The 144179-nt window shown below is 46.6% G+C and overlaps 1 protein-coding gene across 2 annotated transcripts; it reads right to left on the bottom strand.

Moving 5' to 3' along the window:
* Window positions 1–11856: 11856 nt before the first annotated feature.
* SYT6 (synaptotagmin 6) lies at window positions 11857–72674 on the bottom strand. Of its 2 annotated transcripts, XM_025401595.1 has the most exons (8): window positions 72512–72674; window positions 58532–58880; window positions 56419–56977; window positions 23393–23513; window positions 18876–19047; window positions 17503–17653; window positions 13825–13893; window positions 11857–12180 (listed from the first exon to the last, which is right to left on the bottom strand). In XM_025401595.1, the coding sequence occupies exons 1-7, from the start codon at window positions 72672–72674 to the stop codon at window positions 13876–13878; spliced, it is 1533 nt and encodes a 510-aa protein (XP_025257380.1). In that variant the 3' UTR covers window positions 11857–12180; window positions 13825–13875. The 2 variants fall into 2 exon arrangements, with proteins under 2 accessions (XP_025257380.1, XP_025257390.1); XM_025401605.1 differs by lacking the exons at window positions 13825–13893; window positions 72512–72674 and having other exon boundaries at window positions 12109–12180; window positions 17524–17653; window positions 58532–58869.
* Window positions 72675–144179: the final 71505 nt, after the last annotated feature.

The following is a 144179-nucleotide window of genomic DNA, read 5'->3' on the forward strand; positions in this document are numbered from 1 at the left end:
GGAGGGCGTTGCATTTGGCCATAGAAACAGGTGCTGAAGACCCATGAAGTATTTTGAACACCAGATGAATGCATTGTCAGTTTCATGTAAAGCAAAGTGCTTGGTAATTTTAAAAGCTCTATGCAAACATTAATCATTCGTTTCTCCTTCTGTGGGCAAAAGGGAGTCAGTAAAAATTATGAATAATGGCGGGATGCCTGGCAAAGGTTTTAGGATGAAAAAACTACTAGGGAAGTGGAGAACAACTTTTTAGGGGTTCAGAAGTAGTTGTCCAGGGGCTGAATCTGATTAGTTTGCCCAACAGTGTTAGCTTTTAAAAAAAATTTTTTTTCAGATGGAGTTTTGCTCTTGTTGTCCAGGCTGGAGGGTAATGGCGAAATCTCGGCTCATTGTAACCTCTGCCTCCCAGGTTCAAGCGATTCTCCTGCTTCAGCCTCCCAAGTAGCTGGGATTACAGGCGCCCGCCACCACACCCGGCTTTTTTTTTTTTTTTTTTTGTATTTTTAGCAGAGACGTGGTTTCACCATGTTGGTCAGCCTGATCTCGAACTCCTGACCTCAAGTGATCCACCGGCCTTGGCCTCCCAAAGTACTGGGATTATAGGCATGAGCCACCGTGCCCGGCCTTTTTTTTTTTTTTTAATTTGAATTTGAACATCTTTAGATAGAGCTTTCACCTTCCAGTTCCCACAACCTACAACTCTACATTTGTTTTACAGCCTCATACATTTACACCTGCTTAGCCTCAGAAGATATTAGAGTTTTTAATCTCTCAATTGGCACTGAGGAAGGTGAAAAGTTGAAATTCCAGTAGGAGAGATGACAGTAGTGGGAAGTAGTGAGGGCCCAGAGAGAGTGGGGCAGTGAGATAAGGAAGAAGGAAACAACACAAAAGTAAATAGGACATGCTGGCGGATTGAGGGAGTGAGGGGAGTCAAGGGTTAAACTGATGGGACAATGTTGCTGAAGTCTGCAGAGGCTGAGGAGCGGCTCTGAAGGATATGTTGGGTTTAGGTTGTGGCAGGATATCTCAGGGCCTTGTCTAACAGCAGGTGACAATTTGGGCCTGGTGCTCAGAAGAATAATGGTAGCTGGGGACGCAGATCAGCCTGGCATGGAGGCGGTAGGTGAAGTGGAGGTGGAGGTGAGGTGGGTAAGAGTGTGCAGGGAGAGGGTGGAGGACTGGGGGAGCCTTCTCACTGCCAGGAGGTGTGCAGAAGAGTCGGGATGGCAGCAAAGCTGGATCTCATGCAGGAGCCCAAAGTCAGATAAGGAGAGAACCTCCAGGAGGGAGCGGCCGATTGGTTGCAGGAGGTACTTCGGCAGCCAAGGAGAACATGGGTTGGAAACACGTCCTTTAATAAGCCATTGGCTTTGAGCATTGGTGAGCAGGTCAGCAGGGGTGAGCGTCCCTGTGGTTGGGCTCTGCTCCTTCAGTAAGGGAGCACTGAGGCAGTGGAGGTCCCGCTTCACCTGAGGGGCTGACATGGACTCCCTGCACAACGTGGCTCTAAACTGGACAGTGGAAGGGTAGCCTCTGCTCTGACCTGTCACTGTGTCTTCCCTGAACGTCTGTGCCTGGCCAAAGCTGAGCTGTTCATAGTTGTCCCACACTGGCTCACTCTGCACTTCTCCCCAGATGGCCTAGAAGACCACGGCCCTCTCTGCTCCTCAAGCCAGAAGCTGCGCTCCGGTCAATAAGCTGAGGTTGCTGGAAATTTGCGGACTGCAGAGGCCACATCCGCTTCCGGGTTGTCTGACCACTCGCCAGTTTTCTGCTTGCTCTTTAGCGGCTCCTCCTCCTTGTAGCTCAGCACCCTGTGAGGTTGAAGAGGCGGCTGCTCAGCTGTGGCTGAAAGTGAAGAAGCTCTCTTTAGGGGGTAAGGGTTGGAGTTTGAGAGGAAAACTGTTTGATACCGCTTGGCTTCACATTTTCCCCCAAAGTGAAAATCCAGCTGGTTTGTTCCCCTGGTTTGTCTCTGAAGCAGTATCTGGTATTTATAGAAGACTGAGCCAAGGGCCAATCAGCTCAGAATGGAAATGCCTGAGCCTGGAGTTCTCTGGAGCAACCGTCTCCTGGCTTTCTCTCTCCCTGGAGTTCAGCTAAGGTTTTCTCTCGAAAACTTTCAAGCCCTGAGAATCAGTTTGAAGAACCACAAACTGGGGAAAGGACCATAAAGCACACTGACTGTCTTTCTCTTGGCATCGACGTCTTGTATGTTTTTTTATGGTTGATAGCAAGAAGGTAGCTGAAGAGCTAGGAGAATGGCCTGGTGCGGGGCACGAGGAGCAGCCGCAGCGTCCAGCTCTCTAGGGTGATGGGCATTGTCTCCTGTTCCTGCAGCCTCTAGCACCTCCTGCTTCTGAATTATGTGCCTGTGCTAACCTACTGGGACAGAATTGTTGTTTTTAGCATGTACCTTCCAGCTGCAAGGAAAAGGAATGGGATATTTGACATTTTAAAAGACAGCTGGAGTGAGTGAGATATCAACTGACACATTCATTAAATGTCATCACTTTTGTTTCTCTTCCACGTTCAGTGCTTAAGTTATTCTGAATTAATTACCCAACCACTTGATTTATTCCTTACACCCCCCTCTCTGCTCCCTGCCACCTTCTCCAGGCTTAAGAGCAGCACAAGTTACCCGGTTGTAAAGGCTGAGCAGGGGCCTTCAGAGAAAAGGGAGACTGTCCAGGCAGCCAGGCTGCAGGATGTTCTTACAATGGGGTCAGAAGCTGAGCCTGACCACTGCCATGAAAGTTGTCATCCCCCTGTTTTACAGGGAAGTGAGGCTCAGAGAGGGCGAGTGATCCATCCGGGGCAGACTGGGGAGGCTCGAGGAGCCAGAATGTAACCCAGGTCTTCTGGCTCTAGGCTCTTGAGCTTACCAAATGTATTGGCGTCAAAAAGACAAATCTATCTTCACATGCTAGGTAGCCATGGGGATTAAATAAACTGGAGAATACAATTTCACACCCCTCTCTTGCCCCTATTTCCTTGTCAGGGAGAGGGAGAGCCAGGAGCAGGAGGGCAGCTACAGGTTAACATCCAGGAGGCACATGAGGAATCTCTCTGCACAGTAAGTTAGGTATATTTGGATCATTCAGCAATGAAAGTTCTTAGTAATTTAAGGAAGACAACGTGTGAAGTTTGTCTGGCTCTTCGATTTCACAATCCAGCCTTACTGCTGTGTGTCATTGTTGGTAATTTTTCCAGAGAGATGAAAGACCATGGTATAAAGGGCCATAGCCCTTTCAACTGTGATTAGCGAGTCCTCTGTCATCTCAGGGACTAACATTTCCACAAACAGAATTTCTAGCCCCAGGTTTTCATTCCTTATTGCTGCAGCCTGAAATGTTCCCACAGACCTAGCCTAGGTACAGACCGCAAGCTGAAGCCACAGAGAAAAGCAGAAATGCTACATGGCTCAGGAAAGCCTGGGGCATCTGCCCACATTGGTGCTCTGTGTCTCTCTGGATAATCTCTGATGTGTCACCAAACTTCCCCAAACTGTGTGGAAAAAAGAGCCACCTCAGGGAAAAGAGTCACATCTCCTCCATTCCTTCCCCCAGTACTGATTCACTGTGAGTTGGTCGTCCTCAGCTGAGATTGCTGCAGGAGGTGATTCACAACTCTGGTACTGAAAGGAAAGAGATGCAAGGAGGCAGGAGAGCTGAGCTAGCCTGTGGGAGTGCCTGAGTTTGCAGGGTTCCTCTGAACCCTCCGTATTCTGTGTGCCCTCTTCTGTGGCAGCTCATCAGCTCATCACCAAATTTCCTTTTTTGTCAAGTCTCATGGCTCATGTTTTGTCTGGAGCTGCATATTGCAACAGCGTGATGAATTCTCCTGCCTTTTTGAAGCTCAACACTGCTTTTCAATAGAGCTGTGAAGTTATACCGACTAAATTCTTTCTTGCATTGTCCGTCATTTGCATCATTGTCATTGTGGGGTTACTGGCTGGGGTTGGGTTTGATATGCAGATCCCACAACTCTTTAGCTGCTCCTGGAGGAGTAACTGATGTGGGGGATCAAATTAGTATGCAAGACTGATGGTTCTCAAAGAGTCCATCACGGGGCCCTCTCCTGGAAGGGATGAGGCTGGAGTTTCAGAAGGTACGTTTAGGGGTACACCATGAAGGGATATGCATAGTTGTCTGGGTTAGGTAATCTTTCTCTAGGATGTCTTAAATCTCTGGCATTTCTCAAGCTTTGCTCTTACTGTATTACAGAGTAATTTTCTATCTCTTCGTTTGTCTCCTCCTCTGAATTGTGAGCTCCTTAAAGAGCTATGTTTTATTAGAAGGAAGCTTAGCATCATGCTTAAGCGTGTGAACTCTGGGATTTAATTACCTGGGTTCAGTTTCATGATCTTGGGCAAGCTCTTTACCCTCTTAGGGCTGGAGGGAGAATTAGGTGAGATTTTGCATGTAAAGCACTTAGAACAATGCCTGGCATATAGTCACTGCTTAGTGTATGTTAGTTGTTATTATTATTAAATTTGCATGTTCTCATCTCTAACATGATACCTGATATACATTAGATGCTCAACACATGTGTTTTGAGTGAATAGATGAGTAAATACCCATGTGTATGTAGCAAAAGAGGTGAGCCTGCCATAATGTGAGTAAGCCCATTTGAAGTTCTTGAGCATTCTGGGGCTGAGGTAGAGCAGGAGAGAGAAGCTGGGCTTCAGGATTCAGTTCTGTTGTTCGGTTGGGAATTGGGCCAGGACATTTGCAGTTGTGGGAGATGACTTTCACAGGGAATTGGTAAGAGTTGAGTTTGGTGTAAAAGGTCTGGTTAGCTAGTTTTGACCTCCATATGTACTTGGTTTTTTTACCAAGGATCACAACATGTGTATATCAGTAGGGTTCTCAGAGCAGAGGTGGATTTATGGACAGAATGTCAGCAAATGGCACCTTGTGGAGTGATTATAGTGTCTTCAAGAGTTGGGTTCCTGCCAATATTACCCAAAGTAACCCACATATTCAAGGCAATTTCTATTAAAATCCCAATGATGTTTTTTGAAGAAATTGAAAAATTCATCCTAAAATTCATACGGAATCTCAGGGAACCCTACATAGCCAAAACAATTTTGAAAAAGAACAAAGTTGAAGGACTCACCCTTCCTGTTTTCAAAGCTTACTTTGAAGCTACAGTAATCCAAACAGTATGGAACTGGCATAAAGACAAACATATAGACCAAATAATTAGAACAGAGATCTTAGTAATAAACCTTTGCGTATATGGTCAAATGATTTTTGACAAGAGTATCAGGACCATTCAGTGGGGGAAAGGACAGTCTTTTCAACAAATGATGATGGGAAAACTGTATACCCACAAGCAAAAGAATAAAGTTGGACCCTTACCTTACAGTATATGGAAAAATTAACTCAAAATGGATCAAAGTCCTAAATGTAAAGATCTAAACCTGTAAAACTCTTAGAAGAAAACAGAGGAAATCTTCCTGACATGGAATTTGGTGATTATTTACTGGATACAAAGGCACAAGTAATAGAAGAAAAAAGACGAACTGGACTTCATCAGAATTAAAAACTTTTGTGCATCAAAGGACATGGTCAACAGTATTAAAATGCAGCCCATGGAACAGGAGATAATGTTTTCAAATCACATATCTGATAAAAGATTAATGTCCAGAATGTATAGAGAACTCCTACAAGTCAACAATAACAACAAAAACAACCCAGTTCAAAATGGGCAAAGGACTTAAGTAGACTTTTTTCCAAAGAAAACACACGCAAATGGCCACTAAGCACATGAAAAGATGGTCAACATCACTAACCATTAGGAAAATGCAAATCAAAACCACAATGAGATACTACTTCACACCCATTAGGATGGCTACTATCATAAAAGCAAGGGTTAGTGAAGATGTGGAGAACTGGAATTCTTGTGCAGTGCTGATGGGAATGTAATAAAATAGTGCAGCTGCTATGGAAAACAGTATGGTGGTTCCTCAAAAAAATTACAAACAGAATTGCTGTATAGTCCAGCAATTGTTTCTGGGTATACATGTAAAAGAATTGAAAGCAGGGTCTCAAAGAGATGTTTGTACACCTATAGCATACAATAGTAGCATCATTCATAATAGCTAAAACACAGAACCCACCCAAGTAGCCACTGGTGAGTAAATGGATAAACAACATGTGGCATATCCATACAATGGAATATTATTTCGCCTTAGAACAGAAGGAAATTCTGACATATACTACAACATCTGTTGAGGACATGATGCTAAGTGAAATAAGCCAGCCACAAAAGAAAAAGCCTGTGTATTCTACTCATATGAAGTACTTAGAGTAGTCAAATTCATAAAGACAGAAAGTAGGATGGTGGTGGCCGGGGGCTGGGGGAAGGAAGGTATGGGGTGTTAGTGTGTAATTGGTAGAGTTTTAGTTTTTCAAGATGAAAAGACCTTTATGGATGGATGGTGTTGATGTTAGCACAACAATGTGAATGTACTTAATGGCTCTGAACCATACAATTAAAAATGGTAAATTTTATGTTGTGTATTTTACACAGTTCTTTTTGAAACATCAAGGGCCAAGCTGATGGGAGATGAAAAAAGAGTTGGAGCCCTGCAAACATAGGTGAAAATGGACTTTTGTGAATCGAGTTATATTGAAGCAACTTGGATTCGCTTGTTATGAGGAATCATTTTAGGAAGCCCTTGATTGATCTGTTTTTGTTCATCAGCATTTGCATCAGTCAGCCTTGCTTGGGCACCTCTCCGTGATGATTCACGTCACTTTCTTTTCCCTTGATGTCTAAATGCTGATGGTTCCCAAAGAACCTCTTTTTAGGCTCCCTCGTCTACTTGTACTTAACAGCGTCAACCTCCTGTCTTCACATCGCTTTGTAGTGTAAGGTTTCCAGAAACTAACATCTCACACCTGACCTCGCTGCCAGGATGCATCTTGAACTGCAGCTGTCTGCTAGACATCCCTCCAGCATCTCAAACTCAGTTTGGCCCAAACTGGACTCATCACTTTTTCTTGCTCTGCTGAATTTCTGGTTTCTGTGGAAGGCATAGAACACTTAGTTTCCAAGGTATAAAAACATACAACACTTGGGAAACCCCCTTTCCTCTCTCTGTCTTCCAGATGAGCTCAGCTGTCACTGGTGTTACATTTTCCCTCTGTGACTATCAAATTTTTAAAAAATAGAGATGGGGTCTTGCTCTGTTGCCCAGGCTGGTCTGAAACTCCTGGGCTGAAGCAATCCTCCCACCTCAGCTTCCCAAAGTGCTGGGATTACAGGTGTGAGCCGCCATGTCTGTCTGTGACCACCATATGTTGTACAGGTGTCCTGACTATGTCTGGGTCAGCCCTACACTCCCTCTTGAGTGGACAACCACAATTGCCTGCCCATCTCTTCACCTCCAGTCTCTCCACATGAGCTTGCTGCTATGAACAGCCGAGGGAAAGCTGGGGAGAGGCTGGTCCTGTTCCCCCTACTAAGGAATCAGACCTCTGGATAGGGCTCACCCTGCAGGACAGCAGGACATGACACAGATCATGAAGTCCCAAATGGCTTCTGGCTGAGAAATAATAGCCCAGGGAGGAAAGGCTGGTTAAGTGGATGGGATGAGGCTGCTAGACTGAGTCTTAAAGTCAGAGGAGCAGTTGCCAAGCCACCAATGGAGGGTGGGGCAGCAGGTCCAGGTCATAGTGGAGGCAGTTGGCAAAAGCTACACAGGGGCCAGGTCTAGAGTCTGGTGGGGTGGGGCTCAGGGCCAGGGACAGCAGGGCTCCATGGGCAGAAGTCCTGCACTCTGCCTGGGCTGACCAGTGCAAGCAGGGTAGCACTTGAACTCAGGGGGTTCACTGTCTCCCCTAGATTCAGGGTGGTGGCAGCCCTAGGAATTCCAGCTCTGGACCTTCACTTGTGTGGGCCCTCAGTTTGCAATATGCCTCCTCCCCACAACTTCCACACTTCCAAATCCCACTCAGCCTCAACGCCTAGCTCAGAGCCACTTTGCACCTGAAGCTGCCACTCATTCTGCTGAGCTGGGATGTTCTTTCTTGGACCTCTATAGCCTTTTACTTCACCTCCGTAACTGCACTTCCATTTTCTACCTTGAACTATCATTACTCAGTGCCATTGTACTAGACTAAAAGCTTTCTGTGGGCAAGTCGTTCGACAATGAATAGAACACATGGATGCCTGTGTTAGTGTTTCTGATTCCATTGTTCAGTAGCTGTCAGCCTCCACAGGCCTGTTTACATTCACTGTGGTCTTCCCAGGTGCTGCTAACTCAGTATTTCCAGTTCTTCTTTCCCTGGGGAACTCGAGCCTCTTATGTTTTGTGAGACACTATCAGCAGTTCTGGCAATGGACTGTGAAGAAAAGTGATGTGTTACTAGAGCATTTAGGCCAGTAGGAGACCCTTCCAAGGACTCTTTTCCCTCATGGGTGGCAACTAGCAGTGTTTGAGATTTCAGTTACTCTGTCCTCCTGAGTCCCCCTGAATAAATACGATGAGAAAAGCTCCTAGCTGACCTGTGGTAGATGAGCAAAGCTCCTAACTGACCTGTGATGGGCGCCTATCATGGATGAGAAATAGGCCTTTGCTGTTTTCAGCTACTGCAATCTGCAGGTTGTAATTGCAGCATAGCCCAGCCCATACTAACAGACACAATGACCCCTTTGGTTTATCAGCTCTAGATGTGACCAGCACATTGCCTCATCCTTCTGGCTGCTGGGTGACCTGATGGGAAGCCACTGGCAAGGGGAGACTGCATCTTCAGGCAGGAGAGTGCTGCTCTCAGCAGTTCAGCTCACTGGGCCTCTCATGGTGGAGCACCCCTCATTTAGATGCAGACGTGCAGGAATGGATGGTCCCTTCCACGCCCCAATCTATGGACTGCTCTCTAAATTAAATAAAAGCTGCAGCGAGCAGAGAGATATTCTATTATATTAGAAAGTTGTTTTTTTTTTTTTTTTTTTTTTTTTTTTGAGGTTGCAACAGTATTTTCCCATGGCTTTGCCAAATTGTGTTTTACAATGGTTAGCAGAATTCCTCTGCTGGTGGGTGACAGCATCGTACTTCCCAGATGTGAGTGTGTGGCCCACTTCCCTAGGGGAGCTTCAGCATCTGCAGGGGCTGCTTGTTGAGCTGAACAGCTGAGGGAACAGCAGAGCCCTGTGTGCCAAATGATCTGCGAGCCACAAGCCTGACAAGACACAGGTGGATTCCAGCCTGATGGGGTACACAGGTATTCCTCGGGCAGAACAAAGAACAAACAAGCCCTTCTGCTCTACCTCTGTTAGAAGGGAAGTGGTTATCTATGTGAAGCAAAGATGGAAAAGAAAAGCTTTGCGATGTCCTGTGCGTGTGCTGACTGCTAAACCCCAGGAACATAAAATGACAAGAGAAATGGGCAAGAGACAGAGATTTAATTGAATAAAAACTCCAGGCTGTGACAGGGGTGGGAAGACACGAAGCAGTAATTAACAACATAATATTTTAAATGACGATGCAATTAATTAACGTCCTGGGTAAGTGCAGAGAGGGAGGAGGGCATCTTTCAGCCCAGAAACACTGCTAAATAAAGGAGAAGGGAACTTTCCATATTTTTTTTTTAAAAAGCTATGTGCAAATGGCCCTTGTTATCACAACTTTTTCAAAGCTCACAGCAACAACTCGAGAGGTTTCTCAGGCCAGAGAAAGCCAACAAATGTATCAACTTTGTATTTCATTTTTTTCTCCTCTGTGAGGGAAGAGCTACTGGGCTAGATAATGAAGTTGGCAGATGTTCAGGTCTCATTCATGATTCAGGTTGAAGACTAGTCTACCTTGAGGGTGCTGGGGGTGAGGCTGCAGGAGCTAAAAGCCTCCCTGGGGTGGGCTCCCAGGCCCGTAGGAATTGACCTAGATTGCCAGAGCAGCAGCGGTTGCAGTTGGCCAGGGTGGTGTGGGGTCTGGCTAGAATCTATTCAGAAGATGATTTTCTGAAACCATTGGGATGTTCACTCATGGGAGATAGCTGCTTGGATATAAGAGGAATGTCTCAGATGAGCCATACTATTGTAATTCACATTGATCACACTCCCTTCTCCAAGAGGTTAGAATGGGTTATCCTCACCTGCCTAAGGGTTTAGTGATGACAGCTGGACATGCATTTTGAGTTCACTTCCAGAAGGGCCTTCTCACACTAATTTCTGGACTCCTTATGACCCAGGAAACTCAGCTGTCCCTTTGTAATTGCAAGGTCTACAGCATCTGTTCACTGATGGAAACGACTATCTTGATGGGGTCAGTCTAGAGTCAGAATCACAATGAAGTTTGTCGCCTGCTAGGAATCTTGTCATGACCTTGGGTTTTTTTTCTCACTCTCAAGAGAACACCCAAATGCAGGACTGCCGGACTAGGAAGGCCTGTCAATCACAAGATATCTGGGGAGAAAAGTCATCTTTACACATGAGTCCCTAGCCTAAGGCTCGGTACAGGGTGGAGTTTAGGTTTATCTACATTTACTTTTCTAAGCAGAAAACTCCTTTTGCCACAATATCCTGTTAACTCATGCCCAACCTGGTCATTTTTAGGGCTAGAAGACACTATGCAGAGTTCTATCAGCAGAGAAATCTGACAACTTCGTTTAAAGTGAGGGATGCTTTATTGGTCGCTGCTCCTCTACCATGTAACGTATATAAAGAATAAGACACGGATGTGTGAACAGATTTTCTGTTCTTGATTTTCCACTGTTAAAAGAAGGGGTTCTTCAGCAGACTTGCCTCTTGCAAGTAGTACACACAGCTCTGGAAACCGGCATTGTGCTGCCACAAGTCAACGTAGAAACTCACCTCCACGCGCTTACTGGGGTTGCACAAACTGAGATTGAGCAAATCAACCTGGTTTTAGGGGTTGGTGCGAAGAACACTATTAACTCAACAGAAATGTGCTATTACAACACAGAATAGTTCAAACCATTTTTTTTCCTAAATTGAGTTTGGCCTAAGGTAGAGATCTAAAGGAAACAAGAAACCCTCACAACCACTGAAACAAACAACACTGAAGTACTTAGTAATTTATAGAACTAAAGTTTAAGATGAATATTGTCCCAGAGCCAAAGGGGCTGAAATAGGCTTACGCTCACTCAGTTTCAATCAAAAAGATACTCTTCATGGAAAGATGGACTCAAACTGCTACTTGGATTTCAAAACTCCCCATCTGGAAAAGAACATTTAATCTAGTTGTTGTTTAATCTGTTTAGGCATTTTAAACAGCGACTTGATACCTCATGGAATTATAAAGCTATGTATAATGCAGAAATCATTCCAGAACGTATGTGTCTCTCTTACTTTACAATGAAGGTTATTTCTGAGAACAAAGATCCTGTTTTCAAACAAATATGATCATTAACTGTGGCTCATCAGAAAACGTATGGCGTGTTGAGTTTCGGCGGAATCATTCCTAAAGAAAGTGACTAAGTTCCCATGAAGAATCAAGACGTTTTCAATTCATGGGGAAAACCAGCAAGGAATCCTGCACTTCAGCTGAAGGCTCACAAGCACCTCAGAGGTCTTGTGATTTCAACATGGGACTGATGGTCCCAACGTGGTTTCTGTCCCTCCAGCGAAGAGCTTCAAAGACTAGTAATTCGCCTCACAAAGGCTCTTCCATGGATTCACCTCATTCCTGCAGGGCACTGAAAATGCAACCGCAGTCCCACTGAGCGTCCTCCTTTTCCAGGGTTGTGGAGCTTGCTGGAGACACAGCATTTCAGAAACTCAATCCACCTCTTTCCAAAAAAGTGTACATTGTATTTTCTAGAACCAACTTCTGGGCTTTCCACCCTTTGTCTTTTCCTAGTCTTTTTTTTTTTTTTTTTTCTTTTCTTAACAGTAGACCCATAAAAAGTGAAAAACCACAAAAACATCACCTTGGGAGACAGAAAAGACTAAGACAGATCTGACCACACGACAAGTGTCTCAGCCTTGTCCTATACAGGAGCAGGTAAGACTCTGGAGTGACGGACGGCTGCCACTGCTGCCGCCACTGCGACTGCACAACACTGTTTAGACGGTTGAACAAGTGCAAAGAGAACATTGCTGAGTCCCATTTGTGTTATTTGGCCGCACAACTCATGGTGTCGGAGGTGGCTTCGGAGATGGGCACGAGCTCTCACTGTCGAAGCTAGCAGCTCGGCCCTGCCACTGTAAAGAGGAGAAAAGTCTGGTTATTAATTGCTAAAGAAATTTACATTTCAGCTTGCAAAACTGAACTGGCCCAATGCACTGAATTCACCTTTCCCAGCTTCTTATAAGCTTTCTTGAATTTTGCTGTCAGCCATGCAAAAACATAAGGGAAACAGCTTAGAACTTCTGGTTTGGAATACCTGATTTTCAAAAAGACCTACTGCAGAGATAATTAAAGCTTTCTTAACTGTGTGTGTGTGTGTGTGTGTGTGTGTGTGTGTGTGTGTGTGTTTGTGAATGAGGTGCTCTGACTGGACCATTTCTGTGCGCTTCAGCCATTTTTCACACTGAAAATCATATTATGTTAGCAGCGAAAGAGGCAGTGTGCAGAATATGTCCTTACTGCCAAGAACCGATGGTCATGCATTATTAGCAATTTGTCTGGGAGCTGATAGTACAGCTAAAAATCTGATACTGCTTTAGCTTTGAGCTGTCTCCTTTGGTCTTTATTCTTCCTATGGGCATTTGCACCTGACTTGTGGAGAGGTAGAGGCATGAGCAGACCCTTCTGGGCTTCTGTAACCCCTTTCTCCTCCCCAGCTCTCCTAGCTCAAAGACTGTCTTCTATCAGCCAGACTCTAACCCTTCTGTGAAAGGGGTCATGTGATGAGGCGTAATGGAGTGAAGGAGAGGGCTGAGGCTGGCTGGACTTGAGCCATTCGATCCTTCTTTAACCAGTCATTGTTGCAGCAGTCATAACCGCAGCAATGTTTACTGAGCAAGGATCTGACCCCATGAATATTCTGGACCTGCCTGGGGGCTGTATATTAATAACTTCAAAGTGAGTCAGTGTCCACTGCTCACCCATCCTTGGAGTGGGTTGCAGAGACCCAGTACTCTCCTGGGTGTCTGCAGGACAGAGCTCCAGAGATAAGAGGTAGGTAGGTGGTCAAGATGGCCTTCCTGACCTGGAAGTGCAGCCCCCTCCTTCTGCTTCTCATGAGTGTTGAGGGTCTCCACTGTGGAGTAACGGGGCTGAGCAGAAGCTGCAACTATGCATCTGTGCACACATGGAGGTTTGGGGTCAGGGGAGGATGTGATTCTCCCTCAATACAGTCTTTTCTAGAAGGGCGGAGCCACCTGAGGAATAGATCACTTTCTATCCAGCACCACCTATGGAGTAGATGGGAAACCCACGAAGTTGAGGAAGGATTCAGACCTACTAAACTACCTTAATGCTTTCAGTTCTAAGGAAAGCTTCTGTTACCATTCTCTGGGCTCGGTTCTTTGTGGGCTTCTTAGGACTCACTGTGCAGGCCAACTGAAGATCTTTATGACTAACCAAGGGCCAGACAATCAGGTACCGATGACTACCATTATGTGACCTAGACCTAAGCAATCTTAGCATGTCAGCGCTGGAGGCAGGCTTGGAAGCTGATCCAGTCTAACCTTGTTCTTGCAAATAAGAAAACGAAGACAGAGAAGTCAAGACACAGCTGGCTAGGGGCAGAGCCAGGACCCGAAACCAGGTCTCCTAACACCCAACTAAGTGTTGTTTCCACTCCATCCTGCTGCTATCTCAGCATTTAGCCACACTAGGGGAAGAAGGAGACAAAAGGTAATAAGCAACCTAACGTCTTTGGGTCCACACCAGGTACTTACTCCTAACTCCAGGTGGCAGTCTCTCTGCTTGCAGCATCCACTTGAATGAAATCACAACCGAGGGTTTCCCTGGTGAAATATTTTAGATAAATAAATGCCTGGTTGTTGAGCCCACTGTGGCTTCTGACTCAAGTGTTTCTTAACCAGAAGGTGACAACAGATGATTACTAATGCTCTCATTTACCAGACCTTCATTTTAGGAGTTCTACTTTTCTGTTACAACCTTTACTGTTGGTGAAAGGTACATTATAATCACTGGCTTCTTCCCTGGGTAAGCGTGCCACTTACACAACCTGACTGATAGGCCAGGTCAGAGGAGAAAACATAAAAGGGCTTCATAGAGTGTCTTTCTTCCTTTATGTAGCAGCCCAAAGAGTAGTCGCAGGGAGCATAACTGTTTATCCAGAACAAATGAAGAAGGAACACTGGCTCCCCTGCTAGTCCGAGTTTTCCTACGAAGATAAACAAAGGGAGGAGATGGGGTTCATGGACAATGGGAAGGCGAATGATTCCAGGAGGCTTACAGTGGCTCTGAAATAGCAGCATACCTGGCCCCAGCACACAGGGAGATTGTTGTTTCAGAAGGCCTGTGTTCCAGTAAGGTCTTTTTTTGCTCTGAAATGGGTCACGTTCCAATGGAGATTTAACATCTCTGGCAGATGATCTGAACCTGGCCCTCCATAATAAAATGCCTTGGTGAAGAGTGCTGGTCAGCCCTGTGTGTGGTAACAATGATGACACGTGGCTCTGGGCTGAGAGGGAAGGGGGCGGGTGCCGCAGCTGGGAAGGGCCACTTGTGATGGCTCAATGAATTTTTATTCATGAAAGAATCCCAGCAGGGAAAGACACCTTTTCAGTTAACTTGTTCCCCTCAGCCTTATTTTGAGCCCCAAACAAGTGAGCAAGTATGATGCCCTCTGTTCTCATTAATAAAAAAGAAACGATCACAGCACTTGAAAATCCCTTAAGAAAGGTGCAAGATAAATACAGAGCGCTTTGCAGATATGATGCCATTTATCTTCCCGGGAGCTGGAGGAGATTTCTTTATGATTATACAAATGGGAGATACAAGTTTCAGGAGCAAAGCTCTTGCTCAACATCCAGAACAGGAATGAAAAGAAGGCAGGCTGTGAGCTCTGGGGATGAGCGGGAGGATTGCCTCCAAGCACAATGCATCGCACCAGCGGACACAAGGTGCTTACTTAATGTCAGCCCTGTGGGGGTTTGCATGCATTTTAATAAAGATATTTCAAATGTGGGCACTAAATGTGTCGGCAACAATTTCAAATAAATGCGAACTATTGAAATCTCAGGTTGCCGAGACGAGTGTCATTTTCAGCTTCTTGATACAGAGAATGATCAGCTGAGCAGAAAATGGTGGGATCATGCATGGGGGAGGGGGCATTCCTGGGAGCTTGGCCTGCGAGGTCAAGCAAAAAGTAAACCCAAAGCATATCAATTTATTCTCTTTTTGTTTTCCATATACTGTTACTTTCCCTTTACTGTCTCATCAAATATTCATTTTCAAGGGCTTGATTCTACTTTATCTTTCTTTTGTAGTCTGAACCAGTGAGTCGGAGTTCCCAAAGAAATAGGGACTTGGAATCAATTATTTGGCTTAATTAGGTTGTATTCATCATGAAGGAGAGTGATTCTGGAGCCAAGTCCTAGCTCCTCCGTGGTACTCAACACCCCACCCCCAGCTGTAGCCGCTGCTCTGTCACTTTCCATTTTCCACAGGCAGGCTCAGCCTGGTAACAGGGATGGGTTATTGCAGACTCAAGATTAGAAAGGCAGTCACAGTACAAGATGGGGGCTCATGGGCCCAGCCATAGTTTAGGGTCAGAGTTTCCTAGAAAAGCAAAGATGGGAAGGGCTTATCCCCTCATTTTACCAAGGAGCCCCAAGACAAGAGTGGAGCAGTGAGTTTTCTAAGGCCCTACAGCCAACCAGAGACCTCTTAGCTCTCATTCCATGCCCTCCCCCTAAGCCACCCTAAACAGTTTAGTAGACTTGTTCTATTCTTAAATATCTCCAAAGGATGATAAGCGGGGGAGGAGGAGTGGTGTGGTGGATGGGGCTGTCATGACCTCTGCCTGGGTTGAACCAGCACAGCCTTCAGTGAGATGCTGGATGCTGTCTGCAGGTTGTCTAGCGTTCTGCCCAGCAACGCCTCCTGTATTGTAGGTTTCTCACCCACACTCTGCAGAAAGGGCTTTCTGGAAAAGAGGGGCAGGGGCTCCTCTGGGGGAGCTGAGAGCCGAGGGACTGGCCTCACTCATTAAAGGTCCACAGCTATGGGAAAATCAAGTCACCCACAAGATAGAAATATGAGGTCTCAACTGCCAGAAACTTTGCTTCTTTATACCCCTTGATGCCGCCTCAAAGGTCACAGGGCAGGAGCTGCACAGAGCACATGCCACCTGTCTGGGGAGGTGAATCAATTAGCCTGCCCCCTCACCAACCGAGATCCCTATCACCCGTGTTTCCACAGGTCCAATCCCCTTGGCTCTCAGGCTCTCCTGAGACACCTCACCCTGCCAGAAACAGCTGGAAATGGGCTTGTCCTCCATGAAAGGGCAGGGAGCCGGTGGGTTCTCTAGGTTTGCCGACCTGACTTCTCTGCATCATAGAGTGTGGGGAGGGGATGACTCTGTTTTGAAGGTGACTCCGATTTTAAGCTGAGGGGCCATGCAGTGAAAAGGATAAAGCTTTATTTTGTATTAGTAGAATTTCCAATTTATACAGCTCTCTAGACTTGTTAGGTTTGAAGCCTGTTAAGATGACAGAATATTCACCCAGCTTTCTAGGATACAGACCAAGGCATGAGATACTGTGAGTGAGTTTTAAGCCTTGTTTGGTCACCCACACTTCCAATCCATTTGAGAAAAAGCAGGCCTGGGGACCACCAGGGTGATAGAATACAGGATCCTAAGTCAGTGGGATTCAGTGGAGGGTGGAGAAGTTTGCAGATATCACTCAAAGGGATATTTTCTTTGCAGTTGAGGGAGAAGTGACAGGGTCAAGATTATACAGTAAGTCAGGAGGGGCCAAGATTGGAGCCCAAGTCTCGGGGCTCCCAGCCCAGTGCTCTCTCCATTACGTCTCTGTTAGAACCCAACGCAACCCAGCTCCACAGCTTTAGCCAGAAAGCCTGACACCTTGAGGTCATGCTCCCTTCCCCAACAAGGGCAAGAACCAACATTCATAAGAGGAGGAACCTGCTCTTTGGCATCTCCATCCAAGCAGTGAAAACTGCCAAGTGACTGCCTCGCTTGAGCCTCAGGGGACTTACTGTTCTGACAGGGGTAGAATGTCTTGCCAAGCTGTGATCTCACCCACTTGGGGCTTTCTCCTAAAGGACCAACTTGGCCAAGGGCTTTGTGAAAGCATTTCAGGCCTGGCACAGTGGTCTGCTGGGAAGTCTTCTTCAAAGTTCTTGCTTTCCATTAAGAACTCAGTGTTGCTTTCAAAATGCCCAACACCAGAGGCTTTGTGTCGGTGGCCTCCACCTTTTTCCTCTGTTTCCTTTTGGCCTATTACACACTGGGTAAGCAGCATGTGGCCCCCATGCCCACCTTTCCACAAAAGGCTGAAGGTGTCACTGCAGCCGACTGCCATTCTCCAGCCCACACTGCCATGCAGCAAACATGCCAAGGGCCAGGCGACCTCACCCACCTCTTTGAAGGATTTCTTTACCTCCACCAAGGAGTGCCAGTGTGCGATGGGCTTCCGGGGGTATGCCAGCATCTCGTTCCAGTGGTCCCTACCCAGGCCTTCGGCATTGATCCCTACACGACAGACTCCTATGATCTCATTGTGGCCCACTCTGAGGGAGAAACAAAAGTCCCAGCATTGGCTACCAGACATGCCCTCAGACAAGGAGGTCCAGCGCGGGTGGGCGGGGGAGAGGGGCTGGTAGGACTCTGCCCAATGGGTCTAACTCAGAACTCTGAGCTCTGGAAACAGATGCTTGGCAGGGCTTCTGGGTGTCAGTGGCAGTGAAGCCTTTGCCTAGTCCCCTTCAGTGGACACTGGACACAGGCAGATAAGCAAAGGTTATAAACCTGTTTGGAATCTCAAGAAATGCTGGGCAGACAGCCTGAGTTTGGGAGGTGAGAGAGTCTAAGTCTCTTCACTTATTTGACCCCGCCAACACATTACAACCTCACTGAGACGTCAGTATTTGCAAATAAATCGACCATCTCTGAGCACCATTTCTCCAAAACCCCCATGGCTGGAATGTGATTTATTCACTAGGTAAGAACATCAATTATCCCTTAAGTATGTTTGTCAATACTATGCCTGAGAACTTGGGCTAAAAGTCCTGTATTGAGGCTTTATTGCATGGTTTCTTTCTTCTTTAGCTAAAGTGACAACTGGAGAGAAGGAGTTATAGGGGCTGGAGCAGTTGAGAAATGTTTCTGAGCCAGCCTAGATGGAAAAGCAGGAGGTGTGGAAGAGAAGAAAAATATCTGAGAGAGGGGAGATCCGACTGGATGGATATGCTGGTTCCAGATTAGGGAAGGACGTGAGAGTCCAAGGGAAAAGCCTGGATCACAGGAGCCACTGATGGTTCTTTAGAAGGGCGGGTCCAGGAAGAAAGCTGTCATTTAGGAAGATGTGTCCCTAGTATGTTGACCGAATTGGGGCAGGAATCGATGGAGGCAGGGGTCAGTTAGGAGGCTGCACAGCCATCCCAGGGTGACAGTAGTAGCAACAGCAGAAATAGAGAGGATAGAGGGGCATTTCGAAGGCCAGATAACAGGACTTGGTGCCAGATGGAAGAATGGGAATAGCAAGGGGTGAATTCAGGGAAACATGGATAGAGCCGCCCCTGATGGAAATAGGCCAGTTGGGAAAAGAACTTTGAACCTTTGCTAAGGGAGCATCCATGCTCTTCCTCAAACTCCTGTACCCTTCTTGGGTACAGATAGAGTTGAGGCCTGAACCCTGAAGCTGAGCCCTGAATCACAAGGTCAAGGAGCCCTGTGCTGGTGCTGGAGTGGGAGTGAGGGGTGGAATCACATCCTTCTGGGACGCCCACCTACCGATCATAGTCCATGACTGAGATGAGCAGGCTGACTTGATCCATGTTTTCCGGGGGAATGTCAAAGATGATGGCCTCATTGTAGACAGGATTGAGAGTGTTTTTCTTTATGGTTGTTTTCTTCTTCTTCAGCCTCCGCCCATCACAAAGCAGGGACACTTTGACATAGGGATCTGTGCCAATGGGGACAGAGGAAAGGGAATGGAGTGTGTTAACAGATGTCTGCAAACATCATTTGCAGCAAAGGGACTGAAGCCTTAGACCTACTGCTGCTCATCAGATGGTATCAGTGGGTTGTTAAAATAATTAAACCACCTTGTATTTATGTAGCACACCTGTCTCTGAGGACGCTCTGTGCTTCATAAATGCAGAGTCTTTAGCTACCTCAGTATTCTTGGGAGAGCGCCTAATGGACTTTTACTAATGGGGAAGCTGGCCCCAAATCTGACATGGCACCTGCCGACAGGTATGCGGTTCACAGCCCTAAATCTCAGCTCGTCAATCACTGGCTGACTCAAAAGGGTGATGAGGCTGAACAATGACACTATTTCTTTCACCTATGAGGAGTGCTTTTCCTTGAGTGACTTTTTTGTTTTTTCAGAATTATAAACCAAAGGATAAAGGTTTTGGGGCGGGGTAAAAATAGGACTCAACAACGGCCAAGGAGACACAATGTGTCAGAGTGAAATGAACAGCAACAATCACGATGCTGTTCATGTCCTCCCCACCTGAGAACATAATTTTGGGTCCCATTGTCTCAATAATCTCATTTCCATTTGGCATCTAGAAGGCGGGAAGTGGCCCTGCTCTCTGCTTCCCTGGAAGCCGTTTCCTGCCCACTTCTGGGCAGTGGAGGAGGAGGGAGCTGTGGCCCGGGGAGACTCAGGGCAGCTGGTTGACATTTCCTTTCTCAGTGGGATCTTGGATTCTCTCCATCCTGCAAAGAGATGCTTTTATTGAACTTCCATGTGCCTCCCATCCTTTTGTTTTCTTTAGTTTTCTGAATGGGTATTTCATGGCCATCTTTCTACCCTGAAATTTTCTACTCACCCAAGTGAAGTGATAACTATTGTATCTCATAGTGCAGGTGTCTCGGTCACCATCATAATTGTTATTTATGCTGCACAGCTCAAGAAATGGGAGGGTGGCTCACAGGTAATAATAGCTTTCGAGACACTGATGTGCTGAGACACCTTGTTGCCCAGAAGCCAGGGCTCCTGTGAATCTGTCAGGAGGTGCCAGCCAAGCAGCTGCTTCCCAGCTCTGTGATTCATAGGCTTGTGGTTCTATCTTCTGGACATTGAGCACCCACTAGGGCCCTGTATTCCCTGGCATCATTCAGATGGCAGATGAGGCACACATCCATGGTGGAAATGAGGAAGAACTATGACACCTGATCAGAAACCCCAAGCCTGAAAGGCATTTCTATAGACACCTAAATGAGCTGCCAACTAATCCATGTGGCAGCAGTAGCTATGCCTTAACTGTGGGGACATGAGGTTGGGTTGATGGGGAGACCATGAGGTGTTTAATCAACCTGCTTCTCTAACTATACATTTGAAAGGATCCTCTCTCGGGGATTTTCAGTATAAAGGAAGTGAGAGTTTTGAGAACTGGCATGAGGCTCTGCTTTCCACAGATTCCATTCTCTGTGGATATGCCCCAGGACATTATTCAGGTTCAGGTAGACAGATGGGCAGAGCTAGCCCCAAGACCTGTCTTTAACACAGCAGCTTGCAGGATCCATAAGGATGTATCTTGCCTTGCAAAGTGGCTCCAGACTTGAGGTTGCTCAGGTGCTGCCTCATTCCCCTGCTCTACCTATTTCCATACATTCCCACATCAGAGCAGATTTCCATATCGTGAGGCTTGGAAAAATAGAGGCAGAGCCACTTGTCCCATGGGCCACTGAGCAAATGCCTTAGCAAACTTCTCCAACTCTGTTCACCCCTACAAGGCATATGCATTTTTTTTAAGAGACAGGGTCTTGCTGTTTTGCCCAGTCTGGTCTTGAACTCCTGAGCTCAGGTGATTCTTCCACCTAAGCCTCCTGAGTAGCTGAGATTACAGGCATGAGCCACTGTGCCTGGCTGATAGGAAATTTATAAAATTCAGGTATATATTTCCCTTGCAGGAACCCACACTTTCACCAGCATCCATGAAGCCAAGCAGACAGATGACCGTTCCCTAGGCTTTTCTGGGGCAAAAATCTGTGGTTTTTAGTGGAATGCTGGCCCCAGATGATCTTGGAGGTCCTTTCCTCTCTAACAGCCTATGATGCTCTATGCAGCTGAGGGAGGGGACACAAAGACCAGCAGTGTATTTCAGCCTCATTGTCATGGGAGCCATCAAAATTCAGCATTTAGAATGCACTCACCACCCCTTTGTAGCATACTGGTCCTTATTATTATTTTGTGCTATTTTTAGTGTCATGGTTCTAGCAGATAGGCTTTGAGAATTGATTCAGGGCTAGTTTAGATCATGGAGAACAAGAAGATCCTGGGTTTTAGACGTCAATGCCACACAATTCAAGAATAGGCAATTAATAAGCTCCATTCACTCCCCAGCTTAGTTCAACATCAAATAAGTCTGGGCTGAGGGCAACCTCAAACTCATCCTCAAGAACAGGAGATCTAGTTCGAGAGGCTCCTAGCCAGTACACCCCCACTGCTTCACCCTTGGACCAGGTTCCTCATGCTGTAAATTCAACCATCCATTCTTTTGATATCTATTTATTGAATGCTTACTGTGTTTTATCCACTGTTCCAGATACTTGCTTACATCAATGAACAAAATAGACAGAAACCTGTAATGAAAAGAGGACCCCTGGATCTTCAGAATCAAGCCAAGGTTTAATAACAGGTTCCAAACCCAGGTCAAAAAGAGGGTCAATTGTGAAAGGTAGGTTAGAAATTAGCATGAAAAAAATCTCACACCCCAAACTCTCTGATTCAGAGCAGCTTTTGTGATGACCTCAGCAGCTTCACCATAGGCTTTCTCTCCAGTACATCAATTTAATTACGCCAGAGAAGAGAGTGTGGGGACTTAGGCAGCAAAATCCTATTTCCCTCAGCAGCCTTGAGAGTCTTCAGTGAATTTTCTTCCCTGTTATGCACTTATTTTGGTATTAAAATGAAATCTACATTGGCTGTACTTTAGGGGAAGCTGACTTGCTGCTGCCTAAGCTTTTCCCAGGCCAGAAGAGGTCTGTTAATCTCTTCCCTACGTCCTGATGTGTGTGGGAAGCTCTGAGGGACTCAGAGCTGCAACAAACACTTGTTACTCTAGGGTTTCCTGACCACCTTATCCTGAAACTTCAGTTTTCAAGGCCTGATACCTCCTCTTCTTCCAGCTGCACCAGGTTACACCTGAGCCCAGGTGTTTCTGGCTCAGCCATCACCTCTTTCCAGCAACTGATTATACCCAAGACTCAAGCTACTTCTCTGTTATTTCCAAACTCAAATACCTTCTTCCACAACTTAGGGGTTTTCCAGCAAATAAATAAAGAATACAAAGCAAATATGATGAAAACTCTTTAATATATTCCCAGCTAAGTTCAGAAGCACCTCCTGAGTGGTTTTATGTTGGTAATCTGAATCATCAAGAGTCTCTTGAGCAGGAGGGCAGGGGATCTAGGGAAACAAACTGAGCTTTTTTCCACATTTGCAATTCTGAGTGCAGCCCAGACTGAGAGGCTTCACCCCATTTCACTCCTCAGAGCAGTCTGAGCTGATGAGGGAAGGAGGCTCCCAAGACTCAAGTTACTCCTCTGTTGTTTCCAAACTCAAATACCTCCTTCCACAGCTTGCAGAATTGTAGGGGAAGACTCAAACCTCTGACACCACGTCCATCCTGCAGGTTGCTGTGCAGCCGCCCCCAAACAAGCATTTCCTTTGTCACTAGAATAGGACTATATTTCTATGTTCCTGCTGTACCTAGCAGCTTTCTTGGTGCTGAGGCTGAGGCCAGGAGGCCTGCAGTAAAGCCTCAAATACAAATGCATTTTGCTTTTCAGTGGATTTGTTTCCTTGGCTCAGTGCACAGAATTGCTGCCATAAGCCTGCACAGACTGGCAAACATTTACACGCTCAAACTTGACATAACCCTTCCGGAAGTCCTGGGGCCTCATATAAATAAGAAAACTTATCCTTAAGTTTTAAATCCTGTATATTTAATTCTTATTATCTCCCTCTTCTAAGAGAAAGAATGACAGCAATAGATGATATCTACTGAGTGCTTATATGTGTAAGACACCATTCTGAACATTTACATGAATTAACTCATTTCTTCTGAAAGCAACCCACATAAGATATTGTTATTCCCACTTTTCAGACTAGAAAACCAAAGCATTTACACAGCAAAGACGTGGCAGAACTGGAGTTCGAATCCAGGCAGTTTGCATCCAGAGCTGGTGCTTCTATTCTAAGAATGCTGATAATTCTTTCCCCTTCTCCCTGAACACCCTTCCAAATCCTAATGTCTGGGCTGCTGGCAGGCCACTCGGGTTAAGAGAAGTACCTGAATAGCCTGTGATGTCCATCGCCTTGAGGTTCCGACACTTAATCACCGTGAGGGTGAGCCTGCCTGCTGTGGGCAGGTAGCAAAGGGAGAACATGATCTCTCCCAAGTCCACGCTTTCCTGCAAAGAAGCAGACAAGAGGGCAGATGAGGGGCTTGCAGACCACGGGCCTCATGTCCTGTGCAGCATCTGTTGGGGCTCTCTGGGGTCAGGAGAAGGCTCTTGGAGACACAGTGCTCTGTTTTTAAGACTAAGGGACTGGCCTCCTTGCTGCGAGTAACCGGGTATAAAAGGCAATGGAAACAATATTGCCTCTTCAGTACAATTTGCCCCTTCCAACATTCCCTCTCAATGTCAACCACATTCTGACCCTGGTCCTTGCCGTTCTGCCTTTGGCCTGACTTGCTCTCTGTGTGCCCCTTGGCTTCAGCCTCCAACCACCAGCCCCTTTATGGCCTCTTCCTGTTCTCCTCCAGCTCACCCTTCTCAGTCACTGACCCCCTTGACTTCCTGCCCATCCAGGCATGTGGTCATGACAGTGTCCTGGACAAGACACATGCTCTAGTCTTCAGGTGTCCCCTCTCCCAGCAGGTCCATGATTCTTTTCTGCTTCTGCCCCTCAGTGCAGTAATTCTTTGTCAATCACAGCCAACCAAGGAGACAAACACCTGGCACCCCATCTGATGGCAAGTGTTTGATGCTAGGCCTCAGGTCCACTTTCTGTTTTCTCCTTAAATGTGGTCATCCTTTAAAAATAAACCCAGCTACAGAGCACACGCTCTGCTGCCTCTCCTGCCCCCAGAATCATCATGGCCAGGGATTCCTGGAAGTTTCTGAGAGAATAGGAAAACCTCAAAGACAGTAAGCACACCCATGTGTGGCATTAAACAGTGCCTTGCCAGGTTGCTTCCTCCATTTGATGAAGGAGGGCGCTGTCATGGTGAAGCCTCCTCCCGCAGGTTTGAGGAGGAGCTCCAAGATACGGAGATGTTTTCTCTCATAGGGCTCCCAGAGTCAGGTTTGAGGAGGAAGAGATCAGGGTTTGGGGTGATTTCAGATGAGGCCATCCATCCACCCATCCATCCATCCATCCATCCATCCACCCATCCACCCATCCATCCATCCATCCACCCACCCACCCATCTATCCATCCACCCATCCACCCACCCATCCATGCATCCATCCATCCATCCATCCATCCATCCATCCATCCATCCATCCACTCAGTAATTCAGTCAGTCAACAAATATTTATTGGTCACCTGCTATGTGCTAAGTGTTGATCTGAGTGCTAAGGATAGAGGAGAGAACAAAACAGACAAAACCCCCTGCCTTCCTGGAACTTAAAAAATACATTTCAACTTAAAAAAATAATTTCAACTTTTATTTTAGATTCAGATTCAGAGGGTACATGTACAGGTTTGTAACATGGGTATACTGCGTGATGCTGAGGTTTGGGGTACAGATGATCCTGCCACCCAGGTAGTGAGCATAGCACCCAACAGTTAGTTTTTCAAACCTTGCCCCCTCCCTCCCTCCCGACTCTAGTAGTCCCCAGTGTCTATTGTTGTCATCTTTACGAGTGGAGCTTACATTTTATTAGGGCAAAGGACAATAAAAGAGGTAAGTACATAAGTTAGTCAAAAGTATCAAGGAGAACAAAAGGCAGAGAAGGGGAATATAAAATGACCAGCAGGAGGCTATAGTTGTTGAATTTTTAGCCAGAGAAGGCCTCTCTAAGGAGGTAATGACTTCTGGGAAAGAGAAGAGTTGAGGGTGACACCAGGGTTTTGGTCCATTCTCCTTGCAAAGAGCTACCCTCTCCTGGAGACTCCGACAGCCTGGTCCCCTTGGAGAATAAGCCAAGGCCCTGTCTCCCCTACCTCCAGAGCCTGTGCTCACCACACTCTCCTCTAGGCAGCCCTGACACCCCACCGCTTTCCTAACCCCAGATTTGTCTTTTTGTCCACACCCCCGAAATAAAGTCACGCCCCAAACCAAATTCTAGGAACAGCAGGTGAATACCCCCAGCTTCCCAAGAAGGGCCTGGCTGGGGCCAGGGCTGGGCACACTGTGGAGACAGCCACCCCTCCTGCACACAGAACCCCGTGGCCTCCACAGAGCCAGCCATCCCACACCAGCCCCTGTGGAGCGCCTCCATGAAGATCACTTCCAGCTGTGAGGCTCTCAGCAACTCTGTGAGGCAGGCTTGTTGGCATTTTCCCCTCCATTTCACAGATGAAGAACTTGCTCAGGTTTATAAGCCTTGCCAGCTGCCTGGACTCGTGACTCTCGGGAGAATGGTCCTTGCACTCCACTTTTGAGCAATGCCCTTCCAGCTCACCTAGGAAGCTACTCAAGGGAACCCTCACCCTTCTGCACCTTGGCGTACACTCCATCCACTTGTTCATTTGTGTTTCCATTCGTATTTACAGAGTGCCTGCCAGAGGCACCATGTTTTGTGGAGGGTATGCAGTCCCCACTCTCGAAATGCAGATGGTCTAGTGGGGCGTAACCAGTTAAAAGAAAGTGCTGGAGTCCCCATCTCGCTCAGGTGCATCTCCTGGCTCCCTAGACCCCTAGTCAAAAGAGACACACACAGCAAGTGCCCTGTGCCTTGGCATGGGTCCTGCGGCAGTGGGCAGATCAGCATCACATCTGGCTAAATATTCCATGTCTCACAGAGGCACCGAGGTATAAAGAGAAGCCCCTTTATTTCCCTTAATAACCTCTCAAGCCCCAAGTTACTGAAACCCTTTAGATTCAGTGAGCACAGTACTAGGAACCAACCCATTGCACATGGACTGTGTGCCAGGCCTCTGCTAAGTACTTGGCTAGACTATCTTGGTGAGTCTTACCTCAGCCCTAGGAAGTAGGTGCTCTCTCTCTCATCATCCCTATTGCACACAGGAGAAAATTCATGTTTGGTGAAGTTAAATAACTGGCCCAAGGCTGAGTGACTAATGAGCGCTTTGGTGCGAGATTTTCATATATCAGTGCCACTGCTCAAACACCTTCAGTGGCTCCCCTTGTTTGGCTTCTGGGATCAAGGCTCATCTTCTTGCACTTGGGGCTTTCAGCAACTGGGCCCTGTCTTACCTCCTCACCTGCTGCTCTCTCCCTTCTCTATGCCAACCCTCCGCTCCACATGGCTGGTATATCTTTGGTCCTTTTTGCCAAAATGCCTCCCCTTCTCCTCTTGGCTTGGATACTCCTATACCTACATCACGTCCCCACACCACACCCCCATGGACCCTCGCCCAGGGTCCAGGCCACAGTGAGCATCTCTCCTCAACACCCCTGCAGGGCTTCCTGTCCTCGAACAGCTCACAGGAGTCACCAAGTCTCCTTTTCCCTGTAGCTGTGTCCCCCAGCATCGAGTGACAAGAGCTCCTTTTGTGACAGGGTCCTTGCCTTGCACCTGCTTGTGCTTCAGCGTGCCCAGAAGGACACAAAAGCAGCTACAGAAATGCTCGCAGAAAGGGGCGCTTACATGTTAGTAAAAGAACTCTGGAAGGAGTGGTTCTTCGCGCAGTGTTATGATCAAGTCAGGGCCCTGGGAAGAACTCTGGAAGCTCCTGTGGCCCCTCTGAGAGGGAGCGAACAAAAGGCTGCTGTCCCCATTTCCCCACCACCATGTCCTACAGATGCGGAGTTACCTGGACTTTCACAGGCTGTCTCTTTTGGGGGAGTCTGAGTTTATTCGTTATGGACCTGGGAGGCTTGCCTGGGGGCATGAGAGGTCCCTCAGGGTAAACAGCATCGCCCCAGGCTCTATGAACTGCTGTCAAGGATGGCTCCCTCCAGGGGCGCAGTGAACCGCAGACCTCCTGGTTTTTGCAGGACCCCTGCTCTTTCTCACAGGACTGTGGCAGCTGGCGACATGCAGGTGCTGAGTCTGCAGTGTGGTGTGGCCCCTGCACCCAAAAGTGAACTGCACTCTCCATCCATGGGCACAGCCAGGTAAAAGGACTGGCCCAAGATCCCACTATGACCTGGAGGCAGGGAGGAAACCAGGGCCAGAAGACAAAAGCCTGGCTCTGGAGGCTTCCTCGGGGAGTGGCTGGCCCTCACGGGGCCTGGTGGCAAGTTAGCAGCTCTTGGTTCACTGTTCTCCTGCACACACAAGCAGCAGAGGACAGGATTATTTAATAAGGGAAAATAAGCAGGTTAATTCTGAGTAAATAAGAGATGAGAGCTAAGCAAACAGAGAGGGTCAGCAACTCCTGGTAGTCACTGTCTCTCTCTGGAAAGCCAGGCCCCAGCTCAGCCCTCACCAGGTCCTCTCTCTGAACTACCCTCTCTCAGGAGGTTTCAGTCAGATCCCACATGGCTTACCAGCCTTTTATCCTCATTAGAGGTGTTTGAGACTTTGGACTTCAATAAAACCATGGGTGACCAGGGGCTTCAGAACAGCTAGCACATTATTGCTTTCATCTTCACCTGCCGTCAGGAGAGGCTGCCTTAGGGCCCCTGACTGGTAATGAGCTCTCTGGTGCAGGAGAGGTCACTGCTATCCAGAAAGCAGTAGAAACCAGCATAGCCCTCTAGACTGCTAACCTAGAAGCTGATAGGGTAGATCAGAGCTCAGCAGCACTGGCTGAAAGTCTTGGCTAGTGCTTGCAGGAGGTGGACCTGCTGAAGGGAGGGAGCCAGGATGTTGGCTTCTGGAGAAATCTGTCCTTCAGTGCAACCTGTACACTTGATGTCACTGCCCATAACAGTAGCATTCTCCTTGGCTGCAGTGCCCAGGGTGTCTGGACCGTAAGATTCTTAAAGGCTCACCTATCTATAGCCCAACACTGCACTCCCTGGTTTCCCAGAGGCCCCTTTGCAACAACTGATTAAAGCACTTCTCTCTCCTTGATGCAGTCACCTAGTCGGGGGCATAGAAAAAGATATCCTATTTGTGGGCTGCCCATGAAAGGGCAGTGAACCATGAATCAGGAGACCTGGACTTTAGACCCTCTGCCCCCAGTTAGCTGTGAGACCTTGAGCAAATCGTTTCCCATCTCTGGTCCTCGGGCTATAAAATGTAGGGGTTGTTCTAGATGAGATGCTCTATCCTCAAGGTCCCTGCCAGCCATGAGAACCCAAGATTCAACTGGAAAATCTATCAGCCATCACCAACTGAGATGACCCAAGGATGCTTAAGTGGTGTCTATTGCCTGTCTCAAGGAGTCTAGCAATTTCACTCTGAAATCCAAATGCTCCCATTTTTTGTAGTCCCCATTGCCCCTCAAACGTTTTGTTCTTCTCCAAGGCCAGCCATGTTTCCTCCTGAATAAGCAGTGAGTGGCGTCAGTGCCTCTGAGTCCATCCTGGGAATGCAGGCTAAGCAAAGCAAGAACAATGCTTCCCCATTTCTTACAGAACACTTCTAGTCTCTTAGTCATTAAGTGGCTTGTCTGAATCTCTCATCATCAGCAGAGAAGCATCCGCTACACTTTCAGGAAAGCCAAAGGAGACCTAAAAAGATCTCAGAAGCACTGGGCAGGAAGTGCTGTTAAGTTCCCCAGGGGTTGTGGGAGGGTAGGGGGGCTGGAAGAGAGACGGGGTGGAAGCCAACTGGACTCCAATGGCTAAAGAAACATTCACTGAGCAACCCCGCATTATGGGCCTGGGGCTGTGTACTGGGGGCACAGAGATGAGTCAGATGTGGAAGCCAGATACGTGGACCTGAGCCAGCCCCCGTGATATCTCCTCCCATAGCAACACAGACCTCCTCTCTGAAGCACACACTACAACTATAACTTTTATGTTGATCTGGGGATTACATGATGAATGCCTGTGTTTCTCACCAGATTGTATGCTCTCTGAAGGCACGAATGGGGTCTGGTTTTATTCATCCTTATACTTCTCATGTGTAGCCCAGTGCCTGATGTGTCGTAAGTGCTCAGCAAATACTGGTTAATGAACAAATGGTTGAGAATGTGGATTTGGGGTCAGTCAGATCCAGCTTCCAGCTCTCAAGACTATGAGAGGTTAAGTACTCCTAAGAGAGTAGCGTGGCTTACTTAACCTTTCATAATCTTGGCTTCCTAACCTGTACAGTGGGATGAATATAGGACTCACCTCTTAGGGTTGCCCTAGAGATTAAATGAGGTAATTTGTGCAAAGTGCTTACTTAGCACAGTGGCTGGCACAGAATAGGTGCTTAGTAAGTATTGGCTACTATTATAATTATTACTACTATTATAAAGCGCTCATGGTCTTGGAACAGGGGCAGGGGAGAGAAAGGCATATCAGTAGGTAGTACTGTTTGGTTTGATCGGTGCAGTAATAGAGGTGTGGACAAGATGGGGGCATGCAGAGCAAGGAACAAGGAACTCAGTCCCAGATTTCAAGCTAGGCTTCCCAAAGAGGGTGATATTTGGTGGGATCTAGAAAGGTGAGTAAAAGTAGATTTCTGTCAGAAAAAAACAAGCAAGGGCTTTTGCTTTTTTTCTTTGGAGAGGGATCAACAGTGCCTAAAGACATGGAAAGGGCAGGGAGTGTTCAGGGCGCATGAGAGGTTCCCTGTGGCTGAGAGCATGGTGATGACAGGGGCTGAGAGCATGGTGATGACAGGGGCGGAGAGCTCCCAGATGAGGCTAGAAACAGGGCCCCAGGCAAGGGCCAGCCTTGCTTGCCTAGTAGCCCATACTTGGGAGTTTGTCCATGATTCTGCAGATGATGGGAGACTGGGTCTACCCCTGTCCTTCCTTCTCTACTTCCTACTCAGTCCAGTGTGTCACTTGCAACCCAGACACCCACACCAGAGACCATTTTCATGTGTGTCATTCATTTGTCACACAACCACTAAATGTTGGAGGATCTCGAGAGACAGTAATGATAAGACAGACAAAGTCCAGGCCCTCCAGGAACTCGTATCTAAGGGAGGGAGACAAAAGTACACTCAGCAAGATGGTACCCAAGGGCAGCGAGGGAGCCAGGGAACTGACCAAGGGTAGTGAGTGGGTGTGGGGCCACTTTACTCAGAGTGGTCCCGAAAGATGGGGAGGAGCAGCCAAGAGTGGAAGGAGAGCTCTCAGCAGAGGGGCTAGCAAAGAGTGCTGCAGGTCTGGCTGGGGGAAGCAGATGGTGGCTGTGGTACCAGAGTAAGCAAAGGGTAAGAGGGAGGTCAAGGGAGGACTTGGAAGTGATTGGATTTTGCTTCCTGTGAAAAGCAGAGCCCTTGGAGGACTTGCAGTAGTTTGGGACTTCAGCAGCTTGTAAAGAATGAGTGGCAGGGGCAGGGTGAAAGTGAGCATGAGCTCAGATGCTCTACGCCCTCCACGGCTACTCAGTGCCCGAGCTGCACAGCTTCTCGCTTCTGAGTGTCCCCAAACTCTGAGGCCCTCTCCTCCCATCCCCCCTGCACTACCTCAGCTCTGGCCTGCACCACCTCTGCCAGATCCCTGCAGTTTTCTAACTCCCCCTGCCCACCCCCTTCAATCCATCGTCCTTGCTGTAACCAGGAGGTTGCTCTCCTGCTCAGAATTCTGCAGTGGCTTCTCATTTCACACTTGTTTTGTAGTTGGAAAGCCTCTTCTTCAAATGAAGTATCTTCCAAAAGCCCAATCACATGCAGCAGCTGAAGAGTGGCTCAGAGACAGGGCACCCAGAGTACCTTCAACCCCTCGGGCTACCTCCTCGGAACTTTCAGGAGTCGGCATGAAAAACCACTAATTCACAGAATCACATGGCATTCAAGCTTCTTCACGGGGTGGCCCTTGCCTTTCTAGCCAGCCTCACCTTCCACTGTTCTGCCCCAGGTGCCCTACACTCCAGCCATAATAACCATAACATTGAGTGTTTACTATGTGCCGTCCTGCCCTAAGTGCTCCTATGTATGATGTCATATAATCTTCACACAAGCCTTACGAGATGGCTACTATTGTTATCCCCATTTTTTACCTGGGGACACGGAAGGACGGAGAGGTTATGCAACTGGCCCAAGGGCACACAGCTACTAAATGGCACAGCCAAGATGTGGACAGAAGCTTGAGAGTCCCCACTTTCAGCCACAACACCATCCTGCCTCTTGATGACACCTCCCCACTAAACGCTCCAAGATCTTTCCCCCCTTCATGCCTTCGTCTTGTTCTTTCTACCGCCTGAAATAACCTCTCCATCCCCCTGACCATCCTGGACAACTCTTATCTTCCAGGCCAGCTGTCCTGTCACCTCCTCTTGGGTCACCTCCTCTGACTCCCTTGGTCTGGCCTGGGGTTGTGCTCCCATTGCTCTTGGGTGGTAAAGGCCAAGGGAGAAATCTCACAACTGCCCCAAGGCAAAGTCCGGACTTCCGAGAGGAACCCGGCAGGATGTGCTGAACTGCCGGGTGAGGGGCTGCAGGAGGAGAGTGGAGACTGATGCTCTGCCCGCCCCATGTCCCCATGGCTGGCTCAGCTCTCGCCTGGGAGAGAGGAGCTGTGGGAGTGGGCACTCCTTCCCAGGGTGCCGAGAGGGGGCCCCTGCTGTGAACACCAGCCTGGGTGACGTGAGCTGATTCCCTGCTCCTCCTCAGGCCTGGGCTCCTAGGGCTTCAGCAAGAATGCTGGGGGTGGCTGGGGTGGAAGGGCGGGATGTGTCTGTTGTGACGCTCAGGGCTTCCTGCTGGGTGCTGGGGCAGGTTCTGTTTGTTCTGAGTTCCATGACTGCTTTTACTCTCAAGTGCTTCTCTGCCCCAAGGGCCTTGCAGCATTATGAATAAATGATCAACCAGAATTGAGGCTCCTTAAACGAACTCAGTATACTCCAACTTCACTCTGCAGTGTGGACACAGGGCTAAGGACTGCCCCGTGGAGGTGAAGGCACCCCCAAGCTGGTGTGGAGCAGCAGTGCACGGAGGATGTGGGTGAGATCCTTGAGTCTGGGTTTGTCCTAGGGACCCACTGAGACTAAAGCACACCAGCAGGAAGCAAATGTTTCTGCATCTGAGCATCTTCGGAGAAACAGATGGTCTTATTTAGGAAACTTTTTCTCAGCCTCTCCTTCGTGAACCTGCCCTTGAAAAGAGGCTTAGTATTTCACATGCACCATTACTTTTGGGCAAATATCCGTGAGTCAGAATCACACTGGGAGGTGCAGATCTCTTCCTAATGACTTTTTAAAAGGTGGGTGGAGAAGAAGAGGGTCTATGAGAGGTTGGAAAGGAGCTTGAGGGGAGTGGAGTTTGGAGAAGTTTTAGAAGAGATGGCAGCAATGCCTGGTCAAGCCAGGAAGTCTGTGCCGTAGGGTGCTTGTGCATGAGAGTCCAGAGCCGAGGACCTCACTTCAGATCTGGTCCTTCCACTGTCATCTTCATTAACCTCAGGGGCGGTGGGGGTAGTAAATGGTACATTAATGAAGTTAATGATGAGAATCCATCTTAATTTCTTGCCACAAGTTGTCCTGCCACATGGCTGTCAAACAGCTGCCAGTTTCTCCTGGGGAGAGGGCAGGCATCTCAGTGGTGAGAGATCTGCTATCTGCCCCTCGCAGGGCTGTGGGGGCTGGGACTCTCGGCAGGAGGGGAGATGCCTTGGTCCTGGTTTCCAAAGGAGTCTCCTGGGGCAGCTGAGGAATGTTTCTTGCAAACAAGTGCCCTGAGGGGGGTGCCAAATAGGCAGGGCTTTGGTCTCAGCCAAAGGCACATGCCTGCACTGCGTGACAGTGGCTTTAGCTTCACCATCTCTTTGGGGACAGTCACCCTGAAGATTAAGGTCTTTCCCCACCTCCTGCTCCCCACACTTCAGAATCTCTGGGTGTTGCCATGGCAAGGTGTTCCGTAGAGAAGCTCTTTCCAACCTTTCACAGAGTTGACTGCCCTGCTCTTGAAAACTACACTTCCTTCGGATTCTTCTCCCACCTCTCTGGCTGCCTCTTTCAGGTCTCCTGTGCCAGCCTCTTCTCCCATCCCTGCCTCTAAACAGTGGGGTTTGTTAAGCCTCTCCTCTCCTCACTCAGCCGTAATGTCAATATCCGTCTCCACACTAATGGTTCCTGAGTTTATGGCCCTTCTGCAGACATCTCTTCTAGACTCCAGACTCATATATCCAAAATGACATGGCCATGTGGCTGGAAATCTAGAACTTCTCAGAGGTTCAAAGTTGCCCTTTTCATCTTCTGTTTACATTCTCCTCTAATTTCCCCCAACCTGTAAGTGGCCCTTCCATCCACCCAGTTGCTCAAGCCAGAAATGAGACATCTTTGTGGACATCTGCCTTCCTCTTTTGGATTTAGATCATCATCAAGCCCTGATAATTCTAACTGCAAATTCCATCTCAAGTCCACCCACCTCTCTCCATCTCCAGTGCCACACGGAGGCCAAAGCCTACCCCCGCCCGCATATAGCTGCCTCCTATCTGCCCTCCCTGCTTCCCTTGCTCTCCCGCCCCATTCTCCACGCAGCAGCCAGAGTGCTCTTCCCCAGATGGAAAATGGATTGTACCACTCCTTGTTTAAAACCTCCAATGGCATCCCCTTGCAATAGGAATAAAAACAAAAGCACTTACCAAGATCTACAGGGCCCTCCACAACAAGGCTGACTCTTCAGCCTCCCCTGTGCCAGGACTCTCCTCACAGGCTTCCTTAAATGCCCCAGGTTATTCCTGCCCCATGACTTTGCACTTTCTCTTCCTCTGATTGACCGTTCCTTCCCCAGCTCTTCATATGGCAGAGACCCACTCATCTCAGGCCACTTCCTTCAGCTCCTCCCTCTGCTGCCAACTGTGTTCCCAAAGGACAGGTCTGGGTCTATTTTGCCAGGGCCAGGATGAGGGTGAGGCAAAGCAGGTGCCCAGGTACAAAAGTGAAGGAGGTGCTCACTGTCAGGTTCATGCATGTATCCAAGAGTGAGTGCCCCCTTCCATTCTGCCTCCTGGGTACTTCACTTGCCTCACCCTAATCTCAACCCCATATTTTACTCACCACTGTATTCTCAGTACTGAGCACAGTGCCTGGTGTATAACAGATGCTGACAAGTATTTGTTGAATTAATGAGCAATTCAGCTTTGTGGGGTTCACCTGGTTAAAGTGGCAAAATGAATGGCTGACAAGAGTAGGCCTTTGCTTAACCTCAGCCTCTGGTCTCCCCAGGAGGGTTGCTGTGGTTATTGAGATGGTTTCAGGGTGGAGACTCATAGGTATTCCTCAGGGGGTGGGCTGAATATTCCCTGCATTAGAAGCTTGGGGGGTGGGGACTTGATTCCTGAGCTGCACCCAAGATCTACTGAGTCGTCATCTCTGGAGGGGGTGCCTGGATGTTTGCATTATTGACAGGCTTCCCAGGTGAATGTTACATAGCCTCAGTTCGTGACATAAGGCGAGAGATTCTGAGGTTGCCCCAGGTCAGACCCTACTAGAATCTCTGTGACATGGAACACGTCCTAATGCAACCGAAGTCATTAAATATCAGGGCTACCAAGCAAAAGTTAAGGAATGAAAGGGCCTCTTCTCTTTTATTAGGCACAAGCAAGGGTTCCGAAGGATTGAAGCCATGTGGGCTGCTGGACTGGTCCTGGCCTTCACCACTTCCCTTTGCCTTTTTCCTGTGCACCACAAGGCACACTGGGTAGCTATATTTTAGCAAGAAGCTGACTCATCCAAATTTACAGGGTTTAAGAAAATTAGGTATTAAGCAAAGACAGTGTTGCAAAGATATCTGACACCATTCTGTAAATATTCCTTATTGCAATAGATCTCCAAGGATGTGTTCCTGACCAATAAGGTCAGCATCACTTGGAAATAATCAGAAACACAAATTCTTGGATGCTACCCTCACCAGAAGGCAGGGACTTCTGTGTTTAACAAGCCCCAGGGAAGTCTCAGGAACTGACAACCATTGCTTTTATCTAGTTGGAAGAACCAATTGAACACACATACTCTGGCCAGGATTTTGAAGAGTCTTCCACTTCTTTGAATCTACTTATTTTAGTGATTAAAGCCAAAGTCAAGAGGGGAGGAGACTAACAGTCATGGATCATCTACTAGTTCGTAGGGACTATGTTGGGTACTTAACACTTTTTTTTTTTTTTTTTGAGAGTTTTGCTGTGTTGTCCAGGCTGGAGTGCAGTGGCACGCGATTTTGGCTCACTGCAACCTCGGCCTCCTGGGTTCAAGCAATTCTCCTGCCTCAGCCTCCTGAGCGGCTGGGATTACAGGTGCATGTCACCATGCCTGGCTAATTTTTGTATTTTTAGTAGAGATGGGGTTTCACCATGTTGTCCAGGCTGGTCTGAAACTTCTGACCTCGTGATCATCCCCCTTGGCCTCCCAAAGTGCTGGGATTACAGGCATGAGCCACCGCGCCCAGCCCTTAACACACACTAAATTCATTTTACTCATACTCTATGCCTGGCAGGAACACATAATTATCTCTACATTGTACTGAAAATCATAGAGGTTAAGTAACTTGCCTAGGGTCTTGTGTGCCAAGGTTGGCTTTGTTGACTCTGAAGGCGTTGCTCTTCTCTTCCATCCCACCCAGCCTCCTCTGGGACTGTCCATGCTCCACCCCACTCCACCCCATCTTCTGTCCCTGGTTATTGAGGGTTAGGGCTGCCGAGGACCATGTAGGTTTTGAAGGTGAAATTTCTTGGTGTTCTGGAAGCAAGAAGCACAAGAGAGGAAGCTCGGAGACTTAGAATATTTACCTCCCTTCTGCCTGCCCCCACCTGCCCCTCTTGAAAGAAGACAAATGGATGGTATCACCCTGCATTACAGACTATGATAGGATCCATCTCACTCACTTAAACCTGCTAGTGCAGCACCCTGGCCTCAGCCTGTCATTTCTCACAAAAGTCCTTGTTATGTCATTGTCTCACCAAGTGCCAAACTGCTGCAGCAGACACTGCCTCAGGGGAAGGAGGGAGGGGGAGAAGGTAGGCCAGCAGGGGCAGAACACCTGGGCCAAAGCTCTTGTCCCCAATGTGGCAGCTCAGTGGAAGAACCCTGGGCCCTCTCTGCACAGATCTTTGTACCTGAGTTCTCTGGGGAGCAGCCACCAGGACTAGGAGGAGGAAACCCATATATGAAAAAGTTTTGAGCTGGTGAAGTGTTTCCCCTGTCTCCTGTAAAGTTGTAGTTATATTCCTCACTGTTATTTCCTTGCTTCCTTAGGTCTTGAGGAGGGGTGAGATGGTCTGTAGTCCCTACAGGCTTCTTGGGAGAGTTGAAGGTGTCAGATCTCAAAACTCATTCCCTTGGTGTGGGATATTTAAGGATCAGAGCAAAGCAACTCCAATCATATGTCACTAGGAAGCAAGAGGCCCCAAGAGATCAGCCAGCTTATCCAGTCCCAGCTCCCCAGCAAGACCACATTCAGCTTAACAATTAATGCCTCTTTTCCAGTGTTCCACCCCCTCCTGGAACTCAGAAAGTCCTCCCAAATGGCTGACCCAGTGCCTCGGGCATCTATGTCTTCCCTCCTAGTTCCTACCTACTATTACATCATAATTTAGAGGTTATGCCTTCTAAGACTGTATGAGTTTTGACTCTACCTTCTCTTCACCAAGATCGAGAACCTTCCCTTGGTCTCATAATGTTTTAGGCATTTTGGTGGCCTTTCATCTAGACCCACAACTAACCATCGATGAAGAACTCCTGACTCATGATCCAGAAGGGAAGAACCATGAGTCAGCTACAGGAGTTTTAGTATAAACAGATCCAAGGAGCGATGCATGGAGTTGGGCGCAGAACCTGGGGTTCAAATCCCTGACCCGCTGCTTTCCAGCTGTGTGACTGTAAAACTCACTGAATGTCTCTGACTCTTTCTGACGATGGGCAGTATTGTCATGCTTGAGGTGGCTCCTGTGAGGCAGGTGTCTTTTGCCCTGATTCAGAGGCATAAGAGGAAACCATGGGGAGGATGTGGCCAGCTGCTAGTAGGAAAACCAAGACGTGCATGTAGCAAGAATGCAATCTGTTTGTAAGCCTGTCATTCTCCCGCCACATGGAGGCAGGTGGTGGCACTGAGCCCACTGGGTGTGCTGTCCCCCCTGCCTGCCTGGTGGGCTGAGGGGCCAGGTATGCCCCATGGATGTCTAAGTCAGCAAGAGTTGGAGGAAGAGGCAGCTGCCTTGGAGTTGTTCCTGGGTAGAGGGTGGGCATGAGACATCTTCTAGCCTGGATTTCAGAGGTCCCAGCTCCTGCCTGCAGGACCCCATGGAAGCTGAGTAGATTTGCTAACTCTTTCTTCCCTCCCAGCCCTTGGCTTCCCTACCCAGCAGCACCTTCAACCAGTAGGATTGGGGAGGGCATCCTGTGTCTTCTCAGGCTTCAGTTCAGATGTTCCCAGTAAGGGAACTTAAGGGAAAAATTAAGCTGGCTCTCGGAGGCCTGGGTTCAAATCCTGGTTCTGCTGCGAATCAGTAGAATGATATGGGGCAAGTCACTGTGCCTCCCTGAGCTGTGCATCCTCAGCTGTAAAATGAGAGCATTGTACCAGATGACCTCGCCTCCTCATTAGAGAAATAGGGTGAACTGTGAAGCCCAGTGAGTGTATGCACTGAAGACACCTGGCAGGGATCTAGTGCAGAGCAAACTCCTCAGACACTTTCAGGCCCCTTCCTGCTCCATCCCGCTGCGGAGCTGCCTCTGGCCGCTGGTGGGTTGGCTTCAGCCATCTCCAAACTGCATCCTGACAATGCCTCACTGGAAGGAGAAGCAAGCGGTGTGGGAGAGGGGGACAGGAGGGAGGGAACATGGGGCCAGGATCCCAGAGATTCCCCAGGAAGTACAGAGTTCTTTGCTGGGAGGTTCCTCTAAACCAGGCCCCAGGCCTCCCTTCCCCCTGCTCACCCAGGAGCACCACGATGAAGCACCAAATTAGCTCCATTATTGTAACTCCTCCAAAAATTATAGGCCACATGTTCTGCCAGAGCCAGCTAACGTCTCCCATTGGTAAGCAGGTGACACTAATAGTTATTGCCTCCCTTCCAGGCACCAAGTGCAGAGTGGCAGAAACAGAGTGAGGCTCAGGCTGGGAGGAGAGAGGCCCAAGGAGAAGCCGAGGCACTGGACGGTCCTGATGCCAGGGGTCGCCTGAGCACCACAACAGAAGTTTGCAGATCCTCCCTTTCGCTTAGAGAAACTGTCTCTTTGCACTGTGTGAACCTGGAGACCTCCCTGCTCAGGAATGGCGCTGCCTGGCCTCCAGGGGAGGCCACAGCCCACAGGCCATGCCGGGCCCTCAGGTGGGGTGTCCCTGGGCCTCCTGCTGCTGCTGCAGAGGGGCCTGCTGCTCCCCAGCTGTCCCCACGGCTCGGGTTCCTTCCCCCAGGCGATGCCCAGCTTTCTTTGGCTTCCCACACAGCAGTCAGCATTTCCTCTCTCACCTCTTCCATCCTCCCCCACCCCCATCTGCCTCTCCTCTCACACCAGACAGAGCCATCTCCTGTCGGTGTCAGCTGAGGCAACGCTTCCTCAAGGGGGCAGGGTCCCAAACGGGAGTGGAAATAGCCCATTCCCAGGCATATACCCAAGCCCCTTTCTGCCAGGCCCAGCAGCGGGAAATCACAGATTCCTGGACCTGGGGTGGCTCCTATGTCTCTGTGATCACTGCCCTCCGCACACGCCACAGTTCTGCAGAGCATCCAGCAACTCAGTCCCAGCCCAGTCCTTCCTAGGGATAAAGGTGGGAATCAAGTCGACCTGATGCCTCTCTTTCAAGAACTCCCAACCAAGCCCCCTCTGCAGTTAGTAGTTGAAGTGTAAAGACCTCTCTGGGGATCAGTGTGAGAGCTCAAGGGTCCCCAGAGAATGCAAAGGCTCCTTCTCGTTTCACATATCAGAAAACAGAGGCTTGGAAGGGCTGTGCGTCCCTGGTGATTCTACTTGGAGTTTTCCAGCTCCTAGACTAAGCTGGAATCCCTTTCTCTTACTTTCCAATTCCATCCCACAAGTATAAATTGAGTACTTACTGGATGCAAGGCCAGGGTTCAGGGCTCCAGTAATTTGGAAAGTCCCAAATTCCAGGGACTGCCTACCTCTAACACTGGATGATGATAAGGAAGAACTTTAAAGGTACTACACATAGCTGGCGTTCCTTGAGCTCCTGCTGTGTGCCGATGGGCACTTGGCTGAGATTTGTGTGAATTCTCTTCTTTAATCCTCACAACAACCTTATGGAAAAGGGTAAGTTTTACCCACATTTTACAGATGAGAGAACAAGCATGGAGATGTTATGTTAAAGAGTGTGGAGATACGGCTTGAACAAAGGCAGCCAGACCCCAGGGTCTTCCTCAGCCACCATGCCAAGCCAGTTTGATTTTCTGAAAGGTTGTCCCTGAGAATTATTCACCCAATGCTTCTGGAGCTCTGACTGAGTAAGGTTTGACGGAGCTTTACACGTTCTCTCAGTAACTTGTTTTTAAAAATCTCTTTTAGGCCAGGCTTATGCCTGTAATCCCAGCACTTTGGGAGGCCGAGGCGGGCGGATCACCAGGTCAGGAGATCAAGACCATCCTGGCTAACATGGTGAAACCCCGTCTCTACTAAGAATACAAACAATTAGCCGGGCGTGGTGGTGGGCACCTGTAGTCCCAGCTACTCGGGAGGCTGAGGCAGGAGAATGGCATGAACCCAGGAGGCGGAGCTTGTAGTGAGCTGAGATCGCACTACTGCACTCCAGCCTGGGCGACAGAGCCAAACTCCGTTTAAAAAACAAAACAAAACAACAAAAAGGCAAAACTCTTTTAAAGATTCTCATGTATTTGTTACAACAAATTTGTGAGCTAGGTTTTATAATTACCCCCACTTTGCAGTTGAAGAACCGAAGGCATAGAGGTGTTCAGGAGGTCTCAGAATTCAAAGACCACGCTATGATCCGCCCCCGTGATGCTGTTCACCATGTGATGCCCTCAGGAGAAAATTTTCTCCTGTCCTAGAACCAGGAATAGCTTTGTGTTTCCTAGGCCTCTGGTTTGTCTTTACTTAATGGACACTGAATTCTGTGACTATCTTTCCCTTTTTGTATTATCTGCCAGAATGCTTCAAGTCACTCATGTGGCCTGCCTCTGGGCAGGTTTGGACGGCAGGGCGTACACATTGTGTAGGGCACTCTCTGGGCTCCAGAATTTTACTTTCTTTCACTTATTTTTTGCTACTCTTTAATGATGTTTTAAACTTATTTTTAATCTTGTCATATGTCCTATAAGCTAGTTAAATCTTTTCTGGAGCAACACAAAGTGACAAGCAAAATAAATAAATGTTTTTATTACATGCTGTGCAACCTCAGATAATTCACTTAGCCTCTCTTAGCTTAATTTTCTCTATCTACAGAATTAGGATAATTCCTCCTACCTGCTGAGGATTAAATGAGACAATGTGTGCAAAAAGGCTCCGTAAATTCAATAGTGCTATATAAAGGCAAGGTAACTTGTTACTAATATTGTTGTTATTAGTTACGAGATGGGGTCCCTGCCCCTGGGGCACCTGCACTCAGGGATTGGTAAAGAGGGCATGGCTGTCTGGGACCTACTCCTACGTCACGGGGAAGATACCCAGGGTTGTGTGGCTTGAAGGAGCTACTGATGCTGCCCTGGCTGGAGAACAGAGCTGCATCAAACCGCACGCTGTCCATGCCTAGAGTCAGGGCCTTAGTTGAAGCTGTCCCTACTGCCCTGCCCACTGGGCAGCTAACTGGCCAGAGAGGGACAGGCGATGTCTGCATAACCCCCAAGCCCCCCCAGGGGGAGGTTGGCAGTCCCTGTGAGGTTGTAGGACTCTCCAGAGTGTCTTCTAGGATCTCAACATCATCTGAGAAGACCATGGCCCCTCCTACTCCTAACATCTCAGAATGCTCAAGGACTTGCTGATATGAGATGGGCAGTGGCCTTGGTCTTTGGTGAGAAGGCTGGCTTGGGGCCTGCCAGATCTTCAGGCCTGTCCTCACTATCCCTCCTCGGAGCCTTGGCCCTGCACACCTCGCACTCTCCTCCCTCTTGTTCTCCACTCCACATCTTCCCTTCTTTCCGGCATTCCTCCAAAATTCCTTAATCCTAGACATTTGTAGGCCCAACCCAGCCAGTGCATCAACCCCTCACAGTCTGCAGGGTAGTCCCCGCCCTTCACTGCATTCACGTCATTTTCTAAGCAACAGGGGGACTCGGGGGCTCATCAAAATGTGAGTTGCAGTATTCTTGGGAGAATGGGCTTCTAGTGAAATGTATTTTTGGTGGCTTTCTGCATTTTCTAAAATATCTAAAATAAGAATGTAATACTTTACCTTGAGGCAAAGAACGGTAAAATATATGAGTTATAGAGCATTTAAAGAAAATGATCTCAGTTTTGGTTCTCTGCTCTATCATTTTAAAACTGTGTGACTTCAGGGAATTTCCTTAGTTTTCCCCATCTGTAAAATAGAAATACTGATACCTTCCTGTATTGAGGTTAACTAAGAACATATCCTTGGAAATTCATTTATAAACACATTAGTTATTGTTGTTAGATTCAAGAGCCATAAACCATGGCAAGAACCCAGGAAGGCCCTTTTCTCATGGAAATCGTATTGCACCCTAGTCACAGCCCTGTGGTAGAGATTCTTGTCCACATTTGGCTAAGGAGGAAAGAGAGAGGTGAAGTGGTTTGACAGACCACACAGCAGAGGCCAGCTTCAAGCCCCAGCCTCCTGACTCCAACTCTTGCTTACCTGCAGGCTCTTGGGGCCTGGCACCGAGTCTGCCCTTGGATCCATGCCCCTTGCAGGGTCTCATGGATCCTGACTGAGAGCCCAGAGCTGACTCCATGGCCTTGAAGGCTCTACACCATTATCAGGGCCTCAGCTTCCCTGTGAGTGAAATGAAGAGAGAATCTTTGTCCTCCTTTCTCAACACGTGAGAGACACAAACTGACATGGAAGTGGTTGGGGTTTTATTATAATCACCCTTAAGGGTATTCATAAGGCACATCATCTTCAGGCTGTGAGCTCTCCTTGAAATTCTTTTCCAAACAGAATTTCTTAGGGGAACTAAAAAATGTCCCTGGGACTGGAGTCCTCTGTGGGGAGGAGGAGTGACAGAAAGCCAATTAAACAAGATGGAACAGGAACAGGCCCCTTGCTGCTTCCCTGGCGTGTGGTGGACACAGCGTGTGCATGTGTGTGTGTGTGTGTGTGTGTGTACATGAGCCTATGTACACACACACAGGGGGCTGCCTGGGGTCTGGCCAGACTCAGGGTGGGTGGCGGAAGACTCAGGGTGGGTGGCGGAGGGCTCTGCTCAGATTCTGCTTCCCTATCTCTTGCAGGACGCAGACAGGAGCGCAGCCAGAGTTTCTCTGCTAAAAATTCTCCAAATAGGGTTGGGGGAATACTTTCCTAGGGAACGCCCACTCCCTAAAAAGAGCTGGGTGGCTGCCTGCACTTGGATAGGATTCACTAAAAACACCCTGCCAGCAGGAGTCGGAGTTACAAAGGCCTTCACTGCCAGCCTTTCCCCCGGCCTCTTGTTCTCCACAAACCTACCAAAAAGGCCCAGCAGCACAAAGAAATATTGGTTCTCATAATTTCCCCCATAAGAGTCACCTTGAGCCCTAATCCCCCACTTTCAAAATGCCTGTCCAGGGCCTGCCCGCCCAGCACAGCTTGTCAGCATTAGAATCCTGACTCACACCTTCTTGTCTCCAGGGCCTGCGAGGCACTCTGAGCTTGGCTGTTCCGTGTGCCCTCCTTCCTGCCTTTTTGCTTCCAGCTGACTTTCAGCTAGTTCCTCTGATGTATCGATCCTGGGAGGGGCTGGGCAGGGCTCCCAGCAGTGTCGCTCTCACAGGGCCCTGCAGGAGTGACTCAGCTGGAGATGACTCTGACAATGTGGAGGAGGCATTTTCAAGCAGGTGCCTCAAGTCACAAAGCTAGCCCTGTCCCCAACTTCTCAAGAAGGGAAGTGCTTATCATGTTGTCAGGACACACCGCCAGAGCTGTTTTTTTCTCTCTGGAAGTTGGACTCTTCCTAGCACATGGTCCAATGTGTCACTACAGAGATGTGAGTCAACCAAAGGCTCGAGGAGAGACCGACTCACCCTGGGAAAGAGCCCCACGCCAGTGCCGTTCCCGTGGGTGCAGGGGTGGCATGAGAGGCTGTCCTCTCCCCTCTCCTTCTACAAAGCGGTGACCTCTTTTATTCAAACAAGGTGCAAAGCCTTTTGGGGGCAGCAGAGAGGAGCTCTGGAGAAGGCTGGCAGGGGGCCAGGGTGGCTGAAGAAAGACCCTCTGTCTCTTCCCCTGGACATTCCCCTTCTTTCCTTTTGGGTTTTCTTTCTGGTTCTAGGTGCTCCTTCATGTTCTGTCCCTGAATTCTCTTTAAAGCTCCAACCCAAGTGTAGACCCAAACCCTGCTCCTGGTTCCCATCACATCCTTGAAAGAGGCTGGTAGTATAAAAAAGAACTTCAGATACTAAAGGTGAACAAAAGGAAATAGCCACAGACAAAGCAAACGACACTGCCTCAGGGTCTCCAGCCCCAGGTGGCCAGGACACTTGCACAGGCCCCTCCTCACGTCTTTCCCTGGCAGCTCTCTGCCTGTCCCCGTGGAGTGGCATCCTCTCTTTTATGGACATTTATCTCTAACACTCTGTCTCTTTTCTGGCTGAGACCCCATCCAATTCTTCCACCTGGCTGGGGCCTTCTTCTCAGGCTTCATTTTGGACGGAAGGACTGGTTCATTCTCAGGAGACTTGCAGAACTGGGAGGGTTGAGATGGAAGTGGCTTCCGCCTTCCTATCTCAGGTGGCAACTCCAGCCAAGCCCTAAGGAGGGGCCTCTCTCGGCATATATAGGAAAATGGCTTTATAAGCCCCACAGAAATGCCAATGGCCATAGAAATTCTTAGGAAACAGAGAAAGCAAATGCCATTTGAAACCATAAAAGCCTTCTATGGAGGGTGGAGCCTGGTAAAGGCAATATAACAATCTTAGGGTCCCCACTGCTCCTGGAAATGATGGCCAGTTATTCAATTAGCAACCTTGTTGGGTTTTAAATGTGAGAAGATGGGGCTGCAACTGAGCCGCAGCTGGGGCTGGGGCTGGAGAGAAGTCAGGCAATTGAAAGAGGGATGTGTAGTTGTTTGGATGTGAGGCCTGGAACTTTCGGGGAATGAAGAGGGAAGACAATAGAATGATGGGAGCGGTGGGGAGCTGGGGGCAGGTGCCCATCAGCAGTCTGCTGTGCCGCTGGGAAGTGGTACTCTCCATCACAACAGAACTGCAGTTAAGTGCTGCTCCTCACTTTGTGTTGCTTGGGGTGTGCTGGCGCTAGGCCCGTGTTCCGTGACTGGGTCAATAAAGGAAGAGCCATCAGAGACCAAGAGGAGGATGACATTTAGGAAGAGCTGGAACGTTGGTGCCAGAAGAGACTATGCTCATATATGCTTTCCCCACCCCAGGAAGAGGCAGGACACATGGAGGGAGCCTGTGTTAGCCAGTTCCTGAGAAGGCAAGATGGGGAGGGCTTGGAGCACATGCAGCCGGCTGGCCAGGTAAACCCCTGCTGCTCACCGGCCTGGTGACCTTGAGCAGATTGCCTGAGTTGCTTCATCTGAAGACCGGGGATAACACCAGTACCGACCCTGCAAGGCAGGGGTGAGGAATGAATAAACCATGGCACTTAGAGCCTGGCACACAGGAGGCCAAGAAGCTCTGGTGGACACCCTGCTTAACCTGCAGTTGGAATTCTGCACATAAATTGTCATCTGAGGCTTGTTTTCGCACCCCTTCCTGATCCCACCTCCATTCCCTCCCACTTCAAGTATATCAGACACGGGTTTTGTGAAGAAAACATAAACTAGCTTCTAGGGAAACCCGACCCACGGTCAAGGATGTTGGTGAACTCCACATTGTGTCACATCCAGACAATCAGCCGGGTAGGGCTCTAAATGACAGTCTTTTGAGGCAATCATTGGTGCTTTTCAGTCCATCAAGACAGAGGGCAGTGCCAGCCTGTGCTGGCCAGACATGGGTGAACATTGTGCTGTGGCTCCTCCTGTCCGGGGGCTGTCTCTCTACCCTAATTCCCTCATCCCAAGGCCAAGTGGACTCCATGGAAAGCTTTCTACCCAGATTTCAGTGCAGCCCTAGAGAGGCCCTCAAGGTCTCACAGACTTTGTCCAGAAAGGAAGATATTAAATATTCATGGAGAATGAGTAGGTGTCAATTCAGACATGAGAGGAAAATGTGGCTACAGTGGATGGCTGATGAGGATGAATGAGGGCCAGATGGGCTCAGGGTTGGCAGGGGCGTGGGGGCTGGAGGGAGGGGGAGGATGGCTGCTGTAGAGACCACAGTTTTCTGTATTGCTGCTGACACTAAAACACTATAAAATATGCCAGCAACTGGACAAGGCTGACCTATACTCTATGGCTCACCTTGTCTCCTTCCTCCTCTAAGATAGAAATATTTATGTACCATGGGGAGATTTTGGGTGGGAGTTAATTGGCTCAGGGTCAAAACACTTTGATAAATGGCCTCTTTTTTCCTTGATTTTCCTGTTGATGTTGCTTGTTGGTTTGCCTATTTCTGGTCTTAGGTCTTCCTTGCATGGAAAAGACTAACTTTTGGGATAGGGGAGGGGGTTTTTGCTCTGTGCCCTTTGACATTTCATGCCTTTAACTCCAAATTCTCTCTTTCACCTCTTCCCTACAGGAGAGAGAGGCTCATGGGCACAGGATGAAGGCAGAGAGTGGGCAGGGGCCTGGGAAGGAAAGAGTAAAAACAAGGCAAGAGAATTTCCTATAAAAATCCAGAAACTAGGAAGGCAGTAGGAAGGGCATGGGCTGGGTCTCATAAGACCTGCTTTGGAGCCCAGATTTGCATTGACTCCCAACCACCCCAAGCAAGGTGTGAGAGTTCTCTGGTCTGAGATTACTCATCTATGGCAGGAGGAGGTTGAGCCAGGTCATCTCCGAGGCTCTTTCTAGCTCTGACCACCCCCAAGTCCATGAAAATATGGAGTCATAACACCGTGGTCCGCAGGAAAATGTGAAGCCCCTCAGGGACTGCTCCAATTCTCCCGAGTTGGTTGCTATTCTGGTCATAGTTACACCCCATGACCCTAGTCTCTCTGAATTGCTGCTGATCTAGAAAACTGCATTCCCTTCCTCCTGGATGAATCCTGGAGTTCGAAAGTCTGTGACAGTGCCCAGAGGGGATGTTTGGCTGCTGCTTTCCTTGCGACCAAATAGTCTCTCTCCAGGAGAAAATGTCATTGTGTGTTATTAGGCGGTGGAAGCACTAAGCAAGTGCATATGTTCTGGGAGCAAGGTCGGGGGAAGCATGAGAAGTACATCTGTGTTGGAGAAATCACTTTTTGTTGATGCATGAGCTCGTTGCCTAATGATTTCCCATTCATCCTCTTGTAAAGGAAAGATTAGATATTTATTCCATCCAGAGGCACAGCATACTAATGAGGGGCACACTGGGCTGGGGGCAGGGTCGGCTTGCCCACCAGCTCTGTGCTGAAGCAGGCTGTGAGCAGAGGGAGGGAGGGAAGACAGGGTTGTGGTCTGGTTGCCAGTGGGAGCTGTGCCCTACAGGAAGCTGGCCTGAGTGGGCAATGGGGCTGTCTGGAGGCTAGGGAACTCATCAAGAGTGAACGTGGAACTGTCTCCACTGTCTGGGCCTCTGGCAGCTTTGTAAGGCCATTTCTTCTGAAGCAGCGGAGAAGGACCTATTGTGAAAGGCCAAGTTTAGAAACAACTTAAATAAGAACACCCAAGGCCAGCAGAGCTCAGCAGCTCTGCTTACTGCAGGTCAGAGCCCTGTCTGGACCATTAGCTTTGTTTTCCAGCATCACATGGGAAACCTTTAGCCCCCTGGAACCAAGAACAGCTACAGGTCCTAATTTTGGCTCAAGTGAGAGAGTGTGGAAGGGTAGGGGCACATCCGTCACCTCTGCAGCAGGAACCGTTTGTGGACTTGGAGTCCTCACCTGTGGCGGAAGGAACCTGCTGCTGCTCAGCTGTGGGAGTGTGTGACCCGACTCCCGGATTGACCATGGAGGCCCTAGTGAAGGCTGCCCGTGGGATGGAGTGTGGAACCCACACCTCTCCTCTTTCCTTTCTGGGCTCTTGGTGGATTTTCAGCAATCCTTCTCTAGAGGAGCCTTGGCCCCCTGGGCAGTCCCAGAAAAGTCAAGGTCCTGTTGGCTTTAGAACCTGGGACCGGACACAGTGAGGCACATTCTCAGGATCTGAGCTTTGAGCATGGAGGGACCCCTCCCTGCACCCTCCAACCTCCAATTTCCTCCTAGTCACTACAGGACATGAGGTCTGAGGTTAGGGCTGCTGTTACTATTCTGGAGCAGGAAAAGCTGCTCCTTGCTTGATGTTCCCATCTGACCAAGAAATCCTTCCAGGGAGGCAGCCAGGCTCTTCACCGCCTCCCCTGCTTTGGTGAGAGGTACAAAGGAGAGGTCCCATCCATCTCTGCATTGGCAGGGGTGGAAGGAATAAACTGTGAGTAGGATGCACTGGACATTTCCATTGGTCTAAGGGAGGGGGTGTCAGAGAATAACAAGGATTATGAGACCAGGCCCAGGGGAGCATGGGGGCAAATGAACATCCAGCAAAGACAACAGGGGAGCTGCAAAGCTCCTGCTGAGCAGTGAACACACAAGGGAGCCCTGCAGCCCTACCAAGGACCTGGTGGCTTCTGATCCAGGTGGGTGGGGGCCAGGCAGCTGGGAGAGCCACTGCTGGGCTCACTTGGACTGCTCAAAGAGAGGCGCAAGCCTACCACCATCCTTGTTCAACCTACTGTCATCTCTTTTTCAGGACAATCACATCCCCACTAACTTTCCTGCCTTTGCTCTGACTGTGTACAGTAGTCTAGTCCCAGCCCATCAGCTGCAGTGATCCTTTTGAACTTTTGGTTGTGGAACCATATTAACCTCTCGGGCCTCTTACCTCTCCCACTTTATCTTTCACTCTTTCCCCTCCCCAGCCCTGTTTCTGCTTCTGCCACATTGGTCCTCTTGCTGTTCTTTGTTTTTCTCTTTTTTTCCCTTCCTTCCTTCTTTCCTTCCTTCCTTCCTTCCTTCCTTCCTTCCTTCCTTCCTTCCTTCCTTCCTTCCTTCCTTCCTTCCTTCCTTCCTTCTTCCTTCCTTCCTTCCTTCCTTCTTTCTTCCTCTCCCTCTCTTTTTTATAGACAGAGTCTTGCTCTGTTGCCCAGTCTGATGAATCACAGCACAGTGCTGTGATCATGGCTCACTGCAGCCTCGATCTCCCAGGCTCAAGCGATTGTCCCACCTCAGCCTCTGAGTTGCTGGGATTATAGGCATGCACCACCATGCCTATTTTTTTTTTTTTTTAATTTTTGTAGAGACGAGGTCTCCTTGTTTTGCCAGCGGCTGGTCTCAAAATCCTGGCCTCACACGATCCTCCTGCCTCAGCCTCCCAAAGTGCTAGGAATACAGGTGTGAGCCAATGTGCCTGGCCTCTTTCTTGTTCTTTGATCATGCCAGATGCCATCCCACTGCAGGGTCTTTTCTCTCTGCCTGGACCTCTCTTCCTGCAAATATCTGCAGGGTTCTCTCTCATATTTCAGGTCTATGCAAAGGGCACCCTCTCAGGGAGGTCTCCCCTGCCCACCCTCCGCAACCTACCCTTCCCAACCCAACTCTCCTATCACACTTCCTGCTTCATTTTCTCCATGTCATTTATGACTCTCAGACATACTATTTATCTTAGTCATTTGCCTTCCTCCACTAGAGCATAAGCTCCACGAGAGCAGGGACTTTGTTGACTGCTGCATCCTCAGCATCTAGGACCATGCTTGGCACTTAGCAGATGCTTAAACAGGTCATTGCTGAATGAATAATTCCCAAGTGATTCCTCCTTTGACTTCCTCTGTTCCCTTTCTCTTGATCTCCTCCTGCTCGGTGCTCTTTGCTGCCTGCCGCTCTTTCTCCTTCATCCTGGCTGTGGGCGTTCCCAAAGCTCAGTTCTTGTTCCTGAATTCTCCTTCAGCCATCTGTATCCCTCATCCCACTCACTCACTCTTCTCACTTCAATACTCACCTCAATCTCCCCCTTTTTCCTTTTAATGTAATTTAAATAATTGTGTTCCTTTCATTAGATTTTACTTGCTCTGAAACCTCTGTTGAACTGTGAGTTCCTTGAAAGCAAGGACTATGTTCGTCCCTTGAAAGCAAGGACTATGTTCGTCCCTTCAATACCCAGTTAGTTGTTCTAGGACCCAACTATGTTCTTTGAGGGCTCGTTGAAGACCTGTTTAGTGGATGAAGATTCAATACGCTTACCTCTTACTCCTGCCCATCTCCTGCCCAGGACAGACCTAGAAACCTGAGATCCAAGGTGGACACTTTGAAGGCGTTGTGTCGAACTGCCGGTCAATGAAGCTTTGGGAGGCTTCATCCCCGGGTGATTCAATGAGTCACAGTGGATCAATTAGCTGATTCTTTGGCTCTACTTGAAAAAGCCTTTTGTGGCCACTCTGGGATCTCATTTGACTTGAGTGTGTGGGCGTGAGAAGAGGATGCAACAGAAAATTTTTTCAGGCAAGCAAGGCAATTTCATTTCAGGAGGCCTGTCTTCCCCCAACATGCTGGGCCAGTGAGGGACCTGCATGTCCCCAAGACGACAGAACTGGTTTCCTGCCTCCCCCATCAGACTGCAAGGTCTTCAGGGCAGGACTGGAGTTGAAGTCATATTCCCAGCCTGGTGCCTGCTACATAGTAATTACTCTGCAAGTAGTTATTATACAAAGAAAAGAAACCCAATCTTATGAGAGAGAAGTTCTCTCTAGATCCTTCCCTAAGTCCAAAGAGAACAAAGAAACATACTTGCCTTCCTCTGACTTCCTCTTTTATCATGCTCTGTCCTTCACTGTCATCAACATAACCTGGCCTAAAACTTTTCTTTTCTAGAAGCAGCTTTTCTAGAGCAATCTCATCTGACTCCGATTTCTTTTCTTCACGTCTCCTAACACCTGTGCACATGGCTTGCAGTGCAGCAGCTTGCATAATTGTGTTGTAAGCATCCTGGACTGGTCTGTCCCCAGGTGTGTGCCTTGTGTATGAGGGGTTTGGGGTCTGGGGGGCACAGGCATCTCCTACAGTTCCCATCAGCCTGGGCACCCTGATGTGGAGGGCTCTTGCTCTGCCTTCCTTTCCATAGCCCAGCCCATGGCTCTGCATTCAACAAGTGACCAATGATGCACTGACCAGCACATAGTCGGCATTCAATGAATAGCTATTAAACTAAAGAGAAAGGACGTCAAACCTAGTGCTCACAGAAAGGAAATGGGGGAAAAGGTAAAGGAATCCAATGTCAGCACCAAACCTACTCTCCAAAATGACCAGATTTTGAGATGAGTGAGAGAACCTAAGCAGCCCACAAAGAAAAAACAGAACAAAACACTCTTCTGGATCCCCTGATGAGCTGCACAATTTCAGTGTTTATTTTCTGTCCCAAGAAACAATGTAACCATGCTTCCCTCTGGTGGTATAAGGATCATGAGTTCAAATCTTGGCTTTATTATTTCTGTTTGGGTGACAATGGGTAAGTCACTTAAACAAACTTCATTTGTCTATTTACATACAGGGGATCACCATAAGCATTGTGGTGAGGATGAAACAGGGCAAAGCAGGTTGTGCCCTTGGTAGCTAGCAGGAGCTCAATAAGTAATGACCGGCACATTCCAGTAAATGGGGATTGGGAAGGAAACGGGAGGGAGGGAGCTGAGTGCCGGCATAGGAAGGTGGCTCATGGGAAAAGGAGGAGGATGGGTTGCTGATGGGGCCTCCCCTGTGGCAGAAACCTCCTAGAGGACATTCCCCAAGGGCTTGAAGAGAGGCCTGACTCTTACTGACATTTAAGGGAAGAGTGAAGATGTCTGGAAATTCTGCCCGGTGGCTTATCACTGTGCGGTTTAGGCCTCTGCTATGGAGACCACACTCCAGAGAATGGGTAGCTCTGTTCTGTGAAAGCATGAGAGCCAAGAACTTCCTAGGGGGGAGGAGCTGAGAATCACAGGCCTCTAGAGATGGTTTAATACTGAGGAAAATGCAGCCCAGAGATGGAAAGTCACTTTTTCAAGGTCACACAGACAACACACGGCATAGCCAAGACAAGAAATAAAAAAGGAATCATAATATCCAACAACCAGTCAGAACAGGTGACCTGGACTGAAGGGGAAGGTCAGGCCTGGGAGTGTTATAGCAGGAAGGCACCAGAGGAATAGGGCTCAGCAATTGCTCTGTGACAGTGCTGTCCTGGGTGGCTGTGTACTCTGTTTCATTTACTACATATAATACCAATAGGACTAGAAGCCATTATTATCCCCGTCTTGCTGATGTCAAACCTGAGGCACAGTTTAGATAATGTCCCAAGGTTTTAAAGCTAGAAAGTGAGGAAGTTAGAATGCAACTCAGGGTGGGTTGACAATAAAGCCTGCACTCCTTCTGCACAGCTCTGCTCATTTCCGACCAGAGGCTATTCTACCATTTAAGGCCTCCCTTCCTCCCTGCATACCCTCAGTCCAGGTTCTCTGGAAGTATATGGAACACTTCATCACCCCTAAAACACACACACACACAAATGCACACTCACAAACATACACATACACATGCATGCACACACACACGCTAGCCTAGTCCAAAAACAACATACATGCACACACACACACACGCACACTCTAAACTAGTAGGGACCTGGTAAGGCAGGAAGATGGCTGAATCCATTAGCACCACCAAACACAGCACATATTTATGGCCCCAATTACAGCCTTCGTCTCCCACTACAGTGAAGGAGAGGGAATAGCCACAGGAATAGTTGTGTGCGGTGGGGTCTGAGTCCTCTGTAGCAATAACTACAAGATTAGAGATGTTAGCAAACCCGGGTGACAGCAGCTCTATTATAATGATAAATCTACAGCTTTATTTAGAAATAATGAGACTGGGGGCAGAAGACGCTAGGAGGGAAGAGCATGGTGATTTTAGCCAATTGAAGCTCTAGTTGGAGAGAGTGGCAAAGCTCTGGGTATGCCCAAGAGACCATCAGGGGCCCTTGGGCAAGCCAGGCAGGAGGAGAGATGGGGGAAGCAGGAGGGCAGCGCTTCCCAGGGCTGGAATGGGTGTGGTGAACTCCCAAAATTTCCATCCCAGGCCTGAGTTTCTTAATTCCACGCAATGCAAGAGGCCTCTGACTGTCCTGCAGGCCCGGTTTGCTCTGGCTCTCCAGCCAGTGGGGCATATGAGCTGCTGTGCTGCCCAGACTTCCCTCTGGAACAATCTAGGGTAGGGAGGTGAGTGTCCCTTGAGGCTTAAGATTTGCAATTAACAAAGAGCTAGACTCCCCAGATGTGTACCTCCCCTTCACTAGCCTTGAGCTCAGGGTTCTGTGTTTGTGAGAAAACAATGCAAATGTTTCAGGCTTTGGTACTTCAAGTCAAGCACAAAGGTGGGGGCGGGAACAAGGGACCTGCCTGGTGCCACCTGCCAGGGCTCAATCTGATTCCCCTGCACAAACTCAGGGAGCAACACAGGCAGCATTCACATCACTTTGGTGAGCACAGAGCAGCCTCCAAGTCCCCTTTCTCATGGCACCTTTCCTTCTGCTCAGCGTGTGGGTCACGGACCCTCTGCTTTGGTCCAGACTACCTGATCTGACTGGTTACCCCAGACACAAACCATCCCATTCACCTCTGAACAAGTGCACAGGCTGGGTCTCTCCCAACCAAGCCTGGCTCTAAGCCATTTTCTAAATACTACTTGAGCTGCTTCTCCTCCAAGAAGCCTTCCCAGGTTAACTCCATTCAATTCCAACTGCTTCTTTAATAGTCTTTTCCTTGGGCACCCATATATAGTTTTAATTGAATTAAGTAAGCCACTGGTCATTTAACAAGAAAGTACTGGGTTCTTACACTCAGCCCTGAGGGAAAATACAAGAGAAAGTCAAATGTGGGTCACAAGCCATTCCTGAGCCATTGGAAGGACTTTACAAGGTAGAATATGACTCAGGATATAACTTGGGGATACAGAGAACACACTGGAGAGGCAGCTGCTGTGAGACCGGGAGGCCACATGGAGGATGACGGCAGTTAGGCTCTGAAAGGTGGACTGGTTTGCACCAGGCAGAGAGGTGGGAACAGGCCTGCCTGACATGGAGAACTTGTTGGCAAAGGCAAGAGGCAGAAATGTCAGCTGTTTTTCTGAAGCTGCTGGATTCCTGAGCTCAGGTCCAAAGGGCAGCTCTGGGAATGGAATCAGACACATGGGAGAGATGGGAGCTGGCTGTTGGCTGTGCTCAGCTCATCAGTATTGCTCCCCATTGTGCTGGCTGTGGAAATTCATATACACCCAGTGCTCTGTCATTCCTGGTGACTATGATGACTTGGGCCTCCCTGGCCCCCAAATAATTAAAATATGACCGCACCACAAATAGGTACAAGCACCAGCCTTCTTGCACCTCTTCCCCCTCTTTTTGCTTGAGTCCTTGCCTGGCAGGGTGATGAACCTGCTCCTGAGAATTCTATCTGCTGGTGGGGCTGTGGGTTGGAGGGTGGCAGGGGACTCATTTGAGAAGAAACATCCAGCTCAGACAGTAAGACAGACTGGCTGAGCATGGGTGCGGCTCTGCAGCTTGGGAAACTCCTGCAGCTGGACTCCCTCTGCACCTGGACTTGCTCTGCGCCTGGACTCCCGCTGCGCCTGGACTCCCGCTGCGCCTGGACTCCCTGTGCACCTGGACTCGCTCTGCACCTGGACTCCCTCTGCACCTGGACTCCCGCTGTGCCTGGACTCCCTCTGCACCTGGCTGGAATGCTGTCCCTTCCTCTTGGGCTGTTGACTTATTTATGACTGTCCTTCTCCACCTGATTTAGTTCTCCTTATCCAGGAGACCTTCACCAGCTGTCCTAACTCTAAGGCTCCTACAACTGTACACAGCGGATCGTATTTGCTGCTTTGCACTGCCAGCTACTGCATGGACTTTTCCTGTCTCTGTAATTAGATGACAAGTTTCTGTGGGTCAAAGAGGCTGTTTCCTACCCCAGGCCCCCCTCACCCCCATGCCTGGCAGTGTTCTTAGGAGGAGGAGAGGGAGGGGGGCTATAACGATAATAGTTGAGGATGATGAGTATGGTGGTGATTTGTTCCATGCTCTTTGGTTGATCTGCCCTTTTCAGAAGCCAGGCTGGGGAAGTGGTGATGGGACAAGGGCAGGACAGCCACGGGGTTCTCGGATATGGAAAGGTGTATCCAGGTGAGAAGTGTGCTTGGGGACAGACTGCTTATCCCAGGCATGAGGCTTCCAGTCATGCCTAGAGCCAAAGACACCAGATGGTGGACTCTGGCAAGGAGCAAAGGAGGCTCCTAGAAGGGCTGAGCTGAGCTCTGCTCAGCTGGCCCTCACGCCCTTCCCTGGGTGGCAGCCTCACTCTGAGGAGGGCTGAGCTGCTTTTCTCTACCTGCCCAGTTACCATAATGAAACCACAGCCTAAGGAGACCACAGGGAAGAGCTGCACCAGATGTAAACTTCAGAGTGATTTATGGGGTGGAGCGCTTGGGCCCGGGGCTGCCGCACAGCTGCTGTTCTGATCCACCCCGTCTGCCTGCTAGCCAGCCGGCTACTTATGTTCTTCTTAGGGATGACATTTCAGGAAAGCAAAGGTGGGGGAGGCACTGGGCCATTGGGCTGGACTGGTCAAAGTCAGCACAAGTTATGAGAATGGGGTGTCCCCCAGACTCTTCCTGGGGTGTAAGCAGAGCCCACCAAGCTTTCTCACTTCGAACAAATCAAGATTTACACCCTTTGCACGCCAGAGCAGGGCTGATTTTCCCAGCCCCTCTCTTCACAGGCTCAACACAGAGATATTGAGTATTGACTATCTGAGCGGGAGTCTGCAGACAGAGTGGGGTCGCCCCTCCTCAGAGATACAGCGCAGGAAATATCCAGGTTGCTGCTCAACCTGTTAGCACTCAAGACAGCAGATGCAAGGCCACTGGAGCTTGGAGGGAACGCCCCCACTGAGCTCTTAGCTGCCTGGGGGTGGGGGGGTGGCTTAGAGAGAGGACACTAGCTATACCTGCAGGACGCAGCTATACAGTTTCCTCAACTCGGGACTGGAGCAAAGGGCTATGCCAGACCGAAGGGCTCCAGATGTGCCCTCTCCAGTTCTCTGTGCCAAACCTGTGCTCCTTTCTCTTAAAAGCCAACTTGAGCCCCAGCTCCTTGAAACCTTCCCTGGTTAATTTCAGCTGATTGCAAACAGCCCAGCACCCACCTCCTGTGTAGGGGTTAGTCAGGTCTCCTTTTGGGCTGGCCTCCCCCATCTCCCATACATGACTGGGAAAACAATGCCCAAGCGAAGGGACTCTGCTCTGTGTCGTCATTCGTGCTGTTCATTAGGTATGTCCAGCTCTCCTTCTGGGCACTCGGTAGGATTAATTTGCCCCTTCTCCCTCGATATTAGGAGTTACCATGTGTCTTGTTCTAATGGGAGTGGAAGTGACATGTGTCACTTCTGCGTGGAAGCTTTAATAAATAGTGCATGATTTGCCACGTCCTCTTCCTCCTGATGTTTAACTGTGGGGGCCCGTGTCTAAATGCAGCGTCTGTTGGCTTGGGTCCCCAGGTAACAAGGTGGAGTAGAGTCCCCAGCCCAGATGCAAAGCACACAAAACATGAACAAGGCATAAACTTTGGTTGTCTAAAGCCACAAAATCCTCAGATCGTTTGCTGCTGCAGCATAGCCTGGTTCAGCCTAATTGATATGGCCTGTTTCGATTGCCTATGCCAGGTTTCTGTATCTATATCAGTACTCTCTATATCAGTACTCTCAGTAGAAAGAACCATCCCAGAACATGCAACCAGAAGCCACAGATAAAAAATCCCTCCCCTTCCTAGCTACATGGGGACTCTGCTGTCTGCCATTCCAACCTGGGGCAGAGTGCAAGGGTAGGCTGGGCCACTGGGCAGTTTCCAGAGTCCCTCTTCATATCCCAAAGGGAAAAGGCCCATTTGTCTCTAGGAAATGAGGGGTTGGGGACATGTCCAACCCAACCCAGAACCACTAATCCTCAAAAAGCCAAGGAACAGGGCTGTACTCACACTTGTGGCATATTGGATGTCCTTCCAGATGGAGGTTTCCCGAGACAGATCAGAGGCCTCAAAGAGGTTGTCCATGATGACCTCACCAATCATGTCATGGCGGGAGAAGCGGTCGAAGTCGAAGACGCTGAGATGCAGCTTGCGGTCAGCCAGCTCCTCATAGGGCACAGGGAAGTGGAAGTTCTCATCAAAGGTGGGGTTCAGGGTCTTGCGGTGCACCCGGGTCTGCAGCTTGCATTTGCGGTCAGGCAGGAGGTAGATCTTGACATAAGGGTCAGAGCTTCCGCAAAAGTCCTTGGCAGGGAGGTCAAAAGCCTTCAGGATACGCACAATCAGGGTCTCCGTCTCGTAATCATAACGTAGGCTGAAGTTGATCTTCCCGCAGCTTTTGGTGGCCTCAGACTTGGCATCGTCCCCATCCACCGACTTCTGCTTGTAGAGCTCAGGCTTGATGCGGCCAATGCTGGTGGGCTGCTCTGCTGCTGGTGGAAGCTCGTTGCCATAGTCTACACTGGAGACGTGCATCTGCCTTGGCAGGTGGCGCTTGAAGGACGTGTGCCTGGTAGAGGGCAGGAGGGGGCAGAGGGAGTGTGGTCAGGGCTCAGGGGAAGGGGGATGAAGGCAGACACGAGCCTGGAAGCCCTGGCTCATTGTATCCCTTGTTGAGCCCCCTCTTCCTTCCTCTTCTTGACCCCACTTTTCCTCTGCACACATTTGGTGTACAAGGTTGTGGTGAGCATTACATGTCTTAATATATGTAAAGTAGTTGGAATGGCGCCTGATATATAGTTAGCTCAATAAATGTTAGCCATTGTTATCATAATCACTTTTTCCTGCTTTTCTGTTACCTGCTTTTTAGGTTTACTTCCTAGTAGACAAAACTCTGGTTTCCTTATTAAATCATGAGATCCCTTAAGAGAAGGACCATCCCTTCTTATCATCAATGTGGCACCCCCTTCATCACCATCATCAGCATCTCCATTTGTTGGGCATTTGCTATACAGCAGGCAGCGGAGTGGTAAAAGCATGGGCTTTGGAGTTAGACTGCATAGGTCAGTCTTGGCTCTGTCACTTTCCAGTTGAGATCTTGGGAAAGTTATTTAACCTCTCTGTGCCATAAAAACGAGGATAATAAAAGTAACGACCACATAGGATTGCTGTGAGAGTAAAATGAATTGATTACATATGAAGTGCTTAGAACAGAGCCAAGCATAATCATAAGCAATATATGTGTTAGCTCTCCTTATCGATTACATTCATTCTTCCATTGGCTCCTCACAACTGCCATATAAAAGTCATCAGCCTTATTTTACAGTTGGAAAAAGCGAGGCTAAGGGAAGGTGAGGAACTTGCCCAAGGCCATATGACAAACTGTCAGTGTGACCCCCAGCATGTTCATTCCTGGCCTCCAGTCTGAAGATCAGGACTCATTCTCTTTGGTTGGTCCCCTGAGGGCCTGGAGAGCCATTGCAGGGACCTAGGAATCCATCAGAGCCCTAAGTTTTGAGTAAATACAATGCCTTACGCATGCTTGCGCCACATCTTTTAAAAGTGTTTCTGAATTTGGGGTAGGTTTTTGTAGTTACGTTTTTCTTGTTGCTATTTTCAGTTAAAGGATGCTGTATGTATTTACAATTGTTGTCATACAGGGAACTCTGAAAGGCTTTAAAGGAATCCTCATTCTCAAACTATTAAGACTCTCTTGCCTTATCTGCCATGCACTGCAGACTGTAGCTATCGGGCTTTACTGACATATCCCTAAACACACCATGAACTCTTACCTCTCTAGGCCTTTGCCCTTCTCTTCCTTCTGCCTGAAGCCTTTCCTTCCAAACATCGGACACTCCCCAATTCCACTATTCCATTACCCTCATATCCACACATACCCCAAGTGCACACCACATGTACAGCAACCAGCCTCAAAGGTTTCCCTTTCGTGAAGTCTTTCCTCCTCATTGATCACCCATCATGGATCACATCTTCTGACATATTTCTCCATCAAAGGATATGTGTTATTATTTCTGATCTCTGATCCTCACAGGCTGGAATCCCATAGATATATTAAGGGAGTGTGGAGGTGTGGGATCAGGGAAGGGAGGGGTCCACTCCTCACCTGGTGGATGAGGCTGGCTCTGTAGTTTGCCGCTGCAGCCGCGTGTGACGCATGATGTGCTCCTTGACCGACATCTGCACCTCAGCTGGGATATCTGGGGATGTGTGGCTGATCTTCACGGCCGCCTCCAGGAAGCCCAGGGTGCTGGGGTCCTTCAGCTTGTCCGCCATGTTGCCTCTGAAGCTGGGGCTCTGGAGGGCTTCCAAGGGGGGATTAGCAGAAGAGGGACTGGAGGCCTCCTTGTTCCTCCAGGGCATCCAGCACAGCTTCCAAAAGAGAAAGAGAAAAACTGCCACCAGGGCCACGCCACACACAATAACTACAACTGCGAGGAGGCTGACAGAGGTGCCTGCCCTCGGCATGAGCCAGGCAGGGAGGGACAGACAGACAGAGGCGGGGAGAAGCGGGTGAGGGTGTTGGAGGAGGGGGCACACAGAAGGGACAAAGACGGAAGAAGAGAGAAGAATGGTCATGAGAAAGCTGCCAGGTCAGAGGGAGAGGTGGTTTCAGGGTTGACTCTTGATTGTCCACTTCGTGGAATATCTGCAGCCTTGTGTTCACCTCAATCTGATTCTTCCAGCATCATCCTCTTTCCCGCCCCCACCCCCACCCCCCAGCCAGCTTGGGGAGCACCTGGGCTGTCTTCTCTACTGCCTATTGGCATGTGCACAGGGAAAGGAAAGTAATTTAAATAGTAGCCTAAGCAAATGTGCAAATTCGTGAAGCATGCATGTTCAGACGCTGTTTGAATTTCTATTAAAGCTGCTACTATGGCCAGACCTAGTCATTTTTGTCTACAGCCTACTTCCTTAACAGGCTGTGATACCTTGGGGGGGCAGACACTGGCTAACTCATCCTCTTTTCTTCTTTGTCCCATCCCCACTGAGCCCAAGACAGGAACTCAATAAACATTGAGTTGACTTCAAGTGAATGAGAGTCAGCATAGTCTCTTTAAGGGCAAGGATTATGTTCTTCTGTACTCCCAGAAGTCTGTGCATAGTAGGCTCAATAAATACTTCTATTAAGTTGGAATCTGATCTACACAGAGTACGTCAAAGCTAAATACAGGCACAGTTCATTTTACTATGCTTCACTTTATTGTGCTTCACAGATACTGTGTTTTTTACGAACTGAAGCTTTGTGGCAACCCTGCCTTGAAAAAGTCTTTTGCTGTTTTCCAACAGCATGTGCACATTTTGTGTCTGTGTGTCACGTTTTGGTAATTCTCACATTATTTCAAACTTTTAAATTACTATTACAGTTGTTATGGTGATCTATGATCTGTGATCAGTGATCTTGGATATTCCTATTGTCATTGTTTTGAGACGTCCTGAGCTGCACCCACGTAAGATGGCCAACCTAATTGATAAATATTGTGTGTGTTCTGACCGCTCCCCTGGCTGGCCATTCCTCTCCTTGGGCCTATCTATTTGCTGAGACACAACAATATTTAAATTAGGCCAATTAATAACCTTACTTTGACTTGTAAGTGTTCAGGTCAAAGAAAGTGTCACATGACTCTCATTTTAAATCAAAAGCTAGAAATAATTAAACTTAGTAAGGATGGCATATCAAAAGCCAAGACAGACCAAAAGTGAGGCATTTTGTGCCCCATAGCCAAGTTGTGAATGCAAAGAAAAAGTTCTCAAAGGTAATCAGAAGTACTACTCCAGCAAACACACAAATGATAAGAAAGCAAAATACTCTTATTGCTGATGTGGAGAAAGCTTTAGTGGTCTGGACAGAAGTTCAAACCAGCCCCAACATTCCCTTAAGCCAAAGCCTAATCCAGAGCAAGACAGTACCTTTCTTTCATTCTATGAAGACTGAAAGAGGAGAGGAAGCTGCAGAAGAAAAGTTTGATTCTAGCAGAGGTTGGTTCTTGAGGTTTAAGGAAAGAAGTCCTCTCCACAATGTAAAAGTTCAAAGAAGCAGCAGCAAGTGCTGATGTAAAAACTTCAGTAAGTGATTCAAAAGATCTAGCTAAGATAATTGATGAAGGTGACTACACTGAAAAACAGATTTTCAGTGTATAAGAAATAGCCTTATATCGGAAGAAGATGCTATCTAGGACTTGCACAGCTAGAAGGGGGAAGTCAATGCCTGGCTTCAAAGTTTCAAAGGACAGACTAACTCTCTTTTTAGGGGCTAACATAGCTGATGACTTTAAGATGCTTAAACAATGCTTATTTATCATTCCAAAAATCCTACAGTCCTTAAGAATTATGCTCAGTCTACTCTGCCTATGCTCTAAAAATGGAACAACAAAACCTGGATAATAGCACATCTGTTTAAGAATGGTTTACTGGATATTTTAAGCCCACTGTTGAGACTTACTGCTCAGAAGAAATGATTCCTTTCAAAATATTACTGCTCATTGACTATGCACCTAGTCACCCAAGGGCTGTGATGGAGGTGTGCAAGGAGATTAATGTTGTTTTCATGCCGGCTAACACAACATCCTTTCTGCAGCCCATGGATCAAGGAGTAACTTCAACTTTCAAATCTTAGGCTTCAGCTGTCATAGAGAGTGATTCCTCTAATGGATCTGGGCAAAGTAAATTGAAAACCGTCTGAATAGGATTCACCATTCTTGATGCCATTAAGAACATTCATAATTCAGGGGAAAAGGTAAAAATATCAACATTAACAGAAATTTAAAAGAAGTTGATTCCAAACATCATCAATGGCTTTGAGGGGTTCAAGACGTCAGTGAAGGAAGTAACTGCAGATGTGGTGGAAATAGCAAGAGAACTAGAATTAGAAGTGGAGCCTGAAGAATGGATGAGGAGTTGCTTCTTGTGGATGAGTAAATAAAGTAGTTTCTTGAGATAAAATCTACTCCTGGTAAAGATGCTGTGAACATTGTTGAAATGACCACAAAGGATTTAGAATATTATATAACGTGAGTTGATAAAGCAGTGGCAGGGGTTGAGAGGATTGACTCCCATTTTAAAAGAAGTTCTACTGTGGATAAAATGCTCTCAGACAGCGGTACATGCTACAGAGAGATCTTTAGTGAAAGGAAAAGTTCATTGACGCAGCAAACTCACTGTTTTTTTATTTTAAGAAATTGCCACAGCCACTCCAGCCACCAGCAGCCACCAAACTGATCAGTCAGCAGTCATCAACATCGAAGAAAGACCCTCCACCATCAAGAAGAGATTAAGACTCACTGAAGGCTCAGATTGTTAGCATTTTTTAGCAATCAAGTTTTTAAAATGAAGATATATGTTGTTTTTGGGTGTAATTCTATTGCACACTTAAGGGGCTACAGTATATTTTACACTGTATACATGTATATATATGTATAGGTATATATATTACATTGTATACGTTTTGTAAGGCTTTAGCTGCCACTGATAGTGATTCCTCTGATGGATCTGGTCAAAGTAAATTGAAAACCATCTGAATAGGATTCACCATTCTTGATGCCATTATATTTACAGTATATTACAGTATATTTTATACTGTATATATTCACATATATGTATATACTGTATATACGTAATAGACTACAGTATATTTTATACTGTATATATGCATATTTTATACTGTATATATATTGTTTAATTCTATTATGCTATTCTAATAATTCTATTTATTTTTAGAAAATATTTTTATAAAATATACTGTAGCCTATTAAGTGCACAATAGAATTACACAAAGTTATATATATGTTTACATATGCATATATATAAATTACAAATACTTATATGTATAAAAGTTCTATATACATATATGTATATATAGTATAAAAGTAGCATAGTATAAAAGTTATGTGTGTATATATATACATATATAGTATAAAAGTAGTATAGTATAAAAGTTATATATATCTATATATACATACATATGTATATATGTATAAGTTATATATACTTATATGTATATATAACTTATATATACACACACACATATAAGTATATATAACTTACGTGTGTGTGTGTATGTGTGTGTGTGTAAATATATATAACTTTTATATGCACTGGGAAACCGAAAAATTTGTGTGACTTGCTTTATTTTGATATATGCTTTATTGCAGCGGTCTATAACTGAACCTACAATATCTCCAAGGTATTCATGTACAAATGATTCCTAGAGCTGTCCTCTTCCATTCCTGTGGCTATTCAAGAGCTTTGCTATAAAAATGGTGTTTTAAATGTTGTGATTGGTTTGGAGGTGGGCACTCACTGCCCCACCCCCAGCCCACCCCTAACCCCAGGGATGCCCATTATCCCAAGAAAAGGGTATGCCCCTATGAGGGATGCCCCTCTTTGTGAGAAATTATTAAGCAAACCTCCCATCCCACTTCCCTCTCCAAATTTGGGAATGAACCTTTGAGTCCAAGGCCTCTTCTTGCTCAGAGTAGAGAAGTCAGAAGGCTCCGAACCAAGGGCATACCTTGCAGGGTTTGCAAAAACGTTACTGTGGACAAGCTAGCAGAGGAGTTTTGTTTGGCTTGCTTGATGATTGAAATGTTAAGAAATTCCACCATCTTCATCACCCCAGACTTCTGACTTCACTGGAAAAGATGAATGACTTGTAATTGACACGGGCTCCCACATAGTGGGAACTGGTGACTCTCTTTGTAAGGATATGTCCTCACCAGTTCAACCCTCCACTCCCTGTTCCCTGTCTGGCCCGTGAAAGCCTGTAAGTTTGCAGCCTCTGTCTTAGCCTGTCCAAATGCCTTAAAAATATTACTATTTAAGGTGAGAATTGACCCCACAAGTACTGAGTCCAGGCTGTGCCTTTAAAGATGGGAGCAGTGGTCCACAGAAGGGACTTGCTTGGAGTCACAGGTTGGTCAGACACAGAACCTGGACTAGGGTCCAGATGTCCACCACTCAGCCTGGCACTCTTTCCTCTGCCCTGGCCTGTCTGTCTCTGGTTAAACTGCAGGCTACTTTGACACATGTTTTGCCTCTTTGTCTGACTCAGGGCCTCGCATAGAAACTGGTACATGGAATGAATGAGTGAATGAAAGAATGATATATGAGGAGGCTGTAATTAGCTCTCATTTCAATTAAGTTCAAGCAACATTTACTGAGTACTTGCCATGTGCCAAGTTCTGGGCTAGGCTTGGTATACAAAGATGCCGAGGCCCCTCCTAAGGGGATCCAGGTACTCCTACAGCACATAGGCTCCAGGGAAAGAGATCCCACATCAGAGGGGCCAAGAAGGAGGTGAGGATATCAGCCACTCTCTCTGGGAAGCCAGCACTGCCTTTTGACTCCTTTGCTGCAAGTTACTTGCCTAGATCAGCTGTCACCTCTGAGAATAGGGAATAATAGCAGAGAATCCTCAAGTCCTGAGCCACCTTCCACCACCCACTTCCCAAGCCTTCCCAACGCCTGGCTCCCTGCACAGAGACATTAGAGCCTTTTCCTGGCCAAAGGAGCTGGAGCTAGTTCTTCACCTGAGACTGCTAGACACCAGGAAAGCTCATTCTAAGTCAACTTCTATACTAAAGGTCTCCAATGTGGTGGTGTCTCCAATGGGGGTGAACCTCGGGGCAGGGGGGACACAAGAGACAAAAAACCAAGCTATTTTAATATTTATAATCTTTAAAAGAAATCAAAATTTTAATATACAGGTTGACAGGAATAATAACATGTTATTATTAGATTTAGGCAATGCAGTCAACATTCCTATGTCTAAGGTTCAAAGAGCTTTATATCTATTCACTTATTTAATCCTCTCCAATGAAAAAGATATGATTATTATCCTCATTTTACAGATGTGGAAACTGAGGCACAGAAGGTTAAATAGATTACCCAGGTCACACAACTAGTGAGTGGTGAAACAGGGCTACAACCCAGCCAGTCTGGTTCTGAAGTATCACCTCTGTGAAACATGTATGTAACTTGGGAACAAAAAAACATATATTGGAGGCACTAAGTTGTTTTTTTTTAACCTGTTATGAATTCATGATCTAAATAATTTGGAGACTGTTTCTTCAGGCTTTTATCCTAGTGGGTTCACTGGGAAAGTCACCACAGCTATATGTGTCCTTATTCTACATATCTGGCCATCTCTAGCCCTTCACATCTGTTCTTTGTTACAGCTGTTCTGGATGCATTCTCTGCAATATGACTCACCTCAAAACAAAAGGTGTTTCTAGGGCTTTGCTTTCCTTTGATCATACATCTTACTTGTTCTGGTGATAATTAGAATTTTAATGAGAAGGGGGTAGGGGGAATCTAGAGAGCATAGAGTGCATTTAAATGTTCAGCCTGACAAAAAATTGAATTCGTAAATGAAAAGAGAGGTAGGAGAAGGGGGTGGGGCAGGAGACTGAGGTTTTCCTCCGTGTGGTTGCTATTTAGATTGCTTCTCCACATGACCCCCAGCTGCTCTTCCCTCAGAGCTGTGATTAAGGAAGGCAGAGAGCATGGGTTATTGGAATCAGCACCCAATAGTGGTTATATGAGACCAGGAGGCCCGTCCTGTGCCTGAAGAATCTTCTTCCAGGACTAGAGGAGCCTGGGCTTTCGACATCTCACTGGCAGGCAGTGCAAGGAGAATTAGGTCTCAAACACTGAGTGGGTTCATCTTCACAGGAGATGCAAGGTTGGTGAGCAAGGCTGGTAAGACCAGAAGCAAGCAGCGGGGAGGAGGTGGTTGTAGAGGATTTACCCCCTTTAAAATCGCTATATGTGTCGTTGAACTCAGACAGCCCTCATCTCCTAGTTTAAGGTACATGGAGGTTAGAAAGGGCTGTAGGTTTCTGTACAGCCTAAGGGCTGCCCAGATAACCTAAGCTGTGTGCCTTCCCACTCTGGGTTTGCTGGGGCCAACCCACTGGGACATGTCCCCTAGGAAATCACAGGTGCACAAAGAGACTTCAAAATCCTTTCCCCATTCACATCTTGTTTGAACTTTGACCCCTCGAGGCAGCTAGAACTTTGATGGGCAACTCCACCAGTTTCTGTGTCCTGATCCAGTGCTCTTCCAATTTACACCACGCATTCACTTCAGGAAAAGTGAGAAGTAAGCCTCCAGTAAGGGAGAGAGGGCTCAGCCCAGCCCTGAAAAAGAGAAAGTACTTCCTAGGTATTTGGATTCTTCTTCCCTGTCTGCTTCTTTACTTCCTCTTCAGCTTAGAGAGAAGGAAGCATTGCCCTGAAGTCAGACTGGGCTCACTCACAGTCTACCTCCACTAGTTTTAAACTGTGTGCCTTTGGCAAACTAGGTAACATTTCTCAGCCTCAGTTTCCTCATCTATAAATTGGGGGTAATCATAGTATCTACCTTATAGGGTCATTGTAAGGTTTAAATGAGACCAAAAGTGTTGAGGATAGTGCCTAAGATGTAATAAGCAATAAAATAAATATTACCTATTTTTATTAGAATTAGTTATGCCCAGCCCAATTTGAAACAGTCCTTAGTTTTGAAATTTGTTTAGTGGGCAGAACACCTGCAAACCATGAACATTAATCAATAGAGATAGTTTTAACCTTGTCTTCACAAACCAAGAACAATCTGACTAGCAGAAATAATATAACAGTTTCGGATGTAGCCAGGTCTGTCTGTATCTTGAGACATAACAAAACCATGGTTCAGATCACACATCTCCAGGCTTTCCTGCTAATACTCATTTGCTTGCTGCCTCCTCAGTTGCTTTGTTGTTACCATCACCAGCCAGCTGGTGAACAGGAATGAATTCCAAAGGAGTAAGAAGATCATGGAAGAAAAACCTGTAATTGAGAACATCCTATGTTCTTGAAAAATTTCTTGAAATTTGGGGAAAAGAAGCCAATATTCATTGTGAAATGTTTTCATTCAGGCATCAGAAGAGCTCTAGTATTTCATGGGCACCTGATTTGGTAAACCATAGTAGCCAGCTATCCAGCAGCCCTATGGGAGAGAAAACAGCTATGGAACTAGGCTTTGGGATCACCTGAGTGACATAGCCTTGTACAGGGGCACATGGCTCCTAGCCCTGGCTGTGAAACTGGACTCACAGGTGCTCAGACACAGGATGGACATCTCAGGTGGGTGGCAGTGCCAGAATGAATGACAGCATAGCGTGTACCATCCTCATTGCTTTCTAATTGCGTGAACTTGAGCAAGTCATTTAACCTGTCCAAATCTTAGTTTTCTCTTTTATTTAGTCAGGATTCGAATTATTCCTACCTTTCAGAATCATTGTGAATATTAAATAAGCTAAGACTTTGAACACAGGCCCTGGTACATGGTGAATGTCCCCAAAATGTAAGCTGCTGTTATTCTTCATGTTTTGTTTTTTGGTGGAGGATAATAATTGACTGTGTATACAGAACAGACACAAAGCTAAGTCTTTGAGCCAGGGAAGGGAGACACCAGATCAGAGGACAAAGCATCCGAGGGGCGTCAGGCCCCTCTTCTCTCCTGGGAAGTTGAGATCCCCTTCAAGGCCATCAGGGTAGAATCTGCTTGTCACCTTAAATGAGACTGTCTTGTTGGGGTGATGGCCCATGGTCTCCCTCCTCTTCCAGAAAACGCTGGGTTATTAATTAGCAGCTCAGGGCTTTCTTATCTTCCCCCACTGACACTTCTTTCTCCAAAGACAGCCCTAGTGCCCCCTCTCCTCTTCTCCACCCAGAGTGTTAGAATTCATCAGCAACTCTTATCGCTTGCTATTGTTCCCATTTTTCTAATGGGCTCTCATGTCAGAAAAATCCATTTTGTAACAGTAACAGGCATTCTTCCTAACCAATTGTAATTGAAGAGATAAACTGGGAAGAGGAAGCAAAAAGAAAGAACCATTTTCCCTGCTCATCCCAAAGCCAGAGAAGGTTGGCTTCAGGGCCTGGAATTGGTGGTGGACCCTCAGAAATGGTCAGCGCTCAGGCTGGGGAGAGCAGGAGCTGCCTCTGCCAAGGAGCTCTCGTGCAGACACAGATAGAGACATGGACAAAGCACAGCCCAGAGGCCAGGGAGCAAGTGACGCAGAGGCCCACGAGCTTGGAAGAACAGTGTTTAGCCTGGGAAGAGAAGATATTCTGGCAGAACCACTCATAAAATACTAATAATATTATTTATTTATTTCTACATAGTAAGCATTATGCCCTTTACATTATCTGATTTAACATTTTTACCCTCCCTAAGAAATTGGTATTCACGCTTAAAGATAAATAAACTAAGTGTAGAGATGTTAACCAGGTAACTTGTTCAAGGGTACAGTGCATTAAGGAGAAGAGCTGGGATTTGAACCTAGGACTTTCTGATGCCCAAATCTGGGCTCTTGAACCAGATATCTAGGAGGACTACAGATTGAGCTGTAGAGTCCCAGGTTGGACAGAGAAGTTGGCAGGGGGTGGAGGGGGCAGGCATTTCTTAGTTGTACTCAGGAGAGGATGGCAGGGATACTCCCACTTTTTGGCCTGACCCTATGAACCTGGACAGAGCCCCAGAGACTCAGATTATGACCAGCCTGGTCACCACCTGCCCCATCTTACTTCTTCCCTGGAAAGCTGACACTTCAGGTTGCCCACCAGCCACCAGGCAAGTAACCAGTGGCCTCTGGAGAAGGTGTCCCTGAGGAATATCTGAGAGAGAGAGAGAGAGAGAGAGAGTGAGTGTGTGTGTGTGTGTGTGTGTGTGTGTGTGTTAGGAGAACAGAGCTATTCTGTACTGAGGCTCATATGTGGCCCATTAATAATAAGCTCTGCCAGGGCTTGTAAGTTTATTAGGAGAAGCCGGTGTAATTAAAATTCAGGGCTGGGGGGAGGGGAGCAGAGGGCTTTTGCTTCCTTTCCTTCTTTCAGAGATCCAGCCTGAGCTACCAATGGGGATAATTAGCAGAGTCCAAACAGAGAAGGAATTAATGCTCCTGAAAAAGCTGTGATGAGGAGAGACAATGCCAAGCTAATTACGGCCGCACCAAGCTTTATGACTGGGCGCTCGCTTCCACCATCATTAGGGGATTCAGAGCTAAATTGGAGACGAATGTGGAGTGTTATAGCTAAGAGAGCATTGGCACTAATTTAGCAATTACTAATATTATTATTTTGGCGGATGGTAACTGTACCTTTCTGCCTGAGGGGTCAGGGCATGTGGGCCTTCTGAATGTGGGATCAAGGCTGGAGTGATGGAGGTTGGGGGCAGACAGTCAGAAATTCTTTTCCCTCTATGCTCCTCTCCCTGTTTGTACCTGCAACTAGTGAGAGGAGGGGTCTGCCTGGGTCCTCGGGGAGCAAGAAAGAGTGCAGTGCTCCTAGAAGAAAGAAGGGAGGGATGAAGTTGTGTCATTATACTTGGAGTGCCCAGATCCGGATGCCCCTATTTATTTCTACTTTCAGAGACTCCTCTGATTTCGGTTCCTAAGTGTGACTCTGTCCTTACAGGCTTCCTTTCCTAAGCAAGACTAGAAAGGATGCCACCTAGTTTAGTCAGGACTTTGTCTTAGCATGCTTTCCCTACTCCAGACAACCCTATACAGACCGTAAAGAAACCTGGCTTGATCCAGATGCCTCAATGCCACTCCTCACTATTTGCAGCCACATGTTATACCCCTAACTCTGTGGACAGGGAAGATAAGCTTCAGACAGTTAGAAGAGAACATGTCTTTTGTACAGAGCTTAGAGGGATGACACCTACTGAAACCACCATCCCTACTTGACGTTCTCATCAAAGTCAGAGAGAGAAGAGAACTTCTAGAACTGTAAATCTAAGGGCTCTACAACTCCTAGATACTGGACCCTGCTTCCAGAACTCTAAAGCTCAAAACACACTAATAAGAATATCATCTCCTTGGGTTCTAAAGGGTTGTGCATTGTACCTTTCCTCAACAACGGCCAAATCTGCAGAATTCCATCCTTCCAGTGAGAAGGACAAACATCACATAAATCTCATGGCCACAAGAAAACTGGAGTTAACCACTCCCAGCTGCCAGCCTAAGAAAAGCAGGGAAGCTTGAGGTCTCCTGTCAGGTTTCTGCATTTTCTGAAGCACTTCTGGACCTCTGCTTGCTACCGTAGGTACAGAACCCATGCTGACCATACCTAAACCTCTGCAACTTGGCTTATGGAAAAAGTTCATTCATTTCCACAAGGCAAATGACACAATGAAAGGTGGAGAACTGCTTGTTAGTTCACTTGGGATGTATTAAGGAGAATAGCAGGGCTGTGGCTCCAGAGTTTTTAAAGAAAAAGGGGAAAATTGCTTTTAGTTGGAACAGTTTGTGTACAGGTGTTTCCAAGTCAGGGTCTGATTAACTGAGACTTCCTGTGCAATTCCTAGCACAGACTCTGGCCTATAGAGGAGTCTCAGCAAATGACAATGGAGTCTGAATCTCAATTGTCGAATCCCAGGGTGTTACTAGAAATCTGTAAGCTAGAGACTTATAACAGGAGAAAGTCAAGGGAAAACATAAAATGGTAAAGAGAGCTGGGCATGCTCTAGCCACTTGCATTTTTCATAAAACTACAACAAATGAAAAACTCTAGCATTCTGCTGGCTGGAGAATCTGGACCCAGGTAGTGGCTCTGGGATGCAGGGAGCAGGCTGGGAGGTGGAACAGTTGGGGCCTGGTCCTGAACTCCATGGCATCTCCCCAGACCCTCTGGTCACCTAAATTCTCAAGATCCCAAGGCCACTCTCAACCACTATCTTTCTCTTGCTATGATCAAAGGGTCTGCTCCTGCCTCCCCACATCCCTTTCAGCCTCCCAACTTGGACCCTGGGCTTCCCGGGACTTGTGACTCAGCAGCCAAAGTTAAAGTTTTCCAGAGCTAACTCGAACTCATCTTCTGATACAGCCTGCAGGGAAGGCATAGTACTTCATCTGGGCCTGCTGACTCTCACCCCTCAGGCTTTTCTCACCCTCAACCTGGCCATCCAGGCACCTGTCATTGCAGATGATGGGTATCCCTCTGGAGTCAGAACACCAGTGCCTCCCCCTACCAAGATGTCCTGCGTACATACAGCCCTGCCCCACTGCCAGCAACTTCCACCCTCACACCTGGCATTTCTGCCCTGAACAGACAGGAGAGGCAGCTTCCATCCCAGGTGGAACTCCACAGGTATGTTCTCACCCTGTAGGCTCTGAGGGTCAGGACCAGCATTAAGGCCCCGCTGGAGATGGATCCTTGGTGGAAAAGATGGAAGGGAGCTGGGGAGTAGGGAGAGGCAGGAAGAGACTCCCTGATAGGGAAAATTCTGTGTCTGGTGGGTATGGGGAAACGGGTGGTGTGGGAGGGGATGGCACCAGAGAACCAGAGTCTTATAATAATAACTTGTTAGGCCTAACGTGTTCTGTGAATCTCCAAGGCAGGGAATCAACTTCCCCAACCTCCATCTCCATACTACCCTCTAAAAGTTCTTCTTTATGTCTAACCTCAGTCCCTTCTGCTGCAGTGATCAAGCCATTGACTAAACATTGCCACAACTAGGGAGAGCAGCGCCTCCTACGACCCTCACGGGGCTCAGGTGGGCTCCAGTCACCCCAAGGCTGGATACAGCCCCCTCACACACCCAAGGCTCCCCTTGGCCTACTGCCCCCTCCCCTGAACTGTTCCTCACGGGTATCTACCTCTATATACGACCTTTAACCTCAAGTGAAAGGACCCTGGGACCTGCAGCCGCTGGGGAGTTTACCCCACCTGTACCTGCTCTTGGAACCGCCGGTCCCTGGCATCTCGTCCCTGGAGCAGGGCGTGGGGACCAAATTCCCGCCTCTGGCAGCCCCTTTCTCCCCTTCCCGCGCCAGCTATGCGGAGCCACTGGGCAACTCCCGAGTACTCCTAGGCCCAGCCCTACTGGAGTCGGGGTCGGGGAACAAGGAGGAATGGAGCCCGCAGAGCCTCCTGGAACCCCGGTGCCCTGGTCCCTGCAGGATCTCCCCACCCCCACTCGGCATTCTCTCCAGGCCTCTCACCCCCCCAGCCCCTCCCCCACGGAGGGGACACGACCCCGTACTCCCTCCCGCCCAGGACCCTCCAGACGTCTGGACAAAGAAGCCCCGCGGCAGCCGGCGAGCGTGACTGCAGGGCACTGGTGCAGCAGGTAAATACCCGGGGCCGGCCGCCACGTCGCCGACCCTCCCGCAGCTCCCGCCGCCAGGGCGCGACACGCCATTCCCGCTGTCGCGACTCCCCGGAGACACCGCAGCTGCGCGCCGGGGTCCAGCCCGGCGGGGATCGGGCTCGGGACTCACCCGCTCCGGTGAGCTCGACTCGGCTCGGGCTCCCGCCTCGGCTAGGCGGCCGCCTGGGGCTGCGTCCGGCGCAGGGTCCGCGCGGCTTGGGCAGGAGGCGCCCTCTTGGCAAAGTCGGCGAGAGGCGCCCGCTCAGTCGCGCACCCGCCCCGAGTCCGAGTCCGAGAGGGACGGAGGGAGCGAGTTATAGGGGCGAGGGGGGTGGGGGAAGGACGCCGCAACACCCTCATACCCTCCCCCACCCCGCCCCCCGTCCCCCGCCCCCCAGCGGAGACGCGGAAAACCACTCGCAGCTGGAGAGACACCCGGACACAAAGACCTCGTGCCAGCCGCAGACCCAAGTTTCTCCCGGAGAGACCGGGGGTCCGCCCGCGTTCACCGCGAGAACACGCACACGGACGGACAGACCGACGCACGGACCCCGGGACCTCGACACTTGCTAGAAGGCGAGCTCTCTTCCTTAGCCGGGCGCCCCTCGTCTCCCGCTCTCCATGGACCCCTCTCCTGGCAGATTGCCCGCAGCTTGGAGATGCGAGGGAAACTGAAGCCCCGAGGGTGCCCGGTCCTGGGAGCCTGGCTGTCTGCGGGGTCCCCCGCAGTCGGCAGTAGTAATACGGGAGGGCCAGGGGGGTTCTACCCCCACCCCCGGTCCCCTTCGGGTCTCTCCTGGCTGTACAAGCGATGGGTCGGGGGGCTGGACGAGGCTGGCCCCCAATCCAGAATCCCTAGCGGGAGAGTTCTCTCTAGGTTCTGGGGCTCCTGGGACCGGGACTTTGGGGAAGGGAGACCTCAGGACGGATATCCAGGAAGGGAAGGGGCCCTGGGTCTCCCGTTACCTGCGCCTGCCGCGCTGGGACTCCGTTCTGGGGGCTGCAGCTCGAAGCTCCGACAAGTCTCCACGTCCAGCCCGAGAGGGGGCGGCCGGGCCCGGCACAGCGAGGTGAGGACCGCGAGCGCCTCCTGGCACCGAGGCCCGCCGGCCCCCCACACCCCGCTCATGCCCCAGACACCCAGGCCTGCCGAGCAGCAGCTCGAACCCGCGCCGCGGCCGGACTGGGGCGGGGCACGACGGCCCCAAGAAGACCCTCCCTGCAGCGGCCCCCTGCGGCTCCGCTCTGCTTTTAATCACTTCCCCGCAGGGTCCCCGCCCCTCACGTGGCATCCCGCGGCAGCTGGCAAGTCTGGCGCCTCGCGGCCGCCCCCTCTACACTCAGGGACTGGTCTGAGTCCGGGGAGTAGGGGGTTCGAGGCGGGGAGCCGGGCTGTCCCGAATCTCAGAGGGTGCAAGGCCAGGAAGGAGTCCGGGTTCCCGCTCCGCATTCACTGCCTGGTGTGACCTTGGGCGTCTCTGAGCCTCAATTTTCCTCTCCGTAAAGGTGGTGTAATGATTTTAAGTACTTCACGGGCTCCCTGGGGACAGAAAGATCGTGTTTGTGATAACACTGGGGAAACTGCCACATGCCGCACGAATGACAGGGAAATAGATAACCCGGTAACAGAAAGAGCTAGGGTCAGGCTGGGTCTGGAGGGACCTTGGCAGAGGTTCCTGACGGGAGAAGTTAGACTGGTCCCCGAGTCCCAGCTTCGGAGGTAGAAGACCCCAAGACAGGCGGGCGATGCGAACTGCAAGACTTTCCGAGCTCCGCAATCCTGCGGTCAGCGGTACCCGCATGTTGCTATGGCGACGGGAGGCAGCGGCGGTCTCTCTCCATGGCAACGGGAGGGGAAAGTTTCTGGCGAATAGGAATGGGGGGCCATTTCAAGAGGGCGTAGGGCGCTCAGTTCCGCCGACCCACTTCCCTGCTTCTGTGAAACAGCACCAGAGATCATGTATCTTTCTGCCAAGCATAACAAGAAAGACAGAAAGCTAAACGGGAGGATTGAGGCTAGACTTAAAGCAGAGATCCCCTCAGAAACTGTGGAGTGAGGCCCAGGAACAGATTGGCTGAGGGGCTTCGAGGCTCCTCACTCAGCGCTGGAAGTCTATGAGCCATGGTCAGGGAGGCCGGGGGACCAGCGCCCTGCTGGGGGGCCTATCACGGGAGTCTCTTGATCTCCACCTGTCGGCGGTGGGACCCCTTCTGTGAGGGGCTCGCCTGAAGCCCCAGACTCCAGTCCATTTGCTCTCCCGGAGCTGGGAAGGAAACTTTAGCTGAAGCCCCTGGAAACCGCTGGGTTGGTGTATGTCCGAGTGGCTGGCGAGGGAAGAGGGTCTTGCCTCTTCATTAACACGCTTGTAGGAAGTGACTCGAGCAGTGACTCACGTTCCGGAGGGAGGAGATTCGGAGCCCTAGCTACTGGCGGTCTCCACTGCGCGCCATCTGTGCCAGCCGGCCCTTAGACTTGCTATCCTCTAGCAGCTAGTGCCTTGGGCACCAAGGGCTGAGGCGAGGCCTGTGAGGCTGGCCCAGCCAGGCGGCTTTTCCACCTTGAGGCGCTCCCTGGCTCTGTCCACGGTGCTGAAGACCCAGTTGGTGCTACCATAGCGTGGGCCTAAGTTTAGGGGACGAGGGAGAGGCAATTGTGGAAGGTTCGCAGCTTCCACCTTGACCCCTGTGCCTGTGATAGGAGAAGGTTAGGAACTCAGGCAGGGACCAGGCAGACACGACGCAGGTGATACTGTGCAATCCGGGCTGCCTTCCTGCTGGAGGTGTTTGGTTGCTGTTCCAAGAACAAGTGGGACTCTGGCATCCCCATTCGCCTTCCTGGTGCTTCTGAAAACCCACCTGAGGAGCCCAGAGGCCCCATTAACTTATTTTCCATCACCCGATGCAGATCTCAGCACCCAGGAGAGCCTCTGGCTACATGCTTATTAGCAGTTTCCCAAGTGGCAGGTTTGTGTTTATGTAAAATACAAATGGAGAACTGCTCTTTGCCCGTGTTTATGGCAACTCTGTCACTCCGCTGCTATTTCTCCCTCCCCCTCGCGAGTTCCTGGGGAAATTCACAGAACAAAGCGCCTTGTTTTGCCTTTGCAGGGAATGAAAAAATACAGGACCGTTCCAAGGGCCCAGACCTGTGATGCAGGCAAATCAATATTTTGCTTATATCGAGTGGGGGAATTTGCATCTAAACCGAAGGTAAAGGAGCTCGTTTGGAGCAGAGCAGGTGGCAGGAGCCGAGAATTAACAGATAATTTCTCATTGTTCCCGGATTCAGCCTTCACACTCGGCAGGCGGTTCTGCAGCGTCTCTGGCGCCCCGGCAGCAGCTCTGGACCTGGCATTTCTCAATCTAACACTGTGAGGGAGCTGCTGCCCTGACAGGGCTGCAGAAACAGGTTAGGGCCCCTGGGTCAGTCATTAGCTACTGAAGTTGAAGTGTAGGAGTTAGGGTGTGTGAGAGAGACAAAGAGAAAGAAACGGAGACAGAGATAGAGGCAAGAGACAGATAAAAATAAGAGAGACAGAGGATGAGATAGAGATACAGAGAGACAGTTATAAGAGATAGAGAACAGAGAAACAGACAGAGAGACAGCTGTACAGATAAAGAAACACACATTCAGAAGGAGACATTTAAAATGTATTTTTAACATTAAAATAAAGCCTCACCCTAGTTGTCCTCTTTAGCCTGCCACCTCCCCCTGCCCCCAGGTCAATTGCTGATACCATTGTGGTCACATAATCAGCCACAAAGCAGAAAAAATTCTTCATGTAATGATGGAAACTTTTTTGTCTCTCAAACCCCTTTGCCGTGCAAACCCAACCCCAAAACACACTTTCGCTTCTTCCTATATGAAGAGATCAAATTCAGAGTCCCAGGGTCCCACCAAGACCTGGGAGGGAGAATCCGGGGTCCCACTCAAACCCAGAGAGGGAAAGAGGTGGAAAGAAGTAGAATTGTTGCCCTTCAATTCTATCTCGCAGAGAAACCCCATTCATTCTGAGTTTGGATGTAGGGGTGGGGAGGAGAGAAGCAGGAACAGAGATAGTAAGCATGGAGTGGTGGCAAATAAGTACATTGGACAGGGCCTGGGATGGCTGGGATTCAGGATTGGTGCACCAAAGCAGCCATGAGGCTGTCATATCCCCTATCTGGGGCTTAGTGTGCCTATCTGAAGTTGGATTAGGAGCTCTTTGAGGCTCCTTCCGGCAACAGCACTCTAGGATTTTACATGAGGGAGAAAGGAGGCTGGGGTGAGGGAAGGAGGGAGGCAGCCTTTCCTGGCTCTGAAGCTGAGGGTGGTTTTACAGAGGCCAACTCACTTTCAGCTCCCCCTCCCCCATTGTTCTCATTGCATCTACAGCCATGGATGGAGCATCCCGAGTTTGGGTACCCCCCAGGCCAGACTGCTCAGATGCAGGAAGAGGAGTTGGGGTGGATGGGAGGCAGAATAAGAGGAGGTTTGAGACAGAAATCAGAGGGCTCCCACTCCTATGCCCTCCTGTCTTCAGAAATAGCCAATGTGCCCATCCCCCCCAACTTAAGTCTCTGCCCTTGGGCAGGCTCCCACTCTGCTCTGAGCAGGAATGTCTTGTTGAGTTATGTTGCAAATAAAATAAATTAAAACCAAATAATAATTTCTTTCAAAAAATTGAACCTTGGTGGGAAATTGCTAATGCTGTAGGCGGAAAGAATGAGCTCCTTTGACATGAGCCGATGTGTCATATTGTCTTTTCATCTCAATGCAATTTCTAAATAGGGAGCCCTTTCCCCATTCCCTCCTCCCTCCAAGTCCCCAGCAGAAATGTAAAGGGAGCAGTCTGACGATTGAAGCTGGATTGTCTGACGTGCAGGGAGAGACACGGAGGAATAGACACACAAGCACACCTACAGCTTTGCCATGTGGATAGAAGCCAAGGAGGCTCTGACCCAACCCTGAGGGCCCCTGGTCTCTTCTCCCCCACCTCCCCCGTCCTCTGCTTACTGAGGCTTGTAGCTGCCTTCTGAAGAAGTGTTAATTTACTCAAGAAAACAGACATCAGTTGAACCTAATCTACTGCCAATGGAGAATCAAGTTGAGGTCCTGTATTTGAGGGTGTAACTTTATATCATTATTTGGAATAAACTGTACTATGGATTCCCTATGGGGTTTCAGCTAGAACAGCTTTATCAGTATTTCCTACAGATTCCACTCTCTCCCCAAGACCCCATACCAAGATAGTAAATCTAGCCAAAGCTGGGTGACTTCTGCAAATCATGCCGTTCCAAGCCATCATCAGAGTTTTCAGGGATTCCTCCTTACCTGAGAAGATGCAGAAGACATTGCAGAGCTCAGGGTCAATGCCTAGGTGCTTTTTGAAAGAGTCCATTCTTGCTTTTATTCCAAGAAATATGCTTGGAAGTTCAAACATCCTGAACCAGGGTATATTTGCCTCTCTCCCATTCCTCCCCCATTTCAGTGGTCTCATCTCTGTCCTGTGCTCTCTGTTCAAGCACACAATGTTCCATATCAGACTTGGGAAGACTGGACAATATTTTCTGCATCCAGCCTGGCTTTGTGGACAAAAGCAGGCTGGAGTTTGGGGAAACAGAGACAGGTTGAAGGTCAGAAGGCAGTATCATCCTTCAAACAACTTTAGAGCTAGGCCTAACCATGGTGGGTTGGGGTCTGTCTTCATTATTGAGAAGTGAAGATGATGTCAGAGGGGAAGGGCTAGGAAGGGAGCCAAATAGTCCTCTTCTCACTGACCTTGTACAGAAGAAACAGCATGGGCTTTGGAGTTGGACAGATCTGCGTTCAAATCCTGGGTCTGTTATTTACCAACTGGCTTGCTTTAGGTCCTGTACTTTAGCTCTCTGAACTTCAGCTTCCTCATTTGTAAAATGGGACATATAGGGCCTGATTCACAGTGTACAAGGAAAGGATTACATGAGTTGGGTTAAATGGCGAAGGTACTGTGACTGATCTGTGGCAAGTGTTAAACAAAAGACAGTTCCTGTCCCCTTCCTTCCTTTTCTCAGAATGTAGAGGAAAATTTAGCAGGTGTACTATTCGGAGGTTAACCTGTATTCTTCCATGGGGCAAGTCTCTGCAAATTTTCCAGAAGGAATATATCTCATTTAATTCTTACAAAAACACTGAGAGGCAGAATGGGTGGATCCTAATGGTCCATCTAGTAGAGGAGATTAAGTGCCTAGTTCCTAGTCCACAAGCAAGGAGATGGCAAATAACTGGAATTCAGGCCTTCAGACAGCAGATCAGCCCTCCTTCCTTCTTTACCATGCTGCAGAAAGATGGTGGGGATGTGAATACTTTTTCTTATTTTCTTACAAAAGTTTACAATATTTTAAAATTGCCTTTATAATAAATAAAAAATTTAGAAATAAATTGCAATGCAGTGAAAGATTTTTTTCCTGTGCCTCTTTGCAATGCTCTTGGCTCTTTGACCCTAGCCATTTCAGTTGCCTCTTGGACCCAGTTACTGGTCTAGGGGAAAGATGGTGTCATTGATAAAATACGGGGCTGGGGCCAGCCAGCTTCATGGCTCCAGACGTGCTTGGTTGCTTCATTCTTGACAGAGGTGGGACTCTTCAGAGAGCAGCTGGAGGTGTCTCTGTGCCTGGACTGTGTCCTGTGGTCAGAGTCCTGCTTCCAGGAAAGGGCCAAGTCAAGATTCTTGTAAGACCGGGACCTCAAAGACTGGAGGTCTCCCCAAGGAGCCTGGAGAGAGTTTGCAATCTTAAGTCTCTGGCTATTCCACTAATGAAAGGAAACCAGATAAAATGCCAAAACTAATTAAAATGACAAACCCGAAAAGGCCCTGTCAAAACTAGGAAGTCTTAATTCTTGATTTCAACAGAATTCAGGTAGGAAGAATCAACAGAGCATGCTTTGGGTCAGTGGACTGAAGCCCCCTGTGGAACTGAGATGCTGGAGTCCCTGGAGAGAACAAATCTGTTTATCAAATTCCAGCTTCATCCAATTGGTAGAATAAAAACCCTTTTCTACCCCAGCCCCCAACCCTTATATATATTTCTGCTGTTTGCTAGAACCACAGTAAATGGTTTTAATGAGTCAGCCCCCAACCTTTATTAATACTTCTGTACCTTTGTAAAGCGTGGCACAGTTTACACAACAGTCTTACATATGTTATCTCCTTTCACACAACCCCGAGAGTGGACATTATTATTCTCATTTCACTGGTGAGGTCTCAGAGAGGCTAGAAATAACTGGCTCAGGATTCACAGCTAGCAAGTGGCCGAGCCAGAGCTCGAGTTTGTCTTTTCATGTCACTCGTTCACTCATTCAACATTTATTGAGGTCCTACTAAGACCCAGTCTGTGCCAGGCACATGGGATGCAGTCCTGTGCTGTTTCCTGTATACACTGGCCTTCAGCCACACCGCATACAGAGCCCTGAGCATATGGGTTCTGTCCTGAGGGAGTGCACATCACCAGTTGTGTAAAGAGGCTGTGTGTGAAATTGATTGAAAATGAGTTCTTCTACCTCCTTGATACACAGTTGCACAACCCACATGAACTGTGAAATTCTCTTCTGACATGATTCTCTCTTTCACTCTCTCCTTTGCCTCCTGTCAACCCTCTGCTTTCTCCAGGGTTCAGCTCTCAGCTTTTCTTTCTTCTATCTCAGCACCTTCTCTCTGAATGGTCTTATCCACTTATAGGGCTTCAAATACTAAACAATGCCAACATTAATAGTAATGGTAAACATTTACTGAGCACTTACTCTTTTCCAGGCTCCATGCTGCTTGCTTAATATGGATTGCATAATTTAATCCTCACAACAATCTTATTATTGCCTGCAATTTGCAGGTACCAAATGATAGAGCCAGAATTTCAACCCATGCAGTCTCACTCCAGCGCCCACCCTAAGGATTTCCAATTCTGTATCTCTGACTCATCTATCTTTCCTTGCTTCTCCATGTGCATTTATAAATTCATGTTCTGAACAACTTGACCCTAGACCTTCTGAATCCAATACATAAAAGACAGAAATCATATTTTCCTTCGCAAACCTGCTCTACCTTCTTAAAGAAGGCTATAACCAAACCAAATTAGTGGCTCAAACTAAAAATCTCAGAGCCTTCTTTGATGCTTCCCTCTCCCTTATTCACCTGCATTTGTCCATGACTGAATTCTGTTGTTTCTATTTCTCAAGTGTTTTGAACCCTTGCCCCCTCATCCTTGGATTCACTGTCCTTGCCCTAGCTCCAGCACCCAACATCCTTCTTCCAGATCATGGCAGTTACGTTATGGGATAATATGATTACGTCACCCTCTCCATTAAATCTTTCATAGCATTCTTGGGACCTTTGAGATGAAGTTGAAACCCTCCAGTACAGCAAACAAAGCCCTTCCAGATCTGGCCTTTGTCCACCTAGGTAGCCTTCTCTCTAGACACTCCTGGGTATCCCCTGTGGGCCACCTATGCTGTGGTCACAGAGTGGTAATTCCTGTCCCTTGTCCTCACTCTCCACCCTACCTTATGCACTTTTGCTCACTTTGTTCCTGCAGTTCTTCTTATCTTCCATTTTAGAGTCTAGAACTTCGTGACTGCTTGTCCTTCTGCCCCAAACACCTTCCCTCTTTTCCTCATCACCCAGCTTGTTCCTACTGGATGCAGTGGCACATGCAGGGTAAGACTGTAGACTTTGAACATTATACTGAATGGGCAAAAGATGGAAGCATTCCTGTTGAGAACCAGAACAAGACAAGGATGCCCATACACATCATTCTTATTCAACATAGTACTGGAAGTCCTAGCCAGAACAATCAGGCAAGAGAGTGAAATAAAAGGCATCAAAATAAAAAGACGGGAAGTCAAACTATCTCTCTTCACAGACAATATGATCCGATACCTAGAAAACCTCATAGTCTCTGCCCAAAGGCGCCTAGATCTGATAAACAATTTTAGCAAAGTTTCAAGATATAAAATCAATGTACAAAAATTAGTAGCATTTCTATACACCAATAACATCTAACCAGAAAGTCAAATCAGGAATACAATCACGTTCACAACAGCCAGAAAAATAGTAAAATACCTAGGAATATAGCTAACCAGGGAGGTGAAAGATCTTTACAAGGAGAATTACAAAATACTGCACAAAGAAATCAGAGTTGACACAAACAAATGGAAAAACATTTCATTCTCTTGGATAGGAAGAATTAATATTGTTAAAATGGTCACACTGCCTAAAGCCATTTACAGATTCAATGCTATTCCTATCAAACTACTAATGACATTTCTCACAGAATTAAAAAAAAATATATAATTCATTTGGAACCAAAAAAAGAGCCTGAGTAGCCAGAGCAATCATAAGCAAAAAGTACAAAGCTGGAGGCATCACACTGCCCAACTTGAAACTATACTACAAGGCCACAGTAACTAAAACAGCATGGTACTGGTATGAAAACAGACACAAAGACCAATGGATCAGGTTAGGGAACCCAGAGATAAAGCTGTACACCTACAACCATCTGATCTTTGACAAAGCCAAGATAAACAAGCAATGGGGAAAGGACTCCCTATTCAATAAATGGTACTGGGATAACTGGCTAGCTGTATGCAGAAGATTGAAACTGGACCCTTCTCTTTCACCATATACAAAAATTAACTCAAGGTAGACTAAAGAGTTAAATATAAAACCTAAAACTGTAAAGACCCAAAAGACAGTCTAGGCAATACCCATTCTAGACATTGGCCCTGGCAAACATTTCATGACAAATACTCCAAAAGCAATCGCAACAAAAAACTTGGCAACTGGGACCCTAATTAAACTAAAGAGCTTCTGCACAGTAAAAGAAACTATCAATAGAATAAACAGACAACCTAGAGAATGGGAGAAAATATTCGCAAATTATGCATCTGACAAAGGTCTAGTATCCAGAATTTATAAGGAACTCAAATGAATCAACAAGCAAAAAACAACCTCATTAAAAAATGGGCAAAGAATATGAACAGACACTTCTCAAAAGACATACAGGTGGCCAACAAACATATGAAAAAAAAGTACTCAGTATTACTAATCATTAGGGAAATGCAAATAAAAACCACAATGAGATACCATCTCATGCGAGTCCGAATGGCTAGCTATCATTAAAAAGTCAAAAAATAACAGGTTCTGGTGAGGTTGTGGAAAAAAGGGAACATTTATACACTGCTGGTTGGACTTTAAATTACTTTAGCCACTGTGGAAAGCAGTCAGGAGATTTCTCAAAGAACTTAAAATAGAACTGCCATTTGACCCAGCAATTCCATTACCGAGTATATACCCAAAGAAATATAAATTGTTCTACCATAAAGACACATGCATGTGTTTGCACTATCCACAATAGCAAAGACATGGAATCAACCTAGATACCCATCAACAGTGGACTGGATAAAGAAAATATGAACATGCATACCATGGAATACTACACAGCTGTACAAAATGAGATCATGGCCTTTGCAGCAACTTGGATGGAACTGGAGGCCATAATCCTAAGGGAATTAACACAGGAACAGAAAACCAAATACCACGTGTTCTCACTTATAAGTGGAAGCTGAACATTGAGTACACATGGACACAAAGAAGGGAGCAATAGACACTGGGGTCTATTTGAGGGTAAAGAGTGGGAGGAGGGTGACAATTGAAAAACAACCCATCGGGTATTATGCCGATTAACTGGGTGATAAAATCATCTGTACACCAAACCCTTGAGACGCTCAATTTACCCATGCAACAGACCTGCACATGTACACCTTGAACCTAAAACAAAAGTTGGAGGAAAAAAAAATGTATAGGCTTTGCAGCTAGATTGCTTGGTACAAATATTGGATCTGCCATCCAATTGAATGATTGACATAGTAGCTGTGTGACCTTGGGCAAGTTACTAAACCTCTCTGTGCCTCTGTTTTCTTGTCCATAAAATGGAGATGATAATAGTAGTACCTCTCTCATTAGTTTACTGGGAGGTTTAAATGAGTTGATACGAACGAAGCACTCAGAATATCCCATTCTCTGACTTCCAGAGCTGACTCAGATATTCCCTTTCTTGACAGCCCATCGCACCCAGTGCTTTTCTTTGTCACAGAGTTTAACAAACTATCCTGTTGACTATTACTAGGCCATGAGCTGCTGAGCTGCGTATGTCTCTCATTGATCTTTATACCCGCAGGGCCTCACTCCTGATCCACACACAGCAAATGTCTGTCACTTTGAAGAAGGCTGAATGTGTGAGTGTAATGCAACATGAAGTGAGTGTGTGAGTGCAGGAGGAATCCCAGAGGACAGTTCCACAGGCCAAGTCAGGGAAGGCTTCTTGGAAGAGTAGAGTTGTGATTAGAGTAGTTTGTCTGGAACTGGAAGGAATAGGGGAGCACCTTCATTCCAGGCTGCAGGACACCTGTGACACAGGGAGCTCAGGCAAAAATAAGCATTTCACAGGAAGGAGTGAGTCAAGGACAAGGGGCGAGAGAGGACCCTGGACCCTCAGGAATCCCAGTTCACTGCTCTGATGCTCATCTTACTCAGCTGGGTTGTTATCAAGAGCTGGGCTTGTTCCAGCGTCAGAGGCCAAGGCAGAGGGAGGCCCAGCCCTAGCCTTCAAGGAGATTCCAGTGAAGCCACAGGAAGCTGGGAGGCACCTAGTCAATACTCCTCTGCAAACACTCCAGAGTTAGGGTCATGAACGTTTTCTTTTTTCGAAGAAATTGCTTACCAAAGGGTTGATTGAGGAGAAAAATAAATTCATAAATAATTTTTTAAAAGAAATTGCTCATTTTTCTCATGTCAAGCCTTTGCTGTGAAGCACGCGTGTGTCTGCTGGGGCAGCTGACTGTTTTCCAGGATAAATTTCTGATAATAACACCAAGTCATTACTGCACAATTAGTGCTGCTAATGAGGAATGCAAAGTTTGCTTCCCACTCCTTCCCCCGCCCTTTCTACCTCTCTCTGCTCTTTTCTCCCCGATTCACACACATTCTTCTCACACCCCTCCTTTCCAACCACAGAGCTGGTAGTGGGAGACGGGAGGGCCCCAGCTGAGACTGTCAGACATTGGATTTTGACTCTCAAGGCTCCCAAATTAGCAAAGTGTCCAGGTAGCTGGGAGAGGGCAGAGAACCAAGGGGTGCCCATGAAGAGGACGGAGAGGCTGGCCTTGACCTGGGCACCAGAAAGTTAACGAGGGGCTGGGAGCAGTGGCTCCTACCTGTAATCCCAGCGCTTTCAGAGGCTAAGACAGGAGGATCACCCGAGGTCAGGAGTTCAAGGTTGCAATCAGCTATGATCGCACCACTGTACTCTAGCCTGAGTGACAGAGCAAGACCTGTCTCTAAAAAAATAAGAAGAAAAAAGTTAAATAAGGGTGGCAGCAGTAGCCTGGGGAGGTGGGGGATGGCAACTTACCCTTCAGGGTGTGCGGCAGTGATCTGTCACCCTACAGACTTTGTCTAATGCCCTGGTAATAGTGGAATTTTCTCCAGCAGTGGGGAGACAGCCCAGTGCCAGGGCTAGGTAACAGAGCTGTGGGTGGGTGATACTGTGTTTGTTTAGGTTGCTGGTGGGAACAGCAGCTAAGCTTGATGGGAACATATTTTGTTTCATTCTGAGTAATTATTTTCCCTACACACACACTCTTAGACACACATACATAGACCGTATTCAGACACACATGCCCAGGGGGATTTTTCAGCCTTGCTCCTGGAAGCACCTGACAGGTTCTCTAACAGGCTCTCCTCCCAGGTGGCTGTTGAGCTTTTGGGAAACCTCAGCAGCCTTTGTAAGATGGAGAGTTTAAAAACTGCCAGGAAGATTTTGTAGGGGAGGCCGGGAACTCACTGAGGCCTCTGTTCCTGAGTAGGCATTTCCATGGTAGGCTGTAGAGTCGCCCACGGACCTGGTGAGCAGAAGTCAGCTGTGGCCGATGGAGCCCAGCCTTCCCGGCCTGGGGAAGAGGGTGGGCAGAAGAGGCCCATGAGGGAAGCAGGAAAAGGAAGGAGGGGCAATAGTGAAGTCTGTGGCTTCAGGAGGAGGGTTCAGGGGTAGGAAGTTGCTGAAGCCAGGCTCGGATGCAGAGGATACTTGCAAGGAGAACATACTTGCAAGGAGAACAGGCTTGGGGATGACCACAGGGTCCCAGCTCCATGGCTCAGGGAAGCCGTGGACAGCACAGAGCACGAATGCCTCGGCCCCGGTAGGGAGTGGATTGGATGGCCTGGCTTGCCTGTCATCCAGTTCTGTATGATTCTTGCGCATGAAAATTGACAAAAACCAATCACTTTCCTCACAGCTGTGCTAACCTAGGGTGGGGGCGGTAGGGAGGACGGCAAAGGCTTTTCACTATTCATTGGATTAAACTGTTAGAGCCAAACAGCACAACAAATGGAAGTCCACTGTTATCTCTGAAAGCCATTCTAATTGTTAACTGAGCTGGTGAGTGAGATGCCCTGGGAGGCTCACGGTGGCTTCACTCTGCCTTCGGGTTTGTGAGCAGAACTTTGGTAATGCTTTCCTCTGTCACCCTCAGGCAGACAAGAAAGTACCTCGGTGAGCCTCCCTCAATTCTGAAGAGCCTCTCATTCCCCCACAGGCTAGGCCCAGAGACACCAACACTGAGCCTTGCCTTGTTTTGAGCATCTCCTTTGGGAGGAGGGTCCCATCTTCCTAATCTGGGTTAGATGCCCCCTGAGCCCTCCATTTCTGCTGTTGTCACTGCCCTCAGACTTTATGGTAATTGCTAATTTACTTACCCATCTCCTAGACAGATACGTCAGGAACTAGACCACAAGTTCTGTCTCTGTTTTGTTCACTTTGGTATTCCCAGCCCTTGCTATGTTGTCTGTTACCTAGTAGGTGCTCAAGAACGTTTAACTGGGTGAATTAGCTGAGATAGGAGTTTCAAAGTTTAGGAGTCGGGGAGTCATTTTTAGGTAGATCAATTCCTGCTTGCCAGGGAGAGGAGGGAAAACCACAAAGTGTCTAAAAGCAAAGAGAAGATTTGCTGACCACAGAGGAGGAGAGGGGCATGTCTCCCTTCTCACCTGGAATTCCTAAAACCTGAACTGCAGGGTTAGAACAACTGCTCAAAAGATCTACCAGGTAAAGTTTCAAGATCTTCCCATAGAGCTCAATCTCCTGGACCAGGGGCCACCCTCCTGGGAGGCCTTGCTTTCCTTTCTCTGACCTCTTGCTCTCCTTTCTCTGACCTCTGCGGTGCTGGTACTCGGCGCCTCCAGAGAACCTCCCGGCAGGTGCTGCCTCATTGACTCCATGCTCTGGAAACCCTCTTCCTTGAACCAGTGGCCTCACTCCCTCCCCTTCACCGGGGAGCAGCTGACGACTCCTGCTGCCTCCTTCGTGTTCTTCCAGGGCATTGCTCCCTCTCTTGCTGCTCCCACCCAAGTGAAGACAAAGTCCCCTTCCTCGTTTCTCCTCAGCATGCCACGGCAGGTTGGTAATTGAAAAAGAACCTTAAGAATGACTGAGGAAGGAATTACCATTCGTATAAATAGTTTTTGAATATCCAAGAGTCGTCACATTCTAGACAGAAAGAGCAGGTGCCGCATCGCAGGCATCTTGCCTGGGTGCTGGCCCGGTCGGGCAGGGGCTGGAGCTGGTTCTCAGAGGTCCCCAACTGAGCAGCAGGAATGAGGCATCCTGACATTTACCACAAGCTCTGCAGCAGCCGCCAAGAGGTCACTTGTGCAATACCAGAGAAACAAAAGCTAAAGGCCACCCGCACCAGAGAAAGGAGCTGAGGTTCCACCTGCCGACCCAGAATGTCAGGGACAGCTAGTGGTGGGGTCAACACAGAGCTGGTCAGGTCCCAGGGCAACCACCGCAGACACTTGCGGATATTCAGAGCTTACCTTTAGGGGGATGTTTCTGGTGTGCTCTGTGGCTGAGTGGCTTGAGCAAGAGTAAAGGATCTGGGGGCAAGGCAGAGAGAGCTTCCCTTCTTTCTAGCCACAGCTAGTCTTTAAACTTAAGAGAAGACCACAGTCAACTGTCACTCAGAAAGTTGGATGACGCTCATTTTTAGCCCAACACAATTCCAACTGGCGAGACACAGAGGAGGTTAAAAGCATGGGTCTTGAAGTTAAAAAAAGGTGGACGTAAATCGTGGCTGTGTGATTTATTCTCCCTCTGTATATAATATTTCCAAACCTCCATTTCGTCAACAGTAAAATGGGGATCATACAAGCACCTATTAGGATTGCCAGGAGAATTGAATGTGATGGTACTTGTAAAGGGCCTAACATACAGTAAATGCTCAATAACTGATAGCTCTGTGATTATTATTTGAACTTGATAAGTCCTTACTGAGTGGCCTCTAATCTAAAAGTATGACCTTGATAAAATCCCCTATTAAGGGTCACCAATTGAACGCCTTAACCACAAGAGAACAGAAATTGCCCTCAGCTCCAGAGAGCAGTCTGCTGCCAGGTAAGGTAAACAGGTGTTGTTGTGACCTAGAAACCTTCAGATGGTCCCCTTCTCTTTGAAGATGAGGTGGGCTCTAGTGGGCGAGGAGGGGCTGATGGTTAAACTGAGCCCTTGGGACATAAATTATGAATCAGTGACCTTTCCTTAGTTTAATTACTCCCACTGCTGGGTGGTCTGTGCTCTGGCACTAGCACTGGTGGGGGGCAAATTCTGCTCACAGCCAGCAAAGCCCAGGGCCTGGTGCTTTTGCTTTCATCGCCCCTGGTTCGTGTGGCTATTTCTGTGGCAGGAAAATTTTCTCACTGTGATGAAGGTCATGCTCTAGTCTAGGGGCAGGCCCACTTTGGGCTCCCCTAATCCCTTTGACCTTTGTAGAAACACCTTATTATTCTTCTAAGCTTGTTGACATCATCCAGCTTTTTTTCCTGTTTTTTGTTTTTAAAGCTGAAGCCACCTGTATTAATAAAGCTGTCACACTAGTAGATCTGTGGGTTCTAATTGAACTGATACATAGAAACAATCACATTCAGACTAAAAGAACACAGGGCGCTCCATGAGGGGGTGAGCCTCTGAGGCCTGAGAGACTGCTGTTTGTTTATAGCCTCAAGATGGGACAGACCAAGAGGTTGACTTTTTTTTTAAATAAAATATTTTCAAATATGCACAGAGAGAATAATAAAATGAAATCCCACATACCTGTCACTTAGATTCAAAAACTGTCAACATTATCCCAATCTTGTTTCATGTCTTTCTCACCTCTTTATTTTCCTAAAGTATTTTAAAACAAATTCCAGACATTATATCATTTCACTTGTCTATTCTGCTGCACATACTTCTGATAAAAACTGTAAATGTGTATGACTCTAAATATACATTGCCTTACCTATATACAAGTACTCATCACCCCTGACAAAACCAACAAAACAATAATTCTCTGATATTACCCTGTCCACACTGAAATTGTGCAGTTATTTGAGAATGTCTTTTTATAGTTGGCGCATTTTTTATTAGGATCCAAAGTGGTTAGTTTTTAATAGCGGTTTCTGACTTCCGCTCTCCAAAGTTGATAACTGAATGGGATAACCTAGAAAGCAGCCAGGCATGGGCAGTCATTAGAGAGGGGTTGGGGATATGAGGGAAAAACCTACATTTTCCCAAGATAGGGCCTGGGCCCCAGAAAATTCTGTTTTAAGCTCGGGCTTCTTGGAGATGTGGCCTGGAGCCTTGGGTACAGAGATATCCCTTTGGGATATTATAACAGCCGTCCTATGGGATAGACCTCTCATGATCACTACCGAACTGGCTTGGGGCTCTGCCAACGCCTTTCTGCTGCCCCTGTCTCAGTAGCTGTGGCTATCTGTTCCTTACGGATTGACTAAATGCCTATTAGGCACCTGTTCTGCGCTGAGAGTTGGGGGAGCCAGCAAGGAACAGACAGGTCAGATGCTACAAGTTTCCTGTCTGCTACCATGATAGTCCAGAGACAGTGTTTTAAACCCATGTCAAGTGTGTGCAAAGAGCTGCAAGAGCCGGAGGAAGAACCCACGAATATGCTGAGAGTCAAGGAAGGCTTCAGAAAAGGTGACATTTTGAACTGATTCTGGGGGTGTTGAGGTTGCTGAGGGGGCCAATGAGTCACATCTCCTGAATCTAAAGCAGAAACAGACACAGAAATAAAAATGAGATAAAATATCTGCTGAATTGGGGAAAACAACTTGGATCCGAGGCCCAAAAGAGCTCCCTGCTTCTCATCAGTCAGGGGTGATTTTAAATTAAAAGCCACGGGAGAAGGGATGGGGATGCAGCCAAAACAATGAAACTTTTTTTATTTGTTCATTTATTTATTTATTTTGAGACAGATTCTTGCTCTGTCACCCACAGTGGAGTGCAGTGGTGCGATCTCAGTTCACTGCAACCTCTGCCTCGCAGATTCAACGGATTCTCCTGCTTCAGCCTCCCAAGTAGTTGGGATTACAGGTGCATGCCACCACACCCAGCTAATTTTTATATTTTTAGTAGAGACGGGGTTTCACCATGTTGGCCAGGCTGGTCTCAAACTCCTGACCTCAGGTGATCTGCCTGCCTCTGTCTCCCAAAGTGCTGAGATTACGTGTGTGAGCCAACGTGCCTGGTCCACAAGAAACTTTAAAACAAATACCACACCATTTGTAAAATGTGATGTGAACAGGTCAAACCTTCACTAGTGTGGACGCTGGAGATTGATGCGAAGTAGGCCAGGAGAATCTGTGGGTCTGTTCAGGGAGGCCTCATGGATGTAGAGAGGAAGGCTTCCTGTTCAGTCTGTGGCCTCCCATGTCCTTGCTCAAGGTGTTTTCCTGGCCCGGGGACCCTGCTCAAATCTCTTCAGCCAAATTATGTCCTTCGCATGCTCTTCTTCAGGAAGTCTTCTCTTTCATTACCTCTTGTTCTTCAATGTCAACCTTTGCAGACCTGCTATCCACACCACTCTCAAAGTCTACCCCCTGACCACACACTTGATCTCCTGGCATTGAGCCCCTAGCCTTTCATACAGACCCTTTCACAAGACATAAATTCTTGTTGCTAATGTTAAGTCATCTCTTGTGAAATTCTGGATGGCTGTCCCTGCCCTGGGATTTCTTTTGTATCCCCACAGCGCTTTGCAAAGGTGTTTACCCTTGGCTAGAGCCTGTCTCATTAATTCGTTCATTCAACTAATAACTAAATCACCAACTAAGCACAGGAGATATAGTTCTGAGCAAAAACAGACTTCCTGTCCTCATGAGGCTTATAAACCAATGAGAGAGGTGGATAATGAACAAATACACAAGTGTATAATATGTCAGTGTATTAGTTCATTCTCACACTGCTATAAAGATATTACCCAAGAATGGGTAATTGATAAACAAAGGAGGTTTAATTGACTCACAGTTCCACATGGCTTTAGAGGCCTCAGCAAACTTACAATCACAGCGGAAGGGGAAGCAGGCACCTTCTCCACAATGTGGCGAGAGAGTGTGAGTGTGTGAAGGAAGAACTGTCAATCACTTGTAAAACCGTCAGATCTCGTGAGAACCACTCACTATCACAAAAACAGCATGGGAGAAATTGCCCCCATGATCCAATCACCACTCTCCCTCAACACATGGGGATTACAGGTTCCTCCCTTGACACGTAGGGATTACAATTCAAGATGAGATTTGGGTGGGGACACGGAGACAAACCATATCAGTCAGGTAGCAATAACTGTCAACAACAACAAAAACATAAGCAGAAGACAGAAAAGAGAAAGTAACAGGTGATGCCTTTATTGGTGTCATTGGTAACACTCCCTGAGATCGAGACAGGGCAAAATTTTTGGCCCTTGACCAGAATAAAGTGAAGGGGCGAGATATTTGAATATCTAGAGGAAGTGAATTCTAGATAGAGAGAAGAACAAATGCAAAGGCTATGAGATGAGAATGTGCTTGAAATGTTCAAGGAGATTCTGAACGACCAATGTGGCTTGAGCCAAGTGACAGAAGGGAAAGGGGTAGAAGGCAAAGTCAGAGAGGTTATTTAGGCTGTGTTGTCCAATGTGGGAGTTGCCACATGTGACTATTTAAGTTTAAATTAATTAGAATGGGATACAATTTGAAATTTAATTTCTCAGTTGGTGTAGCCTCATTTCAAGTGCTCATAGCCACACATGGCCAGTGGCTACCATATTGGACAGCACAGATACTGGATGCCACTGCAGAAAGCTCTATTGGACAGAGTTGGTATACAGCCTTGTAGACCTCAGTGAGGACTTAGGATTTTATTCTAAGCATGATGGAAAACTCTGGGAGGGGCCTGATTTACATTTTAAAGGATCATTCTGGCTGTGTGGAGAATACTTTTTAGGGGGTCAAGGGTGGAAGTGAAGAGACCAACTAGGAGACTGCTACAATAATCCAAGACAGATGATAGTGGCCAGGATCAGATGGTGGTGGTAGAGGTGGTGAGATTTAGTGGATTTGAGGGCATATTTTAAAGACAGAACTGAAAAGAATTTGCTAGTAGGTCAGATGTGGGGTGTATGTGAGACAGAGGAATCAACAATGACTCACAGGTTTTTGATCTGAGAAACTGGATGAATTGTGTGGCACCAATCACTGAGCTAGAGATTGCTGGGGAAGAGAGGTTTTGGTGGGAGTGAAGATGGCCTGGAAATCTTGCATTCAGTTTGTGTGTGTCAAGTGTGAGATGTCTGTTAGACATCCATGCAGAGATACAAGTTATATTCAAGTTTGGAATTCAGGGGAGAGATCAGCGCTGAAGCTAAAAATCTGGGAGGTGATCTTTAAATCTGTAAGACTGAATGAGGTCATCCAGGATGCTATGGTCTGAATGTTTATGTCTCCTCCCACCACGCACCAAATTCATATGTTGAAATCCTAACCCCAAGATGAGAAGGTAGGGCCTTTGGGAGGTGATGAGGTCATAAGGGCTTCAGTTTCATGAATGGAATTAGTGCCTTTATAGAAAATGTCCCTTATAGAAAAGGTCCCCCTTTTATCATATTAGGATGTAGCAAGAAGGTGCCATCTATGAGAAATCAGCCCTCATCCAGCACTGAATCTGCCAGCCCATGATCTTGGACTTCCCAGCCTCTAGAACTATGAGAAAAAAATTATTATTGATTATAAGCTATCTAGTTAATGATGTTCTGTTATAGTAGCCCAAAAAGACTAAGACACATACACACACACACACACACACACACACACAGAGAGAGAGAGAGAGAGAGAAGAGAGAAGAAAAGGTCTACAAACTGAGCCTGGCAGCGGCACCATTTAGATGCTGGAGAAGAGGATCTACAAAATAACTATGAAGGAGCAGCCCATTAGGTAGGGGAGCAGGAGAGTGTGGTGCCTGGCAGCCAAGTGGAATGATTGTTGCAAGAAGGACCAGCCACACCCAAAGCAACTAAGAGGTTTAGTAACAGGGGACCTGAGAGCTAACAACTGAATATGGCAACATAGAGATCATGGGGAACCTTGACGGTGACTCTATCCACAGAGAGATTGGGAGAAAAATGTGACTAGAGAGCATGCAAGAGAGAACGGTAGGTGAGGTTGTAGAGATAGCAAGTATAAGGTCAAGTTTTTCAAGGAGTTTTGCTATAAAGGGGCAGCTCTCAGTGCTGCCAGGCAGTTACTGGAGAGAACTATGGGGTCTAGGGATAACATTGTTTTTAATATGGCAGATGATACAGCATGTTTGTATGCTGATAAGGATGATCCAACAGGAAGGGCAAAGTAATGAGGTGAAAGAAAGAGGAGTTAGTTCAGGATTGATGGCCTTGAATAGGAGAGGGGAGAGATCCATTGCCCAGGTGAAGGATTTGGCCTTTGATGGAGACATGGGCACTTTGTTCCTTGCAACGAGAGGAAGGCAGCCTGTGTGGATTCAGTGTACCAGCAGGTTGATGGATATGGCAGTGGGAGTTTCTATTTTCTCAGTGAAATAATACGCTAGACCATCAGCTGAGAGTGAGGAGAGCATCACAGGTACAGGGGGTTTAAGGAGAGAGGAGAAAGTAAGCAATAGTCCTCTTGGAGAGCAGGAGAGTGAATTAACTGGGTGAATGTAGGAGCACTGCCCGACAGCACCAAGGGCTCACTTGAGGTTTGTGGTCATGAATTTAAAATGAGACAAATCAATGTGGGTGTGTATTTTTTCCAGCCATGATTGTAGGTGAAGAGCAGGCAGAGAAAGTTAGAGTTAATCAGGATTGGAATTTTGCCAAGAATGAGACAGGGGCAACAGAGTTGATGATAATGATACAGGGCAGTGATTATATTGATGGATGTGGGAGCCTACGCTGGGTAAAGAGGGAGGTGGGCATGAGCAGAGGAATAGAGAGTGAATGGGTAACAGTGAGTGGCTTGGAGGTGCTGATTATGGGCATAATGACACCATACGCAATGCTGAATGGGAGCCGACAGCTAAGGAGGAGAGGACAGGACTGGACAATGAGCAGGCCAACGGACTGAAAGGCCAGGGATGTTTAGATGGCCAAAGAAGTCACCAAGATCCATGACAGGTAAACCAGGTGATGAAATAATCAGCGAGTGGGGGAGTATCTGGGAGGATTGTAGATAATTGCAAAAAGGGAGGACACCAGGTGTCTAATTTGATAGCCTGTGCTTCAAAGCAGTTGAACAATTCTTGCAGGGCAGGAGGAGAAAAATAGGCTGAGAGTGGCAAAGAGGCATGAAGGCACTGACCCTAGCTCCAGGTCCAGGGAGAGGTAAGTAGTGTGTGATTCCTAGTGCTGGGATTGAGTTATGAACTGGACAGACAAGGACCCTGATTTTATGGAGATTACATTTCAATTAAGGAAGTAAATAAATAAGTACACAAGATAGTATCAGATAATGAAAAGTATTATGAAGAAAATGAAAAGGTGATGTTCTTGATGGTATCTGGCCATGAGAGTGGGGGTGGGCTGCTTTCGTTCAGGTGATCTGAACAAGATGGGCGTGGGAGTCAGAAGTCCCAGGCAGAGGGAAAATGAAGTACAAAGGCAAGTTCAAAAGTGAGAACAGGATTCCTCTAGGCTTAAGGGACAGCGCTCCGAGTCTGAAAGAGAAATTCGCTCAACAAAGCCTCCAAGAAACTAGGATCTGAACTAGACTTGTTAGTCAACAATGCCTAAGAAGGCATGGGAAGTGAAAATAACATTCTAAATGAACCCCTTTGTGTGGCTCAGAAAAGTAACAGTATTCCCAATGCTTGCTTTCTATAAAGTGCTACAATACTTTTTGCCCTTAACCAAATTATTCTTCCTTTGTCTCAAATCGAAGAACATTTTTATTCTGTTTGCAATGTTGGCTGAACATTAAAATTGCATCATTGGTTTCCTCTCTCACTTGTTCTCGTTTTTTATTTTATTGTTATTCAGTGCAAAACAAAAAGCTGTGATCGGAAAAAGACAATAGAGGGATGGCTGGAGGAAGCTTGTCAAAATAACCTCCTGTTTAGTAGTTTTGCTTCTGTTCATGCCTGACTTTCATATGCATAAAAGGGCCAGAAATTGATCACAAATGGCAGAAAATTGCATTCCATTAATTTCAGAGCCTTTGACTCCGACGGCTCAATCTTCAAGAGCAGTTGCTTCTGGGATGTTCAAGAAAACAAAGAGTAAAAGCTATTTTGCGTATCTGTTTTATATTTTAGAAGAATACATTTCACTACATTATCCAGAGGGATTTTGCTCAGAATCTCATCAGTGTGTTTTGAGTCCGCTTGCCACAGAAGCCCTTGATTTCAGCTTGGAGACAAAAGGGTAGAAACTATGGGTGAGGTTGGTGAAAGGGGATCTCTTACAGGACCAAATTAATAAATGCGAACTGCCTTTCAAAATGAACTGAATTACTTGAAAAGCAGAAACCGAAATGAAAACTCAAAACCTTAGAATTGTTACCCACACTGTATCCCTGATATCTATTCATTCAGCCTTTGCTTGAATTTCCCTAGTGACAAGGAACTCACTACTTCCTAAGATACACAATTCCATTTTAAAGCAGTCTAGCTGGAAGAAATTTCTTTCTCTGTAAGAGTAGAAATTAACTCCTGGAAACATTCATCTGTTGATCCCAGTTCTACCCTCCAGAGACTCCTGCACACAATTCTTAATGTATCACAAGACAATGTTCCTGTCTGCCTTGGGTTCAACATCCCTGATTGCTTCTTTGGGATTGTTGCATTCAAATGTCTCTTTTCCAGCCAAATCGCCTTCTAAAATCCAAAATGTTCGTACTTCAAGGCTGTTACTCAAATTCAGACATACTTTTATCTCATTGTGTTTAGGAAACATCGAGCAGGGTGACACATAATCTGCAGAGGCTAAGGGATTGGGAGTGACTGTCTACCACCCAGTCTCTCTAGCAGATGGTTGATGCTGCCCTGCAAAACGAGAATTTACTCCCATCCCTTTTCTTCCACCAGGGCCAAGGCCAAACATTACACATGCATATGAATTTCTTATGCTTTGGGGATCATGAATCATTTTGAAAAGCTGATAAAAGCTATGGGTGCCCTCATCAGAAATATGAACATGCACTAAAATATTGTATTCGATTTCATTAAATTTAGACATCCCACTCTGAATCCCATTCACGAGCTGCACTCCCCTTCCACAGAGTGCAAGGGATCCAAATTAAGAATCCCTGCTATAAACAAAGCCTACACAGCCCAGCACTATGTCCTCCATGGTATTTCAAAGGGTTTTTCAATTGAGGGTTTAAAATGACTCACTCAATTCACCCATCCTTTCAATCAAATATACAAGGTCTGTGTTATACAGCTTACACACCAAGGGTATGGCACTGAACAAGACACAGCCTCCATTCTCAGGGAGCTCATGGCCTAGGGCAGACAGCAGGAGCAACTATGCTTACACAAACACTCTTACCATGACAGTGCTATAATAGGGTTAAGGACACGGCATGTGCGGGAATGAGACACCTAACTCAGCCTTGGGGGTTTCTGGGAGGACTTTTCAGAGGAGGCTGCTAAGCCCTGAAAAAGTTTCATATTAGATTTTAAAAATATTTAAAAATACCAGATGTTGTACTAATTCAATAGGCCAAATTAGGTGCATTCTCAGCACAGCACAACTCCTCACAGCAAAGACTTCCTTGTTTGTCTGCTGCAGAGGCTGCTACCCTGTAGCCTCGCTGTAAATACTCCAAGAACTCACCTCTCCTTGCCTATCCTGCTGTCTCCTCCCTGGGACACATGGCGGTGATTTCCCACAGCTGCTGATCCTTCCAAACTGTACTGGCCCCCAGGCAGGTAAAATTGGGACACAGCTCCTGCTGCTAATGAAGAGATGATGTTCCTCTAATGAAAACAGGACATGGTGCTGGGAGCCCACTAAGGATGAATAATTACACCCTAATTAAACACTGCCTTTTGTTTTCCGCTCATTTATTCAGTATTAGATGTGAATGAGGTTTGCATCAGGCAAAAGTCAGCTCTGACACATTCCTGTGGAGTCACGGAGAAATCATGTCTCTCATTGTGCTTATTATACCACTTGGTGTTCCTTTAAAAAATCAAAATGTATATATAACCTTGGTAGGTGGAAAATGTTCTCTGTAACTCTGGATCCTCTTCAGATGCATGATCAGCACTGGGAATTTTTTCTGAATGAGCCTTGCTTTCAGGTTCTTGTTTTCCAGGTTCTCCTTGGCATAATCCTTCAATGCGATAGTGACCAGCTTTGTTTACTCTTCCTGCTCACTACAGCTAGAATGGCAAGGATGAGAAAAGACCTCTTTAGTTTGGTTCTTGGCATAAGGTTAGCGGGGATGTTGACATTTCCTAGCACAGAATAGGGCTGACCTGGGAGAGTTAGGCAATTTTTTAAACCCTTGTAGATTATTTCTCCATAGTTTGGCTTTATTATCTGGTTAGAGCTCAGCAATTTCTCTTAATATTTGACATCTTCATATTTTAATGCATTTCAAAGCCTGGACAAGATTTTTCTGGGCCAAACAGGCTTACCCAGGTAGCTTCCTCTGGCATGGAGAATCAAGGGCTGTCTGTGCTTTGCAACAATCATGACCCCAAAGGGGCAGAAGACAGCACGATTGGTGGAGAAAGGGGACCTGGTGAGAATCAGGAGTCATGGTTATTAATACTGTTTGCCGAGATGGCAACTCCTGTTCTTGTGTTTGGGACCATATATTTAGTTTAGACCAATAACTTGTAAACAAACAAACAAAGAAAACATGGGACACTTTCAGACTGGAGCATTTAGTTGCTGGTGTGAGAGCCTCCAGAGCACTAAGCAGGTGGCAGCTCTATGAGCATCTTACCATGGGTCCCAGGGTGACTACGATGAGCAGACTCGCTCCCCCAAGTGTGTTTATTTATTTATCAACTACATACCTGCACTGCCATCATTCACTCGTTCTTCAAGGTCCTTTGGGTGACATTCATCTCTAAAAAAATAAACAAACTCACATTTCAAAAGGTGTTTCAGATAATTTCTAATTTTTTTTGGCCAGTGTCTTGTCAGATTTGATTGGATCGTCGTTTTTTTACTGCATAATGTGACAGATGCTGAGCTCGTATTGGGGTAGAAATGTCAGTTCTATCTCTTTCCTATTGTTCACTCAGGCTTATTATTATTGGTGTTAAGCTCAAACCACAGGGATCCTTTTAAGTTATTTTTCCATTTTATGAAGAATAGTTTAGTTAGAGTTAAATTACATAATCTCTAACTCAATAAAAATTAAAAATTATGGGAATATGAAAAAATGCATTGACAGACAAGAGCACCGTGTTAACCCTTCTGGGTGTGGGCCTCCCACTTTTGCCTCCGTGTCTCTCTAGATCACACATGGTTTGGAACCATCTGACACACAGAACAAGCAGGGACTCAGGTGTCAGGCCACATATTAAATATTGGTAAATGTAATTTCTTTCTGATTTTTTGTAATTATAAAAATATAAACATTGAATTTTATTGATTCAAAGACATTCTTCTTTTCATGTTTTCGTACCTCTGAAATTAGAATGCATTTTACAACCATAGCATGCCATCGCTTAATTGGGAGCTTTTAAACATTTTTCCTAATGTACATTAAAAAATGGTAATTAGTGGCATTTTTGGTAGATAAAATATAGTAAATAAAAATTTTAGAATCTTCTCCTCTTGATCCAAATGGATTGTTTTATGATCACTTTTAGAGACCAGTGCTCTAGAGCCTTGCTGCTCCAAGCAAGTGTGGTATTTGGACCAGCCTCATGGGCATCACCTTGGAGTTTGTGATTACCAGGCCCTGCCCCAGACTTCCTGAATCAGATCTGCATTTTAACAAGATCTTCAGGTAATTCATGTGCCCATTATGGTCTGAAAAGCCCTGCGTTAGAGATATCGAAATTTGGAATTTGTCCAGTGGCAGCTTACATTATATTTGGTGCTGGCAGACATATTTCAGAGGTGAATCCACCTGGCTAATGTCTACTCTTTTAGGACTCAGCTCCGGGGCCACCTCATCAGTGGTGTGCTGATAAATTTTTCACAACTGGCTCTCTGGGAAAAGAAAAAAAACCAAAACCCCTGATTTGTCACATTTGTCAATTTCCATGCCATAAATCTTCCTCCCATGGCTGATTTCAAACCACAAATGGTTATTTTAGGTAGCTTTCCTGGAAATTTGACAACCAGTTCTCTAGAGCCAGTATGTCCATCACTACGTGCCCTCCAGAAAGACCTTCCTCATCGCTCTTCTCTCCCTTTTCCAATGTTGGGGAAGAGCCACAGCACCTGTGTATATCTTCTTCAAGGCAGAACCACATTGTGCTACTTAATCAATATCTGTGTGGTAGGCAGAATAGCCCCCACCCTCACCAAAGATGTCCCAGTCCTGATCCCCAGAATGTGTAAACATGCTATGCTACATTACCGGCCAGCTGAGCTTCAGATTGGAGATTATCCTGTATTATGTGGGTGGCTCGAATGTGATCACCAGGGTCCTTATAAATCAAAAAGAAACGTGGGAGAGTCAGTGATGCAATGTGATAAAGGCTCCCTTGGAGTAGATGGAAGGGGCCGTGAACCAAGAATGCAGTAGCCTCTAGAAGCTGAAAAAGGCAAGGAAATGGATTCTCCCATAGAGACTTCAGAAGGGAATGCAGGCCTGCTCACACCTTGATTTTAACGAGGGTGAATTAGCGAGACCCATTCTGAGCTCCAGAACTATAACATAATACATTTGTGGTGTTTTAAGTCACTATGTGGCAATTTGTCACTTCATCCCTGGAAAACTAATATAGTCTGTCTCTTCCTATAGGTCAGTGGTTCTTAATCTTGGCTACAGATTGAGAATCTGTTCTTCATTGGAATCATTAGGATGATTTTAAAATTACAGATTCTTGGATCCTTCCAGGAGAGACTCTGATTTCATCACGACCTAGGCACTGAGATTGTTTAAAGCATGGGCAGAAATAGCCTGGGGCTCCTGATTCCATTTGAGAACAATGCTATAAAACCTTGCAATAGCATCATCTAAGAGCTTGTTAGAAATGCAGAATTTCAGGCCATAACTCAGATCTGCACAACACAAATCTGCATTTTAAAAAGTTCCCCGGTGATTTGTATGCACACTAAATTTGGGGAGCAATATGCTAGCTCCTGAGCACTTTGAGGACAGAGGCTCGGTTTCCTTATCTGGAATCCCCAGCACCCCACACAGCCTGGCACAGAAGACTTATCTTCAAGTAACGCCACATTGCAAGGTACTAGGGCTTAGAGTTTCCAGAGTAGGCACTAAGGAAATATTAATTAAACTGATTTCTGAACAAACCGGAACTCTTGAATGCTAGAGGGCTACAGGAACAATATGATGGCTTCAAAAAGGTCCAAGATGACAGTTTCAAACTTTCTTTAACGTAGGGGAGCTTTTTTCCTTTTAAGTTATATTTTCTTTGAATGTATAAGACAGATAATAGTGGCACCAATAGTTTTCCTCTGTTCAGCCTCTCGCCTGATCCCTGGGCCCCTCGGTGCATATGTCCTCGGACTCAGAGAACACAGTAGGACACTCTTCCTGGAGGAGAGGATAGAGAAGGCCTAGAAAACAGGATGCCAGCTGTTGGAGGTCTGGAGCAAGAGCAGGTCAGGGAGCAGAGGGGCCCACAGTAAGGGTTACTCCTTGGGGTTGGTTGTATGGATGAAAAGTGGTACAAGTTCACGGGAGTCAAGGTGTCAGATCTAACCAGACCAAAGAGGCCCAGTGCCAAGTAGGCTTGGGTCAAAGTCCAGACGTGACGACTGGGCAGGGAGAAAAAGGCGTTCACAGAGTCTGCACATCCAGGCAGGGCTCAGACCAGGCGAAAGGGGCAGGCATGCACCCACCGGCCACCATCCATTGGTCATCTCCATCCATGTGCGACTCTAGTCCAGATTCAAAGTCCAAGAAAAAGGAGTCCAGTTGACTTAGGGTTCATGGCCCCCTTGACTAGGGGAGGACAGGTCACCTTCATTTATAACCCTGTCAAAAATGTTTCCAATAGGAAAGAGGTGGTGTCCCCAGAGGAATTCAAAGTGCTGATGGGAATGGGCAGTTGAGAAACAGCACCTGAACATTATGAGCAGGTAGGGCTATGCTCATTTATCAGAAAAGAAACTGAGGCTCGGGTTGACCTGAAAACTTGCCCCGTGTTTGCATAGATAGTAAGTGCCAGCCCTGGGGTTTGAACCCAGGGTGGTCAGAAGCTGGTACTCTTTGAAGGACAACACATCATCCGGTAAGAGTCCAGTGCCTGTGACGGAGGCACATGGATAGAGAAAGCCCAGCAGCAGCACCGTTGAGAGGCCAGCTCAGGAGTCCCTGTGCTCCCTCTTCCCAGGACAGGAATGGGGCTGAGTCTACAGATGGGGGCGGGGAGGAGGCAGCAGGCAGGAGCCAGGCAAGTCAGCACGAGACAAGGAGGACAGTCCTCACCACCAGGTAACCTTGCTGATCCTGACCTGGGGCTACCGCCCCCTCCTCATTTTAAGTCCTTGTATTAGTTTGCTAAGGCTGCAGTAACAAAGTACTACACTAATTTGGTGGCTTAAACAACTGAAATGTATTGTTTCATAGTTCTGAAGGCTAGATGTCCAACACTGAGGTGTTGGGAGATTCCTTCTGGGGCCTGTGAGGAATGATCTGTTTTAGACCTCTCTGTTTGGCTTGTAGATGGCCATCTTCTCCCTGTGTGCCTTCACACCAACTTTCCTCTATGTTTGTCTGTCTGTGTCCAAATTTTCCCTTTTTATAAAGACAGATCATATTTGATTAGGGCTCACAATCATGATCTCAGTTAACTTTATTAGTTTTATAAAAGCCTTGTCTGCAAGTAAGGACACATTCTAAGGTACTAGGGCTTGGAATTCCAACACATGAATTTTGGGGAGGTACAGTTCAATCCACAACAGCTCTCTTTTTGGTGCCAAGGGAAAATGACTGGCTGGTGTGTGCTCCTTCCTGACTCAGGGTAGGACTTCACATGGGGCATGTTATTCCCAGAAGCTTTGGAGCATCTACTGTGCACTTGGTACTGAATCCAGCCCTCACAGAACTCATAGGGTTGTGAAGGAGAAAAATTTATAAATGCAGTATTTCATAAAACATTAGGTGCTATGGTAGATATGGTATGGCATAGTGGTTAAGAGCTCAGAATCTATGACAAGATTGGTGGGTTGGAATTCTGGCCCTGCTACTTACAAGCTGTGTGACCTTGGACAAGTTGCCTAGCTTCTCTGTGCCTTTGTTTTCTCATCTGTAAAAGGCATAATAATAGCAATTACCTCATTGTTTGTTATGAAGATTCAATGAGTAAACATTTCTAAAAGTGCTTAGCAAGTGTTATGCAGTGCAAGTGTTTGTTAAATAAAACCATTAAAAGTGAACTCAGTGTGCTAAGGAAACACCAAGGAAAGGTACCTAACCCAGACTTCAAAGGCTTAGGGGACCAGAAGGGAAGCTCCCTGGAGTCTGTGAAGTTTTAATCTGGTGGAGGCTGTGAGGACAGAAGGGCGAGTTCTCCAGGGGGCATTTGTGACATGTTATTAGAAAAGGTGTGGGGGTAAGGCGATGGGGGCTTTGGCTCCTCTGGAATGTGTCCCCAACTCTTCCTCCAGACACAGCAGGGGCAGGCTGGGCCAGGTTAGCCATGTAGTCAGTTCTTGGAGGAGGAAATGTCAACAAAAATGTACAACTTACAGGCTTGAGCCACCGCATTGCTTGAACCCGGGAGGTGGAGGTTGCAGTGAGCCGAGATCACGCCACTGCACTCCAGCCTGGGCGATAGAATGAGACTCCATCTCAATAAAAAAAAAAAAAAAAAAAAAAAAAAAAAAAAAAAGGAAAAGGAGTACAACTTAATCTAAGCCCTGCGTGAAGGTTTTTTACTGCTTGGAAGTAGGGTGGTCTTCTCTCCTGTTAAATGCACAAGTCAGTTCTGCAAGATGTGAATCCAAATCCAACTACCTGCCGTTACCAGATGCATATCTGAGTTGCCCCTACTTATGAGTCTCTGTACATCCAAGGGATTAAAAAAAAATAAGCTAAGACTGATTAGAAATCCAACCCTTCTTTAACCTCATCCCAACACTACTTCCATCACCAAAACTGTTTTTAATATTTTCACAGGTCTTCTGTAGTCATCCAGCCATTTCTAGATAAACTGCAGTTTAAAAAATTGTCCACGTCCCAAGGACCCACCCTGAGGGCATGGATAATTAAAGGCAACCTGATTCCTACAAATTGCAGCTAGAGTCATCTTTGATGTGGGTCTTGAAAGCAAGTGCTAATGAGATCCTTTGCTGACAGGTGGAGGGAGGGCTGCAGATAGGAGTCAAAGGCACTGTCTGCAAGATACGGGGAGTAGAAGGGGCATCTGTTATTTAAAAGGCTTCTCTCTGAGGTCTGCAATCAGAAACCAAACCTGGGGGCTCACATATGACTAAGGCACTCCCCAATCTCTTGGTCCAATCGTGGGGCCATTATTGCCTCTCTCTTCCCAAGTGCTTTGAGGAATATTGATCTCATATTTAGATCTCTCATTATTTCAATTTCTTAGTTTGGAATATGTTTCTTTATTGTGCCAGGAGTGACATCAGGGAGCAGGTTAATAAAGGCAGTGGCCCCCACTAGGCCTCCACCCATTATTTATGAGGAGTTGACACACTGAGAAAGGCCCCCAGCCCGGCTTGTGTTCTCTAGATATATCGCAGACGCTACAGGCCTTAACCAGGCCCATGTGCAGTGATTAGGAAAATTTGTTTCTCCCTGTGAGTCATTATCAGTGAACACTCGCCTATATCGATACCTTGGAACTGCCAAAGAGCTGTCCATTAAGTGGCTTAGATCGGGAGGTAGCCACACTTCTGGAGTAAGACGAGGTTGGAGGGGCAGAAATGTGAAGAGAAGTATTTGTGGGAATCAAATTTGCCAACCCACTGGAATCCACAAACATGCTGCTGGAATTGCTATCTTTTTGCCATCCATACCAGAGAAGAGCAGGCAACGTGCCAGTGAGTGAAGTGGAACTGCATTAAAGTAATGATGCATGAGTGTTTGGGCCTAGCAGCCTTTCTCCCCTGGCGAATAAGCTTCTCAAGGGCCAGGGGTGTGTCTCATCTATTCCGAAGCCGGCCTCCACCTGACACCCTGCCCTATCTGTGTTCTCACTAAAGTGGATTCAGGACTGGGGGGAATCTTCTGTGATGGAAGGTCGGGGGTGGGCAGAGAGGACCCCAGCTTCAGCCATGTCACTGAAGGCTGCTGCGGGAAGGTGAGAGGTGGTCAAGATTGCAGTGGCTGGGAATAACGTTGTCACTTCTGTTTATTGAGCTCTTACTGAGGAGTAAGCACTGTGTTAACACAGACCCCTGGGAATGCAGTTCTTCCTTTCCAGAATCCGGCCATGTGGGTTCTTTCTCCTCAGAAAGGAAAGGGGGAAAACAAGGCCCAAATGCCCTGTTGCAGGCCACAGGAGAGCTGTGGACGTCTACATGTTAATTTTTTCCAAAACACATACAATAGGATGTTTTAATTTAACCTTCATAGAAATCTAAGGGGTAAGATCTATTCTTTCCAGTTTACGTAAGGAAACTGAAACTGACAGAAGTTAAGAGATTTGATCAACAGCTTGCGAATGGTAGAGCTTGGATCCAAACCCAGATTTGCCCGTCTCCAAAGCTGGTGTACTCAAGTCTCTCTCACTAAATATTCGCTTAAGGGAGGCCTAAACACAAATAAAGCATCAGGGCACTTGTAAGACACATTTGCAGGTGCACTGAAAAGTCAGACTTTGGGGCATGTGCTGTTCCCTGAGAGTTAGCTGTAGCTCCTTCACTTTCTTTGCTGGTCAAACAAGCTAATCATTATTCAAGTGCAGGACAGCCAGGCTATTATATCTGTTCTATTCAAAAAGTAAATCACTCCCCAAATTGGATGCTTTAAGTATTATTAGTAACCAATTATTTGCAACACCACACACCACTACTTGTGACATATGCCCCAATGGTTCTCCAAGAAAGTGGTGGATAAGAAGCGGTTTCCTGGGCCCCCCACCTCACCAATTCCTATTGAGTTGGTCTGAAATTGACCTTAGAAACCTGAATTCTAAACAGTTTCCCAGAGGATTCTGAAGCTAACTGGTCCATAGGCCCTGCTCTGAGGAACCCTGCCTAGAGTATGCTGTGTCTTCTCCATGAAGCTGTGGGGTAGCGAGGGAAGGCCTCTAAGACTTGAGTCAGTAGTCCTGGGTTCTGATTTCAGCCTGGATGCTCCCTAGCTGTGTGGCTTTGAGACTGCTCTCTCTGGGCCTCAGTGTCCTCCCAGATCACTGGACTGGATCATCTCTAGGGCTCGCTCCCCCAGCTCTAAGAGTGGTTGCTTTTTGAGGCAAGGCCCCGGTCCTGCCCATCAGGAGTGGAGCCCTGTGCTTTCTTGAAGGCAGAGAGGAGGGGAGGGAGCTGGAGGAAAGGTGAGGAGGGAGTAGGGTTAATAGACAGAAGGGGACCTGCCAGCCAGTAAGTGAGGCCCCATGGACAAGCTGCACACGAGATGCTTCAGAGCAGGCCAGTCCTCTGGACCTGGATTCCTGGAAACGCATTGCAGCCCAGCCCCAGGAAGAGCTGACTCACTGGGCTCTATCCCTCCCGCAGACAGATTTCAGGTGAAAAGATTCTAGACTACAACAGGTGCTGGGAAGAAATTCTAGTGGTGGTGGTGGAGGGAAGCACTCAGGTGGGAGTCAGAAACCCTGGATTCTCCTTGCCCTGGTGCTGTGCATGCCATGCCTTTCCTGAGTTTCTCTGCTTTTGGGTTTCAGGGCCACGCCATAAAATGCATCTCCAGGATAGACCCATATCCAAAGCCTCATCAAATCATAGACTTGTGGGTCCATGATTTGATGATTCCAAGACACCATTCCCACCCTGCAGTACCCTATGTCTTATAGAGCCTGTCACAGTGGCCAAGCTGTTGAAGACAGCCCCACATAGCTCTACACGTCAAAGGTGAATGAAGAGTGATGGAGGGAGGAAGCTGTCACAAACCTCAATTCTATACAAATAAGACGTCTCAGCTCACAAGTGCCACTTGTACCTCTGCACTTGCTCAAGAATAATGTGCTGTTACTACTCAACAGCGTGTTTCTAATACCACAGCTGAAATCACTTTGCTCCTGGTGCAACATTAGGAGGGGGCAAAGCACAGCACCAGCTGTGTCTGTGAAAATGGTTTCATGTAGGAAGCAAGATCCTCTTTCTACTGCCACTCATCTGAGCTGCAAAGAAACCAAGGGGACAGAGACAGTGTGGGTGGAGGGAGAGTGGGAAGAGGACAAGAGCAGCCATTTCACTTTGGTTCGGCGTTCTTGCCTTTCTCAGGCTCCCTAGCCAACTGTGGAGGGGTTGGAGGAGACAGTGGGAGCTGTGCTGTGAGAGCTGCCCACATCTGCCCCAGCCTTGTCTGTCAGCCTTGCAGCCGGGGGAGCGAGAGACATGACGAAGCAGGGGTTCATGCCTGTCCATTCAGCATGGACCTACCAAGTCCTCATAGGGAGGAGAAAGGTCCATGATAAGTGTAAGGGATACTGAAATAAATAAGATCCCCATTCCTACCCATTGCCAGCCTTGAACCATGTCTCAGTCCAATTCCTGCCACCAGGAGCAGCCGGCATGGCCCAGCTGGAGGAAACCAAGCTGGGTTGAATCCTCCTTGGATGAAGAGGAGCAGTACAGGCCAGTGGGCAGGGCAAGGTGATGGCGAGGCTCTAATTCCATGATGTTGGAGATACCTCTCTCTGCTCCCCCAATTTTTCTGGTTCAGATCCTTAAAAACCGTCACCTAAACCTCTCAGTGGCCTTCCACAGCAGTGAAACCATGTTTTAACACAAGGTAAAAGTTCATGGGTCGGTGTCTCAGGGTCTTGCATTCACTCCAAGACCTATTTTTATTCTGTTTAATCAGTCTTATGAGCAGCCTTGTTAACACACTATTATTATTTTTTTAATTTGTGTGGATACATAGTAGATATATATATTTATGGGATACATGAGGCATTTTGGTACAGGCATGCAATGTATAATCATCACGTCATGGAAATTGGGTATCCATCCCCCCAAGCATTTATTCTTGGTGTTACAAACAATCCAATTGTATCCGTTTAGTTATTTTCAATTAAATTATTATCAACTATAGTCACCCTGTTGTGCTATCAAATACTAGGTCTTATTCATTATTTTTAACATTTTTTATACCCATTAACCATCCTCACCTCCTTGCCAGCCCCCACTACCCTTCCCACCCTCTGAGAACCATCCACTTACTCCATGAGTTCAATTGTTTTGATTTTTAGATCCCACAACTAAGTGAGAAAATGTGATTTTTTTTTCTGTGCCTGGATTATTTCACTTAACCTAATGACCTCCAGTTCCATCCATGTTGTCGCAAATGACAGGTTCTATTTTTTTTTATGGCTGACTAGTACTCCATTGTGTATAAGTATCACATTTTCTTCATTCAGCTGTCGATGGATACTTAGGTTCCTTCCAAGTCTTGGCTATTGTGAACAATGCTGCAACAAACGTAGGGGTGCAGACGTCTCTTCGATATACTGATTTGCTTTCAGGAATGGGATTGCTGAATCATCTAATAGCTCAATTTTCATTTTTCTGAGTAACCTCCAAACTGTTCTCCATGGTGGTTGTACTAATTTACATTTCCACTAACCGCGTACGAAGGTTTCCTTGTCTCTACATCCTTGTCAACATTTGTAATTGCCTGATTTTTGGATAAAAGTCATGTAAACGGAATGAGATGATATCCATTGTAGTTTTGATTTGCATTTCTCTGATGATCAGTGATGTTGAGCACCTTTTCATATGCCTATTTGCCATGTGTATGTCTTCTTTTGAGAAATGTCTATTCCAGTCTTTTGCCCATTTTTAATTGGATAATTAGAAGTTTTCCCTATAGAGTTGTTTGAGCTCCATATATATTCTGGTTATTAATCCCTTATTAGATGGTGTATTAGCCCATTTTCACACTGCTGTAAAGGACTTCCCTGAGACTGGGTAATTTTGTAAAGGAAAGAGGTTTAATTGACTCACAGTTCTGGATGGCTGAGGAGGCTGCAGGAAACTTACAATCATGGCAGAAGGGGAAGCAGGCACCTCTTACATGGTGGCAGGTGAGAGATAGCAAGCAAGAGCAGGGAAAACCACATTATAAAACCATCAGATCTCGTGAGAACTCACTCACTATCACGAGAACAGCATGGGGGAACACCTGCCCCATGATCAAATCACCTCCCTCCCTCACCACATGGGAATTACAATTCAAGATGAGATTTGTGTGGGGACACAGAGCTAAACCGTATCAGATGGGTAGTTTGCACATATTTTCTCTCATTCTGTGGGTTTTTGTCTCTTCACTTTGTTGAGTGCTTCTTTTGCTGTGCAGAAGCTTTTTAACTTGATGTGATCCCAGTTGTCCATTTTTGCTTTGGTTGCCTGTCCTTGTTGGGTAGTACTCAAGAAATTTTTGCCCATATCAATGTCCTTAAGAGTTTCACCAGTGTTTTCTTGTAGTAGTTTCAGAGTTTGAGGTGTTAGATTTAAGTCTTTAGCCCATTTTGATTTTATTTTTGTATATGGTGAGAGATAGTAAACTAATTTCATTCTTCTGCATGTGGATATCCAGTTTTCCCAACACTATTTATTGAAGAGACTGTCTTTTCTCCCAATGTATGTTCCTGGTAACTTTGTTGAAAATAAGTTTACTGTAGGTGTATGGATTTGTTTCTGGGTTCTCTTTTCTGTTCTATTGGTCTATGTGTCTGTTTTTATGCCAGTACCATGCTGTTTTGGTTACTATAGCTCTGTAGCATAATTTGAAGTCAGGTAATGTGATTCCTCCAGTTTTGCTCTTTTTGCTCAGGCTAGCTTCAGCTATTCGGGTCTTTTGTGGTCCAATATGAATTTTAGGATTGTTTTTTCTATTTCTGTGAAGAATGTCATTGGGATTTTAATAGAGATTGCATTGAATTTGTAGATTGCTCTGAGTGTTGTGGACATTTTAACAATATTGATTCTTCCAATCCATGAACATGCACTATATTTTCGTTTTTTTGTGTGTTCTCTTCAATTTCTTTCATGAGTGTTTTATAGCTTTTATTATAGAGATCTTTCACTTCTTTGGTTAATTCCTAGTTATTTAATTTTATTTGTGGCTATTGTAAATGGGATTACTTTTTTTATTTATTTTAACAGAGTACTTTAAATTGTGGAAAAGCACCACACTGAGGAGCTCTGCAGGGAAAAGATGTCACTCCCCTCCTCTCTCATCCTTCCTCCAAATAACTTGTCTCCCAGCTTCCAGGTTCTGTGCCCCATTCACACTCCTCGACCCTGCCAAATAAACGTCTCTGAGGCCCACTTTGATGGGCCACACCAATGTTCACAGACCCCTCAGATTCAGGCTGACTGATAACAGTGATTGCAAGGGCACCTGTAACTACAACTTTTGACTATCTACTACATTCCAAAACTGTTCTGGATGCTTCCTATACATAACCTTGTATAACTTTCACACAATCCTATTAAGTAGGTATTATTACTAACCCCATTTTGTAGATGGGAAAACTCAACTTCAGAGAAGCTAAGTTGCCTGAGATCACAGTGTAGAAGTGGCACAGCCAGATTTGAACCCTCAGCCCATGTCCTCATCACTACACTCCAGCATCTCTCTCTCCTTCCAAGTGTCATCTAGATAATGTCACACACTGGTCCACACTGAGAGGCAAAGGCCAGAGCTAGGAACCATTAACAGCCATCTTCTAATGCAGAATTTCCCAGGGTATGTTCTATAGAACAAATCCTTGAGATGCTGGTCAGAGAGGTGTTTCCCAGGTCATATACACACAAGAGAGACTTTATTTTCTGTCTCCCTCCTGGAGGTTTACAATGCACAGCAGCTCTGATAATGACTGGGCAATTTATTGAGATTATAGTTTGCATTTTATTCCCACTGTAGGTTTTGTTCCCCAATATTTTCTCTCTGAGAAAGTTTCCAGCCTTTTTTTGGTACCCTCTTGATTGAGAGATTTGTTTTGTAGATCTATGTAGTCACTTTTTGACACGCTCTTCCTGTCTTTAATTGGTTCCTGTATTTACTACCTCCCAGAGTAGTAAATAGGCAAGTCCTTTTGCCTGGTAGAGAGTGGGGTTGGAAGGCAAAAGCAGACAGAGGAGTTAGAAATTCTCCAAGATGAAAAGGGAGAAGAGGTTGGGGGGTTCTGGGAGAAGCTGGCACCAGAAAGGGCCCCTGTGGAGCTGTCAGGACCTGATGGGGCATGTGAAGAAGCTGGGCTCCAAGTACTGAGACTCTGGCCTCAGCAGAGTTCCCCAAACCCAAGCCTGGCACAAGCTCGGCAGAACCATTCCCCTTCACACAGCCACACAGGCCTAGACAAGAGACCATTGTTGACGCCACTCTATCCTGAGCCCAGAGGGTCCCACTCTGTATCATACCTCAGTACATTGTCATATCCCTGGAGGGGGAGGGCAGGATCAGAGGAACTCTCAGTGACAGCTGAGGGTGGATTTTTTATTAGTCCAGTGGGTTGGAGGTTCAGGTTCAGTCAATTTGACTTTAAGAAAATAAGGCAATATGACAGTTCTTGTACATCCAAGTTTGAGTTTCAATTCTTACCCATTACATTTGATAATTCATGATTTGTTAACTTTTTAAACACATGAAACCTATATTAGCAATTATTGGAATTTTGGTCATTAGATCACCTTTTGGGAATTCTAACTTTAGAACATTGGCCTCCATGTCTGTGACTTAACCTCTCAGGAATAATGGGGCCAACTAGACCAGGTAAGCAGGACAAGAGGCAAGAGGGGTAGAGAGCAGGAGGGGAGAGTAGGAGAGGGAGAAAGAATGAAAAGGGGAAAGAAAAGGAGTGAGGGAGAAACCAAGAAGAAGAGGGAAAAAGCCAGGGAGGTAAGAGGAGCAGAAAGAGATTGAGCCAGAGAACCATGGGAGAAAGGGACAGAGAAGAGAGGAGAGGGAGAGATTGGAGGAGAGGGAGGGGAGGGAGACTCCACCATGCAGCAGGTGGGGACTTGGCCATGTGCTCAGAACACCCAGGAGATGGACAGGGCAGCACTCTGCCTGGCCTGTGAGTAAAGCACATCTAGGGGTTGCAGTGCCATATAGGTGTTCTGTGAGAGGGAGGAGAAGGCTGGATGCAAGGCTTAGAAGAGTCCCAGCTTGTTTTGAGGGTGCAGTCCTTTCAGAGAGGCAGTCCGGTGTGATGACTGGCATTCCACTGCAGAACAGAGGAGCTCCCCAGCTAGAGTAGAGTAGCCACAGCTAGAGGTTCAACCAGTGCTTGAGTCCCAGAGCATGTCGGACAGGTGGTGCCTGGATTTCTGCCTGTCCAAGGGGCAAAGTTGACAACGGGTGCCTTCTGTGAGCCCTCTCTGCCTCTGCCCTTCTCCTTCTTTGGAATCATTCCTCTCACCTCCCTTTCAGGCATCTTCAGGGAAGATGTCTAATAAACCTATTCTTACTAAGTGTCTTAATCTTTTATCCCTTCCCCCAAAGTATAAGAAGGTGGGAAAAGAGCAAGGAAACAATCTCTAATTGTGAGATTTTCATAGGCTGTGCCTAGACAATGGGAGAGATGCTTAGGAAGGAAGGAAGGAAGAAAGGAAGGAAGGAAGGAAAGAAAGAAGGAAGGAAGGAAGGGAGGGGATTAAGTATTTTGGCCAGATTTTCTCTGGTTTTTCTTAGGGTGAGACAGATGACTAAGCTAAAAATGCAAAGTCTGACCATGAAGCTGAATGGTGACGTGAACTGGAAATCAGGAGACTAGATACAGACCTACCTTGGCGAGTTGGCTGTAGGACCTGGAGTAGGTTATTCACCCAATGCTCCTTTTGTCCATAAGGGGGTGAAACTGAAGGGTTCAATCTAGACATTTCCTCTTGTAGGGTACCCCCAGCTCTAATATTCTATAGTTCCACAAGCAGAGTTTAATGTAAAAATCAAGTAACACTTGCAAGTAAATTAACCCTGTATATTCAAACAGCTATACTTAGTGGTACTTTGCCCTCCAGAACAAGTGTTTCTGGGGTGAAGTGCACATTGGTGGAGCAAGGGGAGATGGGGAAAGAGTTTGTGGCTCTGCCTTTCCGTCTCTCCCAGCCCAGCACCCAGAAGGAGAAGCTTTCTGGCTTCTACCGACTTTAGCGTGGAGGCCTGACGCCCAGCCTGCCCCAACCTTGTCTTAGGGAAGGGAGATGTAACACTATGACTCAACCTTAAATCCCTTTACTGGCATTATTCTCCCAACAACCTTGAGGGAGTATGCTAGTCAAGACTTTAGGTGACAAATGTCAGGAACTGAAACTCTTTTTAAAAAGAGAGGGGGGATTTATTGGCTCAGAAAGCTGGGAAATCCAGAAATGTATCTGCTTTCAGACATGGCAAGAACCAGGACATCAAATGACTTTATTAGGGCTCTTTCTTTCTGTATTAACCTCTGATATTTCTGCTTGGCTCCCTTCTTTGGACAGCCTGTTTCATGTAGTAGATAGCTAACTGCACCCCCTGACTCCTATGCTCCTATTTTGGCAGCTCTATCAGAAAAGAATCTGTCTTTCTCAATAACCCCACCAGTAAGAACTGACTGACCCATTGGGGTCATATGCTCCTTCCTGAATCAGCCTTGGTGGTCGGGGGATGAAATACTCTGATTGGATGTACCTGGGTCACATGCTTCCCCCGTTACTGGGAGAATGAAGTGGGGGTCAGCTCCATTTGAACCCCAAGGAATGGGTTACCTACAGGAAAAGTTGTAGAGAAGGGATGCCACAAGATGAAGCATCAGATTTCCTCAAATAGAATGTCTTTAAGCCTATGATACAGATGAGAAAATGGAGGATCAGATGGGTTAAATAACTCACCAAGGCTTCCAAAACTAGGAAGTCACAGAGCTTGGGCTTGAAGCCACATTTGTCCAACACAAAAGTGCATGTTTTCACCACAGCACTCTGCTAGCTCCACTGTCTCAGCATCCCCAAGAGCCCCATGACTCCAACTCTGAATACTTGGGCTTGTCATTTAGGGTTCTCAAAATAACTGAAGTTGCAGGGAGCCTGACAACGCATTCGAGACCCTTGGATCCTCAAAGGAGCTTGCCGATCTGCTCTGTTCCTCTTCTTCTGCCTTCCCCAGTTGGAAGGAAGGAGTTGGGGAACCATAATCACGCCTCTCATTGCCTCTTCCAAGGCTAGATACACCAGTATGTGGAATAGGCTGAATGCCACCATTTAAGACAAATGTTCTCAACCACAGCATGCTCACAGTGGCATGGTGAATCATCTGTGAGGTGTGTTGCAAGTAATTTGTTTTGTTAATAGTTAAAATACTGGAGTTTGCAAATGATTTATCTTGTTATAAAAATAAGCAAGAGAAAATTCAAGGTTATCCCTATAACAACACACACTGTGTTCACTTATATTCTTTTGTGTACTTTTTTGAGTGGGAGAGGGAGGTAAAGTTAAAGCAAGCAGGCATTTGTCATTACCCTGGGCATAGCCATGGAAGATTTTCTTTTTTATGTTCCCACCTGGAAAAAGGGCTGGGTATTATTGATTTAAGGGAGGACTTCTGCTCACAAATACCTCCTCAGTACCTACTTCCAATTCCACCAAGTAAAAAATAAATTGGTTTTTAAAAGCTAATGCAGGGTAGGCAGCGTGTTCAACAGTCACTCACATATTAGTGTGAATTATAGGATACCCTTGTTCAAGAATAAGGTATTCTAGAAACCTCAGATGAATGGAGACATTTCAAAATACTTTCAGACAATAAAAACTTCTGAAGGACTAAAAACAAAGTCAAACTTTAAAGTGAAGCTTTAAATAGAGCTGAAAGCTTTTTGAGTTAATAGATAATTTTATGCAAAATAACTTTCATACTAGCAAGTAGCTTCCTAAGTGAGTGACAGAGTAGGCAGCTGATTTTTTACTTCCAGTGTGGCAAAGTGGAGCTTTATCCTCAGTTCTTTTTACCTTCTGGATATTTTAACTGGACACCCAAATTCATTGCAGCATATTTACAATAGCCAAGAGGTAGAAGCAACCCACATGTCCATCGATGGGAGAATAAAGAAATGTGGTGCATGTATACAATGAAATACTACTCAACCTGGAAAAGGAAGGAAATTCTGACACATGCTCCAATGTGAATGAACCTTGAGGACATTATATCAAGTGAAATAATCCAGCTATAGAAAGAAAAATATGATATGATTCAACTTATATGAGGTATCTCAAATAATTAAACTCTTAGGAACAGCCAGTAGAATGGTGGTTGCTAGAGGGTGGGACTGAGGGTGGTGAGGAAAGAGGAATTATTAGCATCATTCCATGATTGTAGAGTTTCAGTGTTGCAAGATGAAAAATCTCTAGAGATTCACTGCGCAATAGTACACTTAAAATGGTTAAGATTGGAAATTTTATGTTATGCATTTTTTACCACAAATTTTTAAAATGTAAAAAAAAAAAGAAAGAAAAAAGAGAAAGGGCCAGAAAACTAGAGCTGAACTATTGTCATTTAAGATGAAAGAAAAAAAAAAAAAAGGAGAAAACAGAGAGGCAGTAACTAGTCCCAGAACCTAATTCTGGGAATGTCCAGAAGTCAAAAGTTACTTGGTGAAATTGGAAGTGGTATTGAGGAGGTATTTGTGGGCAGAAGTCCTCCTTTAAATCAGTAATGATCAAGCCTTTTTCCAGGTTGGACACGCAAGACAAAAAATCTCCCATGGTTATACCCAGTGTAATGACAAATGGCTGCTTTCTTTCACCTGTCTCTCTCCCCGACTCAAAACCCCTCTCTCATAGAATAAATGGCAAAAGAAAAGTCTCCTTGGAGTAATTTCTTTCAAAAAAGGAAGAGCAGAAGTAGGAAGAGGGGAGAGGAAGAGGAGAGGGAGTGAGCAGCAAGCTGAAATTACAGTCTTAAAAAATGATTATTTTCAATAATACACAAAAAAGAAAATAATGCAGAGATTCCATAGCCAACATTGTACTGAGTATAAAAATGGTGCCACAGTAGTCACAAAAGCTCTTCATGTTGCTGGTAGAGACAGAGAGAGAACTTACAGCTTATTCAAACAAAATCTCCCCAGTCTCAATGGTGAGGGTTTTGGATTTAATCAGATTGCTTTCCCCACACCTACCATAAGAAAATGGAAGGAAGATGAGATATAATTTGGAGGCATGGAATCTTATGAAGATAAATGGGCTAAAGCCAGGGATCTTGGGTAGTCAAAGGGAAGTTCACGGAGATGGAAGTAAAAGAGACTGTTACTGGTGGACTAGAGGAAGTATGGGTAAGGCAGTGAAAAGAGGTGAGACAACAGTCAAAGACAAATTTTACCACTAGAAAAAAAAAAAACATGCTGCAATTTGTTCTGCCTTCTCCCTTCTTAGAATTAAAATAGCTTTTACTTAAATGTTATTAGTCCTTGCCTTCCTCCCATCCCAACTGCCATGGGCACTAGAGGGGTGAGACAAAGTAAAGATGAACCCGCATGGGGAGCTGGTTCCGTAGCAGCAATGGGGCTCCCAGGGATTGCCCAAGGCAAGCTGCAAGATACAAGAAGGGATGTGCTGGATTATCGATGCCATGAGGTACACACAAAGACAACTTGGTGGAAACTCTGTCACACAGATTGTGTTCCAAGAAAGCCAGCTGGGCCAGCAGCCACGCATAGTGTCACGTTCACGTGCAGCCCTCTGGCCTGGGAGAAGGCTGCCAGAGGCGGCATTCCCTAAGGGAGGCTGTGAGATTTGCCCTGCCCACTCTGGACACTGGGATCCTGTCAGCAGTAGTTAGGTGGGGCCCTTTTCCCAGTCAGATTCCATTTATGAAAATACTGAGAATTGTTCTTTAATTTAGACTTTAATAAAGATAAGGCAAAGGTTAATTGAGAATGACTGAGTCTCACATTATGTAATGAGGACTGGCTAAAATCCACTGTACTGTTAACTTGGAAAATTGCTGCTGAATTCTGATATTGACCTCCACGCCTTCCAAACTAAGGAATTGATGGGTCTGTTGATTTTATGTTACCCAAGTCTAGCTGACCTGTATTTTCCATTCTTCCTAATTCTTGACTCATATTGGTCTGGGTTCATATGGATTTTTTTTGTATCAAGGATCTTGTTACTAATTGCAGAGAATTCTCAATCTCTACATCTGTAATTTCTCAAAGTTCAGAATTTTAAATAACAAAGGCCACATCAGTTGCTGTCTAGGGAGGCTGCCTCGTCCAAGGTGTTCTGCAAAATGCCTGCTGTCCGTTACTTATAACCCAAAAATGGCTCCTTTCTCTACTTGGAATGTGCTGATCTGCTCCATCATCAGCATCTGCTTGCCTCTGCTCAGTTGCCTCTGCTGGTGGGCTGGGCTGGGAACTGGCTCCTTTTTGTAGCAAGAATTACTTCAGGAGTGAATCTCATCTTCTCGCTTTGGAAATCTAGAAATACATCCTAGAACTTCTGGCACAACCCAATTCAACATCCACCTTTGGCCCCAGCTGGTTTTAGGGTTTTACTCTGTAGGTATTTCATGTTTACAGATGGTGACAAGAAAGAACTTGAATAGAAGGCCACTCTGTAAGGACATGAGTTTATACGCTGTGCAAAGGTGCCCAGCCAAGAAGGCAAGTGGGGCTGAACTCCAGTCCTGCAGGAAGGAATGCCTTTTCTTTGCACGAAGGCAACAGCTCCCACCAAGCCAAGTGCTGGTGAAGCTGTGTCCACACAGAAGTATCCTTTTGAATTTACACACTCCATAGGCTGGCAGCAGTCTTCCCTGAAACAGATGCTGTGGGATAGGGAAACTGGGTTTTTAAAGACCTCAAAGAAAAATTTACCAGGATCATTTCATGGAGGAAAAGTCAGCATGATCATCCCCAAAGTGGAAGCCAACAGTGATCAGTCAAAAGAACAAAGAGGGCCAGGCGTGATGGCTCACGCCTGTAATCCCAGCACTTCGGGAGGCAGAGGCAGACGGATCATCTGAGGTCAGGAGTTCAAGACTAGCCTGACCAACATGGTGAAACCTTGTCTCTACTAAAATACAAAAAATTGCCAGGCATGGTGACGGGCACCTGTAATCTCAACTACTTGGGAGGCTGAGGCAAGAGAATCGCTTGAACCCAGGTGGTGGAGCCGAGATCGTACCATAGCACTCCAGCCTGGGTGACAGAGCGAGGCTTCCTCTTTAAAAAAAAAAAAAAAAAGAGAGGCTAGGTGCAGTGGCTCACGCCTGTAATCCCAGCACTTTGGGAGGCTGAGGTGGAAGGATTGCTTGAGTCCAGGAATTCAAGACCAGCCTGGGCAACATGGTGAGACCCTATCTTTACAAAAAATAAAAAACTAGCCAGGTGTGGTGCTGAGTGCCTCTGGTCCCAGGTACTTGGGAAGCTAAGGTGTGAGGATCACTTGAACCCAGGAGGCAGAGGTTGCAGTGAGTTGAGATCAGGCCACTGCACTCCAGCCTGGGTGACAGAGTGAAACTCTGTCTCAAACAACAATAAACCCCAAAGACCAAAGATTAAGAATCTAAAGCTTTACTCCCTAACTCCAGTGGAAGATGCTTTGTTTTTCTTCTCTCCCCCTGAATTATTTCTCAAAGAGTAAGAGGTGATTTTTCCATGTGAAATTGGGAGGAAGAGGACTTAGATGATACAGCGCATAGCACAGAGCACAGGGGCCAGTTCAAAGTGGCATGAGCTGCCCTAATACCAAAAACACCCACTTATCCTATGGAGTAACTCCAAGGACTGATCACATTCAGCCACAGGGAGGGTAGCCGGGGGGCTAAATGCACTAGCCCAACAGGCATCAAAAGGGCAGCTTTGTTCACTGTGGCAGCACCTGCCCTCAGATATTGCTTCTTCCGGCTTCCCTTTCATTCTCTCATCTCTTGCGCTTTCTCTCTTGCTGCTTGTATTCTATGTTCTGGAATTCTCACTGCCTCCCAGACACTGTGGTTCACTTTGATTGATGCTCTTTGTTCTCTGTGTAAGTGGAGAACTGCTGAACAGAATAATATAGCCTTCAGCCAACTCTGTCATTCCTTTTGTTCCTACCTTGCCTGCTCAGGCACAGCAGTCGATGTGGGAACAAATGTTTTTGAGCACCTACTATGTGATGCATGATTCTAGGCACTGGGAACACAGTGGTGATCAAAACAGTCAAAAATCTCTGCTGGAGGGGATGAGGTGAGGGAGGGATGGACAATAAACAAAATAAGTAAATTGGCCGGTGCAATGATTCACACCTATAATCCCAGCACTTTGGGAGGTGAGGCAGGCAGATTGCTTGAGCCCAGGGGTTTGAGGCCAACCTAGGCAACAAGAGGAAACTTCATCTCTACAAAAAATATAAAAATCAGCTGTCTCAAACAAATTAACAAGAAAAAAATCCCTTCAAAAAATGTGCTAAGGACATGAATAGACAATTCTCAAAAGAAGATACACAAATGGCCAACAAACATGAAAAAATGCCCATCATCACTAATGATCAGGGAAATGCAAGTCAAAACCACAATGAGATATCATCTTACATCTGCGAGAATAGCCATATTCAAAAAATAATAGATGTTGGTGGGGATGTGGTGAAAAGGGAACACTTTTACACTGCTGGTGGGAATGTCAGCTAGTACAACCACTATGGAAAACAGTGTGAAGATTCCTTAAAGAAGTAGATCTACCATTTGATCCAGCAATTCCACTACTGGGTATCTATCCAGTGGAAAAGAAGTCATTATACAAAAAAGATACTTGCACACGCATGTTTATAGCAGCACAATTTGCAATTGCAAAAATATGAAACCAGCCCAAATGCCCTTCAATCAATGAGTGGATAAGAAACTGTGGTATGGCCCAGAGTGGTGGTTCACACCTGTAATCCTAGCACTTTGGGAGGCCAAGGCAGGCAGATCATGAGGTCAGGAGTTGGAGACCAGTCTGGCCAACATGGCAAAACCCTGCCTCTACTAAAAATACAAAAATTACCTGGGTGTGGTGGCAGGCGCCTGTAATCTCAGCTACTCAGGAGGCTGAGGCAGGAAAATCGTTTGAACCGGGGAGGTGGAGTTTGCAGTGAGCCGAGATCGTGTCATTGCACTCCAGCCTGGGCAACAGGGCAAGACTTTGTCTCAAAAAAAAAAAAAAAAAAAATCGCGGGGTGTGTGTGTGCGTGTGTGTGTGTATATATTTATACACACATACATACACACCATGGAATACTATTCACTCATAAAAAGGAATGAGATTCGCAGTAATCTGCGATGGAATTGGAGAGCAATATTCTAAGTAAAGTAACTCAGGAATGGAAAACCAAACGTCCCATGTTCTCACTCATAAGTGGGAGCTAAGCTATGAGGATGCAGAGGTATAAGAATGATACAATAGACTTTAGGGACTTGGGGGAAAGGGTGAGAAGGATGTGAGGGATAAAAGACTACAAATTGGGTACAGTGTATACTGCTTGGATAATGGGTGCACCAAAATCTCACAAATCACAGCTAAAGAGCTTAATTATGTAACCAAACACCACCTGTTCCCCAAAGACCTATTAAAATAAATAAAAATAATAAAAATTAAAATTAAAAAATTAAAATGCTATATATGTAAAAAAAAAAAAAATAGCATGGTGGCATGTGCCTGTAGTCCCACCTACTCCAGATGCTGGGGTTGGAGCTTTGAACCCGGGAGGTAGAGGCTGCAGTGAACTGTGATCACGCCACTGCACTCCAGCCTGGGCGACAGAGCAAGACCTTGACTCAAAAAGAAAAAAAGTAAATAAGATATATGGTATACTAGATGGTGACAAGTATTAAAGAGGAAAATAAAGCAGGAGAGTGTGGAGGGTGTGGTGATGAACACCCTGTGGTCCCAGCTACTTGGGAGGCTGAGGAGTGTCCAAACGTACAAAGTATAAACATACAAAGTATGTTTATATTTGTCTTCAGTAAATATCTGGAATTGAGATTCCTGGGTCTAATCATAAGTGTATGCTTAACAAACGTTAAACTGAGAAAGAAACTGTCAAATGGTTTGCCATTTCATAACGGGTGGCCAAGAAAGCCCTTGATAAAAAGATGAATTTTGGTTAAAGATCTGAAGGAGGGGAGTGAGCCTTGACATGTCTAAGGAGAAAATGCAGTGATCTTTGTGTACTTCTCAAGCTTCTGACTGGCTACACAGGGTTTATATTTTTACTAACTCTTATCAAGTGTATTAGTTATCAGCTGCTATGGAACAAATGACCCCAAAACTTAGTGGCTTAAAACAACAAAATGTTGTCTCACGGTGAGTCAGGAATCCAAGTGTGGCTCATCTGCTTCCCTTTGGCTCAGGGTCTCTCACACAAGGCTGTCATGAAGGCGCTGGCCAGGACTGCAGTCATCCCCAGACTCAGCTGGAAGAGGATCTGCCTCCGAGATCATGCATGTGGCTGTTGACAGACCTCGGGTTCTCACTGGCTGTTAGCTGAAGATATCAGTTTCTTACAACTTGGACCTCTCCATGGAGCAGCTGACAACAGAGAAACCCAGCAAGGCAGAAGTCAGACTTTCAATAATCTAATCTTAGAAATGACATCCATCATTTTTGCCATACAAAAATGATGCCATAAATTTGATGGAAGCAACTCATTAGGTCCAGCCCACATTCAAGGGGAGGGGGTTACAGAAGGGTGTGACTTCCAGGAGGTGAGGATGGTTGAGGCCACTTGGAGGTTGACTGTCTCCCCAAGAGTAGAACAAAGGCATGTACATCCTTAATATGCACCTGGATGACATCCCCTTGTCAATTTTCCCCATAGCAACCAGAGTGGTCCTCACAAAATATAAGCTAGAGCATATCACTTCCCTCTGCAAATCCTCTATCACACCTTAGAGTGGCACCTGCAGCTCCCTGGCTGGCTGCGGCCTCACTCTCTTGCTGCTTATCCCACCATCCACTTGACTCACGCCACTCTGGCCGCAGGAACCTTCTTGCTCTTGCACAAATGTGCTGAAACCCTTTCTGCCCTGTGCACTCTTCCCACTTGGCCCTCCTTCCCCCATCACTCAGGTCTGCTCAGCTCTCACCTCCTCCGCGGGGCTTTTTCTGTTCCTCTGTACTTCAGCCCTCTCCGCTTATTCTACTTTATTTTCCTCATACAACTTATCCCTATCTGAAATGGTCTATCATTTGTTTGTTTCTTGTCCTCCTCCCTGACTAGAGGGTAAGGTTGACGAGGGCAGGGACTTTTGTCTATTTTGTTCACTGCTCTATTCCCGGTGCCTGGGACTTAAAAGAGTCTCAGTGGATGTCACCAGAATAAGCGAGTGACTGGACAGCCTTTGAATGTATGTAAAGATGAAGTCATCTCTAACACAGTAATAATAATATTTTCTACTTGGGGGGCTTATTATATCCTAGGCAGCTTACAAACATAATTTCATTTAATCCTTACAAAGATCCCATGAGGTGGGTACTCTCATTATCCTCATCTTACAGGGGAGGAAAATAAGGCTTGGCAAGAGCAGGAAACCCACATGAGATCACACAACAAATAGAAGAGTTGAGATTTAAGCCCACAGTTGTCTGACCCTGCAGCCCACACTGTTTCCCCAGCAATAAAGCAACCAAGGCAGTGGCTCTCTGTGCAGGATGTGCACAGGAGCACCCACGGGGCATGGGCCTCACCACCATAGTGTCATAGTCACCATAAGACTATTTCTAAAGCTGTTCCCTAGGAAACCCTAAGGTACAGGCTAGAATAGCGATCCTGTCTCACACTTCAGGATCTAGTGACAAGTATTAATGCAGTGCCTACCTCTACAGTAGTCTACAATTTAATAGAACCCTTTTTTTTTTTTGAGACGGAGTCTCACTCTGTCGCCCAGGCTGGAGTGCAGTGGCACGATCTTGGCTCACTGCAAGCTCCGCCTCCAGGGTTCAGGCCATTCTCCTGCCTCAGCCTCCCAAGTAGCTGGGACTACAGGTGCCTGCCACCACACCTGGCTAATTTTTTGTATTTTTAGTAGAGACAAGGTATCACCGTGTTAGCCAGGATGGTCTCGATTTCCTGACTTTGTGATCTGCCCGCCTTGGCCTCCCAAAGTGCTGGGATTACAGGCGTGAGCCACCTCGCTTGAGATTAAAGCCATCCAGAACCTTTAATCTCAAGCCACCTTTAGGCAAAACTGTGACATTTAGCTCAGGGCTACCCAGAGACCCTGCTGAGACTTGAGCAGCCCAGGTTTCTGCCCTTCTCACCCAAGCTCACCCACACTGTGTCCTCCTCCCTCAGAGTTCTGTGCTGTCCCTCAGGGACAGTGAGAGGACAAGGCAGGGCTGCTCTCCCCCAGTCAGAGCTTTCAGCCCCATTGCTGCCACTGGCTGCAGGCTGATGGACAAATGAGGCTCCAGCTCCCAATCGGCCTCCCCTCCCTTCTCAGCGCAGTTGACAGCAACGTCACCTGTCTGGAGCACCTGCCTCCCAGGGTTCCTCGCTCCTGCCACACTGAATTCCCTTCAGTCCCTGAACCTGTCATACTCTCTCACCTACAGGCTTAGCTCATGCTTGTGCCACTACCAAGAACATTCTTTCCCTCTGATCAGCTAGTTAAATCCTATTAACGCTCAGGTCTCTGTAAATGTCACTTCCTGACCTAGGGAAGACTTCCCTAACTAGCCCCTGCATGGGTTAGGTACTTCCCTGCTCCACTGGCACCCACGACTTCCTGTATAACAGGAGAACACCGGCTTGCCTTCATAATTACCTGTACTTTCATAGAGGCTCCCTGAGATTAGGAACCACGCCTGTTGGATATCTGTAGCCCAGCATTTACCTCCTCTCCTCTGGAAAGAGTTTACTAAATTTCCTTTCCTTTTTATTTCAGCCACGTGGTTTGTGTGCGACTGATGCTAATGTCCAAGTCCATCTGCAGAGTTCAAGTTAATGGGCATACCCTACCTCCATTCTCCTTGTCACAGCAGCTCAGGATTGACATGTGACTCAGGCCAGGCCAATCAGGCTGCACCTTAGGGCTCTGCCTGGAAAGATGAGCCCTGGACTCTTCTCCCCTGCCACACATGTAGCCTCTTGCAATACTGGAAGCAAGCCAAGGTTTCTTCCAGTTATGCTTAAATAACCTGTGCCAGCATCAAAGACAGAGCCCTGTGGCATGCTGCTAGTGTTCTCCTTTCAGGCTGATGTTGAGGTGGTGGCCGTTATTCTTTGGATCTGGCTGTTACACCAGTTAACCCCATGCATTAAAGGAGAGTGTATTCAGTAAGTAAGTTCAGTAACAACTCAGGGGCTTAACATCTTCACCAACGGAGGTGAAGGTTGGGGTGGTGGAGTCTGGCCTGCAATGGAGCCATGCAGAGCTAAGAAATGGAGAGAAAGAAACGGAGTCCTGGTTGCATTATTTGAGGCACTCGATCAAACATTGCCTGAAACTAGAGCTACCTCTAGATTTGTCAAGTACACAGATCAATCAATTACCTTCATACTTAAATGAGATTGGGTTTGCTTGTTGTTGTTACTTGCAATCAAGAAAACACCTTAAATTCTGCCTTATTCACCACTGAATCCTCAGCCCTCAGCACAGTGGCTGGCACCTAGCTGTGAGTGAATGTAAGTTTCTTTGCTCTAGGTAAGAAATCAGGGGACTGGCAACTCCAGCAGGGAAGGCATTATAAGCACATAGCTCTTTCTAGGCAGGTGCTACAATGCTGGTTCTACTTCTTTCTCCCAGTTCCTATACAACAGTGCATCAGGGATCCCTCTCCCAGCTCCCCTGGGCCCTGAAGACCCAGGAGCTCTTCTGTCTGGCTGCTGAGATGCAATCCCTACCTCCTGGTCCCATTTACAGAATCATCCCTAACCAGCTTCCCTCAAGTCCCCAACCTGCCTCAGCAGGCTGTGGTAACTCGGAGCCTGTTACGGACTATGGGGCCACTCAAAACACGGATTTAGGGCACTGTCTACTTGTTTTTTAAAAAATCTAGGCTGTGATTGGTTCTTCCACTCACACACTGAATAAATTCTGTGCCCTCTCTTGTGTCCACAACCTTATTTTATCACTGTTATTGAAATAACAGAATTTGAGAAAGAAACATTAGAGGTCATTTAGTTCAACTCCATTCCTAGGGCAGGTGCCACCACTACTACATCTCTGACTGAGGTCTAGTCTGCTTTGGCTTGAATACAACCAGGGACCGGCTGCTCCATCCTTTGCAAGTCGGGCACATTGTCAGACAGCTCAGATTGTTAGAAAGTTCTTCCTGAAATTGAGCTGGAATCTGCTTCCTTGTCATTCCACCTAGTCCTGGATCTGCCATCTGGAGTCCCTGGCATCAGCCTGATCCCTCCCCCACATGGCAGCCATTGGGATATATGAGGACAGCTCACATGTCCCTAACGTCTGCTTGGCTCCAGGAGAAGAATCCCTTGTGCCCTTACCCAGTCCTCATATGATTTGGTTTCCTGATATTGCACCAGCACGTCATCCCCTGAATGTGCTTTGTTTGTGATTGTTCACCTCTCTGAAAATATGGTTCCTTGAAAGGATCTCAAAGATGTAGCCTGTCTAGCACTAAGCACGATAGAACCATCCCATCCCTGGTTCTGGGCTCACCACACCTGTTAATGATGATATGTAAATGCCCAGTGCCATTTTAACAGCCTCATCATACTATTAGCTCAATGTAATCTTAGAGAAAATAAACCCCTTCCATTGGATTTTCCATATTTTAATCTTTGATATATGGAGCTCCATAGTGATTTCTCTTGAATATTATCTTACAGGGTTTAGACTGGGCAGAATCACTAAAGTGATCATATAACATCATACAAATTGTGACAGTTTTAAGATTGAAAACAGGTTCTATTATTACTATTAACAATCACTTTGAGACAAAAGACACAACCAGGGCTGTCCAAACAAACCCAGATCCGGGACCACCCTAAAAAAAATGGTTAGGACCACAGAGTCTGGGGTCAAATCCCAGTGCTATCATTTACCAGTTTGTTACTTAATCTCTTGACATTTCTGTTTTCCCGTCATGGAAAGGGAGATAACATTTTTACATCATAGGATCATCATAAGTATTAAACAAGATCATGTATGGAAAGCATTTAACCCATACATTTCTAAGCATTTAATGCCTGGCTTACATTAAATGCTTAGAAAATATCACCTGTTATTTTTAGCTTGTTGAGATCTTTTAAATTTTGACCAGCTATCTCTCTTAGCATTGTGTCATTTTTAAATCTGAGAAGTACATCTTCCACAGCCTTGTCTGAGTTATTGCTTAAATAACCTGTGTCAGCATCAAAGACAGAGCCCCGTGTGTCCCCCTTCCAGGCTGATGTTTAAGCATTGGCCACTATTCTTTGGATCTGGCTGTTACAACAGTTAACCCCGTACATTAAAGGAAAGTATGTTTAGTAAGTAAGTTCAGTAACAACTCAGGGGCTTAACTGGTATACAGGTTTATGTTTCTCTCACATGAAAGTCTGGAGAGGCCCCACTTTGGCAGGAGCCCATCCTCCCACCATTAGCCAGGGACCCAGGCTGATGGCAGCTCTTCTGTCTTCAGCATGTGGCTTTCTGAGTGGTTCTGCTGCTCACCATTCCCACCAGTGGGAAGTGGGAGAAGAGTGTGGAGGAGCAAGTGGAGGAGATATATGTGCTGGCCTGCCGGGGGCATGGATCACTTCTTACAAGCGCGTGGGGGAGAACTTAGACGCAAAGGTGCGCCACACCATAGGGAAGGTGGGAAAGGCAGGGCAGCTTAGCTGCCAGGGACCAGCTCCACTGCTGTTCCTACAGAAGAAGGGGAGGAGAGTTCGGTGGACAGCTAGGAATTACCACCTCTCCCATTCACCTAATGCATTATCATTCAGGCCACATTTTCTATCTTGTCCTCGAGGAAGTAGGGTGACTACCAAATACGTTACGAAATCAAAGGCCTCCACCATTCTGCTCTGCTACTAGCAAAGAAAGGAAATCATTTCCAGGGCATCATGAGGAGATGGCACACAAGCAGCCCACACTCTGTCTGAGAAATGGTTTTACATTTGGGGCAGTGAAATTCATTTAAACCTTCCATTAATCTGTGCTGGGAAGAAACAAAAAGAAGGCAGAAACATAGTGGTGTTTAAAAATGAAATGAAATGAAAATCCAAGCATAAGAGCTTTATGGAAAAGTCAGACAGAAAAGGAGTTTTACATAAAAATTAAAATAATCTTAAAGATTGCTTAATATTTCTTTTTGAACATTCCTGAGCTCCTTGAAATAAGATGTAGGACTCAGATTTCTGACGCAAGTAACATAGGCATTATGGTCAGCCCTTAAACTCCAGCCTGCAGCTCTTAAAGTCAAGTCGAGCACTGCTGATAAGCAACCTCATTTATTCATTCAACAAACATGTAGAGAGAAGCTTCTCAGTGCCATGCACTGTGTGGGGAATAAAGAAATGAACAAACTGTGGGCCCTACTCTTGAAGGTCTTTCAGACTCAAAGATTCCTAGTTGCAAATATCAGAAACCATGTCTGGCTATTCTAAGCAGGAAGTGTATTTACTAAAGAACATTAGGTCACAAAAACTCTAGGAAGCTATGAAGCTAGGAATAATGCCTGAAAACGCTTTGCAGAATAGTCTAGAAGAGACCATACTGGCCCCCTTGTCAGCAGAGACACACAGCTTGAACTGGTGACCCTGCCAATGTGGGACCTCAGATGCTTTCATCAGAATCTCCTGAGACTGAGACAGATACAAGCCACCTTAGCCAGAACATACTCCTCCCAGTTCTTGCTGCTTTGCAGTGCTAGCTTCTGATTCAGTGTCCTTCTGATGCAGCTGTGCCCTAGCTGCAAGGAAGGTGGGGAGAGTGAGTATCTGCCTTCTAAGTTAGAATGTGGAGATTTGTAAAACAGAATTCCCCAAACATAGGGAAGACGTGAAAAGGTTCTGGGTGGCCAAAACATTGGTAAGTGTCCATGATGAGGTGAAAAATACATGCAAATACATATATTAGAATGGAATACGGGCTTTAGGAACTTCATGAACAGAGTTGTGGAAACACAGAGGACAGAGAAATAAAACCTGACTGAGCGGGTCAGAGAAGACTTCACCAAGGCAGTCTCTACCTGTCCCACCCACCTAATGTGTTATCATTCAGCCCACATTTACTGTCTTATCCTCTGGGTCATAAAGGATGCTTAAGAACTTTCTGGGGAAAGTTTCTGAGGAAGGGCCCTGCACACAGAGGAAAAGCATGTGAAAAGGGATGAGAGTGGGGAAGGCTTGGTAGGTCTGCAGAGAGGCTCCTTGTGGTAAAGGCAAAAGTTGAGTGTCAGCAGCGAGGGGCAGATAGGCTGAGAGTGACAGGTCAAGATCAGATCACAAAAGCCTTTTATGGTCATTGGATGTCATTGAAGGATGGGAGTAATGTGATCTTTTTGTTTTTAAGAGATTACCTGGTGCTATGTAGAGGGTGGATTGGATAGGAAAGAAAATGAAGCTGGAGACAGAGTCCAGAGGCTAGTGTGAAAGACCAAGTGAGAATGATGCAAACCTGAATTAAGGCAGTGGCAGCAGGAGGGAAGGGTAAGTTGAACCTGAGAAATGGCTCTGCCCACTGGGAAACCCAAAGTATGGGTCTGGAACAGAGTTGAGGATCATTAGCTTTTAGATGGTAGTCAGTACACTAAGAGAGATCACAGAGGGTGAACAGAAGATGACCGGAACCCTTACAGTTAAGCATTAGAAAGCCCAAGTCAGGTTTCCCAATCCCAGCAGCAACCAAAGGCAGGATGTGCCCAGGCCATAAAGTGTAACACTGGGTATTAGGGGTGAGAGGGTGAAGATCCTGATCCAAACTCCCTGGAGCTCACTGTTGTGCTGAAGCACGTAGACGGCATTATAGTGTTTTGGCTACCTGCTTCAATTTCCTCTTCTCATTGTAACGGAGCATGATTTCTTTTTGAGGAATCCCCTCTCACCTGTTCTGGGCAGTCTTGGGGGTGTTAATCAATGTGACCTGTCTGGCCCTGGCTGAGAGGTGAGCATGGGACCCAAGAGCATTCCGATTCTCTTCAAGGACTTCTTAGAGCTCAGTGAAGCCAGGCTGGAAAGAAGAGTTTGGAGTTGGTTCAACCCAGCAGCATCTCCCTAAGGAGATCACTCCTTAATTCCTGCCCCATGGAATCCTGAGCTGTCCTAGCTCAATTATCCTTTCAGTCTGGTTTCTAGCTTTGCTTTCTACTCTGTGAACTCAGTGAGATTCTTAAATTGAATTTTTTTCTGCTTAGGGGAGTCAGAATCTGCGGTTTGCAATCAAGCAACCCCAACTCACAGAGTGACAGGCACTTAAGTCAACTCTGTATAATAATTCCTCCAAATCAACCTCCCAACAGGTGCAAAGCATTTATGAAAAAGGAATGGGGCTGTCATGCGCCCTGGAACAGGGATCATTCTAGCTGTGACTTTATCCTCACTTGTCACAAGACCTTGAATGGGTCCCTTCTCCTCTCCAGGCCTCAGTGTTCTCATCTGCAAATCACAGCATGGGGTTGGATGATACTTGGTGTCCAGTGGTGCGCTGGTAAACTGTTTCTTCAAAAATTTAAAAAAAAAAAAGTTTTGCTGGCTTTTAAGCTACTTGGTCAAAAATCTGCTTCCTTAAAGCATAGAGAATTAATGAGCATCTCAAGCTTTACTTTTCCTTTTTAATGATGCCTGCACTATCAGAGTTTTCTAGTGTTCTCTCTTTTGTTTGGCATATAATCATGCACAACATTTTTATTTCTTTAAGGTGAGAGTATATTTTTATTTCCTAAATGCCATACTGTGAAGATCAAAGTCTTAAGTGTGTTTGTGCAGCTCAAAAATAAAGATATATTAGGGGGAAAACACTGGTCTAAGCGCAAAGCACACTTAAAGCAAGTTTTAATTTGGTTTTATTTTCTTTGTATAGTACAAACATTTATTTAACTTGTTGCCATTTGAAGTAAACAATTTCCAAAATGTGTGCTCAACAATAATCATTAAAATGTTTGCAGTGGAAAAAAAAAAGTGAAAGCCTTGATTAATAGTGTTTGATCATTTCTGTGGTATAAAATTCCTCCCGTGGCTAACTTTCAAGCTACCAATGGTTTAACAACCAGCTTTCTAATTTCCTGAAATTTTTACTTTTTTTTTTTTTTTTTTTTTTTTTTTTGAGACGGAGTCTCACGCTGTCGCCGAGGTTGGAGTGCAGTGGCACGATCTCGGCTCACTGCAAGCTCCGCCTCCTGGGTTCACGCCATTCTCCTGCCTCAGCCTCCTGAGTAGCTGGGACTACAGGCGCCCGCCACCGCGCCCGGCTAATTTTTTGTATTTTTAGTAGAGACGGGGTTTCACTGTGGTCTCGATCTCCTGACCTTGTGATCCGCCCGCCTCGGCCTCCCAAAGTGCTGGGATTACAGGCGTGAGCCACCGCGCCCGGCGAAATTTTTACTTTTGCAATGAGGTACAAGCCAGCTTTGGTACATCACTGTTGGTGTCCCTTCTAGGGCTGGCTTCTGGTCTGTACCTCTCTACACTGGGAAGCTGGAAGGCTAAGTCTTTGACTCTTGTTGGAAAGAAAGCATATAGGGTGGTATTTCTCAAACTCTGTGGCAGGGAACTTGTTAAAATGCAGATGCCCACAGACTGCTACGAGGCACTCTGAATTAGCCTAGGAGTGGAAATGTTCCCCAAAATTTGCACTATTAACACACTCCCCAGCTGATTCTGATGCAGGGGTTGTGAGGGCCAGACTTTGAGAGTCACTGGCTTGGAAAGTGGAAGGGATGAAGAGAAAATGGGGTGAGAGTGGTGGTGGGAAATGGAGTGAAGCAAGGGGAGAGAGGATTATGGAGGAAACGATGACCCAGACCATAGACACAACTGGGAAGCAAATAGGAGGGAGGCAGGAGATATTCTCAGCTTGATATCCAGACTTGGAGGGCTCTGCAGAACACCATGTATCAGACGACTTTAATAAGAGATGATGAAGATGATGATGGCGATGAAGGAGGGCAGTAGGCTTTGTTAACCAGCTTTATAGGGCTGGTAGGAAGTAGAGCCATCTGGTGCATATTTGGTACATTACAGAATCTATTTTATTTTCACTCGTGCTGCTCAGCCAAATTTATATCTGTTTCTGGCTGCAGAAGTTGCCTGGTATTAGACTAAGCCCTGAGCTCTGAGCAGGAAGAATCCCATGCCAAGGACGTGATCAGTTTTTGCCGATCCTGGGGGCAAGGCTGGATTTCTAAGCCTTCGTAGAATTTCAGCCCTTGTTCTAGAGGGTGGGAACCAGGAACATTCCAAGTGAATGATTGAAAGTCCTGAAGGAATCTGTGTTCATCTCACCAAACCATCTATCTCCTCCTGCAGGAGATGGCAGAGTTGGCCCCAGCCTCCCTGTGAGGTCCTTCACATCCTCATTTCCATTTCTCTATTGCTTCTGGGGACAAGGATCTTGTTCATCTTTTCAGGCCAGGGCCTGTTCCCTGCCTCTCAGTGGGTGGAGGAATGAGGCAGGTAGGTGATTGTAATGTACAGGGGTTGGGAAGCACCATTAGGGCTGGCCTGGCTGAGACAGATACAGATAGAAGAAGAGTAATTGCCCAGTGGTAGGGGGTGGTTGAAAAAGCCTGAAATTTACCCTACTTGAGAAGGAAAACAAATCTACTTAAAGCTACACAGTACATTAATAATAATTTTTTCTTTTTTAAAAGACTGACTAATGCTCCTCCCTACCTCCATCACTCCCCCACACAAAAGAAAACAAGATGACTTTCAGGAAAGTTGGGGAAGGGGAGGTACATGCTGTTTTGCTGTTTAAGAGGCTCTTGGGAGAGCATTTGCTGTCTTTGGCCTTATTCCAAAGGCAAAGACACTGGGGCAGAATTTGTCTTCCCTGGGCTGGAACACAGGATATCACTAAGATTCCTCTGGATCCTGGAGTGATGCTGCGAGTTGCACGCACCTGCTCTGACTTTCCCCATTTAAAATTCCTCGTCAGAAATCCTTCCTTCCACTCTGACGTCCCAGACATCGCTCTCGGATCTTCCGCCCTGCTTGCCTTGCATTCCCACCCTTTAGCTCAGACAGATGAAATGCAGGATAAAACCTCTCAGTCCACGGGGCAGGGACCTTGTCTTTGTGTCTCATAAAGTGGGTGTACACCTTCAGTGCGTTGTAAATAATAAATGGCCACAATAAAGAAGCTGCTTCTTTGGGGTCAGGGGTGCCTGTTTGCAGAAAAACAGTTCCCCCTACACCTCCTCCCACCAGGTCTGGCTCTGCCTGGCACAGCTGTCACCGGAGCCTGAGGATGCAATGCACAGAGATTTCCAAAGGGACATGTGACCTGAAAACTTAGGGTTCCCAACAGAATAAAAGGCACAACGCCAGGATTTCTTGGCCAGGGGAGGTCAGAGAGCAGCCTGCTGACATACTATGTACTTGAAAAATAAATGTACCATGGAAATGCAAGATGTCATTATTATTACTTCGAATTTTATTTTCTGCTTAATCTGGCCTTTACAAATTACAAGAGCAAAGGGTTTTTTAGCCAAGTATATAATAATAATTTACTATTGAAAAAGAGATTGGCTGGTAATAATAGGTATTATTACTCTAAGAATAACTTGCCAATTTCATACAAAGGAGAAGGAGACCTCTTTCCAAATGGGTGAACAAGCGAAATAGACAAGGGGGTTTCATGAGGGTGACTATGGGAAGGGCAAGGACATGATTACAATGTGGTCACTCACTATGATGACCCCATCACTGATGCTGAGAACACGTGGAGTAAAACTCTCGACTAGCCCTCTGTTTTCTCACTACAATTAAGAAACAGCAGTTCGTCTCTTTGAAAATATGCTGCTGAAATCTCCCCTCTGTGTTTCCGGTTGCAGGGCACTATCAGAGCAACAAAACATTCTAGAACAATGAGCTCATCTATCAGTATTTTGGGGGCCTTCATAATAATAGTAGCTGCCATTTATTGCAGCCTTGCTATGCGCCAGGCACTGTGCATCACCTCATTTACTCCTCTCCACCTTCTCTATGAAGGGAATCCTATTATCCATTTTATACATGAGAGACCTTAGGCTCAGGGTCGATGGCCCAGTGTTCTAGCCAGGATCCAAACATAGACTGAATCCGGAGCCCAAGATCTTAACCACTGTGATCTACCACCTTTACTGCCACTTGGAAATGTTTCAATGGTTGAAATAACTGAGTACTAATAACTCAAACTTGACACCTCTAGGCAAGAGGGAATAGTTTTCAAGCATCCGAGCTGATGGAAGGACAGAGTGGGATGGATAGCACCAATGTACAGGTGCTCAGGGAGTCACTTGGACATGGCTGTGGATGGCCTAACCAGGAAAGTTTGCAGCAGAATCGCTTTCTGAGTTATGTTTTTCCAGGCAAGTATTAAAAATAGCCATGATCTCCGAGACTACTCTGGCTAGGTGGGAGAGGAGAGTGACTCTGAAGGAGGGGTGGGAATGGAGAAACTACTGCGGCATAAAAATTTGACTACAGATAATTCGTAAAGTTGATGATCAACCTTTATTAGATTTGCTCTTTCTAATTAGCAGAGCTGGATGGTTGGAGCTCCTTCATCCCTCCGAGACTTTATTTTTAAAATTTCTTTGTCTTTCAATGAGGAATGTGGAGGAAAATTAGAAGGGTGGATGCTTCGAGTTTCTTATTGTCTAGCTCTGACCATCTGCCCTGGACTCAATTTATTCCAGATTGCCAGTTCCGTGAGCCATCTTAATGAGCAATCAGGGAGAAGGTCTCAGTCCAAGGCTTGCTCTGGCCTAAAGTGATTGACTCACGAACGACTCACTAATTTTTAATTAATGCTCTGATCTATCCCAGAACCCCGGCTTGTGCATATTCTGCCTCTTCCCCTCACCCTTCACAAGCAGGAAGAAAGACGTCTGGGCTGCTTCGGTGCCTGTTGGGACAGGAAAAATAACCAAGGCAGTGTACATCCCTCTTGTTTTCAGGGAAATCACAGAACCACATCTGTTTTTTAAAGTGCAAGGGTGGAGGGCTGGGATGTGGGAGAGGCTGGGGGAAAAGGGATGTGTGTATGTGGTGGGGGCTATGGATGTGGTGGTAGTGATGTGGGGAGTGTGTCTATGTGTAATACGGTGTGTGTGTGATGTCATGTGGGTGTGCTATGCAGGTCAAGTATGTGATGGTGTCTGTGTGTGTGGACATGGGTTGTATGTGAGATGTGGTATGAGTTGCTGTGTGGGTCAAGTGTGTTTTGTGTGTGAGTATGGTGTGTGTGTGTGCATGTGCAGTGTGATGTGGTGTGAGTGTGAGGGGTGTGTGTATGTGTGGTACGGTGTGTGATGTACAAATGTGCTATGTGTTGTGCAGGTCAAGTGTGTTGTGTGTGTATGGTGTGTGCATGTACATTGGGGTCTGGGTTCTATGGAGGAGCATGTGTCTGTTGTGTAGTGTGTGTGTGCATATGCATGTTGTGTAGTGTGTGTTGTGTGTGTATAGTGTGTGTTGTGTTGTGTAGTGTGGTGTGGTGAGTGTGGAGGAATGAATGTGGTGGTAGTGATGGTGGTGATGGTGGTGTGTGTGTATATGTGTGCATGTGCGTGTGTGAAAAGAGGCAGAGCAAGAATGAAAGCATCTCTAACAAAATAAGCTGCTTGAAAAGGGAATTTTTCTATCCCTAGAAATTTGCCAGAATATCTTCCTTTTTTGGCTAAAGCCTCTGCTCAGAAGGTCTCTGATGCTCTGGATAAAAAAGGACAAGCTGGGTTTCAACCAAATAAAATGAGTGTTAAAGATACTTTGGGGAGAAGCATTTTTACATACCCAGTGCTAACGATGCGGTGGTTTCAGTTTCCTTCCATTGAGTGAGAAGGAATATTTTATTTTGAAACCAGTGGAGGCTCAGGCCCTATGCAGCAAGGTAGAGGAGACAACAGCCCACGGCCCGTTTTTAGATTCGTCCCTGCTCCCCTGACAGCTCCTGTTTCCAGGTCGCGGATGGGATGAAATCCTCTTTGTGGAATACTGAAAAGGAGTTTTGGTCTCCAGGGTTTGGCATTCCAAACAGAAGTAATCGAAGTCACCCTGATATGGAGGTGCCATCTAGGGGCAAGCAGGGGCTGGAGGAGGCTCCTGAAGAACAAGGAAAGGAGTCATCTAGCCAGAGGATTTTGTCACAGTCCTTCACACATGCTTTCTGGAGCTGGGGTCCTTGTGCAGGGGAGTGTCCCAGAAGGGCTCAGCCCAGACAACTCCAGCAGGTTCAAAAACATTTCCACTGAGAGGCTTTTCTTCAAGCCAAGCTCCCTGGCAGAGGGGCTTTCCAGAGAAATGCAAATGAAGTAAACATATGGAAAAACGTTTACATTCATGTCATCAAGGAAATACAAATTAAAACAAGAACCGACACTGACTTGGTGAAGTTCTTTCAAATGATCATGTCAGGGCACTCTCATGCTGCGGGAGAAGCACACATTGGAAGAGAGGCAGTTTGGTAACATTTATCAAGAGCCTTAAAGCCTTAAAAGTGTCTCTACCCTTTGGCTCAGTAATTCCATTTCTACAAGCTTATTTTCAAAAACTCATCACGGTATAAAGATTTCTGTAAGGATGTCCATTGTAGTGTTAGTTATAAATGTGAAAAATCGGTATTAACTTTGATGTTCAAAGTAGAAAAGTCTAAAATAAATGTACCATCTGCATAATGAAATATTGTGTTGACATTAAAAATCGTATTTTTGGACACTACCTAATGATGTGGGAAAATAGTCAAATACAATGTAAAATTAAACAGGAAATATTTTTAAAAGTATATATATGATGTATGTTTATAGAAAAAGGGGTTGAAAGGATATACATCAAACTTAATAGCTGTTTCCTTTGTGGAAATGGCATCAGTGGTTTTTTTCTTTATGCTTTTCTGCATTTTCCATAATTTCATATACTGGGAAATAAATATTATAATGATAATAATAAAAACAACACATATAATTTAAGAAATAAGGCTGAGGCTGCATATGGTGCCTCATGTCTGTAATCCAAGCACTTTGGGAGGCCAACACAGACGGATTGCTTTGAGGCCAGGAGTTCAAGATCAGCCTGGGCAATACAGCTGAGACCCCATTATTACAAAAAAAAATTTAAAATTAGCTGGGCATGGTGGCGCATGCCTGTAGTCCTAGCTATCCGGGAAGCTGAGGCAGGAGAATCACTTGAGTCTAGGAGTTTGAGGAGGCAGTGAGCTGTGATCGTGCCACTGCACTTCAGCCTGGGAAACAGAATGAGACCCTGTCTCAAAAAATAAACAAATAAATAAATAAAACATTCCTATGAACAACAATGACAAAGACAGTAGAAAAATTCCTTTCAATTAGAGGGGAAGGCACTCACATTTCTAAGTACCTCCTCCTATGTGCCAGGCCTTGGACTTGTGTCATATTATTTCATGCTCACAATAGCCTTGGGAGGGATGTCTCTTCTCGTAGCTCCAATGCCTTTCCCCTGCCCTCACTTTCAGCCCATGGTCTTGCTTCCTATTTCATTGAGAAAATGAAAGCAATAAGAAGACATCTTCCATACTCTCCCACTATTGCTTCTACCTCCTACCTGCGTCTGTGTCTGTAAATTTGGCTTCCCCTGCTATTATTACAGATGACTCACCTGTGCTCCTCTCTAAGGCCAGCCTCCGCACTCGTGCTGCAAGTCCAATGTCCTTTTGCCTACTCAACATTTCTCCGCAAGTCTTCCCTCTGTGTCTCACGTCATCAATTTCCCTTGCTATTGGATCATCCCATCAGCATATAAAAATGCTATAATATTGCCCACATTAAGAAAAATTATCGGCAGGGCACGGTGACTCATGCCTGTAATCCCAGCACTTTGGGAAGCTGAGGCGGGCAGATCATGAGATCAGGAGTTTGAGACCAGCCTGGCCAACATAGTGAAACGCTGTGTCTACTAAAAATCCAAAAATATAATTAGCCGGGGCTGGTGGCGGGTGCCTGTAATCCCAGCTATTCGGGAGGCTGAGACAGGAGAATTGCTTGAACCTGGGAGGCCGAGGTTGTAGTGAGCCGAGATCATGCCATTGCACTCCAGCCTGGGCGACAGTGTGAGACTCTGTCTCAAAAAAAAAAAAAAAAGAAAAGAAAAAAAAAATTCTTTCTTGAGTGACAGCCCCCTCCAACTATACTTCCCCCTTTCTACACCCGCTTTTGCAACAAAACTCGAAAGAGTTGTCTATATTCATTGATTACATTTCCTCCTGTTTTCTTTAAACCTCAGTAGTCAGCTGTCACCCTACCCTGGTCCATTGAAATTGTTCTTATCCAGCTCATCGCTGACCTCCATGTTACTAGTCCAATGATCAATTCTCAGTCCTCATCTTGCTCAACCTCTCAGCAGCCTTCAATGCAACTGAAATAGCTGACACTTCTTAAAATGTTTCCTTCACTTGACTCTCAGTAGTCTACACAATCCTGGTTTCCTGCTACATCGTAGGCCGCACAGTTGCTGCCTCCTTTTGCTGATTAAAACCTGTTTTATTCCCGGGGTTCCATTCTCTGCTCTCTTTTCCTCTGTAAATATGAATCTCTTCCTTGAATTTCAGATATATAGATAGATAAATTATAAATTGATAGACATAGCATATGAATCAAACTGAATCAAAATTAAACTTCCTCTTTCCCAGACCCATGTTCCCACCACTGCCTTCCTCATATCAGTTAGTGGCAATGGCATTCTTACCATTGCTAAGGTTCAAAACCTTGGTATCACCCTTGAGGAATCTGTCCCTTTCACTCTGCATCTAATCTATTAGCAAATGTTGTCTCTTCCACCTTCATAATACATCCAAAATCCAGTCACATCTCACCACCTCCACTGCTACCATCCTGGTCCAGGCCACCATCATCTCACTCCTGGATTTTTTCCTCCAAACTAGTCTCTTTAATCCCACCCTTGACTCTCTACATTTACTCTCAACACAGTAACCAGGGCAACCTGCTAAAATGCAAATCAGATAATGTCACTCCTTCCCATCTTACTCAGAATAAAGGCCCATGTCTTTCCAAAAGCCCATAAGAATCTGTATAATCTGGGTCTCTGTTTCTTTCTCCACCCTCATCCTACTTCTCTCTGCCTTCTCACTCTGCTCTTTCCATAGTGACTTCCTGGCTGACCTAGAGCACACCAGGTATGTTCTACCTCAGATATGTGTCTGGCTGCTCTCTCATATCCCCAGATTTTTGCACAAATGTCACCTTCTCAATGAGGCTTTCCCTGATCATCCTGTTTAAAGTTGCTTTTTGCCCCATGTCCCCTTTCCTTGCCTCATTGTCTCTATAACACTTGCCACCATCTGATACACTACTTAGTGTACCTTTCATTTGCTGTCTAGAGTGTAAACTCCATGAGGCAGGGTCTTTTGTCTGCTTTGTTCACTGTTATACCCCTAAAACCTGGATCAGTGCCTCGCCTAAAAGAGGAACTCAGTGAACATTTGCTGAATGAATGAATGAATAAATGAATGAATGAATGAACTAGCAGTGATTGAACAAGATTCAACAGCCTACTCAGGGCTTTAAAAATATGCCACTAATTATAGGCACAGAAAGAAAATTAGCCGTAAGCATTTCTTTTCTGTTCCCATTAGAACCTCTAATGAGATTGCACGGTTGTTATTATTTCAAAGGCAACAGCTTTCCAGTGTTTAACAATGTGCTAAATGCTTTTGCTGTTTGTTTCCATTCCTTTTTCCCTAACGGGTAAGGGGATTCGATGGCTGATTTCCCCACTCTAATCACCATCGGGAGGCTGGTTTTCCCTATGGCACTTGGCTTCTCCCCTGCTCAGATTCAGCCAGCACAGAGTCAGTTGATAAAATCTTTGAGCACCTACTGTGTACTGTGTGTAGGGTTCTCTCTTTGAATCGTTAAGTCTATTGCGCACCATGAAACATAAACCAAGCGTTGGTGACGCAGTCCCAGTTATCTCACTCGGAGGAATTTTTGGGGCCAGTGTCCCCAGTGCTAAAGCAGGCCCCATCTCTGCCAGAAGATCTTTGATGCCACATGGGGCAATATAGAGTTTCCCAAGCTCTTCTGCAGAACTCTGTATCGGTGTCAAAACATCCTAGGCCCTCCTTGCATGATAATGGTCACTTATCTAGTGATGGAGGCTACAGATGGTGCTTACTGCGCATTTGGAATCACAGACTCCTTACAATAACTGAAAATGTCAGTGTCCACAGGCCCGGAAACGCTGATGTCACTGGAAAGTGCATTGTTCTTAGAGTTCAAAGACCCAATTGCACTCTTGGTTCCACCACCTACTGCCTGTGCCTCCTAAGGCAAGTTACTCCATCTTCAAAGGTAATTTTCCTGTCTGTAAAATGGAAATATGAAACCCACCTGTGCTAAGGTTGCTGTGAGGATCAACTGAGACTCGTGTGAAGGAGCTCATAAACACATGCAAGGAAGAAGCATTAGTGAACCCATTGTCTTCAGTCCCTCCTCTGAGTGCTCACCTGCACAGTTACTGCCATTGAATTACCCTTTTGGCCTACCTCTTTAGAAATATCAACTGAGGTTAGGTTGCAGGGGTTTTCTCCATCTAATTCTCTTTATTTTGCAAGCTCATTAAACATATGCTGAGAACAAATTTACTATTAGGCTGTGAATTTCTGCAGGGCAGTGACAGAGTCTCCTCGGTTCTGCTGCTCCAGAAAGGATGTGCAGTCAGCACTGGGCCCAGAGCCCACCTGCTTCAAAGGAGCCCCAGCGGCTTGGGGTCAAAGGGAGCGCCCACCTGTCTGACTGAGAGCATCCCAAAGAGGGTCTGAGAGCAAGGTTTCCCTTCAGGTCACAGACTAAGAGGAATTTTTCCTTTTGCTTCTCCAAGCAGGCTCACTTCCTCGCTGAACACTTTTGCCAGCTGCTTTCAATCCTAATATTTTGGCAGCCAAACAGCATGCTGTTCTGCAAAGGAGCTGGGAAACTGTTAATGATCTGATATGAACAGCCTCCCAGCTCTCCCGGGCTCCTGCTCAGAGCCCAAGGTTGACAGTGGGACATGGGGCCTCTTAGCATGCTGCCTTTTACTCCAACCAGAGAAGCCCCTGGGCCTCACGCATGACAGCCCCACCCCCATAACACCAACTCCATGTATGGGGGGAAACCTGGGCGCCTCTGTCTCTCAGGATCTGCTGCTCAACTCTGGTTGAGCATGATGCAGAACCTTAAACACCCCCTCTTGGAAATGACACCATTCCGGCCTCAGGACAATGCTTCTCCACATCTCTTAGGTCCTTGAAACAAAAGATGACTGCGTCTGAACATCAAGAGTTGTGGGTTGTGGAGTTTCCAGTGTTGGAGATGGACATTATTTCAGAATGTGTGTCAGCTGGGGAAGGGGAGGTGACTGCTCAGCAGAAACACTTGGGTGAAAGAAAAGACAAATATGTTAACATGTCAAATTCTTCCTCTGCCATAGCCAAGAATGCAATCAATTCTTGCAAAATTCAGTATACATTGCATGTCCATTTTCTTGCTTTTCTTCATGTTCCCATTTGTGATTCTGGAGTTACCCATAAACTAGTGTAGAATTCACAACAATTTCTATAGCAGTTAAGGAACCTTTTGCAATATTAAACAGTTTATAAAATCCGTGTGTGTGTGTGTGTGTGTGTGTGTGTGTGTAGCTGGGGTTTCTCAACCTTAGCACTATTGACATTTTAGACCGGTTCCTTCTTTGCTGTGGGGCTGACCTAGAATGTTTAGCAGCATCGCTGATCCCCATCCACTAGATACCAGTAGCAAGTTATGTCAACCAAAGACGTACCCAGACGATGCTCTTGGGAAGCAAAACCACCCACTGAGAACCACTAGACATAGACATATTCATAGACATAAGTGCATGAAAAGTGATGCTGCTTCTTCACACTGGCAATGACAAGGATCTCACACACTAGAATTTTGCTTAGTTTTATTTAAGTAATTTTGATTAAAAATTTTCACATCCATTAATTATAAAAGTATTTCACTCAATTTTAATAGGTACATTTTCATACAATCAAAGAAAATTCATTTTTTGAAAACATGAAAAATGTACATTCAAATGGTTTACCTTTAGTTTAATTTACACTTTATGATAAAAATATGTTAAAACTTTGGACATTCTGAGTACAATCACATTTTTCTAAACTCCAGATCAGTACCATCAATAGAACGCATATGACATGAATATCTTGATTATATAACAACATAATTTATGATTTTGCTAAAATAAAAACATGAAAACTAAAGTCCATGGATGAATATGTAATAGTTTCTGAATGATGTATGTATTTATTTCATTACACACCCCAACATCACTGGTCCATCAACCAAACACCAAGACATGTGTAAGAATAATTTAATCCAGTCATCTTTGATATTTGGCTGAATTTCAGTCACAAAGAAACTGTAGTTTTTGGACATATTGTGTATTTTGCTGAGGCATGTTTATCAAAGTAGGAAGCTAGAATATATTTTATTAAATCATTTATTCTCTTCGTTTATGATATATGGTCCTTGGGCCTTTGCTTATCTTTTGCCAGGAGACTGGCATGCATGAGGACCAGGTCTCATCCACTTGACCTGAGGCCTCAGCCCAGGGCCTAAAATGGGACTGTGCAGGCTGAGCCCAGCATGGGTTGGGGGCGGGGGATAAAGGGAGGATGGGGCTGGTTGATCAACCACAGGCCTGAGTTGCAGGCAGGCCCTGAGCAAAATGGTTAAATAGGTAAAGGCGATTATTCCCTTACTGGGGGCTTCCCTAGCCCACCTTAGATTCCAGGTTCCTCATGCCCTACCCCAGTCAAGGCTCAGAATTCAATCCCAAAGTACAACTTGACCCATGTACCATTTATTCATTCAACAAGTGTTTATGGATCTCTTCCTCTTCTCTAGGTACTAGGCCAGGCCATGGGATATAAAAGTTTCTGCTCTAAACAAGCAGGTCATTTCAAGAGGGAGAAAGGCCTTATCAATCCCCACTTATTCTATCTCCTTCCCTTTTTATCATTCTTTTATCCCTAAGTCATAATAAAGGGGAGAAATACATATTTAGGAATCATTGTATTTGTTAAGTAGCATCTTCACTTTTTTATAATCTTGCTTTCTGCTGTGCTAGGCAATAATTAATTGAATTTAATGCCACAGGGGTGAAATTATTGAGCTCCTGTTACCTGACAGACGTGAACTGTCCTCAGGGAACCCAAAGATTCAGGGAAAAAAAATGGTGCCTGGGCTTAAGGATGCCGCACACCAGTAGAGGCAGGCAGTTAACTAAGAAACTCTCTTATTCTGGGCTAGGGCTGCACAAAGGGTTTGCATGAAGAGTAACAACAGAGGAGGTGGGAAATGAACTTTTCCTGGGGGATTTAGGTGAAGCTTCACCAAGGGCGCTATTTGAGCTTAGTCGTGCAGGGTATGCAGAACCCCTCCAGGCAGAGGTGCAAAAGGACGAGTAGAGGAGGTAGCCCTGGCAAATGCACCCTTGGAAGGGACAAGCCACTAAAGCAGGGAACCAGCCCTTGGCACAGAGTAGGTGCTCCGTGGGTTCTGGTTTCCTTCTGTTGTATCCTGGCCGAGTGACAGTGCCTGGTTTGTTCATGACAGAGCTTAAATTATTCCTAGAGATGTAACACCCTAGCCGCAAAGAGCAATTGTTCCTAAGATTTTCTGGCCCTCAGTGCTGGAGCTCTGCCTTTCGGCAACTGTCAGAACATTCAGAGGAGCAAGGACAAGAGCAGGAGGGGAGGCTGAGGACACCCTGGCTTATTAGTTAATGAGTGGCATTTACTGGCTACCTACCCTCCCAGGGTGATTGTGGAAATCACAAGAGATAAAGAGTGTGTGTGTGTGTGTGTGTGTGTGTGTGATGTGGGAGAAGATACCAGAAAATATCACCCTTGTCTAGGAACTCATACAAGTTTGGGAGAAAAAGTTACCTGTGAAATGCATGAGAAGTGACTTAGGAACTTGGAAAGTTTTCAAGCAAAGCACCAGCAGCTGCATCACATGGAGAGACTTCCACAGGATAGAGGATTGTGTAATGAGGGGAGGGACTCCCATGGGATGGGGTTAATCGGGGCATGGCCTCCTCGAGAAAATGCTTGGGGACTGGTCAGAGAGAAGACAATGTTTCTGGGCAAGCAGTGCATCAGAGCAAGTGAATAGGCGAGGTGTGTGGGAAGGACAGCAAGCAGGTGCAGTCAGGTGACAGGGACACTGTGTGGAAGGGCAATGGGGAAAAGTGCTGGAGAAATGAGAATTACGGCAGTGAGGAGGCTAAAATAGTAGCTGGAGGAGCCTTCTTAGGAAGGCTGGGCTGGGGACCATTTAAGATCCACTCCAACCCTGTGACCTTCCAGCAGACAGTCCCACTGTTTCAGATGCCCACCTTTTCCCAGCATACGCCGATTCCCCGCTCCTGGAATACATCCCAACTGGTTTAAATTAAGCTCAGTTATACCACTGCCTTTGGTTGAGTGTGGCTCTGTAATCAGGTCCCAGCGAGTGAGCCATACAGGTGATATGTTTAAAGGTTCTGGGAAGAAATAGTCCATCTTTCTTCTGGGCAGGATGTTGATGTGTCTGGATGTGAGACCGGAAACCACTGCAGTGATCCAGCCTGAGGAGAAAACCAATTTAGAGAGGGGCAGAGCAGAGAGAATCACAGAGGACAGGAGCTGGCACCCTGCACTGGCAGCCTCCCCCTCCTCTGGGATTTCTTTTTTTTTTTTTTTAGAGACAGGGTCTTGCTGTGTTGCCCAGGCTGAAGTGCAATGGCTCAATCTCAGCTCACTGCAACTTCCGCCTCCCAGGTTGAAGCAATTCTCCTGCCTCAGCCTCCAGAGTAGCTGGGATTACAGGCACAAGCCACCATGCCCAGCTAATTTTTGTCTTTTTAGTAGAGACGGGGTTTCACCTTGTTGGCCAGGCTGGTCTCAAACTCTTGATCTCAGGTGATCCACCTGCCCCGGCCTCCCAAAGTGCTGGGATTACAGGCATGAGCCACTATGCCCGGCCAGAATTTCTTATTACATGAGATGATAAATACTCTTTATGCCATTTGAGGGTAGGTTTTCTTCTGCTTGCAGTCAAGAACATCATAATATCTATTTTTAATTATCCAGGCCAATAATAATGGGAAAGTTATAATTCTAGACAGAGGAACCCATCAAAGACACATGATCCATGCAAGTAGTGACAGATGTTTCAGCATGATTAATGCATGAAGTTCAGGATGTCACGTGGCTAGAGATGGAACCAGAGGTGCAGGCAGAGGCCAGGTCTCAGAGAGATTTGTATACTTTGTGGGGAACCTGGCCTTGGGAATATTTGGAATCCATTGATGAGAGGATTAAGTTGCCCTGAATAAAAAGTCAGCAACCCATAGGATTGCTGAGCAGGAAATAACTAGGATAGTGTAACTGAGGCTCTGCAGAGCATAGAGATTCAGGAAAAGGGCTTTGGTGAGAGACCAAGGTTTAACCCACAGTTCTACCACTGATGAGCCGTGTGCCTCGAGTACACTTCCCTCAATTTTATGGAAGACAAGTCCTGTTCTTCAGGGTGGTTGTAGAGCCTGTGAGCGCTGCCTCTGATGGCCTGCACCCTCTGATTGTTCTGTAAACACTCACTGACACTGCAAGGTGCCAGACACTGTGCTGGGGCTGGGTGCAACGTCATAAAGGGCCATTTCTGCCATCAAGGCGGGCAAGGCCTCCAGGAAGGACAACTCACGAGAAGGTAAACATCAACGTGATGTGCAAAGCGCTAGGTAGAGATAGACCCAGGTTGTCAAGAGAGGTTTTTTCCCCTAAAATGTAAAGAACAAAAAGTCCAATGATGGCAAAGGTTCAGTAAGTTGCTGACTCAGTTGGCAAGGGGAGCCATTCCCTCTCTGCCTGTTCCCACAACTCACTGAACACCAATTCTTTCTTTAGCTTGAGACTTCCTCAGCTCTTCCGTGGGACCAGCTGTGGGAAGCCAGCACCCTCCTCCCACCCCATTCCACTGTTTCCTGCAAGGTCCCTGTATTGACCCACCCATTAGGGTCACTTCTGAGGGACACTTTTCCAGCCTGCCACTGGGGAAGGCCTGGCATCTTTCCCAGGTCCTATGGCCTCCTGTCCTCTGTAGCCCTGAACACAAATTTCAGGCTAGCTTTCCTATAGAGCAATCTCACACCCTGCTAAGAGGTTCTCCAAGCCCATGCCTAACCAACCTGCATCTGAAACACAGCCATTCTTGGATGGAAACAAGGCCAAGATTAATTCTTCTGCTCAGGACCAAAGCATAACCTCTGGAAAGGATTCTAGAGGCTTCTTGGAATCATCATTATCTCAGCACTCTGCAGTTCCATGGCACCATATATCAGTCTACAAATCTGCCACACCAGCAGTCGTTGAAATTGGCTCATGATTCTGATACTTCTGCATCAAAGCTGCCACAAGATTCAGTGGCCCTCTTCAGGAGTCCCAACAGTCCGCTTCCCCAGCATTCAAAGCCATTCCTCACCCTCACCTTGGAAAGCACAGCAGGGTGACATTAAGCACTGAACCAACTTAAAAATTTTTTATTTTAGTATAGCATGCATACAGAAAAAATGCATGCATCATAATGGCATAGCTCAACAAATTATCACAATATGAATACCCATGTAACCACTGCCCAATGTAAGGAACAGAACTTTGCCAGCTGTGGAGGAGCCCTCCTCGTGCCCTTTCCTATTGTCAACCACACTCTGCCCATCAAAGCCAACTTCTAACATCATAGAAGTGTTTGAACCAGATAAGCACTAAAGGTTTTAAGCAGGGAGGAAATATCATCATATTTGTCCTTTGGAAAACACTTCCTGTCTAGGAAGAGAACAAGAGGCTGGGAGGCGAACTGGGAGTCTGTTGCAAAGACTGTGATTGCTGGGACCAGA

The sequence above is a fragment of the Theropithecus gelada genome, chromosome 1 (genome assembly GCF_003255815.1).
Source record: "Theropithecus gelada isolate Dixy chromosome 1, Tgel_1.0, whole genome shotgun sequence".
In the NCBI taxonomy this organism is placed as follows: domain Eukaryota; kingdom Metazoa; phylum Chordata; class Mammalia; order Primates; family Cercopithecidae; genus Theropithecus; species Theropithecus gelada.

Excerpts from the sequence above, each read along its gene's own strand:
- SYT6 (XM_025401595.1), bottom strand. The coding sequence starts at position 72,674 with ATGAGCGGGGTGTGGGGGGCCGGCGGGCCTCGGTGCCAGGAGGCGCTC. Across the intron at positions 56,978-58,531 it reads GAGCCAGCCTCATCCACCAG|GCACACGTCCTTCAAGCGCC; the intron begins GTGAGGAGTGGA and ends GCCCTCTACCAG. Across the intron at positions 23,514-56,418 it reads ACATCCAATATGCCACAAGT|GAAAGCGTGGACTTGGGAGA; the intron begins GTGAGTACAGCC and ends GCTTCTTTGCAG.